Source organism: Zootoca vivipara, chromosome 1 (genome assembly GCF_965207765.1).
Source record: "Zootoca vivipara chromosome 1, rZooViv2.hap1.1, whole genome shotgun sequence".
Taxonomy (NCBI): domain Eukaryota; kingdom Metazoa; phylum Chordata; class Lepidosauria; order Squamata; family Lacertidae; genus Zootoca; species Zootoca vivipara.
The window spans coordinates 25,309,202-25,429,797 of NC_142582.1; the positions used below are offsets into that span (position 1 = coordinate 25,309,202).

Consider the following 120,596-nt stretch of genomic DNA (forward strand, 5'->3'; position numbering starts at 1 on the left):
AAATAGAGGATAGATGGATGGGAAAATAAATTTAGATTTGGATCAAGATAAATTATGGGTGGAAGATAGTCGATATATTGAAGAACAGAAATAGTTGAGAGATAATGAAAAAATGTGTTAGAATGATTTAGGATAATAAATGAAAATTGCTTAATTTGGAGTTTGAAATGGACCCAGTGCGAGGGGAATCGAGGAAGTCTACAATGTTAATCAAAATGTTAGATTTGGTATGTTTTTCTTTTTTATGTTTTTATTCCTGTTTTGTTTTTGTGAATTTTTTGTAATTTGGAATGTTAGAAAATCAATATTATTTGAAAAAGAAAAGAAACATACACGTTCCAGCCACGGGTGGATTTAAGGGGAAGAGCGTCTGCAACAGTGCCTGCTCTCATAGGAGAAACCTAGATTTCCACAGAGGGAGAATCAGGGCCAAGACATTCTTGCTGCCCGAGACAAAAAACGAGAAGTGGCAGCAGCAGCCCTGTTCTTAACAGGTGACAACCATGGGTGACAAGTGAAAGAGGCCGGAAGCAGGTGATGTGAAAAGCTTTGGCTTTACGATGCCGGAGAGCAACTTCCCATCCGAGTAGACCAGGCATGTCAAACCTGCGGCCCTCCAGATGTTTTGGCCTACAACTCCCATGATCCCTAGCTAGCAGGACCAGTGGTTGGGGAAGATGGGAATTGTAGTCCAAAACATCTGGAGGGCCCCAGGTTTGACATGCCTGGAGTAGACAGTGGGGAGATGTAAACAGACCAGTATTACAAGGTGATGGACACACACTGCAAAGAAGGCAAGTAAAGAGGCCTAATACTTTAGTGTTTATTATGAAAGTGTTTTCAAATCAAAATTCACAATATTGATTGGATCCAAATATTCCAGGAAGAATTTTAATTTTTCATATTTAAAAGGGGAGGGGGGAGAGAAAAGAAACCCAGAAGCAAAATCCAAGGCTAAAACACAGTGCTGTATTTCTGACAGTGAAATATACCAGTAAGTTATAGTTCAAAGAGTTCCTCAAACTGTTGGATTGTCTTGAAAACACAGGTGGAAAATTGCACCATTTTGTCCTGACCTGACCTGCTGAAAGTAACCACCATGCAGAGCACACAAATGTGGCTACTGTTTTCAGTATTTAGAAATTTGCAGGGAGATAGATAGAAAAACACCCTCTTGTGTGTCAAACCAGCGTGTACCGTTCTTCTTTGAGATGATTCTCATTACCGGTGGTCCTAGTCAACCTACACATCACTAAAGCCCTAGGCTAAAATTAAGGCCGAAATAAATACTATCAAAATACACGTACCCTCTCCTGCCCTCCAATAAAGTAAGTGGAGGCTATTTCCTAAGTGTATAACTTTATACAAGCAGATCAGTTCAGTTGCTTCAGTTTCTTTGTCATTACAACTGGAACTTCCTTGTAAGGAAAAATGTGCTAAGTAACTTTTCAATAAATAAACAAATGAATAAATACCAAGACAACTATTTTTAAAAGGAGAAGCTAAAAAATATGGGCAGTTTTAACAACGTCCAAGTAGAATCCAAACAAACCAAATCGCATTCAAGTCATGCCTAAGTGCAATCAGAGGATTTTTGAAGTTTTGATTTGTGATTTCAAGGCAACTCCATTTATTAAACACTGTGGGTTTTGAGTATTTTGGTCATTCTCACAGTGGCCTAACAGAACGGTTGTAATTTTATTATTTGACAAGTAATGAATACAGGAGGAAATATAAGACCAGGCAGCCTTTAAATAAAAATACCGGTAAATATAAAACAATTGGGAGGAGGGAGCAAATAAAGAAATCCCATCTTCTTCTCATTTGTGGGACTTACAGAAAGCTGAAATTAATGGCGTATGAGTTTGGGGAGATGAGAAATATGGACTTCAATAGCCCTATATTCAGAACCCTCTACCATACACTGCAAAAGGGAATGGCAGAAGAAGAACATTGACCTGAACCACCAGAATACCGTGTAACCTATGCCTTCATATGTACAATGTAAAGACATTCAAAACAAGCTGGCATTGGGTTACACAACTATCTGCCCATAGTTTATTGCAAAATACAGCACGCTCACACCTATGCACGCACGCACGCAGGCACACACAATAATTTTATTGTTTGTTGCAACACGCTCCGTTCCAGTAGCAGAATGACTTGAAAGGAAAGGTGCATTAATTGATAAAAGAACCACCATGATCACCCCCATGGCTTGATATTGTCACTTTTTTGATTATGTGTGAAGATTGGCGATTAACCTCCTTTCCCTACAGCCCCAAATCTAGGCTTTCGGGGATTATATGCTCATTAGTTCCTTGCAAGTTACAACAGCAACCTTCACATGCCAGCTGTTAAGGAAGAAACCAGCTTCACTGAATGACAGCAGGAAAGGGGGAGAATGTGCCGTGCAAATGCTTCCTAAGGGAAGCTAAGATTTCTGTGCACACCGTTTGCTCTCATTTAGCAACCCATCTGGAATAATCTCCCCTGTAAACAAACTCTGGGCTAGTCCACAGAGGGTAGTGGCATGTAGACTATGGCAGTGGCAGGGTACAGGAGGTGAGCTTGGGACTCATGTTCCTTTCTCTCCCTTGTATACAGCAGGGATAGCTGGCATGTTGCCCTACAGATGTTGCTGGATTCCCCGTTCTCTTCAGCCTAGCATGGCCAGTCATCAGGGATGATGGGAAATGTAGTCCTGCAGCATCTCAAAGATACCACTCTTGGCAATTCTTGGTATAGGAGCTTAAATATCAGGTAGGGTTTAGACAGGCCAGCAAGCCCCACTGAAGTGTGCGGCCAAAAAAAAAAAAAGGATGCACAGATAATGCGCACCGGCCCAAGATCAAATTCAAGGTTCTGCACGCAGAGGGGGGAAAGCATGAGTGAATCCCAGGCTGAACCCACATCCTGCCAGATTTGCAGCCTACATGCTGGGTCTTCTGTGAACCAGGCCTCGGATATAATTATACACAAAGGAGTGAGTGGCTGGGAGAATGGAAAGTATCTGCACAAGAAATGAAGTCATGTGTTGAACAAATTCAAAAATGGCAACGAGGATACATGTATATTTCTTTTTGGCATTTTTTAAAATCTGGCACTCTACAGTCGGGATGGAGAATGCAAATTAAACCCCACACTTCCATCCTCAAGTGGATATATATGTTGAAGATACCTGGTCTGCACTCATTTGTCCCACTTTAAAAATATACATTAAAACACACACTTTTGTTTGTTTGTTTGTTTTTAAAAAAGTGTGTTCCATGCCAATACTTAACTGAGTAAATGCACACAACAATAGATCTTACTTCACTACCCCAAGAGCTGGCTAATAAAAAAGTTCGCTCTAGCTAATGGCTACTAACTTCCACACACCGTTTTTTTTCTTCATTTTTGTCGCTACGCTACACATTTCGGTCACTGCATCTTTTACTCTACTGCTAAAAGAGATCAAACCAAAGAGCTTTTTTTTTTCCCCTAACAAGAGCTTGTTTACACAAGGCAATTTTGATAATACTAATCCAGGAAACTGAATACCAGTTTGTTTCTAGAAGGGCTTCCTGTGATTGATTACATTTTCTTTTTGCCTGGATCCAGTGGCACTTGGAAAACACCATAGTGGCAGGCTAACATTGAGCTTACGGGCCTACAAAGCGTATTCTCCCTCATTTCAATCCTTGCATCAACAGCATCAAATTGTCTATATATCCTTGGTGTTTAAGATTGAGCTGTAATGAAGCCATTTTGTAACCCAGCTAACTTCACAGCGTGCTTTGTAACAGTTTTCTGGCTGCCTGAGGCAAGGTTCAGGAGCTTTCCTCCCCCTAACCTGATTACTGTGCATTTCACTGCGACAGTGTGAGCTTATAGAAGCTAATGGTGGCAGCTGTCGGTTTAACATTCCCTCCAAAAGCAATGCTTCCACATTCTGGGAAAACCAAACTTCTGTCCAAAACGCCTGCCTAAGCAATGCCATAGAGCATTTTGAAAGTTCCAGCCTCCCAATCGGTGTTTGTTGTAAAACTAATAAAAAAACTGAATATAAACTATTGATGCATCCACTTTGCCTTATTATGTCAATGCTTCACATCCAATGCCCATGCAAACTCTCTATATTCAAGTTCTATGCTGCATAGAGGACTCAAAACTGAGATGCACCAGATTATTAGTTATGAGACAAACTTAAGAGCCAACCCACAATGACTCTTAAACGACAGCATGGAAAGAGAGACTCTAGTGGCAACTAATCTCCAACATCCAAAGTGGTTCTGATATTGTTTTATATCCCTCCACTCTAATATACTTCCTGTTCTTCAGCTCTCGAGTTACTTTTACTCCATTCACTTTATGAGCGCCCTTAATTTGTGTTTTGCATGTTGGCACATGTCACATAACTCCCCCCCCCAAAGAGGCTGGTCTTTCCATTGGGTTCTCATGGGCTGAAGTGACATTGTTGAAGTATCAACACACGCAACATGAATGAACATAACACAGAAATGGAATCTTAACTTGTTGCGTCGAGATTCACGAGACCAATCCAACACACCTCAACCCACTAGGGAACAGCTATTAACCAAAAACACGTTCTGTTGGGTTGGCTTCAAAAATGGCCGCGTGAATTGTGATGAAAAATAACCTTTCCTCTGCAAAGAACAACCACCTTTCCATTCTCTCATGTATAGGATAAAGCCAGAGTATAATAAATACTGTATGGCTTGAGCAAATGTTAAGGGTGATTTGGTTGCAGGAGATGTGCAAAAAGGATTTATGGCTCAAAATAATTTCTGATGGGAGACAGGGCTCTTACGATTCCAAGCAATTGCTTCTTGCTTCTTTCCCTCTTTCCCTGCATGTAGTTCTTTGGCATACATGTTACCTCTGTGCCCAACACCAACAGAAAACAAAAAATGGCACACAGAAAAGAGAAGTTGTCTCCTTTGCCAAAACTGGCTTTACTAAGCACAGAAATAACGTGAAAGAAAGGTCGCTTTATCTAAGGATCTTATGGGAAACAAGGAAACCTCTACTGCAGAGAGATTGGAGAGTGGCGGGAAGGATCTAACTCTTGTTATTCCTGCTGATTTCCTTTAAGAACATATCAATAGCTACAGGTAAGTCTTTAGCAGAAAACCAACAGGCTTACAGTTACTGCCAGCTGTATTTCTCTAGTAATTAAGAAGAGCCTTGGATGCTTGTTGCTGATTCATACTGGGGTACATCTAGCCATCAGTTTTCAATGTTCCTGGGTTGCGCTCAATGGCGCCAATAGTTGCAAGTGTTGTGGGCTAAGAAAGAGAGAAAAGACTGCTATGAGACTCGTACAACCATCAAAGTTCCCTTGGGGACTCTTCTGTGGTGTGGCATAGGACCAGTGTTAGGTAAACTGTCCTCCCACAAATAAGTTGAGGAAGTGGGAAGAACCAGGGCACTCTCTTCCCTTAAAACCAGAGCCACCCAGCCACACAATCTACAAGAACACAACCTCACACCAAGCAGGGTTGCTTACAAGGGTTGGTGGTCTGTTTCCTCATTGAGTCCCGAATGAACTGCCTAATGTTTATTTTAAGTATGGGCAAAAGCTTTCTAGCAGGCACGTAAAAGAAACCTCAGGCAGTAAGAACAGGGATGGAAAACCCCTAGATGTTGTTGGACTCCATCAGCCCCAGCCAGAGCTGGCAAAGGTCACGGATGGTGTCCAACAATAATCAGAGGGCCACAGGTTCCTCAATAAGGCCTAATTTTTCACAAAAGTATGCGAGGAAGTATAACTGTGTCTGGACTGTACCACTTCAGGGCAAAAGGGGGTGGCACACGTGATTTAATGCTCCTCCATATAAAACAATTCCCTGGTTGACAGGAGAATGGCTTTAAGCTAGAACATCTTCAACCTATCCCACAACTTCTAGCGTCTATATACATGGAATATATTTGCATGGCAAAAGTATTCAGTCAACTGAGTCCCCAAATGCTGTATGCAGTGGTACAGTCCAGACACAGGCTGCCAATGCACCATGCAAATATCTCCCCAATGTCTTGTAACTATTTTACTCCCAGTAAGCAATTCTTTTCTGCCTCTAGTCTTCTTGATGCCGGTTCTAAATATGATCAAGTGCAACTTTTGTATACATGACTATGCGCTCAAGTAAGCATCTTTCTTCTGAAACTAAACAAGAGGCATCTCTAGAATTTTTTAAAAAATCAAACTGGAGGTTAAAACTGCTAGGCAGGACTCATCTGTAAGACTTGAGTTCTTCCTACCTGCTGTAAACATAGTTTGGGCATTTGCACAAACAGTGAGGTCTGATCTAATTTGCCACCAATTTTGTAAGACGGCTAAAGTCCCATCTTACAATAACTACGGTTTCATATGGGCTGGCCCCAATCCAGGCGGTTTAGAAATACCAATGCACCGCACCATTTTAAAACTCCTCTCTAGGGTGAGGGGAGCGGCCACTGTGTTTGTATTGCGAGCTTCTAAAGTCAGCATCCCTCAGCACAAAAACAGCAAATTAAAACAAAACCAACGTAGAACTAAAGAGGAACTTTTATAAAGTTTTGTCGTAACGCTAGATACCGGGCTAGAGAAACGAAGCACGGAAACGTACCTTAAAACCTGGCAGTCCCTGGCCCTGATGTGAAGTCTGAAAGAGAATCTTGCTCCCTTTCATCCACAGGTCACCCCCCAAAATAAGATCTAAAATAAATAATCATCCAAGCCTACAGAAGAAAGTACTGCTCCCATCTGGTCATGTATATATATATCTATATACATACAGCATGCCTACATAAAGAACATGGTGTGGCGCTGTCATTCACAAACAGGAAACACAGCAGTGCGCTATCAGAAGCTTTAAATACTCCTTATGTTTTGTTTTTCTCTGATGTTGAGGGGAGGGGAGAATAAGGGAAGGGAGAAAAGACAAAACGAAACGAAAAACAAAACCCAGCATTCACAACCGATTGACTTCCAGTAGCAAACAGTTCATCTTGTTCATGTATCCGTGTTTAATCCAGGGATTAGTGTTCCTCTGCGGAGTTGCCCCCGGTGAGATACCCATTTGTTCCGTTTGTTCCGCTCGTCCCATTGGTGGTGGCTGAGCTGTGGGAGGTCTTTGAATGAGGAGCTGTGGTGGGCTCTTCGTCTGAACTAGACTCAATGTCACTTCGGTCATCCCTCGACTGCAAAAAAAACGAAAAAATGGGTGAGAAAAAGGGGGGAAGGGGAGGTAACACACTGGAGGTTATTGCATAACGGAAATTAAATCAACCCTCCCCTTGTTCACACATCCCAAATCCGAAGTTAAACATAACCTATCAAGCTTCCATCTAGCCTTTACTCTTAAAACTTCTCGTCTGTTTGCTTTTGAGTGTTGCACACAATAGTTTGGTGGGGGACAACTGTGTCTGTCCTGTCTCATATAAAGTGAAGATTTGTTGTTTTAACATTGAAGGAGGGGCACATGGGTGAGAGGACCTAAATCACGCCCCCCCCCAATCTTATCTTCGTGTACACTATCAGTTCAAGCCTTTCTTCTTCCAGCCCAGCTCACTTCTGGTCTTGCAGGCAGGATGTGAGGAGGTAGAGAAAGGAAGTCGGTTGCAGAATGCAGGGAGGTGTATTTCCCACGTTTAAACAAACTGATACATCTCTCTCTTTCACACCTGAGAACATGTTCAATACCTTTGGGCTTGTAAGCCCTCAACAAGCGTGCATTTTAAGCAGAGTGACTGTGCAGAAAGACAACAAGAAGGAGGAAAAATGCAATAATAATAATAATAATAATAATAATAATAATAATAATAATGTTTGTGTGGCATGCCTGTTCATTTTCCCCTCAGGGAAACTTACATGCAAAGGGTTCCACTTCCCAGCCTTCAAAGGCAGCAGAAAGAAAATAATTAAGAAGGTTAAGAAAGAAGACACATATTGTTTGGTGTTAAACAAGCAACTTCTGCTAGGATGGAAGAGAACAAAATGCGGATCTGAGAGAACAGAGAGAGAACTACCAGAATCACTGACGGCTCAACTCCATAAAAGCCACATTTTTTGACACAGTAGCACCCTGTTACTGTCTATACAGACTACACTGCAATACTATGGGGTTGCAGAGCGAGCTCTGAATTCCAGAGCCCTAGGGCGAAAGCTCAGGGCTGCTTTGCACATTGCAGTTTCAAGGTGTACCTATGAAACCCTTTAGAAAAAATGCAATGCATGGAAGCAAGCAAACCCATGTTTGCAAGCGCATAGATCATACAAATGCGTTTGCCAGTGAACTGGAACTGATAGCAGCTTCCGGACAAGTTTACATTTGAAGTGGAAGATGCAAATTCCAGCCAATATCATGTGCTTGTGGCCTTGAGAAGTATAGCAGTTTCTCTGGTTACAGAAAACAAGTTCCATAGATGAACCAAGGTAAGCCTAAGTGGAACAGCTGCACTGGGGTAGCCCATGCTCAATTCAACTGAATGCTCAGGCAGTCAATATTAAACATACAGTTTTCAAGACTTGAAGGGTCTGTTGGAAGGGAGTGACAAGTTTTTGCCATGGATCGATAAAGTCAAGTGACTTGAGGGACCTGTGCTAGCCGATTTGTGTTATGAAAAAAAGATTGCACACTAGAAAGCATGGGACAGTTTTTAATTTTTTCCCCTTACCTTGCCTTTCAAAATTGCTTTATAGGCTGCCTTTAGTATTAGATAGGACCAAAAACAGTGGAGAACTTGAAGTACCAGAAGTAAAGTGATAAAGATCGTCAAAGAAGGAAAGCCACCAGCTACTTCAGGCAGTTCAAATATTACTGTGTTCAATACCCTGGAGAAAAGAGAAAATGGCAAGTCAATATAAAACAACAGAGAGATGGTTCATTTCTCAACAATGCTTCTCACCCCTGCTGGAGTCATTGTGAATGTAATAACAGAGCATGAAAACTGGTCACTCAAGTGAGCCCATCCACATTATCAATGATCTCCAATATGAACAAGCTCTAGAATGCTTTAAAATCAATACATCTGCATCATGGCTTCCCAAAGTGGTTGATACTGACCTCCTGGGGTCAGTGGAACTGTCCATGAGGTGAATAAAGACCTACGGGTCAATAGGGGGTCAAAAGGGATTTAAAATAGGGTTGTGAGACGTAGTGTGTGGGGAATAATTAGGAACTATGAGTTTCAGAAATAAAGGGCATGCCCTTCCTTTGCCAATGAGGAGCCTCTGTAAGATGCCTCCACAACACAACAGTATTCTCAGACCACGCTGTTTCGTTGCTAAAAGAAACTGTATACAGGTGCAGAGTTTGACTTTTTAAACAATTATTTTTATAGCATCAAAGTAATAATTCCAACACCTCCCACAAAGACATAGAAGGAAGCTGCCATTTGGAAAACTGCAAGCTTTTATTGAGTTACGACCCCACCTGCTGCCCTGACTTATTCATACACTTGTTAGAGGCCATAAATCTCATTAGAATGCTATTTTTTCACTTGTTTTACTTCCTTACTCCTTACATGTTATGATTCCTAGTAATGAGTTGCTAATCACTGAAAATTGTCGATTACATATTATTTCTTGACTTTTATTTCATTTACATTCCTAAGAATTTGGGTCAGTGTCAACGTCACCTTTATAAGCTCATCAAGGGGTCAAAATGAGCCCTGAAATTTGAGAAACCCTGTTTCATGGCAGACAAGTCTACACATTGCTTTGCTTTCCCAATGACTCCCATTGCATTTTATTTACGGTATGTTCCTGCTTTCTTCTGTGACGGAACTCAAGATGAGGCTTCCAAGACAGTCTCCCAAACAAAACACTCATTCACCTTAGCCATCTCTGCTTATTTATTCATTATTTCACCTCTGAATTATCAACCTGGGAAATTCAATCTGGGTGAACTAACATATTCATCTAAATGCTTACCAGGACTGGTTCCTGCATATTAAAAGCCCTGCATCAACACTAGCATAACATGTGATTTGAAGTAGTACTGATCAGTTCCCGTAATCTCATTTTGGTGTGAATGATCTATGACCCTTTGAATCCCCTAATGGACTAATCAATTATTAACAGAACACCACCGTGTTGAAGATTGTACAAACTAATCTAGGCAGTGAAGAAATGGAGATTTTACTTTCTTGGGTTCCACGGTCACTGCAGATGGTGACAGCAGTCCCGAAATTAAAAGACGACTGCTTCTTGGGAGAAAAACAATGATAAACCTAGACAGCATCTTAAAGCGCAGAGACATCACCTTGCCAACAAAGGTCCATATAGTTAAAGCTATGGTTTTCCCAGTAGCGATGTATGGAAGTGAGAGCTGGAACATAAAGAAGGCTGATCGCCAAAGAATTGATGCTTTTGAATTATGGTGCTGGAGGAGACTCTTGAGAGTCCCATGGACTGCAAGAAGATCAAACCTATCCATTCTGAAGGAAATCAACCCTGAGTGTTCACTGGAAGGACAGATCCTGAAGCTGAGGCTCCAATACTTTGGCCACCTCATGAGAAGAAAAGACTCCCTGGAAAAGACCCTGATGTTGGGAAAGATTGAGGGCACAAGGAGAAGGGCACGACAGAGGATGAGATGGTTGGACAGTGTTCTCAAAGCTATGAACATGAGTTTGACCAAACTACGGGAGGCAGTGGAAGACAGGAGTGCCTGGCATGCTATGGTCCATGGGGTCGGAAACGACTAAACGACTAAACAACAACAACAACAAAAGGGTGGGAACTAAAATGGATGATAGCTCACTGAATTAATACATTTTCTCCAGGGGTTCGGCTTTTGCAGCAAATATTACAGAGAGCTTTGTGGCATGTTAAAGACCAATAGATCTATAATTCCATGAAAGTTTATGTCATAATAAATTGGTATTTATTGATATAAAAGACTCTTGGCTGAATTGCAGATGTAGTAGACTGAATTTAACCACTAGGTGGCATGTTTAGCAAGCTAACGTCAGCTGTCTATATGGCATCGGGCTTGTGTCAGTGAATCCTCTTGACATACATTGGCTTGGAATGCTGTACTGTTCTGCAAACTTTTGTGGTGGAAAATTAACATCATCAGCATGGCTGGGTTTAAGCCTCACACTTGGGATGGCTGACAACTGGGACCAGAGGCAACTAAAGTAAAGGTGCCAGGATAACTTCAGATGAGAGATGGAGAATGAGACTCATGGCAAAAAACAACAACACTCAAGTTAATCAGACAAAAGGCTCTGAAGAATCTTCTCAGGGCTTAATTTGGAGGGGGAAATGTATTTATTTACTGATTTTTGTATGTTCTTTGGGTAGGACAAAGAAGCCCCAAAAATGTGAGAAAGTAGCTAGGACCTCAAATGCAGAAACATGAAGTAACAGTGGGTGGTATACAAACAAGTTGGAGAGTACGACTTGACCACAGCTATCAAACAAAGCCCATGGCTTGGCAGGGATTTGCACCGGTTCCCCATTGCCCTAATCCAGGTGGTTTGCAACCCACAACTTGGTAAATACTGACCTATAGGAACCCTGGACTGGCTACAGAGGAGTTAAGACCAGTTCCAATAAAAAAAACTGTGCATCTGGAAAAAGTTGAAATTATTCCATTTTAAGTTGATGAGAATCTGTTAGTATCATTACTTAATTTATATGCCGCTTAATGCAAAAAAACAGGCTTCCAAGTGGCTTCTGAAGTATAAAAACCACGTTTCAAAAATATCACTAAAATGCACACTAAAACAATCCCCCATAAACATCCATACTGTCAACTAAACAGAGAAGAAGCAGATTATCAGTTGGAGAGCAGAGCCTTTTTCATGACCTGGCTATTTCTGCTTAGCTAAGACAAAAGAGTTTATCATTCATAGCCTTGAAACAGGGATACACCTGCACATGTGTGGATGAGGTTAGCAATGGGGCTAGACAGTCCAGAAGTATGGCCTAGTAGTGGTGGGGGAGGAGGCAGACCAATATAATTCAGACTCAAAAATATTCCACAATGGGAATGGAGAATGGCTGATGAAAGTTAGAAAATAGCAATAGGAAAACACAAAAGAGTCTTCCAGCTTAAAGTATTTAACATTTCCTACATAATTTATCTGTGCACTCCTTGACTGAGCTAGAAGAAATCTTTCTAAACTTTTACCGCTGCAGTAACCACACAAGCCATTAATTGCACCTTGCTATGGATTCTTCGCTCTCAACGGTCAGTGCGCTTGCATATTACTGATGACATTTTCCTGTTCTCTTCTGCAAAAACACTCAGAAGTGTTAAGTCAACTACAGCAATCTAAATCTAAAGTGCACACATGCACTGGCTTTCAGATTCACTTCTCCATTCTTGCAGCAAGTCTGAAAGTATTTGACACAAATATTTGCAAAACGTATGCCGCAAAAGAAAGCTAACTGACTAATGCATTCTTTCGACATTTGTCAGTATGAGATAAATTAGTTTAAGCTTAATTATCCAGCTGGACTATGCATTTGTAAAATTTATATCAGGCATCCCCAAACTTCGGCCCTCCAGATGTTTTGGACTACAATTCCCATCATCCCTGACCACTGGTCCTGTTAGCTAGGGATCATGGGAGTTGTAGGCCAAAACATCTGGAGGGCCGCAGTTTGGGGATGCCTGATTTATATGCTACTAACCTGTTCACAGGGGCTATAATAGCAGCCTGCAATAAAAAAATTCTTTCGGGTTGATATGCCATTACGTATTCCTAAACAGGCCAAAAGAGAATTTCCCAGAAAGATGGCTTTTAAACACAAGGAGAAAGATGAGGTGACAGAATGGGAAGGTCTTTCGCAACTGCACAACATAAAGAATTTGGAGCATTAATCATTAAAGTGGTGGTGCCTTCTGTTTTAGCATTCCCCACAGAAATTTGAAATAATGACCACCTTTGAATTTCACATATTGGACAGGGTTCTATTAATTCTTATCTGCTGAAAACTAAGGGGTATATTTAGCCATCTTTTTGCATTAATTTGAAATGCATTTTTAAACCACCCCAGACACTGGATACCAGAGTTACTTAAATTTAGCGCAGGGGCAAAAAAATTAATGGTGGTTCCTTAGTTTCCCCATACTCTTTAAAAATTAGTACAGTCGTACCTTGGAAGTCGAACGGAATCCATTCCAGAAGTCTGTTCGACTTCCAAAACGTTCATAAGCCAAAGCACGGCTTCTGATTGGCTGCAGGAAGCTCCTGCAGCCAACTGGAAGCCGTGGAAGCCCTGTTGGATGTTCGGCTTCCAAAAATAGTTCACAAACAGGAACAGTCACTTTCAGGTTTGCGGCGTTCAGGAGCCAAAACGTTCAAGAACTAAGGGACGACTGTATGGCTAATGCAAGCTTGTACCTAACAACCAACAGCTTTCCTGGGGCAAAAAGCAGTGGACTCCTCCTGCCAGAAACCTAAGGGGTACAAGGCACCCATCTCACATGAATGGAACACTGAATATTGAGAGCCTTTTCCAAAGTAAAACTAGCTAAAACAAACCCTTCTCTCAGTTGACATCTTGGTTCCAATATTTAGGAGTGCCTCTCCTTTTCTGTCATAATAGGCAAACTAATCCAGGCCACTCCATGTACTAAATTAAGGAAATGTTATTATGAGAAGTGATATGGTCTGCCTTTGGAAAAAAAACATCAATAAGTCCTTTGTGCACTTTTCTGATAGCTCAGACACTTTCCCTTTTTGGCCAAACAGGAAGCACAAGATTGGTTCCCTTGACCATTCCTAACATTTCACATGACTTTGGGTTAAAAAATTTTCCTGGATTTCATGGCAAAATCATATGTAGCACAGAGATAGGGAAATGTGAATCAGACAGTTCCATATCTTTGGCCTAGTAGTGAATAGATGATTTCGACTCTGTAAATGGCAGGTGAACAGTAATTTATTCTCATGGCACTGGAAGAAAAACACCCCATTTTACAGGTGGTGAAATTCACTTTGGATAGAGATACATCTTATTCACAGTCTCTGCATTGTAACGATTATCCTTGACACAAGGGAAGCTGGATCTTGAAGATGTGCCAAACTTTCTCAGAATCATTTAACAGACACATCAAGGTATCTCCCTCAGGCTAACCTGCATTACCAAATAATTTGAAAGCAGATTATTCTTTTCAGCATCTTTCTGACAGTATCTATAAGGTCTTCCTGCTGATTTAACTTGAGTGCTTTCAACTTAGTGCTTTTTGAGCACAATAGAAAGTCTCAATTTATTATCTTTGGAATTGCACAAGGGGGAAAACAGGAAAACCTGCCTCTACTGGGGGACGTCATATGTAAACAAGCAAGTTTTTGCAATATTTTCCTACCAAACCATTAAAAAAAAAGTTTTTCTAAAATTCATGCAAATGTTCAAGGATGCACACAACCAATTGGCATCTATTGTATAAAGCAGTGGAGATAACTATTGTAACAGATTTCCTGGTTTATGTATTAAATCTATCTTCCTGATACCATTTAATTAGGCCAAAGCCACATAATTGATAATGATTACACAAAATTTGTGCTCTATTGTTCCCTGCTGCTGCTGCAGAGCCAGCTGGTCAGCTGAATGCCCCCAAAAACAACCTGTTGTGGTGCTCTGTTCACATGGACCAGATTAGCAATACAACTATGAGGACTTAATCAAAACATGGTCGTTTCAACCCGATTTTTGTTTGTCCTGTAGGGGCTTTGGGGACCTTCTCCAGGAAGAGCAGAAGAGTTAACTGAGGATCCTGCACAAACACTGACAGATGGAGAGCTTGAGGAGCTGGTGAAATCATGCGCAGAAAGCGACAGTAAATAAGATGGTGATGTTGAGCACAAGGCAGCAAGTTGGGACCTGTAAAAATATTCTGAACTCTTCCGTGCAATTAAGCACATGAATGATATGATTTACCGCCGCCCCCTTGATTGTTCCAACGTCCCCCAGGGGGCGGTATCACCCCTTTGGGAAATGCTGCCCTACGTTAGAGGCAGCATGTGCTCTACCAGACTTAAAACTCCTGTAGTTCCATGGAAGCAGCAGATTTACTCACCATAAAGGATACAATCCAAGCCTTGTAATCATGAAAATGATAGCAAACGAGAGGAAGAGTAAATCACACAACTTTTGATACTTGCAGTAGTTTGCCATTTTGGCTGCCTATAACGAGGAAGGAACATGGGTTATCTCTTTAATAAAAGTTAAGTCTAAAATAATTATTGCACACAGTACCGGACAATTAACATTCAAATGATGCATAGCAGATCAGTGTGAACTCTTTAGTGCCCTGACCTCTTCTACTGACGATGCTTCACACAGCGGTCTCATTTGCATATCACACTAAGCCAAACCATGGCTTAGTGTAACCACACAATTGTGCAGGTTCTGGGAGAGGAGATTGTGGCTGCCTTGTTCTCCCTGATTGTTTTGTTGAGCCAAATCATTGCTTGGCTTCATGTGTCACCAGAACACAGGCTCGCAGTTTAGCTCTCTCCAGACCAACCACAAGTGGTTATCATGGTTTACCACTCATGGTCTCAGTACAGGAGAGTTTAAAAAACAACAACCTCATTTTAGCCTTCTTTTCTGTGTTGTTGTTTTTTTTAATAAAAAAAATCAGAAAAACCTAGGGCAAATAACAAATTCAAATAATACTCAAAGCAGCAATAAAAAAGACAGATGTTAAGGCTGCAATTCTATATACATTTACATGGGAATAAATTCCATCAAGCAATATGAGATAACCTTCTTACCAAACATGGCATGAATAGGATTGTGGTGCAGAACACAGCAGAAACAGATTTTTGAGAACTCACATTAAAAGCGATTAGGTGTTCCATAGACTTGCCTGTCTCATCTCATGTGTGCAGGGGACAGAGAGCAAGAGTAAATGCCATGCAGGCTCATGTGGGAACAGGCAGTTCTGGAGGTAGCCTGGCCCCAAGGATAAGACCAACACTTTAAATTGAGCCCAGAAACAAACAGGCAACAATGAAAATGAAGAACCTGGCTAGATTAATAAGCTCCAATCTTTGGAGCCACTAGTCTGGCTGCCACATTTTGGACTAACTAGGACATGAATAACTGAGGCCAGGTGTGTTTTCAAGGGAAGAGACAACAACAGGTAAATCATTCAAAGGAAGTCTTCACTGCTGCCTGTATACCCAAGGCTCAAATAATGTCTCTGCACTGCACACCTGCCCTTTCAGGGGAAATATAACCCTGTCTACAACAGGCTTTATATATACACCCAGGTCTCCCATAATAAAAGTGAAGCTAGTTATGTAAACCTTTGCTATGATTCAGCAACTACTGTAGTATGAAAAGGTACATACAACATACTGTAGTATGAAAAGGTATTGCCTTAGTCAGTTAAAATGTGGAGATTCTATGGACTCCCAAATCATATATGTTTTTTTTTTTCAAGAACTCACTAAATGGCCATGTTTGACAAGTGCAGCCTAACTGAAAGCATTTTACTCAAAAGAAAGTTTCACAGTGCTCACGGTGCTTAAGAAAAGCAGCAGTGCGCCCCCTTGGAGACAAATTTCAACAGAGCAGAAGCTTTCATGGGCTTTAGCAGTGTTTCCCAAATTTGGGCCTCCAGCTGTTTTATAGACTACAATTCCCATCATCCCTGACTGCTGGTCTTGCTAGGGATGATGGGAGTTGTAGTCCAAAAACAGCTGGAGACCCAAGTTTGGGAAACACTGGGCTATAGCCTACTACTTTAGAACGTTTGTTCTGGAAGAAATGTTTTGAAGATTTATTTTGGCTAAATTTTTCTCTCTTACTCTCACCTCCAGCACACTGTCCACTACATCATGAAGACACATTGTCAGGACCCCCACTCGGATGAAATTGACTGTGTAGGAGAGGGTTATCAAAATGACTGCTACGACGTGATGGGTAAACATGATGCTAAAGTCCTGAGGTGGGGAGATAAACAGAGTTAAACATTTGTTCACAAATTAATTTGGCTTTTCAAACATTTAGTCTGTCTGTCTGTCTGTCTGTCTGTCTGTCTGTCTGTCTGTCTATCTATCCCAGATATACAAACTCTGAACATATATTTTATGAGAGAAGATAAATGTATAGAAATACCGGTATATGTAGATTAGAACGCAGTCAGGAACTTAGTAGGGGCACAGGAAACTGCCTTGTGCTGAGTTAGGCCATTAATCCATCTAGCTTACCATTGTCTACAATGAATGGCAGCTGCTCTCCAGGGTTTTAGGCTGAAATTCATACTGCGCCTTCCGAGTCCTGAGGCTCTACAGTTTTGTTTTTTTGATTGAAGTATTTATAGACTGTCCAGCATACTCAAATAGTCTCTTCCAAACAGAGACTTGATACCCACAATTTTTTTTAGCATCCTACCAAAGGTGTACAAGGTTGGAGCCTGTCTTACTTCAAAGGGGGAGTAAAATACAGCCCATTCTAATGACAGGCACATTGTGGTACTGCAATATTTCCATGCTGCTTTTTTCTATGTAGGCTGATGTTTGTGCAAGTTCGAAGAATTATGACAGAGCCTGAAGTTGTAAAAGGATCAAAGTTGTTTAATACCATACCAACACCCCTAAATTCTTTATTTGCTGGTAACTTGAAGTAGCAAGGCAGAACTTAGCAGCAGCAGGAGGACACCTGTTTCTAGGACGTCCCTTCACAGCATTTTCAAGTATAGTAACATCTAGAAACTGCCAGGGCCTTTGCTAAAACTACATGACTGCGTTTCACATGAATCCAACTTATTCATTCCCTCTCAAAAAATGCAAATAAACCATTTAATTGAGGTAGCCATTTTCTAAAATCCTTTAAACTGACCTCAAAACAGCACCTCTCTCTCTCTCTAAAAATACCATCTGTCATCTGACCAAAACTCAGCAAACACATACATAAATTTGACCGATGTTAAAGTAATGACATTCTGGGGCAGCTATAAGCTTCTTAGGAGACCACACTCCCCACATGACTGTTTCTGTCTTCCATAAATACAATGTAGGAATGGGTAAAACAATATAAAAACAACCACCACCCCCACCCCCAAAAAACTCTTGCACATACATAAAAATGCAAAGTGTGTCACTGTGAACTAGTGAAAAAAGTTAATCTACCCAGTCACATTATTTTCACGGAATGCTGAGCTGATAATACTTGCTGGACTGCAGATATTGCTCATTAATCTTCAGTCAGGCAGGGATAATCTACTGGAATTTATACCCCACCAATAACAGAAAGAGGCTTTTGAACATCAGCAGTCAGTTCTATCGGAAGGTATTTTCCCGCCAGGAATTTGCTATTAGGGCAAAGAGCAGGGTGAGCACATCTCTGTAGTAGAGTTCACCCTCATTCTAGGATCACACCATTGCTGGACATGATTCAACACATCTTCCCCCCTCTACAAAGAATATTCCTTCTCCCTACCAAATTGGCCCACAAGGCCAAGAAGCTGGATCTCCTGCGCAAGGACTTCTGTTTGCACAATGGATCTCCCCCCCCCTTCTCCCCCTGCATTCCCTCTATGCTCCCCCAAAGTGGCTCCTGGAGGGTTGGAAGGAACCCCTAAAACAGCACATCATGGGAGAAGCAGGGGGATGGCATGATCAGAAGAGTGTGATGCTGAATCCCTCTCTGTATGTTCTGGTACAGAATTCTTCCAAAGCTTTTTGGAGTTTGCTAGTAGATTGTAGTTTGCTCGTCAACGCTAGTTTCTGTAATCACCGTATGTTTGTGCAACGATCTAATAAATTGTCTTAAATGTTTTGATTGCTCAGAGCATTTATGTGACTGAGCAGAAGCCAGCCCAAATTATTTGAATGAACTACATTCATCCCATAATTGAGTTAATAAAATGAATGATGAAAATGCTTATTCTTCTGCTCTCCAGATGTGCACCCACCATCTCTTAAGCATCAGTGACATTTGTTGATTCAAAAGCATTTTCAGTTGATGGGACTCGTTAGTTGAATTCCCCCCCCCCCCGATGGAGTTTGGTGTCTGGTAAGTGCTGCTGGTTTTGTAAAGGGTTTCCAGGGTTTAGAGGGTGTTTGCAGGCTTTTCCAATGTCGTTTCAAATGTACCCAATGTCACTTAAATGTGTGATGCCTTTGGAAAGTAGCCCCCACATATATGGGGAGTTGCCTGCATGAACAGTGGCCAATATTGCCACACAGCACTGGAGATGTTAAAAACCATTTCAGGCTGGTTTGGAAATGTCAGCAAATCTTGCTGCCCCAAAATGCAGTTGTTATCCACCGCTGCCACCACAGCACTTAACTTCTACAGGAGTTCACAGCTAGAAACAGGTTGTTGCTAATTCAACGTACAAGCGTTCACCAAAGCGTACTTCAACAGCCTTCTTTAAAAACTGTTGCTCCTTAAAACACACCGATTGCTCTTACCTTTCTTTTGATGTCAATGAACTGAGAAAACATTAAGGACCAATAGTACGACAGCTGAACTATGTAGTAGTAATGCAGTTCAGGCATCAGCGGCTGAAAGGAGGGGATATGAATAAAGAGATTAAAACAGAGAAGTTAAATACCTTCAGATCCTCACTTGAATAGCAACCTCAGGCCACTTGCAGAATATTTCCTATCTGATAAGATTTCTAGCGAGTTCCTCTCCCGCATTAAAAAACTTATGGAGAGGAAAAACACCACCTTACCAACACTTATCCTTTTCTTCCTCTGTGTGGCTCACCTTGCTTCCTTGTACTGGCCTGGTCTGCAAACATTAAACCATAGCTGAAATAAACTATGGCGTAATTTGAATGAGCTGCATGTTGGTGCCCACTGATGAAATTGCGAGAGCTTCATTCCTCCTAAGATCAGGGTTTATTTTTTCTCCAAACAAACCACAAAAGCCCTGGTTTGAATGACAAAAAGCCAGACTGTAGTTTGTTTCCCACCAGCACAGCAGGAATGAAGGAGGACCATAATAATAGTAATAATAGTAATAGTAATAATAATACCCCACCCCACTCTGGGCGGCTTCCAGCACATATAAAAACAAAATAAAGTGCCAAACATAAAAAAACTTCCTGATATAATAATAATAATAATGATATTGATAATAATATGAGCACTATTTTAGGAGTCTGCAGTAGTATGCCGCTCATTCACATTCACCCATGATTTATTTTAACTATGATTTAATGAGACACGTGAACCAGGCTAGCATTGACATATTATGGATATGATGCAGGGCAAGCCTTTTTGATAAAGCAAAGAGCTGTGACTCCGCCTAATTCTGGAAATTAGGGCCTCCTGTATGCATTCAAATGCTTTGCACAAACCCTTTTGGCTGGAAACTTTTACTTATGTGGCTGGCTGGCACGTGCAAAACTTGTCGTTTTCTATTCATGGCACACTGTGGGCCAGAAGGACTGGGTTGTGGGGGAAATGGGTAGGTGACCCTACCTTTGTCCAAAGCAGCTGGCCTAGTCAGACTTTGGGTTCTTTCCGACTCTAATTTCAACAGCCATCACCTTAAAACCTCTATATAAATTATTCTCTGCATAATTAAAGGGATGTATCTGCCTTTGTGCTGACTCTGAAGCAGAGTTTTATTTATTTATGATTTGGATAACCCAGATTTGTCCCCTACCAGCTAGTGGGGATTTAAATGCTGTGCTGTACAGTAAATGTATTTCACATCACCCTTGCTAATGGATAACGTGCGAACGTCTATGCTCATTACAGTACCATGAAAACTGTCCAACATTTTTGTGTGTGGAAATAATAGAAAGCCACTTCTCCCACCCTGCATGTTCAGATGATTTTCTGCACCCTAAAAGGTTGGGTTCATTATAATACCTTTCAGTATGGTTCGCTTTTCAGTCTATAATCTGCTTACACAAGTAGAACCTACAACAAAATGTTGCATTGTGGCATCACCCTCTTAACATTAATGCTTCTGTTCAGGGTTCTAGGTATGTCCTGTTTTATGTTGCTGCATTCCACACACACAGAGAGAGAGAGAGAGAGAGAGAGAGAGAGAGAGAGAGAGAGAGAGAGAGAGAGAGAGAGAGAGAGACCCTCAGTTTTCCAGTCCACCCCCCCCCCCCGGTTGAAAAAATGCAGAGTTCAGTGTTTCATGTTGTTGTTGTTTAGTCGTTTAGTCGTGTCCGACTCTTTGTGACCCCATGGACCAGAGCACGCCAGGCACTCCTGTCTTCCACTGCCTCCCGCAGTTTGGTCAAACTCATGTTCGTAGCTTCTGGAACACTGTCCAACCATCTCATCCTCTGTCGTCCCCTTCTCCTTTTGCCCTCAATCTTTCCCAACATCAGGGTCTTTTCCAGGGAGTCTTCTCTTCTCATGAGGTGGCCAAAGTATTGGAGCCTCAGTTTCATGATCTGTCCTTCCAGTGAGCGCTCAGGGCTGATTTCCTTCATAATGGATAGGTTTGATCTTCTTGCAGTCCATGGGGCTCTCAAGAGTCTCCTCCAGCACCATAATTCAAAAGCATCAATTCTTCGGCGATCAGCCTTCTTTATGGTCCAGCTCTCACTTCCATACATCACTACTGGGAAAACCATAGCTTTAACTATACAGACCTTTGTAGGCAAGGTGATGTCTCTGCTTTTTAAGATGTTGTCTAGGTTTGTCATTGCTTTTCTCCCAAGAAGCAGGCGTCTTTTAATTTCGTGACTGCTGTCACCATCTGCAGTGATCAAGGAGCCCAAGAAAGTAAAATCTCTCACTGCCTCCATTTCATCCCCTTCTATTTGCCAGGAGGTGATGGGACCAGTGGCCATGATCTTGGTTTTTTGATGTTGAGCTTCAGACCATATTTTGCGCTCTCCTCTTTCACCCTCATTAAAAGGTTCTTTAATTCCTCCTCACTTTCTGCCATCAAGGTTGTGTCATCTGCATATCTGAGGTTGTTGATATTTCTTCTGGCAATCTTAATTTCAGCTTGGGATTCATCTAGTCCAGCCTTTCGCATGATGAATTCTGCATATAAGTTAAATAAGCAGGGAGACAATATACAACCTTGTCGTACTCCTTTCCCAATTTTGAACCAATCAGTTGTTCCATATCCAGTTCTAACTGTAGCTTCTTGTCCCACATAGAGATTTCTCAGGAGACAGATGAGGTGTTCAGGCACTCCCATTTCTTTAAGAACTTGCCATAGTTTGCTGTGGTCGACAGTCAAAGGCTTTTGTATAGTCAATGAAGCAGAAGTAGATGTTTTTCTGGAACTCTCTAGCTTTCTCCATAATCCAGCGCATGTTTGCAATTTGGACTCTGGTTCCTCTGCCCCTTTGAAATCCAGCTTGCACTTCTGGGAGTTATCGGTCCACATACTGCTTAAGCCTGCCTTGTAGAATTTTAATCATAACCTTGCTAGCATGTGAAAAGAGCGCAATTGTGTGGTAGTTGGAGCATTCTTTGGTACTGCCCTTCTTGGGATGTAGACTGATCTTCTCCAATCCTCTGGCCATTGCTGAGTTTTCCAAACTTGCTGGCATATTGGGTGTAGCACCTTAACAGCATCATCTTAACAGTGAAACACCTTAACAGTGTTTCATAGCTTTATCCTAAAGCCTTGTTAATTAGTGATGCTGGTGAAGTTTTCTAGAACCAGGCTCAGAAACAAGGACTGGGATAATCTCCCTCCAAGGAAGAGGAAATGATGATGATGATGTTGTTGTTGTTGTTGTTGTTGATGATGATGATGATAAGCCCTGAATGCCTTTCTAGAGCAGAAGAAGTTGTAGCTTCTCCCACCTGTCTTTGCCCCCCTCCCCCCAGCATTCTCACTTCTCTTCCCTCCTCATTGGCAGCGTGTAAGAAGTAGCAGCAATGAGTGGAGAAGAAAAAGAAGAGTTGTTTTCCTTCTCCTCCGCTTCTTCCTCCCTTCCATCCATCCATCCATCCACCATCAAGATTAACAGCATCATGGGCTATTTTATACTCATTTCCATGCAATGTAATAACTTCCTCCATTACCTGATATGGGTATCCAATCCAGCACAGCCGAGTGTTCCATGCCCAGGGACTCTTTTAAAAAATGGGGGGGGGGAGAGAGAAGAGAAGCAAACAAGTTTAAATGTTGGGAAACGCTACAGAAATGCAACTAGAGTTGGTGGTAGCTTTTAATTTCCCTCCACAAAGAATTTAGACGAGCGTTTTCACAGCCAAACAATTACTGCTGTTGCATTTACAGAAATGAAGTTATTCATATTATTTTGAAACCGATCATTCATGAAAGCTCTCTACAATTAGGAGCATCCTGAAAACAATAATCTGATTCTAATCAAGCTACCGATAAGGTACATATTGTCCCATTTTTGCTTCCTAAATGACAATCACTGCATTAGCAAAGAAAAACAAGGGGTGTGCTGCTATTGCTTGAGAATATTTTGACACATACTTAACCAAAATTGCAACGATCATTTTAAAATGATTTGTTTTGAGCATGGAAGCACAAATTAAAATGTCAGTAACTGGGAACTCTTCCACAGAAAGTCAAAAATGGCTAGCTAGGTAGACATTTGAAAAGCCAGTAACTGTTTGGCTCACAGAAATACAGTCATACCTTGGAAGTCAAATGGGATCCGTTCTGGAAGTCCGTTCGACTTCCAAAACGTTCGGAAACCAAAGCGTGGCTTCTGATTGGCTGCAGAAAGCCCCGACAGACGTTCGGCTTCCAAAAATAGTTCGCAAACCAGAACAGTCACTTCCGGGTTTACTGCGTTCGGGAGCCAAAACATTCGAGAACTAAACTGTTAAAAAACCAAGGTACAACTGTAGTTTGAAACAAAATGGCGCACGTTCTTAGTTTACACTGGATTTCTCAGGATAGACCTTAGACAAAGGCAGGGATGAGGGAGTGTCTCATGTGTAGATAAAGTCTCTGCAGATCAAACACGGCATCTACAAAATATTTGCCACCTAGCATTTAAGATTTTCCAGGCAGCTGCTTCACATATTCAGCTGCCAAATAACAAGTGAAGGGAAATTAAGTGTTGCCCACAGGTGTGCACATATCCACCCTAATAGCATATTTATTTCGCAAACTGGAACAACCACTTCTGGGTTTGCGGCGTTTGGGAGCCAAAACGTACGAGGGCGTTTGACAACCAAGGTATGACTGTACCTTATTTAGCAGAGCATACAAGGATGAAGGCAGCCTGTCTAGCCTGTCTACACAAAACACCTCAGTTTAATGCTGAATCTTGGTTGGATAGATTATAGTCATCTACAAAGAAGCCATTTTATTCTCTCAAACTTTCTCTTATGCTAATGTCTGCCAAGAATCCTGGTGCACGTCTATCCCCTCTTGATTAAAGATTTGTGTGGTTTTTTTTTTTTTTAAAGCAACCCTCCTAAACATTCTCCTGTGTTTGAAAGGATGGTGAAGAATTTTTCAACGTACCAATAATGGGAAAGTGTGTACATTACCCAGCTGCCAAGGAACATTTTGCATCCATTGTCTCGTCTCATTATCTTTAGGAAGAGGGGCTAATTAAGCTCAAGCATCTAGAAGCCCCAGAACATTAACAGCTGCATATATAGCTCAAAGTAATGCTTTTATCTAGTGTGTGCCAAATAAAGGTCAGGTTTAATTTTGTGTGTGTGTGTGTGTGTGTGTGGCAAAACTGCTTAAAATTCCACCCCTCATTTTGCATTCAACACCTTTTGCAGAAAGGCAACAAAGCTCCGGGGTTGCTCCAGCTACGGCAATACTCTCTATTTTTCGGCGCTGTTATTTTTACCAAGGTTATTTGTATGTTTGATAAGGCGGAATACATAAACGATGTGCATAAAAGGGTGAATCCAACCTCTCGGTCTCTTGACATTTACAAAATGAAAATTATTTCAAGTGGAGCTGCTAAAAATTAGCATGCATAGCCCACACCGCATCCAAATCAATTTAAGCTTTCTCTCCAGCTTCCCTAAGTGGTGCCCGGACACTGGAATGACAGGATAAAAATTATCTATATGAAGAAATAGTGTTAAATGTTTGACATTTCGTTCCAATTTACTTGACCCATTCAGGTGCAGCTGTGCAAGACATGCAAAGACTTGCCCTTTGATGTTAGTGGCAGCTCTGTATGGGCATTCCATTCCACTATATATTTTTCACCAGTATTTTTCTAGCAGATGTATACATTCTAGAAAGAAGAATAAATTCTAAAACATCAATCGCAAGGTGGTTCAAATGTACTACTTTAGACTGCATGCTTGAAAAGAGGGGTGTAACTAGTTCTTGACAAATTCCTGAAGTTTTGAAACCCAACCAGAATACCATTTTGCTGGAGGATCAGAGGCTTCACATTTCTACCATCCAAATGAAACCCCAAATCCAAAGATACAGTCACTGAAAAGTGTACTCATGCAGTATTTCCCCAATGTCTTTTGAAAAAGAAAAAATGTTGTTGTTGAATTAAATTTATATTTTGCCCTTAATCCAAAGATCACAGGGTGGTATACAACAAAAACACAAATGCATAACATAGTAATAAACATACAATAATCCTACTCCCTACATGGGATGAGAAGGGAACAACTACACGGGTAGTTTTACACTTTATACGGCCAATATATTTCCTGTATCTAACATCATATTTTTAGTGACTCAGCTCAGCCACTTATTGTTATACTATGCAGGATGCCCGTACAGAAAGGTCAAACTTCATAAGAAAATCTGAACATTCCAAACCTTAATAAAATCCCCCATAAAGGATTTTGAATTTTATGACCCACTGCAGGTTACAGGAACAGTCAGGTCGGTGCTATAGCAGTGGTTTAACGATATATACACTTTAAAATTCCACAACTTTTAATTCTGATAACCAGTCTCCTGCAAGCCTTGTTTTAAAGCTGCAGCGGGCAATCTTTTGCATGTTTGATCCAAAGTCAAACCAGTGGAGTGGCATACTTGCCATGTTCCACTTGGAAATTCAAAATAACATTAGTAATACATTTTGAAACAATGAACCAGCTATAAAAGCCAAACCTAAGCATGTTTCATCATTATTTGCCTCTTCCTTCTACCTGCTGAAACCTCAATATAAAATACAATCGCTCCAATATCCTTCTGCCCCCTCCAACAACAAAGATTGCCCCTCCCTGGCATCACAGGCTATCATTACTAACAAATACATACTGTACATATACATACATATGGAAAGCAGAGGGTCAGTGTGCCCCTCACTGTCCCTCCTCACACACTGAGCTGTTGGGTTCCCCCAATCTGCAGAGGAAGAGGACTGTGTCTGAAAAAGAGTGTGGGTGCATGGATGCTAAGTTGTATGCAAGCATAATATGAATGTTTACTGCTTATATGGCATGGAAGTTAAGTCCAGGAGCCTTAACCTATAGTTCCCAATCTTTTGAGTGGATTTGTAGTTCTATTAACTCCGATTATATTTTTAAAACATCTTTGAATTTTCATCATGCACTACGAGGGTATCTTTCTCAAGTTTGTACTTTCTATCAGCAAGCCCATATATGTTAGAAAGTTTCCCTGATGCTAATCAGAGGATTATATATGCATTCCACTGGCGCATTTAAACAAGTATTCTTGATTACAAGAACTTCAAGTGGTTTCCTTCCTTCATTCATTCCAATTGCCAGACACCTGCATCTCGTTGACATATGTTATATTGCCATGGGGGCACACAAGGAAGTACACATGGTACCCATAATGCAGCAGTCCTAAGCTTACTCAAGTTTAGGAGCTTGTAATCTGTATATATTTTGGATTAAAGTTTTAAATGCACTCCTATTATTTACTGAACTTAACTTTTCCCAACACGTTTCTATAGCTGTCTTCCCAGAAACACGCATCTGACTAATTTTGACAAGGAAATGATCTTCATCCCATTTATTCCAGAGGAACTGTTCCTATGTCCTAGAGCAGGCATGGCCAAACTTGGCCCTCCAGATGTTTTGGGACTACAACTCCCATCACCCCTAGCTAACAGGACCAGTGGTCAGGGATGGTGGGAATTGTAGTTCCAAAACAGCTGGAGGGCCAAGTTTGGCCATGTCTGTCCTAGAACATGCAACTGAAGCAGGATTTTGAAAATCCCTATTGACATTTCCCTTCCTTTTGGCAAGGCTCACTCGGCTTCACTCTGCCATGTTCCAGCAGTATCCGGTGTCACTACAGTATTGCACAGAGGCAAGTGAAAGGAAGGCACACTGAAGCATTCAGCAAAGGCAAAGGATGTGATGTTTTGGAAAGGGTCTCTACCCAAGCTCTACTTCAAGCTGCATTGAGAGTTGCCCCCAAATCCCGCCAAATGATCACCTGAAGAGTGGCAGATGATGGGAGCAGCAGCAAACAGGCCCCACATCAGGCACTTTTAAGGCAGACATGAGAAAAACGGAGGGGAAACGTGTGATAAATTAGGACTGTGCCTCAAAAAGGGAAGAGTTAATGAGTAGCAGGCACAGCATGTGACATTCCTATTACACACACTGCTCAAACCCAATGCTTGCAAAAACATTATTTTCGTATTAGTCTGTCTCTCACTCTGTGCAAAGGATTGAAATATTAATAACTTTGAGGCTCAAGTCCCCCATGTCAGCAGCCCAGACATTCTGCTGCAACCAAAAACTAGGGCAATCTATCAACATGAATGTGCAAGAATAGACAGTCTGGTAACACAGCCAAATATAGCAAAATATGAAATCATGCTCTGCTTCGGTAAGCTGAAAAGGAATGTGTTCTACAACACCCATTTGACTATTATATGCCATTTGCAAGTCCCAATCCTTATGTGGGATACTGGCAGAAATTATCTGATAAGACATTCTGAATAATAATGAAATTACACATAAATTTACACAAACTTAATTTATGCTGGAATGAAAGAGTTGGTTATGGGAAGTGCACAACTGATCTACAGCTAAGGAGTGAGATGTCAGGGAAGGGGAGATGGACTGTATGAAACAAGAAGCAACAAGTACAAGATGGGAAAGAACTAGTTTGCCAGTGACAACTAACACCGATTGCACCATTGTCTTCTTCACTAACAAAGCAATATAGAATTTAGCTGGAATTGTAATGTTATCTTGAGTCAATAAGAATACCATCATCGACAGGCAGGTGTTTTGAGATCACAATGCAATGTACAATTATATAAAAGCAATGCCAAGTTGACAAGTCACTCAGTGAAAAGTTAACAGCAGCTATCTAGTACGTCATTTTCCTTGCCAGTTAGATGCAAGAGGAACATACAATTCCATTAAAACAAACCTTAAATGAGTGTTTCACCTCTTCTCCCTCTCCCTGACCATTCTCTTTTCACAATCAAGTTATGCATTTTATTTTGCTACAATCTACTCTATTTTTTTTTTTTAAAAAATACTGATTTTATGTTTCCTTTCCCAGGGTATAATTCAGTGCTTCTGACCCATGTGTATCATGTTTTGCTATCTTAAAACAGAATATGGTTAATTTATTTTGAAAAACCTGTATCTTCTTGGAAAAGATCTAATTAGGATTTTATTATTTTTAATAGGTGTATTAAATTAATATCCCACCATTCTTCCCAAGGAAGTCCAGGATGGCAGTTTTACATGAATCCCCAATGTTCAGACAAATGCCAACACCTTTGAAGTTTCCAGGAGGACACAGGAAAAGCAGGTCGGGGTAATGGAATCCACAAGAACTCTCAGGTATCAATGACTTACTGGACAAACTGGGTGAATATAGAGGTGGTGCTCTTTCCTTGGGATCAGGATCTATATAATCTTCCAGGTAAAAGCTCCTCTCAGAATGCACTATTTTGTTTGGAACTGGGAAGAGCACATAAATCAGCTCAAAATGTTTAGGATACCAATTTCCAAATAGTTTCCAAATGGCTCCCTCGCTCCCTATATAACTATTTTAGCTTCCCTCCTCTAAAGTCTTCCACTTTAATAGCTGCTTGTAATTTTCAGTCATCTTTATATTACAGCACAAGCACATAACCTGCAAGGTTATCTTTCATCAGTTTGTAGGTATTTACCTCCTTACAGATTTTCAATATAAAAACCCTGAATTAAGTGGTTCACAATTTTTGCAATTAAAATAAACCAAATTATAGATTTTGATTGAAAAGCAAAACCTGTGTGTGTACTTCATCTGCTTAATTGACAACCGCAGCCTCAGCATCCATTGATGTCAGTGGGGTATATGGGTCCTAGCTGTGCATAGGATGCAGCCTTAGCTTCCAATGCCTCTAAGTGCTCTGTTGGCAGAAGTCCCACTCAGCACAATGGCTTTATCACTATATATGAATGCCTTTTCCAAAGCTCTGAATGAACAAACATTTGCTAGAATTTTACGAACGTGCAGTGTGGGTTTGCTTCAATCTATTTCTGCAAGGTGATTTCTCCGGGACTAAGGCCAATAGTTGCTGTTTGTTTGTTTGAAACACAATAATATGACATGCAAGTAAAACTTAACTACTTACTAGCAGTACAGTGGTACCTCGACTTACGAAGACGATCCGTTCCGCGGCCGTCTTCATAAGTCGAAGTCTTTGGTTGTCGAAGCGCCGCTTCTGCGCCTGCGCCGCCCCCCCCCCCGGCTGCTTTGCACAGGCGCAGAATGCACATGTGCCAAAAAGACTTCTGGGGTTGTCGACTTCGGAAGTCAAAACCTTCGGAAGTCGAATCGTTCGGTTGTCGAGGTACCACTGTATAGGCACCCTCCCTGTGGATGTAAGATGTCAAGCAGATAAAGAACTACATAACTTTTAGAAGACATCTCAAGGCAGCCCTGTATTGGGAAGTTTTTCATGTTTGATATTTTAATATGTTTTATATAGGCTTCCCAGAGTGGCTGGGGAAACCCAGCCAGATGGACAGGGTATAAATAATAAAATTATTATAATTATAATAATAATAATTATTAGCCACAGAAGCGTTTAAAAGGGGGATAGGTATCTTAATCACAACCTCTCTTCTCTAAACACAAGGTTAGCATTTACCCCTCTTCTACCCCAACCTTGGCATTTAGGTAAAATCCTGCCCCCCTTTCTTCACATTTGCCCACAGTTCTATATTCTAGACATTCTGCTGTTATAATTTAAATACTACTAGAAAAGTAAGGTCAGCGTGCTAATAAAAATAATGAAATCAGGGAGCAGCACTTCTCAACATGGTCTCAGCATTTGAGCTTCATTTGAACTTGACTCTCCCAAAGCAAATGCTGGTTTAGATGCTACCAGTAATAAATCAGAAGTATCTGCAGTTTCTACACCACCACCACATTTCTGCATGTGAGAGACCACATAGCCCCACAACGGAAGTGAGTATTTACAGTTTTGTAATTATGAAGGGAAGCCATTAGACATCCATGTCATATACTTCAAAAGAATTCAACAGTTATATGACAACTCAAGAAAAACAGCCAAAACCTGGGAAAAATCAGCATCTTCCATACTCTTTACAACACCCTGGAACACCTATAGAGGGTCATAACGTTCCAAACTGTATATCTCTCTAATGAGTCTGTGGTTGTTGCTGTTTAGTCATTTAGTCATGTCCGACTCCTCGTGACCCCATGGACCATAGCACACCAGGCACTTCTGTCTTCCACTGCCTCCCACTGCCTTGGTCAAACTCATGTTCGTAGCTTCGAGAACACTGTCCAACCATCTCGTCCTCTGTCGTCCCCTTCTCCTAGTGCCCTCCATCTTTCCCAACATCAGGGTTTTTTCCAGGGAGTCTTCTCCTCTCATGAGGTGGCCAAAGTATTGGAGCCTCAGCTTCACGATCTGTCCTTCCAGTGAGCACTCAGGGCTGATTTCCTTCAGAATGGCTAGGTTTGATCTTCTTGCAGTCCATGGGACTCTCAAGAGTCTCCTCCAGCACCATAATTCAAAAGCATCAATTCTTCAGCGATCAGCCTTCTTTATGGTCCAGCTCTCACTTCCATACATCACTACTGGGAAAACCATAGCTTTAACTATACAGACCTTTGTTGGCAAGGTGATGTCTCTGCTCTTTAAGATGCTGTCTAGGTTTATCATTGTTTTTCTCCCAAGAAGCAGGCGTCTTTTAATTTCGGGACTGCTGTCACCATCTGCAGTGATCCTGGAACCCAAGAAAGTAAAATCTCCATTTCTTCACTGCCTCCATTTCTTCCCCTTCTATTTGCCAGGAGGTGATGGGACCAGTGGCCATGATCTTAGTTTTTTTGATGTTGCGCTTCAGACCATATTTTTCACTTTCCTCTTTCACCCTCATTAAAAGGTTCTTTAATTCCTCCTCGCTTTCTGCCATCAAGGTTGTGTCATCTGCATATCTGAGGTTGTTGATATTTCTTCCAGCAATCTTATTTCCAGCTTGGGATTCATCCAGTCCAGCCTTTCACATGATGAATTCTGCATATAAATTAAATAAGCAGGGAGACAATATACAACCTTGTCGTACACCTTTCCCAATTTTGAACCAACCAGTTATTCCATATCCAGTTCTAACTGTAGCTTCTTGTCCCACATAGAGATTTCTCAGGAGACAGATGAGGTGATCAGGCACTCCCATTTCTTTAAGAACTTGCCATAGTTTGCTGTGGTCAACACAGTCAATGAAGCAGAAGTAGATGTTTTTTTGGAACTCTCTAGCTTTTCCATAATCCAGCTCATGTTTGCAATTTGGACTCTGGTTCCTCTGCCCCTTCGAAATCCAGCTTGCACTTCTGGGAGTTCTCGGTCCACATACTGCTTAAGCCTGCCTTGTAGAATTTTAATCATAACCTTGCTAGCATGTGAAAAGAGCGCAATTGTGTGGTAGTTGGAGCATTCTTTGGCACTGCCCTTCTTTGGGATCGGGATGTAGACTAATCTTCTCCAATCCTCTGGCCACTGCTGAGTTTTCCAAACTTGCTGGCATATTGAGTGTAGCACCTTAACAGCAGCATCTTTTAAAATTTTAAATAGTTCAGCTGGAATATCATCACTTCCACTGGCCTTGTAATTAGCAGTGCTTTCTAGGGCCCATTTGACTTCACTCTCCAGGATGTCTGGCTCAAGGTCAGCAACCACACTACCTGGGGTGTACGAGTCATCCATATCTTTCTGGTATAATTCCTCTGTGTACTCTTGCTACCTCTTCTTGATGTCTTCTGCTTCTGTTAGGTCCTTTACACTTTTGTCCTTTATTATGGTAATCTTTGTATGAAATGTTCCTTTCATATCTCCAATTTTCTTGAACAGATCTCTGGTTTTTCCCATTCTGTTGTTTTCCTCTATTTCTTTGCATTGCTTAAGAAGGCCCTCTTGTCTCTCCTTGCTATTTTTTGGAAATCTGCATTCAATTACCTGTATCTTTCACTATCTCCATCACATTTTGCTTGCCTTCTCTCTCCCACTATTTGTAAGGCCTCGTTGGACAGCCACTTTGCTTTCTTGCATTTCCTTTTCATTGGGATGGTTTTCATTGCTGCCTCCTGTATAATGTTACGAGCCTCCATCCATAGTTCTTCAGGCAATCAGTCCACCAAATCTAAATCCTTAAACCTGTTCCTCACTTCCACTGTGTATTCATAAGGGATTTGATTTAGATTGTGTCTTACTGGCCAAGTGGTTTTTCCTACTTTCTTCAGTTTAAACTGGAATTTTGCTATATGAAGCTGATGATCTGAGCCACAGTCAGCTCTAGGTCTTGTTTTTGCTGACTCTATAGAGCTTCTCCATCTTTGGCTGCAGAGAATATAATCAATCTGATTTCGACGCTGCCCATCTGGTGATGTCCATGTGTAGAGTAGTCTCTTGTGTTGTTGGGAAAGAGTGTTTGTGATGACCAGCTTGTTCTCTTGACAGAACTCTATTAGCCTTTGCCCTGCTTCGTTTTGAACTCCAAGGCCAAATTTGCCAGTTGTTCCTTTTATCTCTTGATTCCCTACTTTAGCATTCCAATCCCCTATAATGAGGAGAACATCCTTCTTTGGTGTCATTTCTAGAAGGTGTTGTAAGTCTTCATAGAATTCTTCAATTTCACTTTCTTCAGCTCCGGTAGTCGGTGTATAAACTTGGATTACTGTAATGTTAAAAGGTCTGCCTTGGATTCATATTGAGATCATTCTATCATTTTTGAGATTGCATCCCAGTACAGCTTTCGCCACTCTTTTGTTGACTATGGGGGCCACTCCATTTCTTCTACAGGATTCTTGCCCACAGTAGTAGATATGATGGTCATCTGAACTGAATTCACCCATTCCCGTCCATTTTCGTTCATTGATGCCCAGGATGTCAATATTTATTCTTGCCATCTCCTTTTTGACCACCTCCAGCTTACCAAGGTTCATGGTTCTTACATTCCAGGTTCCTATGCAGGTTCCTGTGGTTAAAGACTGGTAAAAGTTAGGATTCTGAACCTGTCCAATGAGGCTGAAAAGTCACGAGAGTATTCACCATAGAGTAGATGGTCAGGCTTCGCTGCATCCCTTTTCAGAATTTTTGAACGGAAGGAAGGAAGGAAGGAAGGAAGGAAGGAAGGAAGGAAGGAAGGAAGGAAGGAAGGAAGGAAGGAAGGATTCAACAAGACTTCCTGACAAGTCATTTTCAAGCTTTATTTTTTCCTCCAGGGGAAGCAGACACAATGACAGCTGTTCAAGTTAGTACAACTTTTGTACATGAGCAACTTCTGTCATGGGGGAGGGGGAAAATATTCCTTGGCCCCATAGCAGTATTTAAGTACCAGGTGCCTTTGGACCAGAAATATCTGGGTCTGTTTTGTTTTAAATCAAACATTTACCACATGCTGAATGTCATCCTTGTGCCACCACATTTTTCTTCAGGAGGTTTGTAGGTTGGACAGCTCTGTAATTAGCAAAAACCTGCTCTGATGTTAGCTTTTGCCATCCTTTTCTTCGCAGCAAGATTATAATTGGAAACTGGGGAACTGGCTAAAAACTTCACACAAATGGGGTGGTTTTGAGTGGGGAACCAGTGGAGAAAAAAACTTCACACACTACTTGCCTGTTTACTTTTCCATTCCGTCTCCCGCCCCATAAACTTTTCCCTCTCACATGGTTTTGAATATCTGGCAGCGTAGAACTTTATACTGGTAAAGTAGCAAACTATACGTATATGAGGATTTGGTGGGGGGAAGGGTTCAGCATTCCTCTTTCCTATATTGCCATCCAGACATGTCTCTACCCAGAGGAGTGGTTATATTATACATCACTTTTTGGCCTAAATGTCCCTGTCCCCCCCAAGTAATAAACAGCATATTAATACGACAAAAATATGAAATACAATAAAATAAAAATAAAAAACAGCAAATTATAATAATATAGGGGGACAAGACTGTAAGTGAAAGGATTAAATTACCAATCCTGCCTATCTGACACTTGCAGAAGCTACAAACCTGAACAGATGATGAGATATATTTTCTTTTTTAAAGAAAAATGTATACAAACACTTGCTTTTTCTTATGGGAAAGAGGGGTCACTGGGGTTTAGTCACACATATTTGCATGTAGTGCACAGTAGGGGGTACTTGTTAAGAAGAAACCAAGCATGGTTCATTATCTGAGAGAAAAACAATTATCAAAAAGCTCTGTATCAACAAAAAGCTCTCGTTTATTAGAAACAGTTGAAAAGAGAACAGTTTAGTTATCTTACCACACATCCTCTGTTTGTAACATTATAATGTAAGACTTGTATATTATTTAAAAATTACAGGTGTTTTCATGGTGTGTGTTCAAGTTAATTAACTGTTTGGCATTTTTCTAGATGCTGGAGAATTAAGTGCTGGTGCTGAAATGGGAGGGAGGGGTGGTTGCTAGGAGAGTGATACTGATCTATTTTGTAAGCAGCAGCTATGTAGTACTTATAAAAACTATCTTCACTGTGGTTCATTTTGACATGTGAGCTGCTTTGGGCACAACTGTGTGGGAAAGTGGCATAACCATTTTATTTTGAAATTTTCTTATCAACGCTTCCTATCCAAAAGAACTGCACAGCAATGAACAAAACAGAAATCAGATGCAATACTATAGAATCTCAAAGCGACGTACAGTCACATCTTCCGTGATTTCACTTGCACAATTTCAACCACGTGTGGCTGAAAGCAGGCTGGTTGAAATCACAAGTTAAACCTAAGCAAGAAGGAGAATTTAAAACCTATTTTCATGCCAGGCCTTGCTTGGGGTTGTCCAGTATGGAAAGAGCTTTTAAGCTCTCCACTTTGCTGGGGGGGGGGGGCAACACCAACAACACATCAGCTGTGGGATGTTCTCATGAGATCTCTCAGGCCAAACCAAGTTCCCATGAGATCCGGGGAGGAGGTGAAAGGAAGTCTCCCCCAGGCTGCATTACAGATTCAACAGCAAGCGGCCACCACCCCCGGCTATCCCAATTGGTCAGCTGGTTGGCGTGAAGTAAAGCCCACTCGGTGTCTTTGTCATGGGAGTACCGCGGATTCTCTCTCTCCTTCCTTCACCCGCCAGCCTCAGAGCTACATCTCTTTTTCCTGGCTTTTGACACCTGAGGTGTACATTTTAAGACCTGCCTTACTACTGTAATTTAAAGTTGTTTTAAACTGGGGTTTTTTTAAAATATTGTGTAGTGTAGCATTTTAATATTAATGTTGTGTTTTAACCCACCCTGGGACCTTAGAGTGAAGGGCAGGTAATAATTATAATATAGTCAAAATGACACCATCCACACATAGAAGGCTGGGGCGGGGGGACCTCAAGATTTGCAGAAGAAGAAAATTATTATTTTTAAAAAACCCTAAGCTCCCTACCACTGAGCAGGCTTAGCTGGCATGGAATGCTGCCTGTGAAGGAAAATGGGAAACTCAGGGGATGAAGGAAGAACAAAATGGAGAATCCTGACAAGGGAATGGCTGACTGAACCCTGAACGGGAACACTCAATTCTCAAGCACAGTATCTTTCTTCTGACTTCCCATTTCCGCTGCAAATTTATCCTCTAAGTGTACCTGGATCCATTGGGACGTATCTAGCATTTCATATACCTGCTTAAAGCGCTACTATCCATAGAAATCCCTACTAAAATGGGAGAGTTCTTATTTTCTAAAATTTGCTGGCTGCTAACACAAGTCCGCAATTTGCCAACATGCATGCATGACTCTCCCGGTTATACTTTGCGACACTATGCAGGAGCGCCACAGATTGAACAGAAATATTCTGCTAGATTGCGTGTAGAATATAAATAAGAAACACAGCCTCATTTCAAGACAGAAGAGAATTTGCTCTCCACTTCTAAATATACTTAGACGCTATTAACCTCCAATTTTTCTCTGTGACATCTTGGCAATGACAGCCCAGTGTAATGTAATTACTTTATAAGATTATCTTTTGTTTCTCAAAGAAATAAATTACACCAAGGCACTTCAGCAAAAGTTAAGGACTTAAACAATCTCTTCCCTTAAACACCATTTCCTTGTCATCTTTGCATAATTGGGTAATACTAGCCTCTTAAAACACAGCTTGTTGATGTCTGCAAAATCATCATCGTACAATGCAAGAGGGAGTGATGAACATTCAAATCACCAGATTCCAGTCAATGAAAGGAAGGTGTCCTGGACTGAGCTGCTTCTCCCATTTCTATCTAAAGCAGGGCCAAGTATAATTTATCCCTTCCATTGATAGAAGTTTCCAACATTTTCTGAGGAAACTTGACAACTGCAAAAAAAGAATAAGTAAAAATTTGGTGGCGTGTGGCCTGAGGAATCTTAACAGGAGACAAGAATGCAGAAGCCCAAAGGAAAGTCAGAGATAAAATACTTTACAACAGGCTAGAAGAACTTTTTTGGGGGGGGGGATCTTACTAAAATCTTTAGCAAAACTGGTCTCAAACCACAATCTCCTTGATAGTAACCTTCCTCTCCTGATCCTCACAAAGCAAGCAGGTAATGAGATCCTTCTTCTGCTGAATCAAATGAATATTCACTACACATTGCATCCCTTTGTCATGCAAAAGAGAAAGGCATCCAAAATTGTGCTACTTTGACATTCCTCTCTGCAAAGCTATCTGGTCTGTTGAATGTTTTAAAAGCATGTTTATAGACACCCAAGCCCTAAACTCAAGTTAATCTCCAAAACAGAAAAGTAAATTACTAGGCAGAAGCATTTTGTCCATCACAATAAATTTTGAAGTACTCTCTGTGTCACAATCAAGCAAGTGGTGGTGTAATTATGTGCAGGGGTGGTAACATGTTGGAGAAGACATGCTTGGACTAGACCTCTCTTTCCAAGCAGTGTGTGACAAACCAAACTGAATGCAACATTAGCAAAAGCAAATGGCAAGCATAAATCCTGAATGTGTGCATGGATTTGGGAGTCACAGATCTTATTTCCAACTCTTCGTAATATTGCCAAACATTTATTCAGCTATCATTATCCTCCCACTGATAAACTACTGATATATTTGGATAAAAACTTTAAACAGCAGTAAGCTGGTGCATCCATCAGAAAAATCCAACAAAGAGTTCTTCACCCTCAGTGGTGAGGGACAACAGGTTCTCCATCCCACCATAGCAAATGTAGCCTTTTTTTGAATATGGCTCATATTGGTGGAAGAAGGAAGCATTGCTCACACTCCCTCTTGCAGCTTCTCATAAACATCCAATGTGGTACACAGAATCTTGAATTCTGACTTCAGTCATAGGATCATAGAATTGGGTTGGAAGGGATCCTGAGGACCATGTAGTAGTCCAAACCCTTGCAATGCAAGAATATGCAGCTGTCCCATAAGGGGATAAAATCTGCAACCTTGGCATTTGTTCTCATTTCTTTCTTCATACCACCCTAGTGCCCCCCCACCAACAAAAAACACTCTTTCAAAAAAAAATGCATATTTTTAAAATTTGATGCTGCAGAACCCCAAATACAGCAGAAGCAATTAACAAAACAGTTCCCCTGCTGCATCCAAAGGCTTACTTACGGACTGATTGTACCACTGGCACAATAGACATTCTTTGCAAGAGTGTGGAGTTCATTATGTTGTATTGATTTTCATGAGTTTCTAAAACGTATTTACAACCATCAGTGAAACCCTCCAAGTGATCAACTCAATGAGGTGAATAACTCTGCGTGATCCATGTCACTATTAAAAGAGCCAAGATAAAAAGCACCCATTAAGCACAGAATGGTAACAAGTCTTCCTGCTAATTTCTCAAAATGGCCTCTTTGGGCACCATGGTAACGTGCCTGGAAACTAAAGAGAGAAAAGGGGTTTCTAAGAATTTATCCTGTTTCAAGGACACCATTGCCAAGAGATTCTAAAACGCAGCACTTGCATTCTTTGCCTCAAAGTACAAATGTACAAGTGCTGAAACCAATTTTGGACATTAAATTACTTTTAAAAAAATGCATATATGTATGCAAAAAGCTTTGATGACACCACTGTAAAATGCATAGATGAAGGCAGGTTTGAAGCTGAAAGATATCTCCACCCCACTAAGCTACACGTGGTGAGCCCATGCAACAGTGGAGGAGGGCAGTTTCACCCATCTAGGGATGAGAGGGGACGAGTCCCAACTTCATGTGCTTCCTCTGTTCCTCATGTAGCTAATGAGTCATACAGAAATCCTATCTTGCTGGGCAAGGCCCCTCCATGCAATCTTCAAAGATGAAGCAAAATACCTTTTCTAGGTAACTGCTGAACATATCGTGTACTGTACCTATCATACTAATTTGATGACACCCAATTAAAAATACAGACAGGACTGTTATATGATTTATAATGAAGCTTAATCCAGATAAGGCTAAGGCACTCTTAGTGTGTGGTTCCCTAGACAAGAGTGCTAGGGTTCTACCTGTTCCCTCTGAAGAAATAGCCTGGGGATACTTCTGGATCTACTACTAATTCTAGAGGCACAGCGGTGTGGAGTGCCTTCCACTGGCTTCAGCTGATGGCCCAGCTGTGGCCGTACCTGGATGGGGTAGTCTAACTTGTTGTCCATGTTTTGCTCCTTAGAGCTGGCAGAGTAGCCAACTTCCAGAATTAACTCACGGTAATGACGCCCATTACAATTTCAGAATGAGAAAGATAAACCTTGTTCAGAGAGAGAGAGATGCGGGATTAGCTCACATGTAAATTAAGATGCAAGATTGAGATTTGTATGCCTTAACGATTTCAAACCACACTGATAAAAGTGATGCAATGTTCAAAGGCCTATTGCAAGCAACAAAGTAGGTAGATGCTGTTCTGCTGCAGGCACTCTTGGATGACCCTAGATCCAATTCAGTTGCGTCACAGGCTACACCTTAAGCATCAAAACTGCTTTTGTAACTGTGTCGATATGACTTTTGCTGCAGGAAGATAGCCCTGTTGATTCATAATCCTCATAATCATTTCCTTCTGCTGTCTTCCTTCTGCTGGGACAAGATGACCTAGGCCAGGCATGTCCAACAGGTAGATCGTGATCTACCGGTAGATCACTGGACGTCTGTGGTAGATCACCGGTAGATCAGTGGCTCCCCCAAAGAAGCTAAAAAACTTTGGCTTCCCTAAAAAAAGCTCAACATCTTTGCCCTGCACCCCTAAAATGATCGGAACCACCCAAAACAGGGCTTTCCTTCCTTAAAAAAAAAGCTCAACGTCGCTTTTCTCTTCCCTAAAGAGGTTCAACAACTTTTACGTGAACCCCCCAAAACAGGGCTTTCCTTCCTAAAAAAACTCAACAACTTTGACCTGAACCCACAAAAAGGGGGTAGATCACTGCCAGTTTTTATCTCTGTGAGTAGATCACGGTCTCTTGGAAGTTGGCCATCCCTGACCTAGGCAATTACCGGTATTCTCCCTGCCTGTGTTGGCTCCCAGGAAACTCATGGCTTAAGGTTCTCCTAGAAGCCAGCATAATTAGAGAAATTATCCATCTAGGATATCTTCTATAACTGCCAAATGGAGTATTTGAGAGCAGCATCAGAAAAAGTGGGCTGGAGAGAACATGGTGTACAAAGATAAGATCTAGGTAACTGCTGAACATATCGTGTACTGTACCTATCATACTAATTTGATGACACCCAATTAAAAGTACAGACAGGACTGTTATATGATTTATAAGGAAGCTTAATCCAGATAAGGCTAAGGCACTCTTAGTGCGTGGTTCCCTAGACAAGATTGGTAGGGTTCTACCTGTTCCCTCTGAAGAAATAGCCTGGGGATACGTCTGGATCTACTACTATTTCTGAAGGCACAGCGGTGTGGAGTGCCTTCCACTGGCTTCAGCTGATGGCCCAGCTGTGGCCGTACCTGGATGGGGTACCGTATATTCTGGCGTATAAGACGATTTCCTGACCCATGAAAATCGTCTCAAAAGTCTTATATGCCAGGTACTAGAATCTGCGGTCGCTGCATATGGTGGGGGGAGCTCATAAACGGCCGTGGGGCATGGCACAGTTTCCCTAAAGGAGCCCCTGAAGAAGCGTGTGCTCGGGAGAGGGCTGCTCTCCGCAGGGGCGAACGGCTCCCTCATGGCTTCGACCGGATTAGCGCCTCTTCATCGGCACACGGAGGTGCCTGAAGTGAGGCGGCAGGATAGCAGGAGTCCTAGACAAACAAAAGGGAACAAAAGGGGGGGGAAGGGAACAAAAGGGAAAGCTTTCTTACACTGTCGGCTCCTGCTTTAGAGAGGGAGAGGGGGCTGAGCTGGGTGTGCTCGGCTTGCTAGGGGTTAAAAGGAACTGAGCAGGAGTAAAAGGGAAGGCTTTCCTGCAAGGAAAACGCTGTTGCCTCTCTCCTCTGCAAGTGCTGCCTTCTGGGTGTGTGGAAGGTGCTCTTGCTTTAGAGAGGGAGAGGGGGCTGAGCTGGGTGCGTTCAGCTTGCCCAGCCACCCGGGAAGGCTTTCCTGCAAGGAGAAGGCTGTTGTCTCTCTGCTCTGCTGCCTTCTGGGTGGGTGGAAGAAGCCCCAAAACAGGGGGGGGGGCAAGAAGCGGTGGCGAAAGGGCAGCTCTCCCAGGAAAGGATGTGGAGAAAAGGCCATCGAGTTTCAATGAAACCCAGTTCTCCCCACAGAAGCATAGGAAGTTGCCTTATAGCTTATAGACCACAATATGTCATTGATATACTTATGACATAAGATGATGAACAGGAGGATTTTGAAGGCTTTTAAAGGGAAACTGTCAAATTAAAATTACCATATTGAAATCAAATCTGATGTTTCTTTAATTTTTATTTGGTGTGCGGTGCGGTGGAAGAGGGGTAGTCTTACACGGCGAATATATACCAAACTCTATATTTTAACTGAAAAAGTGGGGGGTCGTCTTATATGCCCAGTCGTCTTATACGCCGGAATATACGGTAGTCTAACTTGTTGTCCATGTTTTGAAAAGCTCCAGGTTAGATAACTGAAATACGTTATACTGAACTGTTATATGTGGAAGATAGTTCAGAAAGTGCAGTTAATACACAATGTGGGAGCCAGATTACTGACTAGAACCAGACAATCCTAGCATATACTGTAAATACCAATCCTGGCCCAGCTGCCTTGGCTACGGATTGGTCTCTGGGTTCAATTCAGATTTCAGCCCTGAGAACTAACTTCCTTTTTTATTGTCTTATCACTTTCCTGACTCTTAAGAATTTTGCTTCTGTCCTTGTTTCTTTTCTTCTAATACCTTGTCTAATGTGTTAAAATTAATTTTAGATGTAATTTTGGTGTAAGAGATGAAGCTTTTATATTTTTTGCTTTTCTTTGTGGTACAAGAGGTAAAAATACAGTTTAGATTTCATTAGTATCTTTAGGCGCCAGGCTAAAACATTCCCATTCTATCCCTTGCCTTTGGCTAATTAAACAATCTATGTGGTCTTTTAAACTGTGTGTGTGGGGGGGTATTGTTCATGTTTGTTACTATGTGATGTAGTTTTGTGTAAAATGCCCTGGGATGCTCAGATGAAGGGCAGTATAGAGATTTTATTAATTAATAAGGAAAGGCTTGAGTAGAAAAGGGTTCGTTTTCTTACGGAATGAACAATTACAAACAGGTTGATCTTTGCCTGACTTTTTGATTTTTCAGTCTGATCCCTGCAAAGCTATGTTCTCTGAGAGATTCAACATATGCATAAGGTATCAAGCTTGATTTCTGAAACTTTCCTAAAACCTGGTGGTCACAGCACCAATCCATGCACTGGACTCCTTCAGATGACTGTGCTTAGTTTCACAGAATCCCACCATGTAGTTGATCTTACAAAACTGTTTCTTGCAGTATCTGAATTAATTTACAGAACTGAAAAACTCTAAGGATTCTTTTCTATCTTGTCAACTTCAGCTAGCCATCCTTGTCTGACCTCTCCCCCCCCGTCCCCCGCACCTTGCCTTCTCTTCAATTCCTGTCTGTGTGCTCACCTCTGATCTACACAGGGCCGTCTCAAGCCGGTTGGGCGCCCTGGCGCCATGGCACGGAGATCGCTCCGGCGCCCCCGCCCTAGTGGGCGGGCGCAGCGCCCTCCTGCCGGCCCCGTGCCACCGAGACTACCCCTAGAGCCGGGCCTGGATCTAAAGCACTATTAAGCTACCTGAACACAGAAATTCCTTGCTCCTTAGAGCTGGCAGAGTAGCTAACTTCCAGAATTGACTCATGGTAATGACACCCATTACAATTTCAGAATGAGAAAGATAAACCTTGTTCAAAGAGAGAGAGATGCGGGATTAGCTCACGTGTAAATTAAGATGCAAGATTGAGATCTGTATGCCTTAACGAATTTTGATACGATTTCAAACCACACTGATAAAAGTGTGGTACTATAACTGATGCAATGTTCAAAGGCCTATTGCAAGCAACAAAGTAGGTTATTATTATTATTATTATTATTATTATTATTATTATTATTATTATTATTGGTAGATGCTGTTCCGCTGCAGGCACTCTTGGATGACCCTAGATCCAAGTCAGTTGCGTCACAGGCTACGCCTTAAGCATCAAAACTGCTTTTGTAACTGTGTCGATATGACTTTTGCTGCAGGAAGATAGCCCTGTTGATTCATAATCCTCATAATCATTTCCTTCTGCTGTCTTCCTTCTGCTGGGACAAGATGACCTAGGCAATTACCGGTATTCTCCCTGCCTGTGTTGGCTCCTAGGAAACTCATGGCTTAAGGTTCTCCTAGAAGCCAGCATAATTAGAGAAATTATCCATCTAGGATATCTTCTATAACTGCCAAATGGAGTATTTGAGAGCAGCATCAGAAAAAGTGGGCTGGAGAGAACATGGTGTACAAAGATAAGATCTAGGTAACTGCCGAACATATCGTGTACTGTACCTATCATACTAATTTGATGACACCCAATTAAAAGTACAGACAGGACTGTTATATGATTTATAAGGAAGCTTAATCCAGATAAGGCTAAGGCACTCTTAGTGCGTGGTTCCCTAGACAAGATTGGTAGGGTTCTACCTGTTCCCTCTGAAGAAATAGCCTGGGGATACGTCTGGATCTACTACTAATTCTAGAGGCACAGCGGTGTGGAGTGCCTTCCACTGGCAATGGGGCAAATGTACAAGTATGCAAAGCTTAGCGTCACAATTAATTCGGTCAAACAATGATCCAGCAGATTGCACAGGGTGGGCGATCTTGCCAAATGCTACTCTGAATCAACACCTGTTCACAAAATCTCTGATAGCATGGGATACTGACAGGGATCCAGAGTGGTAACATAACAGCATAATCATGTTTGTGTATCATGCTCCTTGTTTAATTCCACAGCTGTGAAATATGGGCAAGTTACAGTCAGTGCGTTCAGTGTGTGGAAAAATTAATCTTAATATCTTCAGCCTGCTATATATGTCTAGAAACAATAAAGCTTATAGAAAAACATCTGCAGCACTGAAATTCAGAAATTCTGAAAGCTAAACTGTTCATGTTTCGCTTACGTCCTCTGAACAAGACAAAATCTGCTCTTTAAATAAATGCCATCCTTTCCCAGATTGCTTCAATCCTGAAAATAACGGTTCCTGAATCTTACACACACACACACACACAGGCAGAGAGAGAGAGAGAGAGAGAGAGAACCATATAAGTTACCAAAGGAGCAACCTGATGGCTGACTACAGGCAAAGGATGAACAAGAGCTGGTTTTCCCATTTATTTTGAATATGCAGGGGAATATACAGGGATCCATAAAGGTAAAGGGACCCCTGACCATTAGGTCCAGTCGCAAGCATGCCAGACTGAGCAATACATTGTAAGCTTTTCATACTTCCCAAATAAAGTAGTGAGTGCTGCATGCTCAGAAACAAGCCAATCCACCCAAACCCCACACTTATTTTCTAAGGTTTGCAAATGTTTTTTATGTTTGACGGCCAGTTGTGGCTTAGCTATTAAATCTATGCGGACGTGATTGTCACATGTGACTATCCCATCCAAGTTCTCTGGACAACCCCCCCCCCCAAAAAAAAATGGAGCAAAGCACATAAAGGGAAGCTCTTCATCCACATTATAAAGAAGAGTTAGCAGCAGCTTGCACACATTACAATTCTCTCCAGCTATTGTCTGCAATGTATTTCTAAATCACCTTATCTTGTGTCATGATATGAAGAGGCTGTGGTTCACCTCCTAGAACAGGCATCCCCAAACTTCGGCCCTTCAGATGTTTTGGACTACAATTCCCATCTTCCCCAACCACTGGTCCTGTTAGCTAGGGATCATGGGAGTTGTAGGCCAAAACATCTGGAGGGCCGCAGTTTGGGGATGCCTGCCCTAAAAGATCCTTTCTCAGTCTCTATAGAACTGCCTCTACCTCTGCTCACAGACTCTGAAGTGTTTATAAGCCTATTAGCTCTTCCATAACCCATACAGGTGTGCTTTAGCTAAAACAGGTTGGCCTTTCAAGTTCAGGTCACACATTTGGCTTGACTTCATAGCCCAAACACAAATAGCAAGAGCCTTTCAGGAGTGTGTCATGAGTGCCTAAAAAGCTTCTGCACGTTCAAGAAGCACCTGGACTAACAACAACAACAACAACAACAACAACAACAACAACAACAATGTGGACTAATTCAGCGAAGCCGTTATCAAAGGAGATTCAGGAAGACACACAAAAGAAGCACAATGGGACATTAACACTAATTTCATTATTCAAATGGGCCTTACCTTTTTCAAGAGTCTGGCTCCATAGGTGAATATATAAAGGTAAAATGTAAATCTCCACCTGCAAATAAAGTAAAATATATTTATCTTGTTAACCTTGCTTAGGTTGCCCTGAGAACCTGCTTATAGGAGAGCTCATAAATGCCCCCTAAAAATTGTATTTTATGTGTCACACATCTATAAATCAATATTTGGGCCAGAACTGGAATCTGATCAAAAGTTTAATTCACCCATCACAGCCAAACAATTAAATATATACTGTATCTGAGAGCCAGATGAAGCCAAGCAAATTAAACTCAGGTTGCTCCCCCCCCCCAGCTAAATGCAAACAGATCAAAATAATCCCCACGGTAGTTAAGTTTGGCTCAGTAAAAGTGTACATCACTGAGACACAGGCTGCATACATGGGTTGTATACAGACAGTGCATATAAAAGAATCATGATTTCCATTTATGTTAAAGTGTGACTACCTCAATAGCTATGTTAGAAACTCAGATATACAACCTAGGCTCCTTAATGGCTCCTTAAACCAGGGTTATAGTCAGCAAAACGGAATGCCTACCGTGTTTCTCCAAAAATAAGACACCGTCTTATATTTATTTTTCCTCAAAAAACCCATGGTGGCTTATTTTCAGGGGATGTCTTATTTTTTTTTATATTAAGTATGGTACATTTTAACCTACACGGTTAAACTGCCTATCACTATGGCTTATTTCCGGGGTATGGCTTATTTCCAGGGTATGGCTTATTTTTGGAGAAACACGGTAGTTGCCATTTTTGGACCAGACGGCTTGAAAGTCATATTATTCAATACGACTTTTTGATTCCTGAAATTCATTCTGATTGTGCAGAATTCTACAGGATGCGTTGCTAGTGTGTGAAAACAGTCAAGATCCAAAGGTCCCAAGGCCTGCACCTCCAGATGGTGGAGATGTGAAGCGCCATTCTGGTGCCCAGGCATCTTCGCTTGACCGCAAGTAACTGATAGCCAGGTGCAAAATGTGCCTGCTGCCTGGGGAATTTCAAACTCTGCTCAATACCATAGGTGAAACACAAATGCACTGGGAAAATGAAGAGTTACCCAACAATGGATTCTAAATATCTCAGTAAAGCTTACTGTTTCAGGGGGACAAGTAACCTCTAATAATGGACTGTAAAGTACCCTAGAAGCATTTATACCAGTGGGAGACCAGTTTTGTCAAACAGTGTAAACATTTCAGAGTCAAAAGGTATGAACTGCACAGACAACAGACTGTAGAGGAGCACAGACAACCATTTAATGGATTACTGCATGGAAACATAGGAAGCTACTGTATACTGAGTCAGCATGTTGGTTCGTCTAGCTCAGTATGTAAGGTTACCCTTGAAAATGGCCTGGAGGTTGCAGCTGCTGTTGATCTACCTAGCTTTCTTACTGTCCAATGAGTATGTGTCAACACTAATTTCGTTGCTATTTGCTACAGTTGCATATAAACTACTTGGATCCCCACAGTTGAAGAGCTGGTAACCATATGATTGTTCAAAGGCATTCTCTGCTTAAGAAAAAGTACGATGGGCAGATTAGAGCTTGTCATTACAATTTAGGATGCAAGCAAAAAATTAGTTCAGTGTTTTAATCAGTATCTGCACTGACGGTGTCCAACTGTTCCTTTCTGTTCACAAATTCTAATTGACATAGTTCTGGAAGGCATCTGTTAGCCAGGAGACATACTTAGATTATATGGCATTATTTAACGTAACGTAACTTTGAAATTTGATTGTCACAATTAGCTTTATTTCTTAAACCACCCTCAGTTTGTAGAGGTAGCTTCATATCTGGTTTCAGTTTTTCAGCCTTAAGCTTGTTGAGGGTGGTCATGTTCAGTGTTGCTTCTGCCCTTCCAATGCACTGCGAATAGAATTTTAGAAATATTTCTTGAGAATGTCCAGAGTTCTTGGCTTGCTGAGTGGGAGTCAGACTTAAGTTACTCATAACAGTCACTGATTTTGGCAGGGCCAAATTATCAAATAACTTAATCTTGATCCAGCCCACTGTGCCTGCTGTCTAAGTGTGGTCTCTCTAATGTACGAAGGCTTGTAATAGCGGTTGTGTATAGCCCTTGTGTTCAATGGACAGCTTTCAGCTTCATTATCGTCAAGTCTCGCAAATTAGGATAGAAAGTGGTATAGCAGTACCTGGTAATTACTTAATCGTATTTTCATATGATTGCATGGTGTAGGGGTCAGAGTGTTGGGTGGAATCCAGACACATATAAAAACCATTCTGAAAATGCTTTTTTTAAAAGCGTTTAAAAAAATACTCTGAATTTTCCATAAGGCGTACCATCCCCACCTAGCGTCACATTGTATATTGAACTTAAAATGTTTTATTTGCAGCTGTATAGCTGAGTCCTTGGACCAGGACCTGAGAGATCTGAGTTTGAATCTCCACACAGGGGGTGGAGTCTGGGCCAGGGGGTGACCTTGGGCCAGTTGCAGTCTCTCTGCCTATCCTACCTTGCAGGGTTCTTGTGAGGATAAAGCAAGGAGGTGGAGAAGTGTTCACTCCACCCTGAGCTCCTTGGAGGAAAAATGGAATATAAATGGAATAAATTTTTTTTTAAAATGTGACCACCCAATTATTAACTGGGGTGGCAAAGTGGAATCATATGGCACCTCTCGTAAAACACTGAATTCCTGATATAAGGTGTTGCTATTGTTATTTGGAGACCTGAATGACTTTGGGGCCCCCAAATACTTAAAGGGCTCCTTCTCCAATACCTGACAACTAGCACCTTGAGATGTACGGTGGATGGAAGGCACTTGTTTGTGCTGCAGCCAGTAGGTGGTGGAAGAGTTTCTCCACGATGGCACCCCTTTTGCATTTTCCCTCCACATTGTCATTGTTTTTACATCAAACAACCATGTGTTTTTGACTAGGAGTTTCAGGGAGAGTGACTGAGGCTGAATGGCCAGCAGTTCTTCTCTTCCTTTGCTCTGCTGGTGTTGTTTTCTACCGTTTTAATCGGTTGGTGATTTGCTATATCCAGAACTGATAGTCCTGGACTCCTGTGGGAGGAAATGCAATGAACAAAATAAATTCACCAAGTGGTGAATGCTTCGTCCCTAGTCAGAAAGGGCTCATTTCCTGAGGCTAAGGAGCTTGGGGCTCCGCAACCATCTGGATGGCAGGCAGGTGAGTTCACACCTGTTCACATGGCTCATACCAGCTGCAGACTTAAGCAGAGATTGCCAAAGAACAGTGCAGTCTTTTAAAATAAGCCCATATTAATACTGATTATCACTAATAATGTCAATGTAACAAGATCTGTGACGGCAACGATCTTCTCAAAACAATGGAAGGATAATATTAAAGAAGCTCTTCTCCTTCAATTATGAATTTAAAGCATGCAGGCTAAGATGCATTGTATCACCTAAAATGCTATAAACTGCTTGTCCCGATTTCTATTTTTGCCCTCTCTGCATGATTCAGGACAGGATTCAAAATGTTCCGAAACCAACAATGTGAAAAAGCTTTAAAATTACATATTGCAAAATGCGAAGAACAAAAAGAAGTCAGTTGGCTTATCTCCAAATGGCTTTAGAGACCAGAACTGCAAGCACAAATGACATTTTAAATTACAAGTTCTAACTTCTGCAGTTACTTACAATTTCCATAGTTGGCCAGAAAGGGAAACAAACAAAGCAGCCAAATCTGATAAAGATTTTGTAACTGTCATAGGATTACATATACCCATGTGATTATCTCAGTGGGTTGTGAGTGGGATCATCCACATCAAAGCAAAGCAAAGCAAAAGAACTCTCAGCCCATGGCATTCTCAGGATCACATCACCTTTGTCACAGCAGATTGGACGCACTGGTGAAGTCTGCTGTGCGGAAGCCAATGTATAAAATGCAAAAAAAAAAAAAAGGAGACAAAGGATTGCTAAACACATGGGGCAGCATGCCGGAGCAACACAACTTGAACAATCATGCCTTCATTATGATACCATCTACTTTAGGAAAAACAAACAGGCAGCCTGCCCCCCAAACCCTCTCTCTACAGCTAGTGCTTCCAACGCCAGGAGTCTTCTTCTTTTTTGCCAGTTATTTTTATTGACATTCCATAATTTTTAACGAATTGTCACCAAGCTAATACAAATTCAATACAAATTTAAAAGTGGATTTCCCACCCACCCCAGATGTCCCCTCTATTTTCCTTCCTCCTTTGCCGCTCCCAATAAAATAACTTTTCCAACTATAATTCAAAATACACTCATCCCTATCCCTTCACCTCTACACGTCACCTGTTCAATTACCAATTTCTGCTATGGCTTTTATACATTGTTATAACCTGTCCTCAAAATAGACAAGTAGAGTAAATCCTCTTTTAGCTATCTACAATAGTCTTTCATCAATTTTCAAACATTTCCTTCTGATTCCACTTGAGTAATACTTTGCCTGAGAAAAACAGATCTTGCTTCCTCCCAGACAACATACACACATTTCTCATTAACATGGCCTTGAGCATTGCTGTCTTGACATGTGGCCCCAGTAATCAACAACTTAGCCTCAGAGGGTGAAAATGCTGCCAATCTCCCAGCGTCACCCACCCTTCACATTTCGCCAAATTTAATCTTCAGTTTTACATACAACCAGCTCATTAATAAATAAACACAATCCATTATCTCTTATTTTTTTGTCTGAAAGTCTCAGAAGCCATCAAGATGATATACACACTGTGGTCCATCCTGTCCCTTTCACTATTCTTATTTCCAACTTCAAGCTTCAAGGAGGTGGGCTGGTGTAATCTCAACAAAATCCATATCTCCTCTCCATCCTCCTCCTCCCAAAACTAATTAATCTTCCTGCAGTCCATCCTGCTGACCCTCAGTTCCATTACATCCAACTCCACAGTTTATTCTCTTCTGAGTGCTTAATAGTCAATCCAGTTGTTACCAATCTTTCTTCTGTACTATTTTTATTTCATAATATGAAGTTCCAAGGGGTGGTCAAAATCCCTCAAAATTCCCTCAAGGTTGTTACTCTCCATCTTCTTTCAGGTAAAGTCCTTAGTATAAAAAATAATAATCCATTGCGAAGAGGTATCTTTAAAGTCCACTCTCCCCCAAAACTTTGCATTCCATTGCTTTTAGGGAAAGGTAGATAACACAGATTCCCCCCAAAAAACATGACTTAAAATATTGCCTCTCCTCCTTCCACCATTCAAGAAAAGCATAAATCAGCGCCTTTCATTTTTTCCAATGTTTTCTCCTCCACCATAAATCAGGATATCAGGATCGGGGGGGGGGGGCGCCTCTTCACTTGCCAATTATGTTCAAATTCAAGGGTATTCCACAGCTTGTCATGGTAGCTTGCTGGGGCTGTCCTTGGACAGAGCCAATGAGTCCAGTGTCCTCACCTTTTCATCTGGAAGACGAGGATTTCCACACACACCCCAACACAAAGGCATTAACAGATGACCATGGGTTGTGCTGTTTTGATACCCTCTAAAGGTTAGGGGAGACATGCCCCTTACCCCCCATTAATCTCCGCCTGGGACCCCTCCGGGGCACCGGAGATTTGCCAGGTTCACTGCAAAACAGGAAGTCCAAACGCCAGGAGTCTTGCTTCCCACACAACCTCTTAAGCAAATACTTAAGATCTCTTTCTTCCCATGCAATCTAAATACTCCCACACTCCAAATTTCATCAGAACATGCATGCAAAGGTGGGTGAACAACCACATTTATGGGAGGGATTCTTAAACTTTCTTCCCATGCAATCTATATTCTCCCACTCTCAGAGATGCTGTCAGCTGAGGGGTGGGAGGAATAATTTTTGCATGATTGCTTGAGCATTTAAATCAGCAAGAAGGTGCAATGTCCAGGGCTTTTAACCAATGCAAAAATGCTTTTCTTTTCAAAATAATATTGGCCTGTATGATTAGAACTCTTGCTAATTGGGGTTCTCATCAATAACTGAAGTTAACTCTCTGTAAGGGGGGGTAATTTCATAAGAAGGGGGTTTTTTATAAAAAAAAAAGTATCAAGGGCTTTTTTTTAACCTTAAAATACATTTTTTGGATATATGTTTTATTGAAACTTTTCAACATACAATGCATTAAAAACCAAACTAATCTAAATAAAAAGGAAGGAAGAGGAGGAAGGAAGGAAGGAAGGAGGAAAAATATATATAAAGCCCTCTGTCAGAGGTAGATCTTAATCCTTTCCCATACAGGGGGAGCTTTCCTTTCTTCTCCCCACCTGGGAGATCTTCCCTTCCCTGCCTCTCAGACACACCCGAGTTTAATTGCTGGCCTCTAAACTTTCAAGAAATGTGAGAATCTGTTTTTGCACTTAAATATGATCTAATCACCTCCTGGCAAATAGAAGGGGAAGAAATGGAAGCAGTGAGAGATTTTACTTTCTTGGGCTCCTTGATTACTGCAGATGTGACAGCAGTCACGAAATTAAAAGACGCCTGCTTCTCGGGGAAAAAGCAATGACAAACCTAGACAGCATCTTAAAAAGCAGAGACGTCACCTTGCCGACAAAGGTCCGTATAGTTAAAGCTATTGTTTTCCCAGTAGTGATGTAGGGAAGTGAGAGCTGGACCATAAAGAAGGCTGATGCTTTTGAATTATGGTGCTGGAGGAGACTCTTGAGAGTCCCATGGACTGCAAGAAGATCAAACCTATCCATTCTGAAGGAAATCAGCCTTGAGTGCTCACTGGAAGGACAGATCGTGAAGCTGAGGCTCCAATACTTTGGCCACCTCATGAGAAGAGAAGACTCCCTGGAAAAGACCCTGATGTTGGGAAAGATTGAGGGCACTAGGAGAAGGGGACGACAGAGGACGAGATGGTTGGACAGTGTTCTCGAAGCTACGAACATGAGTTTGACCAAACTGCGGGAGGCAGTGCAAGACAGGAGTGCCTGGCGTGCTATGGTCCATGGGGTCACGAAGAGTCGGACACGACTAAACGACTAAACAACAACAACAATGATCTAATCTGATCACGTTTGCTCAATATCTCATACATTCAATCTTAAGACAACCATTTCAAATGGCTGAGACTTTTCCATGATGCCCAGTTTTTTTACACCTCACTCACCTGGTTGTTTTGCTTAATATCCAGCCAAAAGGACTTGGAAGGCCTGCTCACTACTTTATGAATTGGTCTCAAAAATGTCTTCCGCTTTCTCTGGTTTTTGAATTTTGTTCTACTGGACCAACACAGCTTTTGTGAGCTCCTTCCTACAACCAGTCTTACATCAAAGACAAGGAAGGAAGCACAAAATTTATCTTTTTGTGGAATACGCGCTATTGATGTTAGGTAACCTGAGCCAGGCATTAAAACTGAACTAGACTGAAACCTGAACTAGACAAATTTCACAGCATGGCTGGTGTAGGGATCAACTACTCAAAATTGCTCATATTGCCCTTATGATGCATGCAAGGGAAAGACACTTTTGGTTTGATCATTCATGTTATAGAAGCTTTTAGGATGTGGCTGTAGAAGCACAATTATGGTGAGCTATTTTCCTAAATAGCTGGAACAAATGAAACCTGGCATGGTTGGGAAGAAATGCGGCCATAAAGATGTCCATTCTACCGAAACTATTCTTCCTTTTATAGCATACCCTCCAACATTTATCCGATGAAAACAGGGATGTCCTAAGGAACCGGGACAGCTTCTGTAAAACCAGGACTGCCCCTGGAAAATAGGGACACTTAGAGGGTCTGTTATAGCCCCACTTTGCCTCGATCGCTTACAAGTGGTTTATTTAATGGCAGGGAGTATTGGACAAATTCATCACAATGGGTGAGAAGATCAGGATTTGCAACAGCACTCTTTACAGGCCACAAGTCAGGGGAGATCTAGGAATGCCAAAAATTTGAAACTGCACTATGAGGCTCTTCAGCCAAAACATTTAATTCACCCTATAATGATATATCATGGGTACAAATCAAAACACTGCCCCCAGCCTCTGCTGTTCAGGCACTCCCATTATCATACCTTTGCTGGCCAGCCATTCGTAAGGTGAACAACCATTTCTCAAAATGAACCTACTGATATGGAAGAGAAGACGCACTATCAATAATTCCCATTTCATAGAATCATAGAATCATAGAGTTGGAAGAGACCACGAGGGCCATCCAGTCCAACCCCCTGCCAAGCAGGAAACACCATCAAAGCATTCTTGACATATGCCTGTCAAGCCTCTGCTTAAAGACCTCCAAAGAAGAAGACTCCACCACACTCCTTGGGAGCAAATTCCACTGTCGAACAGCTCTTACTGTCAGGAAGTTCTTCCTAATGTTTAGGTGGAATTGTCTTTCTTGTAGTTTGAATCAATTGCTCTGTGTCCGCTTCTCTGGAGCAGCAGAAAACAACCTTTCTCCCTCCTCTATATGACATCCTTTTATATATTTGAACATGGCTATCATATCACCCCTTAACCTTCTCTTCTCCAGGCTAAACATACCCAGCTCCTTAAGCCGTTCCTCATAAGGCATCGTTTCCAGGCCTTTGACCATTTTGGTTGCCCTCTTCTGGACACGTTCCAGCTTGTCTGTATCCTTCTTGAACTGGGGTGCCCAGAACTGGACACAGTACTCCAGGTGAGGTCTGACTAGAGCAGAATACAGTGGTACTATTACTTCCCTTGATCTAGATGTTATACTCCTATTGATGCAGCCCAGAATTGCATTGGCTTTTTTAGCTGCTACATCACACTGCTGACTCATGTCAAGTTTGTGGTCTACCAAGACTCCTAGATCCTTTTCACATGTACTGCTCTCAAGCCAAGTGTCTCCCATCCTGTATTGGTGCCTTTCATTTTTTTTGCCCAAGTGTAGTACTTTACATTTCTCCTTGTTAAAATTCAACTTGTTTGCTTTGGCCCAGTTGTCTAATCTGTTAAGGTCATTTTGAAGTGTGATCCTGTCCTCTGGGGTATTAGCCAGCCCTCCCAATTTGGTGTCATCTGCAAACTTGCTCAGGGTGCCCTCAAGCCCATCATCCAAGTCATTGATAAAGATGTTGAATAAGACTGGGCCCAAGACAGAACACTGTGGCACCCCACTAGTCACTACTCTCCAGGATGAGGAGCCATTAATGAACACCCTTTGGGTTTGGTCAGTAAGCCAGTTACAAATCCACTGAATGGTAGCATTGTCCAGCCCGCATTTTACCGCACTTTGGACCATCCAAAATTCTGCTCAACAGTAAGTATAAACACTTTGAAGGCTGCAATATCAAAGGGATTTGCAATATCGAAGATTTCATCCACAGGGGGCAGCCTGTGACTGCGTAGTATTATAAAGGGATAAACTGAAGGATGCAAAACTAAAATGTTTCAAATAACACAGGCGATGATGTGCATTAGCTGAAGAGAGGAGGGGATCTGTTCTCTAATGGTTTACAAACGCTATTGTGCTACTGCTTCACTCCCAACATAAGGGTTTCACTTATTCTATTTGCATGAGTTTAACAGAGCAGACCGTGGGTACATCGGAGGGTATTAGGAAAGTATGGGGAAACCATCTTATGAACAGTGGGGGAAAGTCTGGTCAAACCCTCCTCTGTATACCATTTCTGTGAGTACAGAAAGCTATCCTAAAATTAACATTGTGTTGACATTGGACTCCTGTAAGCTCTCATATCTAGGCAAAGAATGTTCCTCCTCTCTTTTGGTGAAGATGTGGCAAAAGAAGATTGCTGTGGTGGAGCGCTCCTCTCGTTCAAATGTTTCAGAAGGAGGTATTCTCAGAGATAAATAGCTTTACCAATCAGCAATTCCACTTAGATATTAGCTCTTTTATCAAACAAGAGGGAGAGCAATCAAGGGATCAAACCAAGTTTTGCTTGCACTGTTATTGGCTGCAGCTCATTTACATAGTAGAAAGGAGAAACGACTCCCACAAAATGTGGAAGGTACAATCAAATTTGGAACATTGCCTTGTCCAAACATCTGACCCAAAACAGGAGAGCTGGCCAAGATAGGGCGAAATGAGATCTGTTTAATACAATATGATTCTCATTTATTAGTTATGTTAATACTCGTGGAGTTATGTTAATACTCGTGGAGTGGCCCACACAACTACGGTATGTGGTGTTGTCCTGAACAATGATTGCCATGAAGATTGTAGGACTCAAATATTGTATTGCTATGTTTACTCAGCAGACCTGCGTTGTTTGTTGATGGTTGTGTTGCATTTGAGACTTTATGTACTACCATGAAAATCAGTAACACTTTATATATATATTTTAAAAAGAACAGGGAGATGCACCACTGCAAAAGGAAGACTCTTGTTAAAATATGCAAAGTAGCAGGTAACTTATGCAAAGCAAAATCTTTCTATTGAATTATATGGTTGGAGACTTGACTGGCTTCCAGTTTTCTTCTTGGCTGAGGATTTAAACAGTAGCTTTAATATTTAATAGTAACAGCATCACTTGAGACCAGCGTTATCCTCAGCCAACATGCTCACCATGCATCTCTGAGATCATCGGAGGAAATTTTAGTGAGGCCAAAAACCCAAGGGTTGGGGGAGGAGGAAGAAGAGATACAACACAATACACTACATTTCTGTAGCTGTATGTGGCCATCAATAATATAGTACGGCTGGATAAGTAGGCCAGAAACACACAGTTGAACAAACATGTTTCTTAAAAAATAAAATTTCATGAACCCCTCTCCAGCTGTTCCCAGCTGCCTAATTATTCTGGCCACCTGTTCAATCAAGGTCAGTTCAATGCAATTCTTTCCTAAGAGGGTATTTCTAGGAAGGGCTTTGCAAACGCTAATGGAGCTTGATCATCTGGAGGAAATGCAGGAAAAGTGCTCAGCAAGGAAGCACCACTTTGCCACGACTCAGCCATGTCTGCAAAATGCAGCATTTAAATTACAGTACAATTCTCAATTCAGAAAGCAGATTTTTTAAAAGAAAATGGATGGACTAACAGGTTATCTAAGGACTGCTGCTCAACTTTGGACTTTGGTCAATTTCCCCCTCCCCCAAAATTAGCTCCAGAGAGTTATAAGTCTCTCCAAAAATAAGGTGGAAAATGGCATGGCAAAGAGTGAAATGGCAATCACTAATCCTCTGCTGTTTCCAGAGGTGTCCACTGGATCAAAAGCATTTCTGTGAGTGCAAGATCACCAACTGGATAATTATAGCTTCTGCCAGGGGATTAAATTGGATTCAGTCAGGGCTTTTTTTCCCAGCTGGAACTCAGTTCCGGCACCTCACAGGTGGGCACCATTGCCATTCTAAGAGAATGAGGGAGGTGTTTATGGTGAGTTCCGGCACTTCTTTTTCTAGCGAAATAGCATTGGATTCAGTTCATGTCCTTTCAGTTTTTACACTTACCATCTAGCTTTATTTTTAATGGGATTATTGTTCTGATTATTATTATTTAATCACTTGGTGGGTGACTTTGAATACTTTTAACTGATAAGCAGCTAAATGTAGTAATAGTATATAAATTAGTTAAATAAATTTAATAAAGTAGATAGGTGAGCCACAAAATGTTAGTAAAATATCTAACTTGTCAACATTATGGTTATTTGCTAATCAACCATGTTTTATACCTTTTGTATGACTAAATGCTGTGCGCTTTCCTCCACCATTTAACCATAAAGAATTGCCTTTTGGAAGGCATGGGGAGCAGCTGTGTACTTTTTATGGGGGTGGGAATGGGAGGAGGACACAACTACTTCCTTTTCTAGGGGACTCGGCAGAAACCCACGGAATAAAGATAGCCAAACGGATAATCAGATGAATTTTGTAAGTGTGCGATTTGCTCTGAGCAATTCCTCGTCAACACTGTCGACAGGATCAGGGAGAGATTTCACTAAGCAAAGAGAAACAAAAAAGTTCTTATAGGTGGATGGATGTTCAGCCGAAACTGAACAGATTGAGACCATCAAGGATGAAACTGATGGTCCAAGTCAGCATTGCATGTTTATGGCAGGATCCGATATGCAGCTGCCTTGGGGGCAGGGAGCTTTAATGGGCATAAGGAGCAACAGCACAGAATTGGGAATTTCTGAAGCCAAGGCTGAAGTGGAGAGATCTGTTGGCCCTTTGGTTTTTTTCTTTCTCCGGTAGCAGTGAAATGTTTAAGCTACTTATAAATCATCCCTGTCCTTTCTAACACTTGGATGGGATGTGTTCTTTACTCAGTGCACACTGTGGCTGCAAAGCGTGTTTCAAGTATGCTTGTGAAAAGTGTTGCCTATGAGCACGTTTATACTAGACAATAATCTTATTAAAGAAATATTTTGGGTGGGATTCAAAAATCACACTCTTTCCAATCAGACTGCCTGCAGAAGCTTTGATGTTTGCCAGATGGAACAATCCACCCTCTCCTCCCTGCATGATGGTATTATTATTATTATTATTATTATTATTATTATTATTATTATTATTATTTATACCCCACCCATCTTGCCACTCTGGGCAGCTGCCAACAGAATATTAAAAACATGATAAAACATCAGATGCATTCTAAAACTCATGAGACATTCTGGGGATTCTCCCAACCCCCCTCGGGCCAATTTTTTTGGGGGTGCATGGGTGAAGGAGGGGGGGAAATACCCGTTGCAAGTCCTTGTGCAGGGCTTCTGCTAATGGGGTTAGTTGGATGAATCTCACTCTCTTTATCACCGTCTTTATCTTTATGAAGATTTTACAATGCTAGAAGCTGAATATCTGCATTCTCTTATGGAACATGTTCAGGAGGGTTGTTTTTGAAGGTGTTCTGGTCTTCAACTCGCCAACTTATATTGTTTCATTGGTGCCACTAACACATATCAATGACTAACCCACTAGTCATCATGAGGCTTAAAACATAAAAACATGCAACAAAATATTAGAAAAGTATAGTGCGACTGCTAAAGAAATAGAAGGCAGCCAAAGCAGTTGGCATTATTAAGTAAATAGAATTTACATTCATGTAAAAAAAGAGAAAAGCCCAACATGTCGAATAAACCACTTTAAGAGCCACACACCTATAGAACAAAAACCATTGATCCAACAACAAAAAGCAGGATATAGATAGGAGGCCTGTAAGAAGGTGACTAATCTCTTTCCATATGTTCCCACGGAAATGTTCCCAGGGAATGTGGCAAAACTAAGAAATTTTTCTGCCTGAAGCCACATGGCATCTCAGTTCATCAAGGTTTGGAGTAGGAGGATGGCAAAGGAGATAAGGCAAGAGGACATACCTTTTAGGAAAGCACAGGGCTCCAAGGAATAGTCTTAGATATGCTTCGCGCTTCTCAAATAAGTGACAGAGCTATTACTGCACACCATATATAATACGTCACAGCTCCCATTTAAACTTCAAAGTATTTCCTGCAGCTGAAATGAACGGTAGATTTTTCTCCCACTTCCAGAAATACCCCCCTCCCCGTCAAGTGATCTTCCAGAGAATATTGTAGGAACAAAGAATAGCCCCCCCACCCCCATTCAGGTGTCCAAAACAGCTGCCCACTCCTGGGACAGTGCAGCAAAGAGCCCCAGATTAGACCGTGCCAACTGCAGGGCTTGCTCAGGATATAGCAAGTCCTACGCCAGTCCAGTCCTGCCCCAGAAATGCCTTGTTTTGTGGGATACCAAAAGCAGCACATTCTCCTCTGAATATTAGAGAATAAACTGAAGTCATCAAGTTTTAAGTAATCTTAAAGCTTAGTCAAATCATTATATAAAGTTTAGGAGTCGCTTTATAAAGGGACAAAACTCTAGTAGGTTGGTGTTGTTTTTTTAGAGAAACCTAAATGAAGCCTGCAAATTGCTTCCTTTGCTTTGCAGGTCCTCTCTTCCCAGGAGCACGTTTGGCATGTCATTCATGCAAGAGAAGCAGAATAATCATCAGATAATTTGCCTCTGCCACAGCGGAGAGACTAATGGGATAAGCAAGTGACTTTCCATCTTGATATGTGCTTCTAATACAGTGGTTGTTGTGAGGGAGGAATAGTGTATTTGGGTCTGTTAATTTTCGATAAGGGCTGTAACAAAGCCACATTCTGTGCCAAGTTGGCAGAGGGAGGAGGAGAACAGGAATGAAAGCAAATAAACCTGTTCAGCCCACAAAAGAGGCTATTGTTTTATCAGAGAAGACAAACATCATAATCAGACAGCTTCTTCCAAAAAAAAAAAAAGGGTAGGAAATATATAGACATGTTAAAATAGTTTTAATCTCCGTAATCTTCTCTAAGACAAAATCCCAGAAAATGTTAATGGGTATGCAGTGGTGACAAGCTGTTACCTGCTTCACACACTCCGTTTCATAAAGAAGTGTTAGCTCAGATAAGAGGACAGAGCAGCTTCCAGAAGACACAAGAAATGTTTTTTTGTGTATTGCAAGATAAAGGGACATCACCTGCAAGGTAAAAAAATGTAAGGTAAGGACAACACCTGCAGCAAGCTGCTGGCAGTGTATGTCCTCACCTTTTTCATCTTCTGTGGGCACTTGTTCACAAGGAACTATATGCCACTGGACTTGCATGAATGGAATTTCTCATCTTCCCCGCACCTTTTACCTGGGGCCCAGTAACAAACCCTCCCCCAAAACCCAGAAACTAGTTGGTAAAAGAGATGTTTCCAGACCTTAGCCTCACAGTTGTAAGATCCCCTTAGCAAGTAACACGTGCAATTAGCTCGCTGTGTATAACACACTTTTGAAGGATTATTCTCTAAAACTGAAAAGCGGCGTCTTCAGAGCCACAACAGCTATCAGGGAGGTGAAAGAAGCTTTCGAAAACAAGGCCACGTCGAGTACAAGTTAATTATTGAAAAGACGTTCAAGGGAGCAGTGAAACGTATGGGAGGAATGGTTCATGCTTTGTCGCCTGCTTAAACATTTAGCAGCCGTGTTTACCTCTTTAGTGCAGAGAAGGGGAAAAGCAGCCATTTCCTCCAAGTGCCCTCATTAGGATCTGGCTGTTCTGTTTAGTGTGGAACACTCCAGGGATTCATCAAGGCAATTCCCCCTACCACATTCTTCTATTCTATATAGCAGGGATGTCCCAACAGGTTGATCGTGGGGTGTCCCTGGCCTTTCGTGGCCCGCCCCCCCAAATCCACCAACTTTGGTTCATTCCCCCCCCCCCCAAAGCTCAACAATTTTGGCTCATCCTCCCCACCAAAAAGCTCAACTCTGGTCAATCCAATGGGTAGATCACTGCCAGTTTTTTTTATAGTGGGAGTAGATCGCAGTCTCTTGGAAGTTGGACGTGCCTGCTATATAGTATTGAAAGATGAGATGGGAAAGCAAATGAAAGAGCATTTTCTTCCCTGGCATCTTGAGCTTATTGCAAAATCAGCTTTGCGGCCCATCAAATTCTATATAAAGTTTGGGGAACAGGGGCCAAGACATCAACTTTTCATAAGTACCATCAGTCTCTCGGGGGCCTACTCCGCAATCAACTAACATGTAGTATGGCTATTCCCCAGCAATTTTGCCTCCAGATTATATCCATAGACTGTTTTGGGCTAGAAACACTGAGCAGGAAAACTATAGACTGAACCCAGGTGCAAATTCCTGCTTAGCCTCAAAGCACAAAGTCTTTTCAAAGCTCAGTCTAACCCAGGCACCCCCAAACTTCGGCCCTCCAGATGTTTTGGACTACAATTCCCATCTTCCCCGACCACTGGTCCTGTTAGCTAGGGATCATGGGAGTTGTAGGCCAAAACATCTGGAGGGCCGCAGTTTGGGGATGCCTGGTCTAACCTCTCTCGGGGTTATTGTGGTGATGACTAAAACAGGAGTGAATGATTTGCAGGCTGCTGCTACCAAACTGGCCAACCCGTTGACAAAAGAATTGTAGTATAAGACACGATGTACGCAGGAAGGTGCATTGTGTTTATAAATATGCAAAATGCAGTATCTGGTAGAAGCCACAACACTGAAGACACAAAACCATGATAACAATTCTCATCCCAGGTGTTCTCAAAAGAGCATTCTAATGCTGCTTCGTTCTTTCTTTCTTTCTTTTTTTAAAAAGGTTGCACATTTGGAACTAACACAGGTCTCTGGATAGTAAGTTTCAATGCGCCGGGGCTCCAATTTTCAGAAGCCCAGCTACACGTTATGAAAAAGGCAAGTTAGTTCATAAACATGTGGCAAAAATAAAATTCTGACTCAAAACTTCCAATTTCTTTTCAAAATTATATGGTCGATTTCTTCGTATTCTGTTACTCGCAAATCAAAGTTTTTTGGGTTGTTGTTTTTTAAGTGCCACAGTGCACTTTCATTCGTTGTCTTACAGGTCACTAAGCAGGAAGCAACAACAGAGGACATCAATATTACAAAAGCCCTGAATTAGAAACTGTGTTCAACTGAAGAGGCAGCTTTTCCCTACAAGGCCAAGATCACAGCAACTTAAAGGCACCTTCAGTAACCTCGGAATAATCTAAGAGGTGAGGGCTTGGCTCGAGTGGCACTTTATGCTCCTGCACGTTTTATGAACCTTGGTTTTATAAATTATATATTGGATAGTTCTTTAGGCGCTTCACAAACCTCATCTTATTTCTCTATCCAACTACTGCATTGGATACTGCCTAAACTGAGTTGTATATTACCTGCTTTTCTATCTGATGAGATAATTTATAATAATTTTCTTAATACCTGAAATTCTAAAAAAACAAACAAACTGGTTTGAAATCACCATTCCCTTACCTTCAACATTTATTGCACATATTCATATCCTCCCTTTCAGGATACAAATCCTTCTGTGGTAGCTTACAAGCTAGCAACCGCTGCGTAGAATGAAATTACAGCAAACAATACTAACACATTAAAAACGCATTAGGCCCCTCTCCATTGAGCAGTTGATGGAACCTCGCCCTGTTGGGGTGGAGAAGGGAATGTCGAGTTGGAAGAGGCCCTGAGGTGGACTTCATTTGCCCTCTCCCTCCTTCTATTTAGACTTGTGCCACCCCTAATGGTGGTACTGATGGTCCAGCCCCTTCTCCACCCCCCCCAAATGTAGCATAAGAGCACCCCAGTTCACCAGCAAAAATGACTGCTGCTGGCTCAGCCACCTTTCTACTCAGCAGCAGTGTCCCAATCCTATGTTGTCTGGAGGCATGGCAGGTTCACTTAAAACAAAATCTGCTTAAAATATTAGATCTAAGTGCTCATTCTGCCCTGATTAAACCTGCTAGCATGGGAATTTAATTAAGAGTTTTTGTAAAGCAATAGGAATTCAGCTGACAAATCTGAGTGCAAGGAGATGGGCTCCTGAGATTTTTAGGTAAAATGAAAGAATACCTTTCTTAAGGAGCTTGCTTGATGCATAGGGCAAATCGTTTTATATATTTCCATTTTCATTTCCAGAGCTGGATTTGATCCGTTCCCCAACGTATTAATAATGGGGCTACTATGGTAACTAAGCACGGGTAACAGTCTACCCAATGGTCAGCAGCCAGGAGACCTGCCAGATAAATGAAACTAGAGCAAAGTAATGATAGGCCATTTTACATCCCTACCCCACAACTGACAACATGCTCTTGGCTGGCAAAGGCTAAAAATCACAAGCCAGGATAGCATCCTAGGTGGAGGCAGCAGGAAACAAGTTGTTTTCAACTATTTTCTCACTCCAAAGAGTCTGGCTGCTTATAGCTGCTAAGAAAATACAGCTAAAGCAGGTAGCTGGGTGGCAGTCATGGTTTAACTAAATTTGGCCCATAGGTCTCCAATTTTACCACAATTGGTGTAAGGGAGACGAATCACTCTATTAAGTAGGTTCTGCTAAGATGTATCCCAGGTCACCTCATTAGCTGCAGAGCCAGCCTTGTACAATAGCTAGCACTGAGTTTGGACGCAGGGAACCAGCTAAATGACAAATCTGTTCTCCTTATATCCTGGTTCCTTTACAGAGTTAGAAATTACACCTGATTTTCTCAGCTGTGTTTGAAATGATTTTGCAATCCACATTCGCTGCAGTTATGAAGTGATGCTGTACTGTGAGAAGCAAGGGGGGAGGGAACCTATCCTTGACTTTGGGACAAAAATAAACAATAAACAGTGGAGCAAAACAAAGAATCCAGATTGCACAGACCCAAAAGGGAAAGGAGGGAGGCGGGAACAGTTCCTTACAAGCTTTCGCAGAATCTTCTCAGAGTGCTTGGCTTTTCCTGATTGCGTCTCTGTCGAAACCAGCGCTGAATACTGCGAACGTCCCAATCCAGTTGCTTGGAAAGCCCTTCAAGCCTCTTCTCGTCTGGATGCTACCAAACAAACAGGAAAAGGGCCAAGAAGTCACTCCTTTATTGACATTTCACATGACACAGGATAGAATAAGGTCAATTAGTAACTACAAGCTAATGACTAATATCCCCTCGACCCGGTTGGAGAAGGTGGTTTTAGCCCATAACTAAACTTTATTTGTAGACTGTTCTTCATCAGTTAGGTAGTGATCCTGGAATATCGGAAAACAAACAGTTACAAAAGCATACAGTTAAAAGCATCATTAAAACTAAAACATACTGCAAGCAGGAAGTGGCCACATTGGTTCAGCCCAAATATCTGGTGTTTAATTTATGTATTAAAGGTATGTGTGTGGGTGTGTTTTAAAGTTTGCAATAATGCTCCTAATGTAGGCATATTACTTGGGTATAAAGCCTATTAATATTTGTGGTGCATTACAAACTAAGAGTGCTATTATAAAAGGCAGCTATCAGCCTGTGGTACTGCTGAGGTGTTATGGAAGACCAGGATGATGAAGAAGAAGAGTTTGGATTTGATATCCTGCTTTATCACTACCCAAAGGAGTCTCAAAGCGGCTAACAATCTCCTTTCCCTTCCTCCCCCACAACAGACACCCTGTGAGGTGGGTGGAGCTAAGAGACTTCAAAGAAGTGTGACTAGCCCAAGGTCACCCAACAGCTGCATGTGGAGGAGCGGAGACGCGAACCCGGTTCCCCAGATTACGAGTCTACCGCTCTTAGCCACTACACCACACTGGCTCTCAATAGCAGGCTTCAGCTCTTCTGCATTGCTCAGCCTCATGTCTCTCATCTTTCTCTTGGCAATCCCCCATAGATTCTCGATGGGGTTCAGGTCAGGCGTGTTTGATGGCCAATCAAGCACAGTAATCCTATGGGCACTGAACCAGGTTTTGGTACTTTTGGCAGTGTGGGCAGGTGCCAAGTCCTGCTGGAAAATGAAGTCAGCATCCCCATAAAGCTCGTTTGTGGAAGGAAGCATGAAGTGCTCCAAAATCTCCTGGTAGACAGCTGCATTGACCCTGGACTTAATGAAGCACAGTGGACCAACACCAGCAGATGACATGGCTCCCCAAATCAACACAGACTGTGGGAACTTCACACTGGACCTCAAGCATCTGGCATCGTGTGTCTCTCCATTCTTCCTCCAGATTCTGGGTCCTTGGTTTCCAAATGAGATGCAAAAGTCGCTCTCATCAGAAAAGAGGACTTGGGACCACTGAGCAACAAACCAGTTCTTTTTTTCCTTTAGCCCAGGTAAGACACTTCTGACGTTGTTTCTTGTTCAGGAGCGGCTTGACAAGAGGAATACGACATTTGAAGCCCACCTTCAGGATCCGTCTGTGTGTGGTGGCTCTTGATGCACCATCATCTCCAGCCTCAGTGCACTCACTGTGAAAGTCCCCAACACATTTGAATGGTCTTTTCCTGACAATCCTCTGCAGGCTGCGGTCATCCCTGCTGCTTGTGCACCTTTTTCTTCCACACTTTTCTTCCACATAACATTCCATTAATGTGCTTTGATACAGCACTTTGGGAACATCCAACTTCTTTTGCAATTACCTTCTGAGGCCTTCCCTCCTTATGGAGGGTCTCAATGATGGCTTTCTTTACAACTGTCAGGTCAGCAGCCTTTCCCATGATTGTGATTCCTACTGATGCAGACTGAGAGACCATTTAAAGCAGGAATCCCCAAACTTCGGCCCTCCAGATGTTTTGGACTACAATTCCCATCTTCCCCAACCACTGGTCCTGTTAGCTAGGGATCATGGGAGTTGTAGGCCAAAACATCTGGAGGGCCGCTTGATTTAAAGGCTCAGGAACCCTTTGCAGGTGTTATGGATTGAGTAGGTAAACACTATTCTAATTTTCTGAGGTTGTGAATTTGGGGTTTTCTTTAGCTGTATGCCATAATCATCACAATTACAACAAATAAAGGCTTGACATATCTCACTTTACATGCCATGAGTCTATCTTCTATACAGTGGTACCTCTGTTTAAGAACTTAATTCATTCCGGAGGTCCGTTCTTAACCTGAAGCACCACTTTAGCTAATGGGGCCTCCCGCTGCCACCGCGCCACCTGAGCATGATTTCTGTTCTCATCCTGAAGCAAAGTTCTTAACCTGAGGTACTATTTCTGGGTTGGCGGAGTTTGTAACCTGAAGCGTTTGTAACCCGAGTTACCACTGTATTGGTTTCACCTTTAAGTTGAATTACTGAAATAAATGAACTTTTCGACGATATTCTACTTTTTCAAGTTTCACCTGTATATACCTGTTTCCCCCAAAATAAGACACTGTCTTATATTTATTTTTCCTCAAGAAGACACACTATGGCTTATTTTCAGGGGATATCTTATTTCTATTATGCATCCAGCCCTGCCTCTTCCTTGGCGCCCTCCAGAACTGCGACTATCATTATTTTCGGGGAATGGCTTATATTGCGCAAATGCTTAGAAATTCTGCTACGGCTTATTTTATGGGTATGTCTTATTTTCACGGAAACAGGGTACACACACACACACACACCCTGTGCAACCCGCATCCCAATCTTGGATCTTGGAGATGAATTGCACTGGGCCTCTTAAAATATTAATCAGTTCTTTTTATTGCCAACTTGAGCTAGGTGACTAGGTCTTGAAGCACTTTCATACAGCACTCCCAATGTAGCATCACTCCAGCACGTTAAATGGTGGCTCCCAGAGCCAGACACTCACCAGAGCACTGCTGCCAAACAGTAAGCCCATCAGGAAGTCCACCAAAGGGCATTTTGCCAATGCCCCCACTCCAACCCAAGTTATTTCATATTTCATGATGAACCTATCCCTTCTCCCAAAGTAAACATTTTTTAGGTACATACCATACCTTTGTAATTGCAGTGAAGACTTTTTCAAGAATAGCGTTAGGCTGAGCTTTCCGTGGTCCATTGGCCTGGACTTTTAGGCCTAAGGCACATGGCTTGGCTATAAACCTACAAAGTTAAAAAAAAAGTAGAGGAAAAATAAGGCATTAGACACAAGTGGTGAGATAATCAAAACAGCTCACTGCAACTCATTCACATAGCAGGAGAACGTGTTTTCCCAGAATGTCTCAACTGGCCCCCCTGCCATCAAACCTATTCAGAGAAGATGTAGGAGATGAAAGTGTGTTGCAGAAGCTAAATTGTAAATAATAATTATAGAGTATTACAGAGGCTGATTGTCCACTTCTGAAGCTTTACTCCACAGACCCTTGTTTCTAGCTGAAGATTTAGAGAAGTGGAAAAAACTGGAATATTAACCTCTGCTGCTGCTGCTGCTGCTGCTGCTGCTTGTAATTAAAACAGAAAAGCTCACAATTACAGAGGAATTCCTGGATTATCCTAATGAACAGAAGAGAGCAAGTCAAATGCTAGGTTTAAAGACAGAGAAAGCTTAACACCCAATAGGTATTTAAGCTCATTTTACAGAGAGGTGGTAGGGAGACAAGAGCAGTTTCTCTTGTTATCAGCTCATCAAATATACAAAAAGAAAAGCATTTCCGCATTAGCAGACAATGGCAATATCCACATACTGCATAGTAGCCAAATACACACACAAACAAAATTGTGCCAGGGCATTCCTGGGCTCCAGCAGAAATTTATCTCCCCTAATCAGGCTTCTCTTGGCTGACTGGGTATTCACTGCATCAGAACACACTCTCTCCCTCTCCCTCTCCCTCTCAGTGGCAAAAGCAAAACACAGATGAATTCAAAATGGATAAGCAAGGACAGTGTCTAACATAAACTATGTTCAATTCATATCCCAAAGGAGCTAGATTAGGAAGCGACCTTCAGTTTTGCTCTGCGTCTTCAGTTGCAGAGTCTCCTACAAATATGCCTGGGCAGGACTCCAGGCCCCCATATCAGCTCCATGATGAGCAAGCAGCTGATAAAAGGCTTCTCACATCCAACTTTTGAATCCTACAAGTTGGGGAAAGCTTCAGCTTATCATGTTAGCATTATTGGCACGGGAGACTTGCCAGAGGGATGGGGGGAAATAGCTGGCAATCCTTCATACAGAAGCAGCTTATGTCTGGGTGGGGGTGGGGGTGGGGGTGGAGAGAGTCTATCACTTATTAATTAAATAATAAAACATTGCTGAGTCACAGCCAACAAAAATCAAATCAGATATTAGAATGGAGCTGTTGACAACACTTCTGTTTATCAGTGAAGCCTGGAGACCTCCAGGGAATGTAAAGAGACTGCCAACTGGGGAGGAGGGGGCGGTTATACGCCAGCACTGATCCCCATGATCACAACACTTAAGCCATGTTTACATCTTAACCACTGAGCCAGAGCTTTCTTGCACCATTGCAACTTTGGGATGCAGTGCAAATTGGCAATTAGCTGTAACTACTTATGTCTCCACCCTGCACTTATTCTTTATAATTTGTGCTTTTGCTGTGTTGCACAGGGCTGGAATTTTATCTTGGTTGCTTAGCATGCCCGCCGCTGGAAGGTGGAGACATATATATATCTGGGCAATGATGGAGAGGGGAGATTCCCACATTATCCTTTTTTGTGCAATTTGAAATCGAACTGCATGGGCAGAGGGACAGATTATTTGGAGGTGCTGATGATCGGGCTAACTGGGATTTTCAGGCATTGTCAGTTTTGCAGGGAACCTCTCCATCACATCATGTGTTAGGTAAGAGGGCATGCCTTGTGGGGCAAATTAAGACCCCTGCTGGACCTAATTAAACATGCAGTCCAGAGCCCCCCCCCCCCCGCTCTTTTGTTTCCTGCCTATATTTCCAGCCGTTTGTGAGGAGCACCAAGCTCACAGGGGCTGTCACCATGGACTGTACTCCACAGAGGAGGGCTTTAATATAAATAGTGTATCAGTCCCAGAAAATCTCATCTGCAGTCCTAATGCCTAACACAACACATACATAGACTTCTCCACAAATACCTATGGAAATGCAGCTCCTTCCCAAAGATATATATATATATATATATATATATATATATATATATATATATATATATATATATATTGTGGGGGAATGTAAGTGTATCTTCTCTGCATTAGCATGCTAAATTTCATGCTGGCCACATCCAAACATCAACTAGAACCGAATGCCATTTTTTGTCAAATGCCTCTCATGACTATGTGTAGTGGGTCAGACTCCCCCATTGTAATGAGTGACACAATTCACTCAGGGAGAGTTTGTGTGTGTGCGTGTGTGTGTGTGTGTGTGTACACAGATCCATTGTTCCCAAGCATTTTCTCTGCCAAGGCGTAACTCAGATTTTCTGGATTTGAGCTGTAGCAACTTTGTTTAAAAGCAACCTGAGAATATCAGACGCAACTAGAATTGAGCACCAAATGTAGCAGATCCTTTCAATATTTCACCAACTCATTTGTCTTTCAGGTTGTTCCAAGGGAGATAGCAAAACCTCAATTCTGCTTGTTAATGTTTTTTTGATCACCAATATGGATGCCAGGGAGAAATCTAAAGTTTTCTCAGTTTTAAAGTTAAATCCTCCAAATTAAAAGACTTAAGATAAATGACACCACTGTACTGCAACCTTCATAAGTCTTCAAGGAACTCAAAAGAAAAAAATCCAATAGCTCTTTTCCATTTGACTCATTGGACACAGAACATGATCGGCTTTAAATTCTGTTTGCAACGCAAAGGAGTGAAGTTCATTCAAAATTACAGTACCTGCCAATTACACCAAAGTTCCACCAAAATGCGGTCCATGGACCACCAGTGCTCCATCAGCTTTATTCAAGTGGTCTGCAGAAGTGATGGGGCGGTAAGGTGGCTTTGCCTTCCTTAGAGGATTGACGCCATGGCTGGCAGAAATATAGGGAAAGGCACAGAGCAAAGAGGCTGAGAAGGCAATTGAAAGGAATGGAAAGTGGAAATGAAGGATGTAGACACAAAAAAAGGGAAGAAACTAAGAGAGGACAAGTACGGTGCATTACAATTCTGAAACAGGCAAAAAAATCAAATGGTCCACCAAGTCCGTCAGCAATTTTCAAGTGGTCTGGGGGTGTGTGTGCTTGGGAACGACTGAGCTCCATATGCAGGAGCCCGTCATCTGCAACATAAGCTGTTGAAAGTATTATCTCCAAGAAGGGAGACGTGTTTCATATGTGAAGGACAGTCAAGTTTAGTGTAAATACAACTCCGTCACTGGGTGATGGCCATCAGCCGCCTTAAACTAACCCCCACAAAAAGAAAGAACTTTGCACTTATTGCAAAGTCTGCCTGGGGTGTTTCTGGTTTGTAGATTTAACATATAATGTGATTTCCTAAAGAGCAAAAGGATGGAAAAACAGAGGGCATGATGGGGGGAGAGTCTCTCTCATATGAAGTGGCATTTCCACTGGTATTTTGAAAAAGACATGCTGTTCCTTTTCCAACAGTTTCACAGCAGATTTCCTCACATTGCCTACATTCTGCTCGCTAAAGAGCAGACTTTTGTTTTGGATTCATAACTGAACTGATCAGGATTTTAAAAATAATAATAATAATGAGACAGTTATTCAGAAAGAAGAGTTTTCACCAGATCACCAGATTAAGTCCAGCGTTCAAGGATATTCCCCCACCCCGACTTCTAGATACCTGTATGAAAAAAACATTTATTCAAACACACAACAGATATCACTGTGCCCTTAGTCAAGTCCTTCTATAGTACTGCTTATGAAATAACTGGTAAAGTATGCCAGATATATCTGAGAAGCTTTTATATTAAATGTAGGACAAATCACAAATGCTTACAGATGGGGATGGCGTGTTCAAGGATTACATTTGTGGGTGGGATGAGGGTACTAAGTGGTTCAAGTTCAGACTTCAATGGAATTGCACCCATTTGTGTTAGAACGGATGGTTACAACTGTCCAAAATTACACAATATTTCGATGTCTTCCAAGGTTTAAGTGATGCAAATGACACGTAACTGCAGACCGTCTAACCCACTAAGCCGTTAGTTGTTGTTGTTTAGTCATTTAGTCGTGTCTGACTCATCGTGACCCCATGGACCAGAGCACGCCAGGCACTCATGTCTTCCACTGCCTCCCGCAGTTTGGTCAGACTCATGTTAGTACTATGTACTTAATAGATACAACACACACTTGAAATGTCCCAGCCTCCTGCTCCATAGCCTATTTTCCCCAGATGTCCATTCAATTGCTAACCCAGGCACTCATGTTCTCACCTTCCAAAGCACTATGCCTCTTATTCCATATCTCCTATATCTTTACTACCCACAGCCACCCATTCAGACACTAAGGTTTCATATTTTATCTGCCCCACTCTCAAAGCAGCCTGCCTACACCCCTTTTCCTCTTCATACTTGATATCCAAAGGTCACTTCCAGAACTCCCCACCACACAGACACACACATCACCTATGGTAAATAGAAAGGAGAAGGCAATCATCTATAGTTCAGCTCCCAAGTTACTACTTATGGCATGAGCTGGATAGCAGCTTAGGGTGGCATTCAACAAACTTACTCGGGGTAGATCCACTGAAATTAAATGGGCCATGACTAACTGGGTTGATTAATTGCAACAGGTCTACCCTTAGCAAAGATTTGTTGAATACCACCCTCAGTCTGCTTCATAGGATTGCTTAAGAACAAAAGGGGAAGAGGAGCATGTGTGAAAATCCTGAGGGTTTTTTTGAGAGCAAGGTCAAGGTAACAATTCAGCAAGCAACTTGAACATCAGTTGCAAGCAGAAAGCTAAAGATGGCCACAGCCATATCAGTGTAGTTGCACTTTGGGGAACTACGTAATCTCTGTGAAAGAACAGGCTATTAATTCTATACTTGCTAGCGTCTCCAGGCTGTAAGCCACAGGAACAGTTTGCTGACTGCAGCAATGCAAAAGGTATCAATCGGAATCACCAAATCTGAGGGGGAATTTGTAGTCCTCTTGTCAGATGCAGAAAACAAAGTATTAGCCTTCCATCCAATCATGCCTTTCACTTCCAAGCCTACTTCCCTCTTGCACAGGGAAGCTATTTCACCTACACCCTTTATTACAACTTGTAGTATCTTGTCCCAGTGAGCACAGCTGGCAGAAGCCAGAAGGTGCTGAATCCTAAAACCCCTCCAGCAGAATTGACTTGAGTGTTAAAATTACAGCTTTAATGATGGAATTGTTCTTATCTTTGGAGTTGTTTCTACTGTATACCTTGTTAGACGCGTTGAGTTTCTCTTTCGGAAGAGAAAGGTGGGCCAGAAATTATTCAACAGATACAAATGTTGCAAGCCTACATTCATATTAGTTAGAACACAATTTTAGAAAAGCATATACAGATGTATTGCAAAGTCAAAAATAAATACTTCACAGCCAGCTGGTTAACATCTGATGCATTATCTAAAAATAAAATTGCTCTTTAGGCTTAAGTTTTCCAAAACAATTGGGGGGGGGAGAAGAAACATTCACTCATTTGTGCTGGTTTGGATGTTAATACTTCTAATGCATTTAACTCAGAATATCAGTGCTTTATAGGAGACATCTTGAGTATTTATTCCTTCTTTTCTTCAGTGAACATACCACTGTGCTTTTCACATAAGCAATCTGAAACTAAAGGCCAGGAGACTCATTATTTTTGCTATAGGAATGCCACCAAAGATTGACCCTCTCTGGCATCGTATTCCCCTTCCCCAGCTGCCTGGCATATCTGAACGGAGACAGTGTCCGTACTCCTAATGCTACATTCCCCACAGTCACAGGTAGTGGAGGTAGAGTACGGGTGGGGATCCCGTTGCCCTTCAGATGTTGCTGAACCACAGCTCCCATTATCCCTATCCACTTGTCATTCTGGCGGCTGCTGGAGGGAGTTGTGTCCAACATCTAGAGGCCCACAAGTGCCTCACCTTTGACATACGAGTTTCAGGACCCTGAAGGATGGTGCAAATGCTTGCAACAGTTACTCTGCGCCTGGATTCTCTTGTAAAGCAGTTTGGGGGCAACATCCATCAGGCTCAAATGGCTACCATGCACTCCATCTCTTAAGAGTCACTTCAGGTGTGCAATGAGCCACATGGTGCCTGCCTGAAGACTCCTCCAATATTCAAGCTGTTTGGATGAAGTTGCAAACTGTGCATGCAGTTCCACCAACTTTAATCACGCAACAGCAAATGCACAGTGATGGGAGGGAAAGATTGGGTTTTAGGGACAACCCATATAAAACTTTACGCATTGAAAGGGACGGAGGGAGTAGTGAAGTTCTGGTTAAAGAGAAATAAAGCAATCTGTTTTTAAAAAGATGGAACAAAAGATACCTTTTTAAAAGTAGTGTGATGAATATGGATGCACTTGGAGCAACATAGTGGAAAGATGCAACGTTGAAGTGCACAGAGAACTACTTGCCTTGTGGAACCGTCTCCATACACCTGGATTCTAAGCTACCTGCATCCATGAATTCGGCCCAACATAGATAGGTGCATCCTCAGAACATGCACCATGTGCCCATTGTGACAACTATTACCTTAAACACTTGGTTAGAGGGTTGGGAAGAGAAAAACAGCATTTCACTTTCTTTTCTTGTACCAAACAGAGGAACAGATTCCTTCTTTGGAATTCTTCTACCTGAAGGAAAAGTGCTGGAAAAGCTATTCATGTTTTTTTTTTTTTACAATTATGACAAGACAACAGAATGAGAGTTAGCTTCATAATTGATACAGTAGGAGGAAGGCATACAGTTTTAAGATAAATGCTCTTCCTTATCCAATGGAAGTATTATATATATATATATATATATCTAGAGAGAGAGAGAGGATATTATATTTGACATCACAAGTACCTTAAAAATATGAGTCATTTTCTTGACACCTGCTATTTTGTGCCACTATCACTCCCTCTAATAGGGAACTCAAATGATGAGTGCCAATTAGAGCCAAAACGGGACTACAGAAAAGGGAACATGCTGTGTTAGTTGGAAAAGAAAAATGAAGGAAACTGGAAAGAGGAGTGGAATGTTATTACACCTTGCAACTGAGGTAGCCAATGTGGTGCCCTCTATATGTTGTTGGACTACAACTCCCATCAGCCCCGGCCAGCAGGAACAATGGGAGCTGATGTTCAACATCTGTAGGGTGCCATGTCTTATGGTATCCTGGAGAACGGATTAAGTGAATGCAACGCTGGGCAGGAGATAGGATAATAATGTGTTGTAACATTTTGTTGCAGGTTTCACTTGAATTCTAAAGAATCCAGGTTCAGACCTCTTGTTCATAGCTTTTTTGCAAGAAGAGGGGCAATCCACACTTTGGTAATGTGTTTTAATAAAAGAATATTATGGAAGGCAGAATTATTTCATGTATGGCAATGAACACAGCTGCTGGAGATCTTGTTATGAGATCCCAATGGCAATATGCTTATTTTTCATTGATACACTAATAAAAGTCATAAGTTTTCAGTTATTTTTTCTTCTTAATATACAGTATGGCAATTTAAAACCAACCAATATTGAGTACAGACTAACCTATAAAAACTTGTAAAGTCAGATATTGTTAATAACCACATTTTGTGAAGAAAACTATTTTTTCCATGGAAGCTTCAGGCAGTGTCAGAAACAGCCTTTGAAGATTTTTAGGTAATTGCTTCAGAAGTGCCTGCCTATTCAGGAAGCATTGTTCACGTTCCAAATGTATCATTTCAGTGATGTCAGCATGAAGCAAATCTAACTGTCTTATGTGCTTTTGTGACATCATCCTGTTTGCTACATCACCCTCAATTACTAAGTAGCACTTTTTTATGTTCAAAAGAGCTCACCTCCAAATAGGTATGCATGGGATCGCAGCAAAACTCACCTGCACTTTCAAGCCTTATTGTTTAGTATCTTTGCATGTGTGCAAAGAGCCAAGCAAAATTCTGTCTCCTGTGAGTCAGATAATTCTGTCAGGCAAAAAAGCTATATAAGCCAGTGGTAGGCAACCTAAGGCCCATGAGCGGGATGCGGCTCAATTGCCTTCTCAATCCGGCCCACGGATGGTCCGGGAATCAGCATGGTTTTTACATGAGTAGAATGTGTGCTTTTATTTAAAATGCATCTCTGGTCTGGGTTATTTGTGGGGCATAGGAATTCATTCATTCCCCCCCCCAAAAAAATATTATCCGGCCTCCCACAAGGTCAGAGGGACAGTGGACCAGCCCACGGCTGAAAAAGGTTCTTGACCCCTGATATAAGCTATATGACACAAAGCTGCGAATTATACGCCTAGGCTGAATAAATAACCCCACAGAAGCTATTAGCCTCCTTGGATTCTATACTGGTACGAAAAAGAGTTGGGACACTTCCTGAATGTGTACGTGTGTGTGTGTGTGTGTGTGTGTGTGTGTGTGTGTGTGTGTGACAATAGCAATTAAAATGTAACCGGCTGTATTAGCTTTGACCCAGTTTTAATAATTATAACCAGTTATGCATACTTCAGCAAATATCTGAATTTCAAATTGAGAAAGTTTAAAATCTAAGAAGTCTGCCATTAGCCACAGGCGACAAGGAAATTGTATGCAGGAAAGTGATCAGGCTGCTGGAGAAAGGGGCACAGTGGTCTGCTCCTCCTTGGGTGAAGAGAGGGCTATAAATATGGTAAATAAATGAAAAGGTTACTCACAGAATGCACAAAACTAGGAATCAGCAACCAATTTGAAGGTGGGCCATCAACCATCCGGGCCCTAGAGATCCAATAATGATAACTGCTTTTCTAGACCTTCCTCTTTCAACTTTCCATTGTCTGAAATGTCAGTCAAAATATTTAACTATTCATCTCCCTTGCTCATCTTCCACTTGTAATACGTGCAGCCATAGGAACAAGTCCTTCTGTGCCTTATTATATTAATCCATTCATTGGCATAATTAATAATTTCAACCAACTAAAGACAGATGTTTGGCAGTCCCTAATATAGAGCATCATAATCATGAAGCTCATCTCACTGCCTTGTGTCAGCGGTTTAATGTGGAGATTAATTATTCGGAAACAGTTTGGAGTAGACACTCCTATCTTCTGGGATCTGGCTGGAAAACGATTAAAGGGAAGTGGAATTAAATAATGATGTACAGGTACACAAAGTACAGGTACACGAAGTAATTATGAAGATAAAGGACAGATATAAGATCACAATTTGTTCCACCTTTATACCGTTATTCTTTTTTCCTTGGTTTAACGCAGGCATCGGCAACCTCCGGTCCATGGAGGCCGTTTATCCAGCCCACGGGCCGCCCATGAACCGAGCTGCCCGCTCGGCAAGTCCCCCACGCACTGCGGTAAACTGGCGCAGCGCGGCACGGGGACTCGCCAAGCGGTGCCAGAAATCGCATCTACGCAGCCGCGGACATGCGCAGATGCCATTTCCGGTGTTTGGGACATGGGCAGCACGGCACCGGAAATCGCTTCTGCGCCTGTGCGGCCCATGTCCGGCCCATGGATGATAGTCCGTGGGAATCCTCCAGCCCACGGGCAGAAAACGTTGCCGACGCCTTGGTTTAATGCAACAGGAAATATTTCTAAATTGGGGGCTTTGGCTAAGAAATCAGATGCATAGGATAAAATATGTACATTTTTCCACTAACATATAACCTCTGGACTAGACCTCAAAGGTTCTGTGGACAATGTGTGCATGTGCGAGAGAGGGAGAGAATGAATACACCAATCGTCTGGCAAACAATTAATTCATTACATCGTGTATTTCAACTGCAAAGATAGTAGGAGAGACCAAATCTGTGGTGGATATTTGGCTCTGAAGTCCCTGACATATAGTGATGGTGAAAGTCACTCATTATAATGAGCCTCTGGGAAAGACAGAGAAACATGAAAACAAGATGCTTTTTGTTTTACTGTGAAAAACTCATGTGAAGAAGTCTACCAAGAAATAGTAAGTACTGTAAAGAGGGGGGGGGGAGACTTTTTAAGTTGTAGCACTCTTTCTGGTATTTCTTACAAAATTTATTTTGTGTCTGTGCATACAAAAAATGAATTTGTTCAAAAAAGCATAATCTGTACCAATAAAAAAAACCTTATTATCAGAACCCAAATTTTAACACGGCCTGTAATTGTAATTAAATTAGAATGAAAAAGACAATAGTAAAAGAACTGTTGCAAAACCTGGAGTGTGCACACTCACTGCTCCAGCAACAAAGATGGGCATATGCAATTGAATACTGCCCAATATTGCAGAATGAGAAGAAAATCCAATGTAACAAAGCAAGCCTGTGTGCACCTTGGCACAAGCACAGCTTGAAATATTAGTTTCAGCATTTGCCTAACCTATTAAATGTACACCCTAAAAATAAAATAGTGAATTTGTCTAATTGGAAACATAGCTGCATTTCAGGCATTTGATTTTTTTTTAAACCCCCCACAGATTTATAACCAACTTAGTCTGCTATGTTGAACAATTTGATAGAACTAGGTCAAATCTTTCTCTAGATTTGGCTCTGGCCAATCTCAGTCAATTCACCTATGTCTTGAGAATTTATTTCTGTTCTTTTCTTTTTAATATTTATTCTAGACCTTGACATGCATTGCTCCATTAAAAGGTAGACAGTGGGAAGCAAAAGAAGGAACCAGATACCAGTAGTCTCTTGTCTATTTCACTAATTCTAATCTTATCAAGTCTGTTCTTAGTTCTTTTTTTTTTTGTTAACAGATCAGTGACTACATCACTTAGAGAAAAGGGGGTGGGTGGAGGGATGTCAGAAGAGAAACTGCTTTTTTAAATGGAGGTGACAAGATGACAAAACAAAAAGACAGCAGATGCCAAATAGCCAGGTGTATGGCTTTTTAAAAAAGAAAGAAAGAAACTTGCCAGTGAATCATATAGAAAAAAAGATTTTACATAGATGATGAAGAAATGTATTTTCAGAGTGGAGCTTACCAGTTAAATGTAAGAGGAGGGCAGTGTAGTATTTGAATTATCTTTTCTTTGTTTGCAGAATGTAGGGTGGACAGAGGCAGGTCTGGAATATGTAAGGCTACCTTACCTGATTGGGTGAGCAGTTAAGAGGCTGCTTTAGCATGTGAAAAAGTCAGAGAGTTTGGTGACCCAAGCACAGAGCAAGACCCCAAGGATAGGCTCTCCATACTCCACCATACTATGAATACTGTCCTCAATAGACATGAAGGCATGGAGAAAAGTTGCAGCCTGAAAAGGGAAGATAGCTGCAATTTGAAAAGGGAGGTTTTGGACTATGAATGTCCTCTTCTGGTGACAATCAGCCGTGCACACTTGCCCCATTCTTAAGTGTGCAGAGCAAAATAAGCACAGAGGGGCGATGTGCTCACTCTCAGTCAAAATGTCCACAAAGTGAATACAGTGGTACCTCGGGTTACAAACTTAATTCGTTCCAGAGGTCCGTTCTTAACCCAAAACCGTTCTTAACTTGAGGCACACTTTCAATGATGGGGCCTCCCACTGCTGCCGCGCTGCCGGCGCACGATTTCCATTCTCATCCTGGGGCAAAGTTCACATCCCGGAGCAACTACTTCCAGGTTAGCGGAGTTTGTAACCCAAAGCGTTTGTAACCCGAGGTACCACTGTAACATAGGGCTTTCCCTTTTGTGGTTCATTAGATCGCTTTTCCCAGAGTTCCCAGTTGCAGAGAAAGTGCCGTACACACAGATGTTCTACAGAGACATTCAGTTAAATGTGTACAGGTTGGGGGCAGAGCATTCTTTTACGTACAGGAACAGAGTCGTTGCAAATTAGGGATTAGAAATTAGTTCATAGGCTTGTTGAAGCTTGTTTGAAGCCCCATCATTTTCTTTGTATCACGGCGAATTAAGATGCCCTATCTCTATTTTAATCGCATGGCTTCCGTTAATCAGCAGGCTGCCAACCGCAACTCCTTGAGATTTGCAAAACCAACTATTGTCGCCACTGCCACACTCTGCTGTTTTTGTTAGGAGCCTACATGTTTTAAAAACATAACAAAAAAGGGGGTTTTGTCATAAGCATGCAGGTTGTGCCACAAGAACTGTTCTCACACTGCACTGTAGTAATTTCTGCAAATTTTAGCTGGCTTGTAAAGTGGATGGCGTAAGCACAAGAACAGGCTTTCAGAAAAGGGAGGAGAGGGACTATAGATAATAAAGATTCACCACCCATCTTTTAGACTGCAGTGAATTATGCTACTGCCTCTTTCACCAAAGAGAACTGCTTCACCCCTGTTGCAAGACTCAGAAAATGAAAGGGTTCAGCTGCACCCAAGATCTTTCATCTCATGACTTAGTCAAAGCTTTGGAAGCTTCCCTAACTAGCCCTTTCCTCCCCTTTAAGAAAAAAGAAGACGATAACTCCATGAGATGATATGCTCTTCCCTTCCAGCTGCAAGGGATGCCAAAATAGTCTCTTCACTGGTGTCTTGCAAAGCAATCTGACAATGGCCAAAAGTTTCCTCCCTCGCCTCATAGATGAAGGGGAGCAGAGCTAACACCTGCCCATGTTCTCCCATGAACCAGCACCTGGCCATTTGCTCATGTAGAGTGTTTTGCCCCACCAAACACACCCACCCACATCATTAAGTTGCAAACAGCCAACAACAATGCTTCGGGAAACCTCAAAGGCTGCCAAGTTGTTGTTTTTTTAAGAAAGTGTCCTTAAAGAACTTTTAAAAAACAACCCAATGGAGGCCAAACGTGCCCATTGGGCATGGAATGCTGACAGATCCTTTGGAGTCTGAGAACAGGGTGAGAGGAGAATGGAATCTCCTGAAAAGGGCCACAGCTAGCAGGAACCCCACCCAGGAGTGCTCCGTGCTGCAACACTTTATTGCAGGTACCATCTGTGCTTCCAAACAGCAGCTGGGGAGCTACCAGTAGGGGAGAGCTACTGTTCCCATGTCCTGTTTGTGGGTTTATTAGAGGTGTCCGGTTTGTCACTACAGGAAAAGTGATGGATTAGGCAAACTGTTTGTCTGATCCAGCAGGACTGCTATGAACCATGAAGCAGCCAGACAATCACAATGGAAGAAACCCAAATACCACAAGAGTGACATAATCATGAGAGATTATGTTGGGGTGGGGTGGAGAGAAGAGACAGAGGGTGCTGCAACGAAACCCATTCTCTAAGTCGTGTTTTCCAATTCACCGTATGAAGAACAGAGATATTTCCCCTCCATCCCCTCTATTGACTGTGTGAAAAGATTTATCCAGCTTTACTGAAGATCAGCCTCTTGCTCTCATCTCTGCCTTGCAGTCTTTGTTTCTGGAGCACTGCCTCTCCCATATAACTTTATCATTAAAAGGCATTTGTGAGCTGCATTCCCTTTGAAATGAGCACTTTCCATTAGAAGCTGCTGGACTAGATTAGTTAAGGTTCAAAGGTTAAGAGCAGGGAGGGGGGGGGAAACTAAGGACCTACACCCATTATCACAAATAATTTGTTAAAGCCTCAGTAAACAGACATTAGAATCTGAATTATTTAAAGCTTGAAGGAAAACTGGACCTTACAAGACAATTCTAGGAGTATTAAAAAATCAGCCCCACTGATGTCAATGAAATTATTTCTCTTCTTTAAAAAACAAAAAACAGGTCCCTAGCATGATAAAGAACAAGTTATTTCATGCAGCTAGGAATGTGATTTTCCCCCACCAACCCTTACCCAAGCTGCTGAAACTTATAAAATATATTTCCTTCCTTTATTACATTTATATCTCAACTTTCCTCCAAAGAACTCAAGATGGCACACTTGGCCTCTCCTCCCAATTTCATTTTCGCAGCAACCTTACAAGGTGGGTTAAACTGAGGCTAAGTGAATGACTGGCTCAATGTTATCCAGGAAAGATCACAGCTGAGTGGGGATTTGAATCTGGTCTTACCCTGTCCTAAAGGTAAAGGTAAAGGTAAAGGGCCCCTGACAGTTAAGACTCTGGGGTTGCGGCGCTCATCTCCCTTTACAAGCCGAGGGAGCCAGCGTTTGTCCACAGACAGTTTTCCCGGGTCATGTGGCCAGCATGACTAAGCCACTTCTGGCAAAACCAGAGCAGCGCACAGAAACACTGTTTACCTTCCTGCCGGAATGGTACCTATTTATCTACTTGCACTTTTGGCATGCTTTGGAACTGCTAGGTTGGCAGGAGCAGTTCCAAAGCAACGGGAGCACATCCCTGTCCAACCTGTGCTTAATCTCTTCATAACAACTGATAACAGTTTCATAACAGTTTGGAGTGCCTGGCGTGCTATGGTCCATGGGGTCACGAAGAGTCGGACACGACTAAACAACAACAAAACAGTTTGATGTCAAAATTTGTACTTGACAAATCAGGAAGACTGGAATAAGAAGTTATCTGAGCGTCTAATCCCTTAGGTATTTCTGGAAAGAGCAATTATCTCGAAGTGATGTAATTGAGAGATATAATACTGGCACTTCCATACAGAAAGCAGAGGCGAGTTCTTGACGAAATGACTAAGGGTACAATCCTCTGTATACCAACTTGGGAGCAAGCCTCACTGAACTCAGCAGGACTTTGGGACAAACATAGATAGAGATCAACCTAAGACGTAGGATTGCACTTTCTGCCAAAATGGCTACAACTTGTGTTCCTACTACATTTGCATTAAGTGATTTAAGCAACTGAGGAAAGATGAAAAGCAGAATATTGAATGGAATACTATGGTGAATAATACTGAAATCTGAGGTGGTCATGAAGACACCCTGCTAAATAGGGTGAGATTAGCACCATTAGAAGCTGTATCCATTTCTAGGTCAAAAGGAGACTTGAAAATAGAGAGTAATAAATTGTAATCCTCAAAGCAGGCTGTCAAGCGTATTGTACGTCATGTGTCTTTGGACAGACATTATTAAATCTTTGTGTAAAGCCACACAGAGTCTGATTCTACGCCTGCTTACTACATTCAATGAAACGTGCGTCCAAGTAATCATACATAGGACTGCAAAGAAAATAATAATTCTCATTAGATTGCTAGCTGTTGCAGTTAGCTTATAATCAGTGAATAAATGTCAACTGATATACAATTGTGTTAACTATAAAAGTGAGCGACAGACCTATCTTAGCGTAATAAGCAGAGATAAAAGTGAGCCTTTTGTATGCCTTAGTCCGCGAACCAGCTGAAAATGTACATCTTGCCTTGCATATGCACCTTCAGTCTGCAATTTTCATTATTAGCAAGGCATTTTCAAAAGAACCAATTGGCACAAGTTTGAGTGAACCTATCTTGGTTTAACAAGTTGAGATATAAATTAGCCCTTGGCCCATAGGCCCTTCACTTCTCCCTTTGTGGCTCACCTGGGTACAATGACAAAGTTTTCACAATTAACCATAGTTTCTATAAGGGAAGCTTTGGTTACCCACGTCAGGACAAGCGATGACCTGAAACCAATGTCAAACCACGATCCTGAAATTTTGGTTAAGTGTTTATATGTAAAAAGAATGCAAACATGATTCCGTAAGGGGAAAAAATGCTTCTGATAAAAGCAAGTAAGTTAACACGATCACCTTCCTAACCTAACCTACAAACCCACTGTCTTAAGACACTTAAGTATCCTTTAAAGCTGGAAAGGTTGAACCTAAGAATATTATTTAGAAAGTACTACTCACAGATAGCCACATTCTGAAAGGACTTTGAGGCAAAATTAAGGAGACAAAACCTGCTTAAGTAACTTGTGGAATATTCTTATGGAATCAGTTAATAAGTAGACTCCAGGACCCCATTAAAAGGGCCTGTTTGGCACCTGCTCTGAGGCCTATTCCACAACCTGAAGTGATGTAGTCCCCTGTATTACCTCAGCAGTCTATCAGCTTATTTAAAATTGATATTTAAGCCTAGTTCACACGGAAGTGGTAAATCTGCCCATTCAGATCAAGGGGGGAGCCCATGTGGCTGAATGGCTCCCCTGTACATAAACAAAAAAAGCACACTCCTATGTCTGAGAGGAGGCTGAAAAGAGGACAGGCCAGACACAGGTTTACCAGCCCAGCGAGAGCTAGATTAGAGAGCTCATTTTTATCTCCCTGTTGTTTAGCACTTCAGAATAGCTTGCTTTGTCTAGGATAATACAACAAGCATAATTCAAGGTGTAGTGAAATTGTAAAGTAGTGAGACGACACAGCCATATATACACCAATACACAACAGAAATGATGCTCTGCATATGAGGGGCTGCCTCTGGAAAGCATTTGGAAACTTTACTGACCCAGAATGTGGCAGCCAGACGGTTAACTAGACTCTTCTTAGTGAAACTATTTCACTAGCAAACTTACAAGATTGTCACATGCGCCCGGTTTGTCTGGGGAACAATGCAAAGGGCTGGTTTTAACCTATAGAGTCCAAGTATGGGGTCAAGGTTAACAAGAGAACCACATTCTCTCATATTAACTTGACTAGTAAATTTTCCAGGTGTCCCCACCTTTTCTGTGGGAGCCCTGAAGGTAGAATTCCCTCTCCACAATTCAATTTCTACTGTCATTACTATTTTTTTAATGCCACTATAAGGCCATCCTGTTTACCTAGGTCTTTAATTGTAACTAATCTGCTTTAAATCAATACAGTATTTCACTTAATTACCTTAGGGGTGTTTTTTTGTAGGTATGTTTTATTGTTCTAAATTGAATTTCTATGTTGCCTTTGTCATGGAATAGCAGGATAAGAATCTATTTGCATAAATAAATCTATATGGGCTCTTTATGCAAGCTTTCTCTCTTCCAAACCCAGCAAACAATGGTTTGCCCCCCCCCCAAAAAAAAACCAGATCAGGACCCCAAACAACATTTTGAGCACAACTTCCAAACAGTTTTGCTAGGGTGGATCTATACACACACAGAAAAAAATTCTATAAATAAGAAAGAAATTAAATCGTTATAAGAAAAAAAGTTATAGAAAATCACATAATTTCTTTTTTACTCTCCAGTGCCATCTGGTGCGTGTTTATAATGCATTCAAAACAAAGTTTTTTTTACTAATGTAGCTGAGTCCATGGTCTTTCCTAATTCAGAAGTTTGAAATGTTTATTTTAGAGGGCAAACGTGCAAGTGAAACTTTTGCCCAGGGGATGGGGAGGCATGGTGGAAAAATCTGAAAAGCGTGGGTGTGAACAAGCTGTAGACAAAGGGGGTTCAACACACCTTTCCACATTCTGTGCATCTATTCAGAATTCCCATCTACCCAAGCTGCTTCTCATTTAAAAATAAAATCAAAATGTAATGAATGTATTGGGGCCAAATCTCTATGGACACTGGTGGATATGCTTCCCTCAAGGAACTCTGGGGATTAGAGTTGTGAGATTCTGCAAAGTCTGTTAGAGACCCATGTTTCCTTTGCGGGATTTTGTGGGGAGAAGCCATGACAATAATGGGCGACAGCTGGGCAGAGGGCTCACAGCATTTTTACTTTGACTTCATACCACTTTTCAAAGACATTCCTAGAAGTCAGCAGTCTTAGAATTGGCTAGTTAGTTCAAATCAATTACATTACCTACCGCATCACGCCCCTCCCTCGTCCTTCTAAGGTTGCCAGCTCCCTATATTGCCATGATACTGACACCTTGGAGTCAAGAGACTCTAAACCTAGCATACCGGTACTTATGTATCCCTGGCCCCCTCTGTCACCCTGCCAACAGTACAGAACAACCCATCTCTACGCCACATGGTTTCCCCATGTCCTACTTTCCCATCAACTTCTTTCTTCAACACCAATTTTTCTACCACCCATTATTCCCTTCAAATCCTTACAAACTGTTCCCTCCGATTCCACCTTTACAGGGAATGGCCTACTTTGTGCCCCTTCTTTAAGCCACTCTCTTTTGACCAAACTCTGTTTGGTCTTTGGTGCTTAACTCCTTTAAGCACCATGAAGCTGTTCTCTCCTCAGTTGCCCCCTCTCCCATGCCCTTTCACCAAAAATCTCTTTCTCTACCCTTCCTATGTTCCACTTCCTCAGTCTATTGCCTATGGGGCCTCAGAGAACCATGTTTCCATTGAAAGGCTCTCAGGCACACAAGGGAACCCAAGGAGTGCCCTCTTCTCACAGTTCCTGGGGGGGGGAGGGAAATACACCCCAATGCAAAAGATCGGGGACAACAAAGTTTACCCCAATTATGCGGAGATTCAAGTGTAACTGCAAGTAACTAAACCCATCCTCCATAACTCGGTAGAGTACAATATTTTATGAGCTGCTTTTATATATATAAAAAACTGTTGTACTGTACATTTTGCCTCTATGGTAGTTTACCTAAGTGAGAATTCTGCATACGTTTTTCCTGAGTTTAGGCAGGAGAAAATGGGAGCTTCTATCTCTTTATAAAAAGCAATAATGTGAACTATGTAAAAGCCATATATGGACATTGCCCTATATTATGAAAGGGTAGTTATAAAGGATTCAGAAATAAATATTTGGCCTGGGCATCCTGGTAAACATATGCAGAGCATCAGGTTATCAAATTGCTCAGTGTACATCCAATTCTGGGCTCTTAAAAATGTGCATTGTTAAGAAAGTGTTTGTTCTTTACTGGTGACGAACAAAAGAGAGATTATTGGATGTTTGAAGTAGAAGGGAAGAGCAGAATTGTGGCATTCCAGATAGGGAATATCTGTGAGTAATAAAAAGCAAAATATTGTGGATGGGAAACAGCCGCCTTCTGACAAAGTTTTTGTATATGTTACAAACACACCAGTTTATTTTTTACTTGATTAATGTCATACTAGTGTTAGTCCTACTCCTTGACAGCAGAGTATTATCTAATCCCCAAGTGGCATGGTTTTGTTTTGTTTTTAAACTACAGTATAGTGTTATCATCCTAAAAGAAGGATCCTTAAGACCAAAGTTCCTTCAGAGAGTCTCCAAGACAATACAGTCATACCTTGGGTTAAGTACACTTCAGGTGGAGTACTTTCAGGTTAAGTACTCTGCGGACCTGGAAGTGTTTACTTCCGGGTTCCGCCGCACGCGCATGTGCAGAAGCGATCTACGTGCTTCGCGTATGCGCAGAAACGCTCTACCGACGCTTCACACATGCACGCTATCACCACTCAGGTTAAGTACTTTTCGGGGTGCGAATGTCACGCTGGAACCAATTAAGTACTTAACCCGAGGTACCACTGTATGTGCTTTAGGACAATCGATTGCAAAGAATGTGGAGAAGGACAGTCATAGCTGCAGCTCACCCCATAAAAGAGCTGAGATGACAAGGAAAAAAGAACCCGCAGCAACAAGCAGAGGGGAGCTACAGTTGCACCCCTCTCTTGGACTGATAGGAAGCCCCATTTCCACCTATCCAAATGGGCCGGTCTCTTGCAATGGAGACTGAGAACACTTGGAAGGAAAAAAGGCAATATGAAACGGGTAGCAGCATCACCATCATGCACTCCTACCATGGGTGTACTGAGCAGACTTACCCAGCAACACCAAGGGAGGACAGTCAGAGCTTGTGTTGCTGAGGCTACCGTGCTAAGACAGTCCTGCAGCCTAGGCAACAGTCAATAACTTTGGCTCCGTATGTCCTTCATTAAAAAAATTCTCAAGACTTACATGCATGCATCCATCCATCCCATAATGTGTTAATAAAAAAGAGAAGTGGATAAGGTCTCTTTCCCCCTACCCCCTCCATACCATACAGGTTAAAGGCAGAAGGAGTTTAAAGAACTCCACAGTAGAGGATGGAGCAATAGAGACATTTAAGTTAATTATAGACAGGTAAGTAATGTAGAAAAGGGAGGGGCACATCTCCAAGCACTTTACTACACCAGGGAAAACAATAGCACTATGTCATATTTGAAAGCTTTGAGCTGTTATTTTGATAGATATAAAAATCACTACAAAACAGCATTTTTTTTTAAAAAAACTTTTTTAAAAAGCAGGACAACAGGGAAAATGCAGGAATGTAACAGTGTGGAAAGCATATTCCTGAGAATCCAGGAGAGAAAACAAGTAAACAAATGTTGTCCATCTTGGAAGAAAAGGCTAGAGCAGAAGTACTCAAAATGACCCTCCAGGAAAACTAGTTGCCAATAAATAGACATTTTTACCACACAATATCTTCACACAGTATATTAGCTGACATTTAGTCTATGATCAGTTTGGGTTAGTATTTAAGAAAAGTGATATATTCTGTGTAGATCATTATAAACAGCAACCTTAAAATTTAAGAGGTGTTCTCAGTTAACTATCACAGCAGTTATTATTCTGCATTTCCAAAAAGGATTCTTTTCTGTTGTGTTGTTGTCCTGTGTTTATCATGAAGGGAAACAGCTCTTCAACGGAACAGAGAAAGCATAAAGGAAAGATTGCCAACTTAACCATCAGGCTTTTTCCTGGAGCAAATAATTCTGGAGGTATAACAAAGGACTGAAAACCGATAGATTCCTAGCTTAATTAATAATCAGATTGCATTCATTGAGTATATTTTGCATTTTACTGTTTTATGACACTGATATTCTTCTACTTAAAAACCTACAAGCTATGTCACCAGTATACAAGCAACCTTTTTAAGAAATGGTTTTTTTTTTCCCCAGTCAGGTGTTCCACACGGAATAGTGTTTTTAGGATTATTTCGACCAAGGACTCATAAACCCATGAGGTGTTCAAAATGCCGTACATGAGATCTGGAACACGAGGTAAAAGGTATGTGTACCTCTGGGTTATATGCAGAGCATTTCACCTCCTGCTCACAGCTTACCTACTCACAGCTGTGCTATTAGACAGCAGTTTACAGGTTTGAGGCCTGGGCTCCAGGCAGACTTGCCTGAACCCTGCTTTCCTCATTTTAGAAATGAGGCGATTAGCCTATTTCAAGGAAGTTGGTGGAACCATCAATGTGGAGTTCCCATTTTCAAAAATAAACAACAACACTGGATTTTTCAGCAGGGTCAAGCGCATAGTTCCCCCTCCCCCAATCCGATACTAGCAAGCCTGCTGGTCATTTATCAATGAATATTTGCCTTGAATGCCATCACTTAGGCACGTTGCCCACCACAAAACCATCTGCATTGGTAGCATCTGGGTGGGGGAAGGAGCGACCAGGAAGGTGATCCAAAGCTTAGCTCGAAAAGCCTCTCTAATCAAAATAAAATGCCTCCTCGCCTTTTGATGGGGCATGTTTTTGGGGTTTTTTTAAGTCACTGTGGCAGCATTGGACCAATGCTGCTAACATTGGACCAATGCTGGCGACCAACACACACACACCCCTCTTATTCTTCAGAGAAGTTTGATCCGTACACCCCATATAATCCGCACTCATGAGGCTGTCTGTATACGAACTGCAAAGCCCTCTCCCCTCACCACCCCCCACCCCCCGGAGCCAACATCCCCCAGAGGCGGAGAGACCCCAATGGCCCAAATAAAACAAGCCCCACCACACGAGCGAGTTGGGAGTTGGTTTGCCTATAGGAAGAAGTAGAACAGGGCAGCCCTTTCCTGGGCTGGGGGGCTGGGGGGGGGCTGGAGAGAGAGAGAAGCATCCAGATCCAGATCGCAGCCTCACCTTTCGAAAACCATGCGGATCATGAAGATGCAGAAGGCCAGGGGGAAGGCCAGGTAGAGGTCCTCCACTTGAGGGAAGGTGGCTTCCTCGGTGCTCTTCAGATCCGCCCAGGTGACATTGTGTGGCAGCCAGAACCTCTCGTTCCAGAACCAAGCGAGGATCCCTGCCATCTTTGCTTTGTCTGGCTCGGGCTGCTGTTGCCGCTGCTGCTCCCCCACCGGCTCCCTGGCTGCCCGATGCTGCTGCTGCTGCCGCTGCTGCTGCTGCTGCCGCTGCTGCTGCTGCTGCTAAGGATGCTCAGCAGCTGCCTTGCGTTGCGCACGCGCGCCTGTGCTCGTGTGCGCGCGTGGCCGGCTTAAATAAGCCCTGAGCGGCGACAAACCGCGATCGCGGATGCTGCTCTCCAAACCCCGCCCTGAGCAGCGGCCGAGCTGGACCCGCCCAGCCTCCCAGCCTCTCTCGCTCGGGGCAAGGAGAGGGAGGGCCACCTCTGCGTGTCACAAGGTGCTTCAGGGACGCGCCCTCTGATTGGCTTGCAGGGGCGTCAGGCAGCGGGATTCGCGATAAACCCTCACGCGCCCGACGGCGCCAGAGTCTTTCCTGCCGCTGCTGGGTCCGCTTGGCGCCTGGTTTAAAGGCACCAACTTGGTGCTTGGCTGCTGCTGCTTCTTCTTCTTCTTCTTCTTCTTCTTCTTCTTCTTCTTCTTCTTCTTCTTCTTCTTCTTCTTCTTCTTCTTCTTCTTCTTCTTCTTCTTCTTCTTCTTCTTCTTCTTCTTCTTCTTCTTCTTCTTCTTCTTCTTCTTCTTCTTCTTCTTCTTCTTCTTCTTCTTCTTCTTCTTCTTCTTCTTCTTCTTCTTCTTCTTCTTCTTCTTCTTCTTCTTCATATACATCTCTATCTATCTTATCTTTATACTCTATACTATCTTATACTCTATACTCACAGACTGGAGAGAGCTAGGAGAGATCATTTGTTTATTTGTTTATTTATTTGATTCTTGATAAGTAAGAACCTATTTGCCAGGGTCCACCCGCTGCTGTTGTTGTCAGGTGAACACCCCAAATGCCTAGGTGTTGTTGTTGTTGGGGGGGGGGGGGAGTATGTGGGTATGCTTACTGAGTGTGCACAGAAAAACTGCATTGGAAAAAAGAGGAATTGGAGGAGGAAGTGCGGAAAGGTTCTCAGCAAACCCAATAAAATTTGTTCTAGTTTAGATTTTTTTTAAAACAATAAGATAAAAATGGTGGGTTGTTTTTTTATTTTGGTAATTTTTCAAAATGCACTCGATAATAGCACAAGAGGTACTCCCTGTTGTTATTTTTTTATTTAGCTTCCTAGTTTGCAAATGACTGGAGATTTTTGACAGATTTTTCTGAGCACTTGGGGTCAAAAGAAAGCAATTTAAAACAAGTGTTCTGGAGACATTTCATTCTGAAGCTGCTAGAGCCAGACAGAGGATGATGACAGGTTAGTGTCCTGCCGGCCGCTGACATAAATCACAGCTCCGCCTTTGGATCCTGTGCTTATTTGTTTGAATTCCCTGAAATCCCACTTTTATTGGCTTTAACGTGCTTCTATGCTGCTGTTTTACTGGTTTTGCGTTGTAGTTTTGTTTTATTGATATTATTATCTTTTACATTGTACACAGTGTAGAGATTCTTTAAAAGTACTGAGTGAGGTAGTTTATAAATGGTTTTAAATAATCCACACGAGCAAAGATTCACATTGCTTGATCCTGCAGCAAACAGTTTACTAGACCCAGCAGTCAGATTTTAACTAGAAGATAATTTTTCAAACCCTAGGGATTGTAAGAAGTTTATTTGGGATGTAGGGTGGGTGGGTGGGTGTTAGGATCCTCGGTGACAAATTACTTTATTTTATTTTTTATCACTATGTAGTACAAGTGCAGGAGCCCCAAAGGGCAAAAAAGTTGGCAACCGCCAGTAATTTAAAACAGTAATTTAATGTTTGATGTTTTATATTTTATTGTGTTTTTAATATTCTGTTGGGAGCCGCCCAGAGTGGCTGGGAAAACCCAGCCAGATGGGCAGGGTATAAATAAATATATTATTATTATTATTATTATTATTATTATTATTAAAACAAGTGTTGTTGAAACATTTCATTCTGAATCCTCTAGATAGAATCAGATAGAGGAAGATGACAGGTGGGTATTCTGCCCCCTCCCAAGATTAATTCCGGTTACGCCCATGCTTGGTCTCAGACTTATCATCCGTAAACCAGAAAAACAAAAGGGAAAATGAAATAGTGAGAAGGAAGAGAAGAAATAAGCACACCCATGGAACAGAAGACAGATCTTCCCCTTACTACGTTTATGTGCACAAGCTTTCCAGCCGAGGAGCTCAAGGGTTCTGTCCTCCCCATTTTACCCTCTCAACAACCCCACAAGGTAGGTTAGGCAGGCTGTGATATATTTTATGAATAGCAGTATATAAATATTCTGATCCAGAAAGAAAGAAAGTCCCTCCTAGGCCACCACTGGGAGCCCTGAGGAAGGGGACATGGAAGTGGTTTGAAACACTGTCCTCCCTAAAGAGTCTCCCTAGTAGGAGTGTATGAGTTAGACTACACCGTGGTCCCACTCCAGGGGTAATAATTTCTACTTTTCTCCTTCTCCCACCCTGCATTGCTTCTTCAGAACTCCAGATTTCCCCAAGAATGCACACTTTTTGACATGATCAAATTCCACAAAATCCCATGGACCACCATATTTTCCTTCTCAATATAAGAAATGCCCATCCAAGTTGGGTTTTTGCAACTCTCCCAAAAGAAAATAACAACTTGGTGACTTTTATTCCATTTTAGTATACACAAAGACTTTAACAGTGCACAACTCAGGGCACCATTCTGTTCTCAAAAGCCACTTGTTTATGAACTATAGGGATCCGCAGAACTCAAGATGTGCCACTGCCACAAGAGATAGGCTGGGAGAACATGGGGGAGAACCTGAAGCACGAGCATGGGAGAATATTTAGATGGCAACATCACCTTTTTTTCTCACTCTTTCCCCTGAAAGCTACTGGTGCACATTTCAGCACCTGAGACGAAACAGGAGTTGCCTTCCTGCCCCACCCCCGTGCCCCATTTCCACCGCCACTGCACCCTGGTTCTTGCCAAACTCGATAGCCAAGTGTTCCCAATCAGTTTCTCCCCCACTCCCGATGGGAAGGCGGGGGCCAAGTGACAACCAGCATGCAAGAGTGCCCCAGCTCTTGCTAAACTTGCCGGAAGCCAGGGTGCGCATCAAATTGTTGCAGCTCACTCGGATTCTCTGCTCACGGATGGGAAGATGAGCGGCAACACTTCCCACATGAACACGTCCCTCTCAGGAGCAGAAGCTGTGCAGTAGGCAGCCATTAACACTTCCTTTGCATTTCCTCCTTCTGAGGGGGACACTTCGTCCTACATCATCATGGGTGGGCAAGCTCTTCTGGTGCATTTGTAGTTATGCGCTCCGGCTGCTGCCTAAGGCTTGTTATTGTCTCTCCTTCTCTTGTTCTTCCCTATTCCATGTTGAGTGGGAAGTAGGCCCAGCCCATACCCAGTGGCAAAGTTTTCCATGCATTTCCTAATCATGATGTATGACACAGTCATGCAACAAATTTTTGTTTTCTACCTTAAGAACCTAAGAAAAGGACAGCATCCTGTTCTCACAGTGGCCAGCTACAGTAGATGCTTGAAAGCAGCACAGTACGAGGGACGCCCCCTCCTGCCCAATTTCAACTGCTCATTGCTGCCAGAAATTGAATCTTGGAACTACTACATGCAAAGCATGTATTCCAGTTATGGCGCCTACTGTTCAGTGCACAGAAGCAGCCTTCTGCATCTGCATAGCAATGCTTATTTGGGTGTCGTGGTGCGGGTGAATGCATATTATGATACAAAGAGCACTATGTAGCCCCTTCCGGAGACCAGGTTATGTTTGCACATGACCTGTTGCCAATGACCAGAAACAGAGTAAGTCCTCTTCAGAGATTTGGTCAATGATTTTAAGTGATATGCAGCACTAATCTTTCCCTGCCTGGACCTATTCTGTAGTTGCAATGTATGTGCGCTGCTGCTAAATGATGAACCCTGCTTTAGATGTGCTACCAGGAGCTAAGTATAACATCTGAGAGTTCTGTTGTCCTTCAAAATGACAAGTAAGGAGAGAGCTCTTTTTTTAAATAAAAAAACAACCCACCCTGCACACAAGGGTTTTCAACCCTTGCAACAAAATCTGTCAAAATCACAAACGGGGCTTGTTGTTTTAGCATGCACTGGAATGAAATAAGACTGGTTTGGCATGGATCCCAAACTGCTAAAATCATTGCCCTTTTTTATAATAACGGACTGGCATGCTGCCTACAATGAGCGTCCATTGTTTTGCATTACCTGAGGCACAAACTGAATGTAAATTTGTGACAGCAAGGTCGAAATCCTTAACGTAAGGGGGGCAATTGCTCAGGCTTGACTGTGTTGCTTTGTGCTTCCAAAGTGACTATCTTTGAACCTCTGACAACAGGGGACTCGTTTGAATATGAAAAAAAAAGGTTATTCCATTTTAAAATGCATGACAAATGTGAGTCATCCTGCCAACGAATCCATTTTGTTGGAATATTATGCATTGTGAAACGAAAATAATAGCAATAATTTCACTGTTGCTTGCCTCAGAGATCATGACCAATGTCTTTGAGCTTGGCAGTCCCCATCTTTGCAGTTGCCCATGGATACAGATATTAAACAGCATCCTGTTAATTGCTGCCGTGTGGGAACTTTTTTGTTTTACTGCCCTGGCTGCTTGCATCGCTTTCCTTCAATCCTGGCTTTTGTCTGAGTTCAAAGGGGGAAAAGAAATTCTGAATACAGATGAAGGCTAAACTGTAATTTGTAGACATTTTTATAATGCTGAACAGCTGTTTTACAAAATAAAACAAAACAAATAAATCTGCGAGGTTCCTTGGTTCCCTTACAGGGGCCTGTTCCCAGGTGGTCACTCGACTACCACTGAGTCCAGACTTGAGATATTCAACTCAGTTTGCATTTAAATGTAAGCCTACCTAATTCTCATTTCTGAAACAGCATGCAAATCGAAGCGTAGTCATCTTTCGAATTTTGCTCACTATAAGAATTCTGCAATGCAGCTCTTTAGCCATGCAGTGTGTACAAAAATTCATCATGCGAAAGGCTGGACTGGATGAATCCCAAGCCGGAATTAAGATTGCCGGAAGAAATATCAACAACCTCAGATATGCTGATGACACAACCTTGTTGGCGGCAGAAAGTGAGGAGGAATTAAAGAACCTTTTAATGAGGGTGAAAGAGGAGAGCGCAAAATATGGTCTGAAGCACAACATTAAATAAAACCAAGATCATGGCCATTGGTCCCGTCACCTCCTGGCAAATAGAAGGGGAAGCAATGGAGGCAGTGAAAGATTTTACTTTTTGGGGTTCCATGATCACTGCAGATGGTGACAGCAGTCACGAAAGTAAAAGACGCCTGCTTCTCGGGAGAAAAGCAATGACAAACCTAGACAGCATCTTAAAAAGCAGAGACATCACTTTGCCAACAAAGGTCCATATAGTTAAAGCTATGGTTTTCCCAGTAGTGATGTATGGAAGTGAGAGCTGGACCATAAAGAAGGCCAAAGAATTGATGCTTTTGAATTATGGTGCTGGAGGAGACTCTTGAGAGTCCCATGGACTGCAAGAAGATCCAACCTATCCATTGTTAAGGAAATCAGCCCTGAGTGCTCACTGGAAGGACAGATCCTGAAGCTGAGGCTCCAGTACTTTGGCCACCTCATGAGAAGAGAAGAGTCCATGGAAAAGACCCTGATGTTGGGAAAGATTGAGGGCACAAGGAGAAGGGGATGACAGAGGACGAGATGGTTGGACAGTGTTCTCGAAGCTACGAACATGAGTCTGACGAAACTGCGGGAGGCAGTGGAAGACAGGAGTGCCTGGCGTGCTCTGGTCCCATGGGGTCACGAAGAGTCGGACACGACTAAACGACTAAACAACAACAACGACAACAATGGTGAAGTTTGTGTGGAAGCAGATACATGAGTGAAAAAAGCACACAGAAATGCATTAGGGAAAGATGATTTGCGATAAATCATATGAGGCAAAACCATAGAAAAATGTGCGTATTAGGAGGCATTTGCGATAAAATGCTGATGACTTTAAAACAACTTTTAAAATGACAAACTGATATGGAAATATGGGTTGCTGGAGACGGGGCCAATTATTTTTCAGTTTGTTTGTTTATTTGTTTGTTTGAGGAAGCAGTGATGGGTTGTGAATGAATGGGGGTGTTGTTGGAAGGGAGTAATGTTGGGTGTTTTGTTTGTTATATGAACAAAAATGAAGTGACCTATGAAAATTCAGCCAGTTTTCAAACAGTTAATGTAAACATGTTCACATAGAGAAGTCATCTGGTAAATTCTGCAACTTTTGAAAGGCTTTTCAAAATTCAAATTTTCAGAACATTGGACAACCATAACGTCACTCCTGACAATGAAATAGGAAAACTTACCAATAAAGCATTAATAAACTCACAGCATTATTAATAAATCATGAACAAATACAAAAAACCCAGGTTGAAAAAGCAAAAACTAGAGATAGCTGCAAAATTTGGGGGAGATATTTGGTAGGGAGTCTCAGGCCTCAAAGCAAAGAGCATATGTTCCAACTTTTCTTTGATGAAAATAGGTACATTCTATTTCCATAACAACCACCATTTTATTATTTATACCGTGCCCATCTGACAGGGCTGCACCAGCCACTCTGGGCGGCTTCCAACATATATAAAAGCATAATAAAACTTTTTTATAAAAAAAAATCCCTAAACAGGGCTGTCTTCAGGTGTCTTCTAAAGGTAGTATAGTTACTTATCTCCTTAGCTCAGGGATTGCATAACTCCATACACTCCAACATTTCTCCAATGAAAATAGGGACATCCTAAGGAAAAGCAGGACATTCCAGGATCAAATTAGAAACTGGGGTGGCTTCTGTAAATTCGGGACTGTCCCTGGCAAAAAGGGACACTGGGATGGTCTGAAAGAGAGGGAGGGGGCTAGCCCCTAACTTTTTATGATGACCCCAAAGGTAGTTACTAGTTTTAGAAGGCTACAAGAAGAAACTTGCTTTACCAAAATTGGAGGGGTTGATGAGGGGGCTCTCAAATAAAACTGCTACTTCCCTCCTATTTTGCGTACTGAGGATGTAATATCACCCACCGCTTTCACTGAGAAATCCTGCCAATATATATAACGATTTTGAAACAATACATTTATTTCCACTCAGTAATGTTTTCTTGCCTCTGTTACTGCCCATCTCCTCAAGTAAAATTATATCATGTGCGTCTTACTCTCTCAGCTCTCAGAGCACAAATACAGTGGTACCTCGGTTTACAAACACAATTGGTTCCGGAAGTCTGTACTTAACCTGAAGCGTACTTAACCTGAAGCGAACTTTTCCATTGAAAGTAATGGAAAGTGGATTAATCTGTTCCAGACAGGTCCGCGGAGTACTCAACCTGAAGTGTACTTAACCCGAGGTATAGGTGTACAGTGGTACCTCTACTTACTAATAACTCTACTTAGGAATGGAGCTCCGTCCACCATCTTGGATGCAGTTTAGATAGGATTTTTTTTTTAGATAGGGTTGCTTCGACTTACGAATTTTTTCTCCCAATGCATTCCTATGGGATTCGACTTACAAATTTTTTCTACTTACAAATGTGTTCGGAACGCATTAAATTCGTAAGTAGAGGTACCACTGTAATTGGTTCTGGAAGTCCGTACTTAACCTGAAGTGAACTTTCCCATTGAAAGTAATGGAAAGTCGATTAATCCGTTCCAGATGGGTGGGCAGAGTACTTAAACTGAAAATACTCAAACCGAGGCATACTTAAACCAAAGTAAGACTGTATACAACTGAAAGGGGGGGGGGAGAGAACTACCTTCCCTTTGAAACTTTTTTTAAAAAACGTATCTGATCCTTACAGAGCCTCCTGTGAAACGGGAGATTCCAGTCCCAGGACCTCCTTTTCCAGCAGATGTACATGGCAATGGCAGGTAAATGTTGAACCACTTTTATGAAAATCTTTTTGTGGGAAAAATATTTGTGCTTGAGAAGTCTGCCCACTGCTGGGCTAACTGAGCATTATTCAGTCTGGAATTATTCTGTAGTTGTGATTTATCAAAATCTTTCCCCTGTATTTTTGTGTACCCTGTCCCCAACTCAGATATTTTTATCCCCATGTAGGGGAAACCATGTAGGGGAAACCTACTGTATTTTAAGATAGGTATTGATCTGTACACTTTCCCCCTCACTGGTTATTGGCACCTTTGAGACTGGCAAGGATTTAGGGTTTGGTTTGATTTTGGATGTTGGCCTCTGATATGGGCTTAGCTTACCAGGTGGGAGGAACTGAGATCTTAGCTCAGCCAGCATGTAGCCACCAAAGGTCTAGAGCGGGGACGTCCAAGTCCCAAGAGTCTGCGATCTACTCCCAGGAAAAAATATATAGCAGTGATCTACCTATCTGGCAAGCCATAGTTGTTGAGCTATTTTTGGGGGGGAGAGCAAGCCAAAGTTGTTGAGCTTTTCTTAGGGAGGGAAACCCAAAGTTGTTGAGCTTGGGGGGGGGGCATAGTGCTGCCTCTTTGTGGGGGGGAACCCATAGTTCTGCTGCTTTTGGGGGGAGTGCCATACAACACTGCCCAGGTACTAAACATGGCAGCAATAACTATGTCTTCCGTTTTGGCAATCGTGCACGAATGAAGGAAACAGCGAGGGGGTGGGACCGGATGCTCTTTTTCCCCTGCGGAGGAAAATGAGCCCGTGATCTACCACTATCACCTGGGGATCGACCTGTTGATCCCTGTCAACATTTCTCAGATGGCGTCTGACCCCTGAGTTTTGAGGTGGCCCCTGAGCAAGAGAGTTCTACGTACTAGCCAGCTGCAGTCCCTTTGTTATCGTTTGCTGGAGCTCCCAATTACAGAATGGTGAAGTAGTTTAACGTGTTCATGCTGTGCTATTTTGCTTAAAGACTATTTCACAGCTTTGCCTCCACTATTACTTAATAAGAGCGCTGAACTTCCCTCCACCCATGCTGTTATTGCCATTGAGTCCAAAAGAACTGTACTTGTGCTGGTTAACTGCTGCTTGGACTACTGCAATGCACTCTATATGGAAGGTGACTTGGAAACTACAGCCAATCCAGAACGTGTCAGCTAGACTGGTAACAGCCGCCAGGACCATATAACACTGATCCTAAAGGATCTACATTAGCTCCCATTATGTTTCCGAGCACAATTCAAAGTGTTGGTGCTGACCCTTAAAGTCCTAACCGGCCTCGGCCCTGTATACTTGAAGGAGTGTCTCCACCCTTACTGTTCAGACCGGATACTGAGGTCCACCTCCAAGGACCTTATGGCAGCTCCCTCACTGTGAGAAGTGAAATTACAGGGAACCAGGCAGAGGGCCTTCTCGGTATTGGCACCCATCCTGTAGAACACCTTTCCATCAGATGTCAAACAGATAAACGACTATACAATTTTTAGAAGACATCTGAAGGCAGCCCTGTATAGGGAAGTTTCTAAGGTTTGATGTTTTATTATGCTTTTATATTTGTTGGAAGCTGCCCAGAGTGGCTGAGGCAACCCAGTCAGATGAGCAGGGTACAATCATTTATTATTATTATTATTATTATTATTATTATTATTATTATTATTATTATTATTTGCCCTGGTAGGGGAAGAAGTCTACTCAACAAGACACTGAGCTGCATCTCTCCTTGGTTGGCTCAGCACAGGTGTTTGGGCACCATTGGCTCAAATAGCGAACCGGCTGATTCTGCCAGTGTCATGAGATTTGGCCGAGTTTGAGGGGCCCTAATACATGCAAATACTGGGAGGCTGGCAGAAAGCAATGATAGGGCTGGGATAGGTCCTGCTCACGGCACTCTGTGGTACGGGGAAACAGCCAGGAGCTCCTCAGAAGAAAGTATGCCGGCAAACTGATGAAATAAGTGCTTTAAAAGAACAGCAGGCGTGTAGAGCGAGAGAGGATTTAGCAGGTGAAAGGGCGGTTACCCCGTTTGCTGTGTTAGAACATTGCAGACAGGTTAAAAGGGGTTGCATTCAGTGGTGTGCGGTCAGTTGGCTAGGGGGACAAGTCTAGTCCCCTAAATGTTCCCAGTAAATTTGGGAAGGAGGCAAGAGGGCTTCAACATCCTGTCAGAGGCCTGGCACCTTCTTCTCAAAGGCTGGGAAGCTTCTGCCCAGCTTAGGAAGGAAGGTGCGATGCTCACGTGCGCAACGTCAGGACGTCATGTGCATGTCATGCCCCCCCCCCCAATATTGCCCTCACAGCTGGAGCCTCTGGCCCTAACTGTTCCCCTATGAAAAATTTAAATGTACGCCACTGGTTGCATGCCTGACCCTCATATAAATCTTATTAGGTCCCGTGACTGGAGTCCTGATAACTGGAATTGGGACATCTGGGAGACATCTAATCGTTATCAGATTTAGACTGGACTGAGTGGGAGGATGTTGCTGATGAGAAAGTATGGGCAGATCCCTGATTACTAATAAATCTTAGGGGCTGCCAAGTGGCAGGGAGTACTCCAGGCAACTTGCATTTGTCAGGGACTACGGCCAGTAAATTTCTGAAAATGCCAACCAGGGTCAGTATAAGCGTTTGAGCATGTGGTTAGTTTGCCTTTGGGGCCAGGATTGTATGCAAGTGAGGCACTGCACAGGGTGCCACAGGTCAGCCCCTGAAGCCTTGCAGCCTGACATGCGCCTCCTAGGCCAGGCATAGGCAACCTTGGCTCTCCAGATGTTTTGGAATTACAACTCCCATGGTACCTAGCCAACAGGGTCGGTGGTCGGGGATCATGGGAGTTGTAGTTCCAAAACATCTGGAGAGCCAAGGTTGCCTATGCCTGGCCTAGGCTAACCTGCTGCCTTGAGGTGCAGCTGACGCATATACATATTCATGCATCATAAAAGCATCTGTACACACAAGTCTGAAGTCCCTGGCGCAATCAGGGCTCCCAGATGTGTGCACATAGGGTTTAAAGAGGCATGTATAAAAAAATGTGTATCATCAACACCTTTCCACATTTGCTACCGGTATATAAATTGTGTAGCTCCCATAACTTAAAAGCCTGGGCACTTTACTAGCTTATGTTAGAAGTAGCATACTCCAAGCAAATTCAGTATCCTGCCACAGGAGGCCACTGTGGTCGGCCAGTTATCATTTCTAGAGTTCCATATGGTGCTGTTACGGGTCTGAACCTTACTTCCTGTCGAATTCAGTGGAGCCGATGGTTCCTATTAACACGACGTGAGCAGGAACCGGCTCCATGAATTCCAGTAACATGGATTGACAGGTAACGGCACTGAATCGTCAGCGCCAAGTGAATTTTACTTCCATCACAGAAACATGCCAAAACACGAAAGATCTGTCCCAGGGAGTGGGAAAGATGAGCACATAATCTGCACTTGGTACTTTGCTCCTGGAATAAAGTATGCTTAGCATAGAGACATGAAAGCTCTGTTGAAGCCATTTAAAGCAGAAGCAAATACATACGATCCTATAAGGCAGCAGGGGGGAAACTTGCGGCCTTCCTCACATTGTTGGATTCCAATTCCAGCTCTCATCAGCCCCAGCTACGATGGCCAATGGTCAAGGATGATGGGAATTGTAGTCTAACCACATCTGGAGGGTGCCACAGGTTCTCTGCTATAAAGCTACAGCATATAAACTATCTTTTCAACCAACCCTTTGGTGCAGAATGGCCTGGGTATGGCTGTGTCATAGACTTTTCATTTTCTACACATAGCAGATGTTTGTCTACCCGCTGCTTCCAGAAATAATTGCCTGCTATGGAATAGACAGATATTAATAATCAAAGAGGCACTGCACAGAGGCATAACATTAAGCAGGGACTGTTTAAGCCATGCATTTTTAAAGAGATCTCTTAGAAACATCAACTCATCCATTGCTTACAAAGTGGAGACCGTTTCCCCAAGGTGAAAAAGGTGCACTGCAAGAATAAATTAAGCCACATATTTTCTGATGGCAAAGAAACTTCTGACCCATTTAGGAGCTGCATCTATCTGTAAGCTAACACAGAAGTGGGACAGGAGCAGTGTTGTTTTTCTAGTAAAAGAGGTGCCGGAACCCACCACAAACACCCCTCTCGTTCTCTTAGAATGGCAATGGCGCCCACCGGAAAGGTGCCGGAACCGAGTTCTAGCGAGGACTGCACCCACTGCCATTCCCACTCGTCTGCCCTGCAGCTTCCGCACAGACAGACAGATGACGCCTGCAAAGGATTAGGGTGACACCTACACACTATCACCTCTTTTCGCGTGTCATCTTGACCTTCTGGAGCAGGGCCAGTGGCTCAGAGGTCCCATTTCCTCCTCCACGAGTTTAGCTAATCCAGGGAGGAAAGGCCTGAGCAATCTTGTAACTGCAGCGATTCCTTGAACAAACATGACGTTTGAATCTGTATGCTAGCTCTCAAAAAGAGTAATAGTACATTTAGCTCTGTTCCGCTTGAATTAAGTTATTTGCATTTCATGTGTACCTTATTGCAAAGAGTAAACACATGCATGCAATCCAGCCAGTTTGGGCTTACCCAGATCACGGCATTACCCAGGTTTTCCAATTGGAGTTGTGGCCTTGGCACACTTAAGTGGGATGGCAACTTTACCCTTATGGTTCTGAGTCTCTCTTTGCAAGCTGTGACTAGGGGCCAAATATTCTGGTGATAAGAGTGGCTAGGGCAACCAAGGGGTATAAATACTAAAATTATAATTATTATTATTAAAATTATTATTATTAACGTCAGAGCTTTCCAAACTTTTCATGCCGGTGACACACGTTTTAGACATGCATCATTTCATGACACAGTAATTCAGTTTTACTAGCAATCTGGAGGTTAAACTAACCCCTTTTTCAGCCCCGGGAGGAGCTCGGGCAGCATTCGTGTGACACACCTACACTGCTGCCGACACACTAACGTGTCGTGACACACAGTTTGGAAAGCTCAGAGTTTCATAAATTGCTCGTAAAAAGTGAATAGGAGAAATGCCTTTTACAAACATTGCTGGACCGGGAAAGGCTTGCTGCAGTAGTTCATGCATTGGTTGCTTCAAGACTGGATTACTGCAATGAACTCTGTGTGGGGCTTCCCTCATGCTTGATCCAGAAGCTGCAGCCAATGCAGAATGCTGCCTGGTGTGAGGGCTTGTCAGCATATAAACACCTGTGCTCAGAGATCTGCACTGGTTTGCTGATTTGTTGTCAGGCGAAGTTCAAGGTGTTATTATTAGCATATAAAGCGTTTTACAACTGGGGACCAGTTTACCTAGGAGATTGCCTTTCCCTACGTGCGCCCACTCGACCACATGCCCCACTCACAGTGGTCAAGATCAGGGTCCCTTTTTCTAGCCACGGACACCACCAGAGCTTCCGGTGACAAAGCTGGATCTGGAAGCACCCTCAAACTGTGAACCTGCTCCTTCAGGAGAAGTGCAACTCCATCCAGAGCAGGCAACCGACCAATTTCGCAAATACAGCGACGGCTCACTCCCAGTGACTCCGTCTTGCTAGGATTCAAGTGCAGCTTTTTCTTCCTCGTCCATTTTACCACCACATCTAGGCAACAGTCCAGGGACTGCACATTCTCTCCTGATACAGATGTTATGGAGAAATAGAGCCAAGTGTCCTCAGCGTATGGATGGAAACTCCTAATGACCACTCCCAATGGCTTCATGTCAATATTAGATAGCACCAGAGATAAGACAGTTCCCTGTGGCACCCCATAACCTAGCCGCTGGGCTAAAAGGCACTCTCCTTAAGGTAGGATTGGAGCCACTGTAGTACAGGGAGCCCAGTTCCCAGAGCTAGTCCAGGGGGGATACCATGGTTAATGGAAACAAATGCCTACGAGAAATTAAGAAGCAGGAGCAAGGTTACCATTCGCCTGTCCGCCATTCCTTAAAGGAGCTCAGATAGGCTTACATGCCCTCTCCTTAATATCTTCCTAACTGTCCTGTGAAATGTGGCCAGGCTGAGAAGACTGCACTCAACCCATTGTAGTCCAGTGAACTTGGTTGCTCGTGGCATACTGTGGGTTGCCAGCTCCAGAGGCCACACAGGTGGGGAGTGGGAGGGAGGGAAACGCACAGAGTACATATGCGCAGTCAACTGCCTAATGGCGCCCGCCCGGAAGACCACAGCCACAAAGATAAGAAAAGAAGAGTTGTTCCCTTATCTGGAGAGGTCACTCCCTGGTTCTCATGGAGAAGTTGTTTTCAGCGGAGCCCAGCAACTGAAGTGTGCAGCTGTATTGAGGCAGCACTGGGTGTTGAAATTTTGTGCCCCTAACAATTTCGTGCTTCCCATGCTACTGTCATTGCCAACTGGGGACTTGAAGTGGGTCTCTCAGGTTTAACCCTGTAGGCCAGAAGCACAGGGTTGCACGGTATCCTTGCGGTTCACTATGCACATGGACTTTACGATTCAAATAATCAAGCAAAATTAATTTATACTGGTTTGGTTAGTGGCCCTTAACTAGAATTCAATGCCAAGAGCTCAGTCACTCATACAAGTTACAGCAAAGTCTACTTTTACTGCTCATTCCCTATTTTCCTGTGTTCGGGCACACCTGAAAAAGTACTGTGCGTCCATTCTACCGCAACACAAAGCTGCGTCTGAAACCCCCTGCCTTCATTTATTAAAGCAGAAACAGCTCAAGATGTCTGATATGTAGTCATCAATTTGAATAATGAGACGGGTTTATTCATGAGCTTGGCTCTGTCGAGAGCTGATGATGAACGAAACGAGAAGAGTCCCGAGGTAAAAAGTGAAACACTGACTTTGAATTTCTGCCCCAGACATTCTGTGTTTCAGGATGTGAAATAAAGACTTTCTTTTGCATACTTATCATTGACTATGGATTGCAATAGAACTTTATGGTAACCTGAATACTGAGAGGGTTCAACCTGTGCAACCATTGTCCGCTCTTGTGGCATTTTGGTGTCTGTAATCCCAAACAAATTTATTTTTGAACCCTAACTGGGACTTAATGGTTCTTGCTAATCCACATGCCTCCATCCAAGTAATAAAAAAATGGTTCAACTTTCTCTGCACCCGAGAGCTTGAAATACCACATCTCTGGGATAACACGTTTGCACGTGTGTTGAGTGCAACCTGTGTCGATGTGGTAACAGCTTTCAGTTGCTGCAGGATTGTCTCATAATATTGATTCCCATTGATTTCCCCATTTCTCCCATCTCCTTGTTTTCAGAAAGTGTAGAAGGCTGTGCAGAGGTTGGGAGAACCATGGCTGTTGCTGAACAGGTAAGAATGAAATTAATTAAACTCAAATATTAACTGAGTGGTCTTTTTCAATAAAAAATTTTTTTTGAGTGGCAGCTGAGTAATGTCTGACTGCCTATAGGCAGGGCTAGAAAATAAATATATAACATAATCAAGGTGGTTGAACTGTAGATAACACCTGCCTTCTCATCAGAATTCCACTTGGTTTCAGTTAATAATGAAGGTGTTAAACTGCCAACTCGAAAAATATACATGTTAAGATCCCATGGCAACTACTCCATTCTGGTTAGACTGTACAGATCAGACATCTGTCCGACTGGTTAAAATCTCTACATTCCCTGACTTGTATTCTACCTCGTGTCTGGAGGACAACATTTTCCGCAGCCTCTTTGTCTTTTGCATGGAAATTAGCCAACCTTCTTTGGACTGAGCTGACCTTTCCTGCTGGAGAAATGTATACTGTATAGCGATCATCACAGCCGTCAGAATCCGAGAGTGCCTACTTAGTAACCAGGTCCAATCTTCTCCGAAGCCAGACTGCCATTCTGCAGTCTTGGCAGGTACTTCTGCGAGGATCAACCAGTCAAGAAATTGGGGACTGTAGAAGCTGCAGAAGCCGAACGACCATACAGGAGTGGCTGCACCATTGCGTCTGTGACAGCGCTGGCCAGATCAGGCAATTGCTGCAGAGAATCACATTGCCTGCTTAAAAACAAACAAGTAACACCACTGGAGACATTCTATGCAGAGACTCTACGCAAGAGAGATACTGTTGGTTGTCCTTCTCATTGGACATTTGGCAAGTTCGCCTTTAGAGTTTGTCTGCACAAGACTCAAATCCAGGCAACTGCTCTTAGCATAACATGCAAGTAAAGGTAAAGGGACCCCTGACCATTAGGTCCAGTCGTGACCGACTCTGGGGTTGCGGCGCTCATCTCGCATTATTGGCCGAGGGAGCCGGCGTACAGCTTCCAGGTCATGTGGCCAGCATGACAAAGCCGCATCTGGCAAACCAGAGCAGCACATGGAAACGCCGTTTACCTTCCCGCTGTAGCGGTTCCTATTTATCTACTTGCATTTTGACGTGCTTTCGAACTGCTAGGTTGGCAGGAGCTGGGACCAAGCAACGGGAGCTCACCCCGTCACAGGGATTTGAACCGCCGACCTTCTGATCAGCAACCCCTAGGCTCAGTGATTTAACCACAGCGCCACCTGGGTCCCTTTACTATGACATACTAATTATGCAAATTAGTATGGGGAAACCAGCATGTCTAATTTACATCATTCCAAACAGGTGGTCCATGCCTGCTCCTCCCATATTTCGAAGGCAATGAAGAAAGATCTGTAGTTAATTTATGGTTGTTTATTATGCAGCTGATTCTGCAACAGTAGCTGGCCATGGGAATTGCCCCAATACCAAGTAGAGAACAGGAATGAGGGGTTGCCTCTTCCATATATATTTGTATTCAGGGCTGGATGCTGATTAATTGGATGTCAATCCTAAGAAGGCTTCTGGGGGTGGGGACAGGGATTGAACTTCTGGCAGCAGAAGCAAATCTAAGGAGGACCAAAATCGACACACCAATCCTTTAGTATTTCTCTTTCCTACATAAAGACTCCCCTGTGGCATCCCATTGGATGGGATGGGGAATTGATACTTTCCATTGTTGTCCATTTGGTTCATCAGAACCAAAACTTTAATTTCATGAGATGTTGTATGCATGATAAGATTGGTAGTAACAATTTATTATGTAAATATATTTCCCCCAACCTGGTGCCCTTAATATGTTTTGGATTATAACCCCCATTAGCCACAGCCAGCTTGATCCATCCTGGCAGGTTCTGTAGTCCAAAATATCTAGAGGACACCAGGTTGGGGAAAGCTGATCTAAACAGACAGAAGAGGAAGCTGGAGTTAAAGGAGGAAAGGAAAGACAGGCACAAGCTCTTGGGACTGCCGATTTAAAGATTGATTCCAATACATCCAAATATAGGATAACCAGAATAAAATTGTACACTTAATGGTGTACTGAAGATACACCAGCTGATGGTCCCACTAAACTTTTGGAATGCAAGGTATAAAAAGCATGCTGGCAAACATCTAAAATGTGTTGGCGTCATGGACAAGACATGAGTGTTCCTCCAGTGTTGGTACAGGATTTGTATGGTTTATTCACCTATTTACACTTTCAGTCTGCATGGAGTCCAGATCTTACAGCCTGGTAATTTAAAGAGGGGATTGTACCCCACAACAGTGCAGCCAGCCTTCAGCCAGCCTGCCCAAGATGGGCAGTTCCTGCTTCTTCTTCCCAGAACCCCTTGCTATGAGACTCCCTTTTCCTGCCATGTCATACACACAGCTACCCTGGCAAGCTTCCAAACCCATCTCTCTTCACACCTCGGGGCAAGGGGGAAGGCAATTCTCTTGCATTGCCAATGGTCCTCAGTGGCCTTGTATTGTTTCTTAATGGCCCTCACTTGGTCAGGTCATTTTGCATGGGCTAGCCCTGGAATTCCTCTGCGGCTTGTATTCTCCCTTCATATCCCAAACAATCAAAATCCTATCATTTATTAATTTCTAGGGTTTAGGGAGTTCCCCCCCCCCAAAAAACCCTACAACACCTACTACAGAATTCACAGATCCCCACCACCACCCCTCCATTTTTAGAAAGCCTGTGGTGGCCCAAAACTTTCCTAGCCCTTACTTATGTACATACCGTGTTTCTCATATTATAAGACATGTCTTATATTTATTTTTTCCTCAAAAAAACACACTATGGCTTATTTTCAAGGGATGTCTTATTTTTTCCCTCCTCCTCCTCCTGCCACGGCCGGCATTGCTGCTGCGCCTATCACTATGTCTTATTTTCAGGGTATGGCTTATATTCCTTGAATGCTTAAAAATCCTGCTATGGCTTATTTTATGGGTATGTCTTAAAATATGAGAAACAGGGTAAATGTGGGCACCCCTCATAATAGTTGGTATGTTCTGAATCAATTGCAAGTACCAAACAGATACCTTGTTTCTCCGAAAATAAGACACTGTCTTATATTTATTTTTCCTAAAAAACACACACTATGGCTTATTTTCAGGGGATGTCTTATTTTTCCCCTCCTCCTGCCACGGCCGGCATTGCTGCTGCGCCTATCACTATGTCTTATTTTCGGGGTATGGCTTATATTCCTTGAATGCTTAAAAATCCTGCCACGGCTTATTTTATGAGTACGTCTTATTTTCGGAGAAACAGGGTAATACCATGCATTCCTTGCTGTGAGGATGGGAGGGTGAGACAGGAATCTGCTCATGTCATCATCACTTCAAAATCCCTTCTGATTTTTTTTCAAAGAGTTTACATGCACAATGGTCAGCACATGAGGTAGCATATGAAATCTGGTGGTTGATGGGCCGCAAGCTCAGGATGCAATATTAAAAGCTGTAAACAAAGTTACACATAGTGAAGAAATGCAGTTACAACATGCATTCCCAAGCCTGGTATTTCATTAAAAGGGGCGCCTTTATTTATGATGCAAGTGAACAGAGGTATTCAGGTTGTTATCACTTTGTACGTAGCAAGTTTCACAATTTGTCCTTGCAGACAGAGCATTTCATTAAGCCATGGTTACAAAATAGATCATTCATCTACATCATCTAATTGAATTGTCTGGTTTGCCTGGAGGATATAAGTGAAGTCTGAAGAATCTGATAATACTCATGTTGTAATCAATAATAATGCTTGTCTCAAAAGGGTGTCTCGGGGCTGATTATGAATGCTTGGCAAAAAATCGGGAAGGCCAAACTGTCTTCAGCAAGCTTATTGAATGAAAAGGATTTGCATAGAATTGTCGAATTGGAAGGGACCCCCAGTGCCATCTAGTCCAACCCCCTGCAATGCAGGAATCTCAGCTAAAGCATCCCTGACAGGTGGCCATTCAACCTCTGTTTAAAAACCTCCAAGGAAGGAGAATCCACAACCTCCTGAGGGAGACCATTCCACTGTTGAACAAGCTCTTACTGTCAGAAAGTTCTTGATGTTTAGTTGGAATCTCTTTTCTTGTAACTTGAAGTCATTGGTTCGAGTCCTACTGTCCAGAGCAGGAGAAAACTTGCTTGCTTTTCGTTCAAAGCAATTCCATCAGGTTTGGGCAAAGAGATCTCTCAGAACCTTGTGGTTCCCCTAGAGACAACCTGTAAAAGATCCCTCCACATGTTCATAGGTCTGTAGGTCAGGTTGACCATTTCAGGAACCAAAACACAGAGGTAGCGATTTCACAAATACTATTACTGTATATCCCAGAAAGGAAAGAAACAGGTCAGAGTGAGAAAGAAATGGAAACCATTGCATATGAGATCAATTTTCATTTCTCTATACAGTATACCTATTATTAGCTTTAAAAATTCTATCCAACAATTAAATTCATTTTGAATGCTTCCATATAACTACAGTGGTACCTTGGGTTACAGACGCTTCAGGTTACAGACTCCGCTAACCCAAAAATAGTACATCGGGTTAAGAACTTTGCTTCAGGATGAGAACAGAAATCACACGGTGGCGGGAGGCCCCATTAGCTAAAGTGGTGGTACCTCAGGTTAAGAACAGTTTCAGGTTAAGAACGGACCTCCAGAACGAATTAAGTTCTTAACCCAAGGTACCACTGTACAGCTACAAAGCTGGTCCAGCCAGCAAAAATATATGGTATGACCTCTTTTCGATAAAGCTCTTGTGTGTAGGTTGGTAGGTAGGCATTTATTTAAAAGCATTTCTATACCAATGAATTTGTAATAACCTCTAAGCAGTATGCAAGAAATACAACATGAAAATAACAGTATCATAAAAACAGATGCAACATAAAAGACAATAGAACACAAATTCAGTTGACTAGGTTCACCTCAGTAAAAGCTGAAACACTGTCTTCATGAAGATGATAGCTTCTAAAAAAAGAAGGCAAATAAATGCACATGCACCAACGAAGAGAGAAATAAATAATTGTAACCAGGCAAACTAGGCAAGGATTTCTTCACTGCATGATTAATGTATATAATTAACAGGTAAAAGCTGTGATGATGATGATGTTGTTGAATGTGCTTAGTTAGACTGGGCAAATTAATTGTGGATAGACCTATCAGTGACTCTTAATCATGATGGCTGTATAGTACCACCATGTTCAGCAGGAGATATTGCTTTTATCACTATTATTATCATTACTTGTAGTAGTAGTAGTATTTTATTTATACCTAGCCCACCTGACTGGGTTGTCCCAGGTACTCTGGGAGGCTTTCAACACATATAAAAACATAATATAGGAGGAACTCATATTCTTAGGTTGAGATGAGAGAATACCCTCCGACATTCCTCAGGTGATAATAGGAACATTCTATTCTACATTGGGTGGTGCTGTGATCTAAACTACTGAGCCTAGGGCTTGCTGATCGGAAGGTCAGTGGTTCGAATTCCCGTGATGGGGTGAGCTCCCGTTGTTCGGTCCCAGCTCCTGCCAACCTAGCAGTTCGAAAGCACATCAAAATGCAAGTAGATAAATAGGTACCGCTCCAGCGGGGAGGTAAACGGCGTTTCCGTGCGCTGCTCTGGTTTCGCCAGAAGCGGCTTAGTCATGCTGGCCACATGACTTGGAAAATCTGTCTGCAGTCAAACGCTGGCTCCCTCGGCCTGTAAAGCGAGATGAGTGCTGCAACCCCATAGTTATTCGCAACTGGACTTAACTGTCAGGGGTCCTTTACCTTTTTTATTCTACGTCAGTATGTGGTGCTGTGGGTTAAACCACTGAGCCTAGGGCTTGCTGATCAGAAGGTCAGCGGTTCGAATCCCTGTGACGGGGTGAGCTCCCATTGCTTGGTCCCAGCTCCTGCCAACCTAGCAGTTCGAAAGCACATCAAAATGCAAGTAGATAAATAAGAACCGCTCCAGCGGGGAGGTAAACGGCGTTTCCATGTGCTGCTCTGATTGCCAGAAGTGGCTTTGTCATGCTGGCCACATGACCTGGAAGCTATACGCCAGCTCCCTCGGCCTGTAAAGCGAGATGAGTGCTGCAACCCCATAGTTGTTCGCAACTGGACTTAACTGTCAGGGGTCCTTTACCTTTTTTATTCTACGTCAGTATTGCTGCTAGGGTCTCTCTCTCTCTCTCTCTCTCTCTCTCTCTCTCTCTCTCTCTGCACGTTAAGTTTTTTATTAAAGTTTTTCATGATACAGTCAACCCCTGAACTCTTAACAAGGTAGGCATTAGCACTCCCTACCTCTTCTATGTTTTTACTTTATTAAAAATATAATTATAGTTCCCGTAGTTCTCCCCCCCCCTGCAGTCTATCCATGCACACTAGTCTTAAATCTAACACCCTCCCTGGAGAAAGTGAGAAGAAGAATAACTGGACAGCCTCCAAATCAACTTCCAGCAACAGGCTCACAAAAAACCTCCATTAATTCCAAAAGAGAACCCATCTTCCCCCACAGGACTTGGGGAAATACAGTAGGTCACAAAAGCAAACTCACATTGCACCACTGGAGATGGGGAAGTTACCAGGGTGTGTGTGTGTGTGTGTGTGTGTGTGTGTGTGTGTGTGTGTGCAAGCTCATAATTCACCTGTGGTACAGACGAGCCATCTAAGGTCTAAGCACAGCACGTTCTCTTCCTACTCCCATTCTCTCTCCCACCCACCGGACCTATAGGGAAGTTCAGGCATGATAAAACTGTAAGCTGTCCCAAAGGTATGATTAAAACGATTTAAAGTAATGCATGCAAAAGCAAGCTGCAGCAGAAAAATGAAATGAAATAAACCGTGTGTGAGTAGGGTGGGTGAGTGTTTTGGGTCAGGTTAGCCATATTGCTTTGTATGCTGTTGGTGGATTTTTGTCATTGGCTCGTTGGGCTGTGTATGTGATACACCGGGGTGAAGCCGTCTTCTTCTATTTGCCCCCATGGTCAGTTTCAATTGTCACTCGGGACAAGCGCTGTCCCATCCTCGTCCCCCGAGCTTGGCAGTGGCAGTGGCAGTGCTGGTGGGGAATTCAGAGATTCCAGGATCCAACCAGAAGCTGGGATGGCATTAGTAATTCCGGGACTCTTCTAGCAAAATCGGGGCACTTGGAGGGTATGCTAGAGTCAACCTTCATCTTCACTTTTCACTTCACTTTTCTCAGGAACAACTTCAGCCAGCAGTCCACTCATCATAGTCTTAGTTAAGAGGGAAGCCAGCGCACCATCTGCTCATGCTCAAGAAAGAAGACAAAATGGCGGACTGGCAACAGAATGTGGGACCCACAGGTGAGTCCGCCATTTTCCCATGTGCATACAGTTTGTTTAACCTCTGTGCTAAAGATTTTCTCTTGGCAGCACAGTTATTTTGGGATTTCCACTCTCCATTCTTTTCTGTAAGCAGATAAATAACCTGTGAATAATCGGAAGACCTGAATGCATGGAGGCAATCTCCCCAGGTCATTTGCAAAGCAAATTAGCTGGGGTGTAGCTGGTTTCTTAAGGAAATCAGCCCTGAGTGCTCACTGGACGGACAGATCCTGAAGCTAAGGCTCCAATATTTTGGCCACACCATGAGAAGAGAAGACTCCCTGGAAAAGACCCTGATGTTGGAAAAGATTGAGAGCACTAGGAGAAGGGGACGACAGAGGACGAGATGGTTGGACAGTGTTCTCGAAGCTACGAACATGAGTCTGACCAAACTGCGGGAGGCAGTGGAAGACAGGAGTGCCTGGCATGCTCTGGTCCATGGGGTCACGAAGAGTCAACAACAAGAAGAAAGATAAAGAGCTTCATGGTGACTCATATGGCATCTTCCATGAAAAAATAACCTTGACTTGGCACGGCCAGATCTTACGTCTGTAACAACAAGAATTACTTGAAAGAAACATTGAGTTTACCCACACAGAAGGTTTAAATGCACAATTAGTTGGCAGAGGAAAGGCCAGCTAAAGCCGGTTGGGAAATGGCAGCGGTGCTACAAATCAATACAGCTGACTTCCTTGATTTATGGGGTGTGTGTGTTTGTGTCAAGTGTCTGGTGCAGCATCTGAATATAGCTTATTTAATTGCTCTACTTGACCTGTCTGGAAACAAACAAACAAATACTGAGTAAAAGTCTGTACAAAATCCCTGAAGCAGAACTCTCCTGAAATGTGTTCCTTCTGTAATTTCAAACCATCACTATCTGTTCCCGCTAAAGCTGTTTCGGTGGATTTTAAAGTTTCGATCCTATGACTCGGCAGAAAAGAAATCTTTCATTTAACATTTTCTGCTGTAGCGTGCATTCCTTTATGCAGGATGTGCCAGGAGTCAGTCTGTGGGAGTTCTAAGTAAAATGTTAAACTGTAAACATGTAAAACTTCTAAGTAAAACTGTGCTGATTAACCTACATGCAAGAAACTGACAAAGGAATCCTATGCATGTCTATTAAGAAGTACTCTCAGGTAACTCTTTATATAGCAGAAATGTGGAAGCTTTTTCATCCTGAAGGCTGCATTCCCTTCTGGGCAAATTTACGGCAACCAGATATCTTTGGACCTCAGAGCAGGAATGCCAACTCTTTAAGGGATGGAGGTGTCGTCATTCCCCTCAATATAGCCCCAATATTGAGTGCAAGTAGATAAATAGGTACCGCTGTAGCAGGAAGGTAAACGGCGTTTCCGTGCGCTCTGGTTTCCGTCATGGTGTTCTGTTGCACCAGAAGCAGTTTAGTCATGCTGGCCACATGACCCGGAAAACTGTCTGTGGACAAACGCCAGCTCCCTCCGCCTGAAAGCGAGATGAGCGTCCCATCCCATAGTCACCTTTGACTGGACTTAACCATCCAGGTGTCATTTACCTTTGCCTCTACCTATTGATGGGGTAGAGGAGGCCGAACTGCCAAGCCAAGCGTGGCACAGCATCAAAGGCAGACTCCTCCTGAGCGTGCAAGAGGAGGAGCCATGGCTTTTCAAAATGCTGATCACTTCTCCTACCTGGGCAGTTATCTTCCTACAACGGCCAACACTAATGCCGAAATCCAGCATTGCTTGAGCTCTGCAAATGCAGCTTTCTCCCTCCCAACTGAAGTGTAGAGTGTTTGAGGACTGGGACAGCGCTGGGAAACCAAAATCCTTGTTTACAAAGGGCTATTTTGCTACCAACTTACTGTATGCTTGCAAAACATGGACCACTTATAAACGCCATCTCCAACTCCTCGAAAGATTCCATCAACGGTGTCTCAAAAATTTTTTACATATCACTTGGGAAGACAGGCAAACTAATGCCAGTGTACTGGAAGAAGCAAAGATCACCAGTGTCGAATTAATGATTCTTCAACATCAACTTTGTTGGACTAGTCATGTTGTGCCGATGCCTGATGATAGTCTTCCAAAGCAACTACTCTGTTCTGGACTTAAAAATGGAAAGCGTAACGTTGGTGCTCAACAAAAGGTTTAAAGACTCCCAAGGCAAATCTATAAAAATGTAGTATAAACACTGACAATTGGGAAACACTGGCCTGCAAGCGCTCCAATTGGAGAACAGCCTTTCCCAAAGGTGTCATGGGCTTTGAAGATGCTCAAACTCAGGACAAAAGGGAGAAACATGCTAAGAGGAACGAACACTTGGCAAGCCCTCACCATGATCAGCTCCTACCTGGAAACCTATGTCCCCACTGTGGAAGGACATGTGGATCCAGAATTGGCCTCCACAGTCACTTATGGACTCATTGTTAAAACCGTGTTCATGAAAGACAATCTTACTCAGCTACGAGTGATCGCCAAAGAAGTCCTACATGCCGATTGCACATGCCCGCTTCATAGCATGTACCGTGACAAAAGAAGAGAACACAAGCTTTGCATAAATGTTTCTTGTGGTTGTTTTACAGCTAGGCGCTAGGGGGCGCCAATAAACATGGTAGCTCAGAATGAGTTCTCAAGATGTCTGCCTAAAAAATCTACCCTAATTTAACCTGAATCTGGTATCTGAAGAAGTGTGCATGCACATGAAAGCTCATACCTATGACAAACTTAGTTGGTCTCGTAAGGTGCTACTGGAAGGAATTTTTTATTTTGTTTTAACCTGATACAGTACGTCTTGTCTTCTGGATTCATGAAATTAGCAGGACTTGTGAACGAAACGGTTTGCACAAGGATCATATTTCATATGTGGAAGTACTACGGGTAAGAGGAAAATCCCATTTTTGAAAAGCCCTTGCTGTGTTAATTTTCTTCCCTCTGCCCCCCCCCCCAAAGGTTTTATCAAACTTTTCACAATACAGTAAAATAATATCTAGAACAAATAAAATCAAAGAGACAAAAAGGAAAGAGAGAAGAACAAGAAGAGATAGATAAAGAGTAAAAAGGAGAAAAGAGGAAGCAGAGAGATAAAGAACATTAAGAATAAGAGCAGTAATAATAACAATAAAGCTGTGTAAATTTTCAATGATTTTTGATTCCATGCAATTGGCAATGTAGCTTATTAATAACAGAGGATTTTGTACACATTATTGTGGCAATGTGGCTGACATGTCCTTCATTCTTCTTTTTTCAAACAAAAGCTGAAATATACCAAATGATCATTATTTATTGCTCATACCAGTGGTTCCCAAACCCCATGAGCCACTTGAAAATTGCTGAGGGTTTTGGCAGACCCCTTAATTATTTTTCTGCCTGTTGCAGCAATTGTAATGAGCTGCCCTAGATGCTGGATGATTTTAAAAAGTATTCTTATTTCTTTTATGGTATTTTATTGTTCCATAATTGCATTCTAATTGTGATACAATAAAATACAATATAATAAAAAAGCCACACACCCCAATTAAAATTCAATATTGATATTTAATGCAGACATGCTGCGGACGACTCTGATGAATCATAGAATCATAGAGCTGGAAGAGACCACAAGGGCCATCCAGTCCAACCCCCTGCCAAGCAGGAAACACCACCAGAGCATTCCTGACATATGCCTGTCAAGCCTCCGCTTAAAGACCTCCAAAGAAGGAGACTCCACCACACTCCTTGGCAGCAAATTCCACTGCCGAACAGCTCTTACTGTCAGGAAGTTCTTCCTAATGTTTAGGTGGAATCTTCTTTCTTGCTCCGTGTCTGCTTCTCTGGAGCAGCAGAAAACAACCTTTCTCCCTCCTCTATATGACATCATTTTATATATTTGAACATGGCTATCATATCACCCCTTAACCTTCTCTTCTCCAGGCTAAACATACCAAGCTCCCTAAGCCGTTCCTCATAAGGCATCGTTTCCAGGCCTTTGACCATTTTGGTTGCCCTCTTCTGGACACGTTCCAGCTTGTCAGTATCCTTCTTGAACTGGGGTGCCCAGAACTGGGCACAGTAGTCCAGGTGAGGTCTGACCAGAGCAGAATACAGTGGTACTATTACTTCCCTTGATCTAGATAGTATACAGTGGTACCTCAGTTTACAAACACAATTGGTTCCGGAAGTCTGTACTTAACCTGAAGCATACTTAACCTGAAGCAAACTTTCCCATTGAAAGTAATGGAAAGTGGATTAATCCGTTCCAGACAGGTCCGCGGAGTACTTAAACTGAAAATACTCAAACCGAGGCGTACTTAAACTGAGGTATGACTGTACTCCTATTGATGCAGCCCAGAATTGCATTGGCTTTTTTAGCTGCTACATCACACTGTTGACTCATGTCAAGTTTGTGATCTACCAAGACCCCTAGATCCTTTTCACATCCTTTTCACTCCTAGATCCTTTTCATCAGAATGTGTGCAGGATGTATCATCCTTGCCTTTCATCCTGTGTGTGTGGGCGGGGGGGGGGGAATGGACCATTGCAGCTCCGCAGCTGAGCATCTGCCCTTTCCTGAAGAGGGGTCAGGCAGCATCTCCAGCTCAGGCTGGGGCCAACAGTCTCACTCTCTATCAGGCAGCTTCCCATGTTCATATCATAGAACCGCCCTGTGAGCAAACCATGAAGTTCACGGGCCATTGGTGGTTCACAGACCACAGTTTGGGAACCCCTGATTGATACCATGTGGTACCATTCAGAAGTTCTACTGGCAGGCAAAAAAGATATCGTGGGCACCTTGGCACCTGCAAGGACCAAGATGACAAAGACAGATGTACGCATTGCTGAGCTATAAAGACAGCATTCTGTGTTCCTGGCATGAGGGCCCAGGTTTAATCCTCAGCATAGCATTGCAGACCCTCCAAGTTTTCCTATTTTCCAGGGACATCCCTGGTTTGGAGAAGCCATCCTGGTTTCTGATTCGATCCAGGAATGTCCCACTTTTCCTTAAAGGTAAAGGGACCCCTCACCATTAGGTCCAGTCGTGACTCTGGGGTTGCGGTGCTCATCTCGCGTTATTGCCCGAGGGAACTGGCGTACAGCTTCCAGGTCATGTGGCCAGCATGACTTAGCCGCTTCTGGCGAACCAGAGCAGCACACGGAAACGCCGTTTACCTTCCCACCGGAGTGGTACTTGCACTTTGATGTGCTTTCGAACTGCTAGGTTGGCAGGAGCAGGGACCGAGCAACGGGAGCTCACCCTGTCGCAGGGATTCGAACCCCCAACCTTCTGATCGGCAAGCCCTAGGCTCTGTGGTTTAACCCAAAGCACCACCCGCGTCCCCACTTTTCCTTAGGATATCCCTATTTTCGTTGGAGAAATGGCAGCAATCCTGTATAGGGAAGCCCCCACCCCATCCCCATTTCTATTGGTTTTTAACATGCTTCTATTGCTGCTGTTTTACTGCTTCTGCGTTGTACTTTTGTTTTATTGAAATTGTTTATTATCTTTTTACATTGTACACAGGATAGAGATTCTTTAAAAGTATCAAGTGGTTTATAAATGGTTTTAAACAAACTACATGAGCACACTTCTGTTTCAAGTGTATCTGAAGAAGTGTGCATGCACACGAAAGCTCATACCAAAATAAAAACTTAGTTGGTCTTTAAGGTGCTACTGAAGGAATTTTTTTTATTTTGCTTCGACTCAGACCAACACAGCTACCTACCTGTTACATGAGCAAAGATTCACATTGACTGATCCTGCAGCAAACAGCTTACTAGACCCAGCAGGCAAATTTTAAATAGAATACGGTATATTTTTTCAAACTCTAGGGATTATAAGAAGTTTATTTGGGAATGTAGGGTGTGTGTTGGGATTCTCAGTGATAAAACAGTTTATTTTTTTACAGCTATGTAGTAAAACAGGTGCAGGAGCCTGAAATCCCAGGAAGGAGCCAACCGTGATTTCTCTTCTGTGTCTCCATCTTCCCCTTAGCCTCCTTCTCCTGGGGCTTTTCTCTCCTTCCCCACTCCCCCTAATAATTGCCTTTTCTCCTTCAGCCTCCATGTCCTTCTGTGACATCAGAGGCAGCCTGTTGCCAATGGCAACAGCTGAGAGGCATCATCACAACCTCCCTAGGCCTGACCATTGTGGGGGCATCTTAGGAGTGATCTGCTTACCATTAAAAATATGTACAGTCTGCCCTTCATGTATACCAGGGGTGGCCACCTCCCAAGAGACTCTGATCTACTCACAGAGTTAAAAACTGGGAGTGATCTACCCCCTTTTGGGGGGTTCAGGTGAAAGCTGTTGAGTTTTTTTAAGGAAGGGAAGCCTTTTTTGGGGTTTAGGTCAAACTTGTTGAGCTTCTTTTAGGAGGGAGGGAGGCCCATTTTTGTTTAGGGCTTCAGGTCATAGTTCAGCTTTTTTTAGGGAGGAGGAAAATTTTGGGTGCCAGTGATCTAGCAGTGATCTACCACAGACATCCAGTGATCTACTGGTAGATCACAACCTACCTGTTGGACGTGCCTGATGTATACTAATACCGGGGTGGGGTGGCGGTTTCACACCACAAATGAACGTTATTTGCCCTTCCATTATCTGTCTTTGAGAAAAGTAGGATAGACACTACTGCTAGATGTAGTTGGTGGTGGAAGAGGAATAGATGTATAAGATGGTTTGCACTTAAGACCTGCAAGTTCTGTTCATTGTTTTCACAGGGGGTGGCCATGTTTTGAGAAAGCCTTGCTGGCTTCAGGCTGCCCTATGTTCCCTCTTCATTGCTTTCAAGCGCGTTCCTGGCTTCAGATATCCCCCAGAAGAAGAAAATGACAGATGCGACGACGGGGATGGCTACTATCCCACAACATCACCCAGAAGCATCTCCTCTGGCTTCTGGCTGGCAACTTCATCTGCTAACTTCATCCTGCCAACTTCTACCCTTCGCCTTGCCCTTTTTCGAAACCTCGTATCCACAGACACAAGCATGCACCAGCCAATATTCATGAAGAAGATGCATTCACTCACCTTTTGCTCTTCGTTCATTCACGGAAGTGCCCTGGCTTCGGCCCAGAAATATCCTCAGGCTTCTGTCGATCAGCTTCCAAAGGTGAATTTCAACCAGCTCACATTAACAAACATCATCACCCTGTTTCAGCCTCGCAACATCCGAATGAGAACTCCATTGGCTTCCACCCACCAACATCTGCCAGCTTCTGCTAGGTCCACCACTAGACATCACACAGTTTGAACCATGGATATCAACTGCCTTCAGGCCACAATTCCACACTGCAAGTGAACTTACCTTATAATTGCTCCATAGCATCCTACAGCCAGATGATCATCTCCGTCTATCTGCCTATTCACCTCCTCCAGGTGGAAGAAGACTGAATGCCGCAGCTGTTGCTTGCTGTGTTCTGTTGGGGAAGAGGAAAAGGCCCACCTTTATAATCCACTCAGCTGCCATGAAGTTTTGTGATGTCACAGGTAGTCTGTAGCCAATGGCAACAGCTGGAGGTGCATTATTATAATCTCTGCAGGCCTCACAATTGTGGGTACATCTCAGCAGTGACCTACTTGTTTGCTTGTTTATTGTTAAAAAGTATTTGGAGACCAACCTTCACCTGTGCTGATACCAGGGAGGGGCATATTAGAAAACTGTTGCTGGGGACCTTTTTCACGAAAAGGGGCACATTTCCATGTAGGGAACCTCTCCCCACCCCCCAGGGTTGCATGCCAGTGACTGATGGGGGTCAGAAGTAGGGTTGCCAGACTCAATAGAGGACAGGACTTCTGTGTCTTTTATTGCCCTGCTCTCTTTTGAGTCTGGAAACCAAGAGAAACCAGCAGACCCTTTGTTTAATTTCCAAGTAAAGGGTCTGCTGGTTTCTCTTTAAGGTTTCCAGACTCAAAAGAGAGCAGGGCAATTAAAGGCGCAGAAGTCCTGTCTTCTGTTGAGTCTGGCAACCCTAGTCAGAAGCAGGAGGGAGTAGAGCAGCCAGGTGACTCATACCTTTGTAGCGTAAGATCCATTCCAGCTATGCAAATTGAGAGGCTTCTATAGTCCCATTGCCCATCTTTCAATCCACTAAATAAGAAGCATAATAAAAGTACAAGGAAATAAGGGGGTGCAGCTGGTGAGGGGAATAACCTGAAGCAGAATCCAGTGGTCTGATATTGATTTGTGGACTAGAGGTTCCCCACCCCATAGTAAAACCCAAGAGTTATATTCAACATGAGTTGTGTTCAGAGTAGACCTACTGAATCAAAAGACTTAGTTCAGGCATCCCCAAACTGCGGCCCTCCAGATGTTTTGGCCTACAACTCCCATGATTCCTAGCTAACAGGACCAATGGCCAGGGATGATGGGAATTGTAGTCCAAAACATCTGGAGGGCTGAAGTTTGGGGATGCCTGACTTAGTTAATCTATTGATTTCAACGGGTCTCATTTCAATGAAGTATTTGGATATCGCTCCAATTATTAAAAACAAAGCCCAACTACACACACACACACACACACATACACACACTACCTTTCTTCATTTTTTTTTTTAGTTTTGCACCTTCTCTGTCATAGTATTATCCCAATCATAATTTCTTTTGTTTATCCTTCCTGGAAGAGAAAGGAGAAAATATTAGTTTTCTCAGACTAAGACGATTAAGATTATAAAACCTTATAAAAATGTATCTAAGCTTTTACATCCTTAATTGTCCCCTGTTTGCTTATGAATTGTTATACCGGTATGTGCTGAAATTAATCATGTCTCCAATGTTTATCGTATTTGTTTAGACAATATTTTACACTGTATATTTATCTGATTTTCATTATTGTATTGTTAACATCTTAATACAAATTATAATTTAAATCAACAACAGAGCCAACCCAATTAAAATAACAAAACACTATGGCAAATTAGTTACATTTGATTAAACATTGATTACAAATTGGACCTCACATCTTTTTCTTCAGTGTTGCAGGTGGAAAGCTGTTGCCACAACAATGAGTCATGCCCACAATCGCTGATCATGATCAGAGTGTCTGCCCTTGATGATGTTTCCCAGCACAATTCACCTTTAAAGCCCTAAATGGCTTCAGCCCTGTATACCTGAAGAAGCTTTTCCACCCCCTTCGTTTAGCCTGGATCAGCAAACTTTTTCAGCAGGGGGCTGGTCCACTGTCCCTCAGACCTTGTGGGGGGCTGGATTATATTTTTTTGGGGGGGGGGATGAACGAATTCCTATGCCCCACAAATAACCCAGAGGTGCATTTTAAATAAAAACACACATTCTACTCATGTAAAAACACCAGGCAGGCCCCACAAATAACCCAGAGATGCATTTTAAATAAAAGGACACATTCTACTCATGTAAAAACATGCTGATTCCCAGACCGTCCACGGGCCAGATTTTAGAAGGTGATTGGGCCGCATCCAGCCCCCGGGCCTTAGTTTGGGACCCCTGGCCTGGACACTGAGGTCCAGTTCCAAGGGCCTTCTGGAGGTTCCCTCTTTGCAAGAAGTGGGGTTGCAGGGAACCAAGCAGAGGGCCTTCTCGGTAGTGGTGCCTGCCCTGTGGAACGCCTTCCCATCAGATGTCAAGGAAATAAACAACTATCTGACTTTTAGAAGACGTTTCAAGGCAGCCCTGTATGAGGAAGTTTTTAATGTGTGATGTTTTGCTGTGGTTTTATAATTTGCTGGAAGCTGCCCAGAGTGGCTGGGGCAACACAGTCAGATGGACGTCATATAAATAATAAATTATTATTATTAATAAGGCTGTGGGTTGGGGCTTCAAGCAACTACACCTTGTATCAGAACCATAGGTGCCAAGTTCCGGATTGAAAAATCCGGGATCAGCAGCGCTGCGGCACCGGAAGTCGCTTCTAAGCACTTCCGGACATGCGTAGAAGTGACTTCTGGCATTGCGGACATTTTGGAAATGGGCACAGTGGCATCGGAAGTCGCTTCTACGCATGTCCAGAGGTTGTTTCAGAGTCCTTGAGGGCTTGTTGTTGATGAATGGTACATTGAGTTGAATACAAGTAGAGGGCATACAGTAAAGGTGTGCTTTGTTTTTTAAAACCAGAACTGAATGCTAATACTGCACAATACCACACTATGAAATTATTCATGCTGTAGGCTTGTTTAAAGTATTGAGGTGCCCCCTGGCCAAATATACAGCCCGATATTTTAATTGTTGTAAGCTGCTCTGAGCGATGTGAATGCTCAGAGACATGCATGTGCAAATGTGTTCATATAGCCTACACATGGGCTGTACCTGAATGAGTGACAAAACTTCTTAGCACAAGACATTAATCTTGATCATGATATTATCTC

At 42.5% G+C, this 120,596-nt stretch overlaps 1 protein-coding gene and 1 long non-coding RNA gene across 2 annotated transcripts; one reads left to right on the forward strand and one right to left on the reverse strand.

Moving 5' to 3' along the window:
- Positions 1–4,410: 4,410 nt before the first annotated feature.
- Positions 4,411–88,112, reverse strand: CERS6 (ceramide synthase 6). The gene is made up of 10 exons (XM_035133156.3): positions 87,638–88,112; positions 66,086–66,191; positions 63,092–63,222; positions 44,998–45,055; positions 22,936–22,986; positions 19,378–19,470; positions 16,774–16,902; positions 15,027–15,133; positions 8,662–8,818; positions 4,411–7,185 (listed from the first exon to the last, which is right to left on the reverse strand). The coding sequence occupies exons 1-10, from the start codon at positions 87,805–87,807 to the stop codon at positions 7,024–7,026; spliced, it is 1,164 nt and encodes a 387-aa protein (XP_034989047.1). The 5' UTR covers positions 87,808–88,112; the 3' UTR covers positions 4,411–7,023.
- A 1,801-nt stretch (positions 88,113–89,913) lies between these two features.
- On the forward strand, positions 89,914–117,228 carry LOC118094650 (uncharacterized). The gene is made up of 5 exons (XR_004693775.3): positions 89,914–90,045; positions 95,647–95,716; positions 102,979–103,031; positions 110,165–110,288; positions 117,052–117,228. It is a non-coding gene; the product is annotated as an uncharacterized LOC118094650 (long non-coding RNA).
- Positions 117,229–120,596: the final 3,368 nt, after the last annotated feature.

Excerpts from the sequence above, each read along its gene's own strand:
- CERS6 (XM_035133156.3), bottom strand. The coding sequence starts at position 87,807 with ATGGCAGGGATCCTCGCTTGGTTCTGGAACGAGAGGTTCTGGCTGCCA. Across the intron at positions 66,192-87,637 it reads ATCCGCATGGTTTTCGAAAG|GTTTATAGCCAAGCCATGTG; the intron begins GTGAGGCTGCGA and ends TTAACTTTGTAG. Across the intron at positions 63,223-66,085 it reads TCTTCACTGCAATTACAAAG|CATCCAGACGAGAAGAGGCT; the intron begins GTATGGTATGTA and ends TTTGTTTGGTAG.